This window comes from Salvelinus namaycush, chromosome 14 (genome assembly GCF_016432855.1).
Source record: "Salvelinus namaycush isolate Seneca chromosome 14, SaNama_1.0, whole genome shotgun sequence".
Taxonomy (NCBI): domain Eukaryota; kingdom Metazoa; phylum Chordata; class Actinopteri; order Salmoniformes; family Salmonidae; genus Salvelinus; species Salvelinus namaycush.
In genome coordinates, this window is record NC_052320.1 from 29,193,312 (window position 1) to 29,326,709 (window position 133,398).

A 133,398-nucleotide genomic window follows, 5' to 3' on the forward strand; every position below is an offset into this window, starting at 1 on the left:
CTGTGTTCTTTTGCCCATGGTAATATTACATTTTTATTGGCCAGTCTGAGATATGGCTTTTTCTTTGTAACTCTGCCTAGAAGGCCAGCATCCTGGAGTCGCACTGTATTTCTGATGAATTTGATGTTATTTTGCTTTTCTTTCAAAAACAAGGACATTTCTAAGTGACCCCAAACTTTTGAACGGCAGTGGTATGAGACTCAAAATTGAGCTCAGGTGCATCCTGTTTCCATTGATAATCCTTGAAATGTTTCTACAAGTTGATTGGAGTCCACCTGTGGTAAATTCAATTGATTGGACATGATTTGGAAAGGCACACACCTGTCTATATAAAGTCCCACAGTTAACAGTGCATGTCAGAGCAAAAACCAAGCTATGAGGTCAAAGGAATTGTCCATAGAGCTCTGAGACAGGATTGTGTTGAGGCACAGATCTGGGGAAGGTTACCAAAACATCTCTGCAGCATTGAAGGTCCCAAGAAGACAGTGGCCTCCATCATTCTTATCGGAAGAAGTTTGGAACCACCAAGACTCTTCCTAGAATGGCCGCCCGGCCAAACTGAGCAATCAGGGGAGAAGGGCCTTGGTTAGGGAGGTGACCAAGAACCCGATGGTCACTCTGATAGAGCTCCAGAGTTCCTCTGTGGAGATGGGAGAACCTTCAAGAAGGACAATCAGGCCTTTCGGGTAGAGTGGCCAGACGGAAGCCACTCCTGAGTAAAAGGCACATGACAGCCTGCTTGGAGTTTGCCAAAGGCACATACAGGACTCAGACCATGAGAAACAAGATTCTCTGGTGTGATGAAACCAAGATTGAACTCTTTGGCCTGAATGCCAAGCGTCATGTCTTGAGGAAACCTGGCACCATCCCTATGGTAAAGCATGTTTGTGGTGGCATCATTCTGTGGGGATGTTTTTCAGCAGCAGGGACTGGGAGATGAGTCAGGATCGAGGGAAAGATGAACGGAGCAAAGTACAGAGAGATCCTTGATGTAAACTTGCTTCAGAGCGCTCAGGACCTCAGACTTGGGAGAAGGTTCACCTTCCAACAGAACAACGACCCTAAGCACACAGCCAAGACAACACAGGAGTGGCTTCAGGAACAAGTCTCTGAATGTTCTTGAGTGTCCCAGCCAGAGCCCGGACTTGAACCTGATCGAGCATCTCTGGAGAGACCTGAAAATAGCTGTGCAGCGACGCTCCCCATCCAACCTGACAGAGCTTGAGAATATCTACAGAGAAGAATGGGAGACACTCCCTAAATACAGGTGTGCCAAGCTTGTAGCGTCATACCCAAGAAGACTCGAGGCTGTAATCGCTGCCAAAGGGGCTTCAACAAAGTACTGAATAAAGGGTCTGAATACTTATGTAAATTTGATATTTCTTTTATTACATTTTTAATAAATTAGCAAACATTTCTAAAAACCTGTTTTTGCTTTGTCATTACGGGGGTATTTTGTGTAGATTGATGAGGGAATTCGTTTTTTAAATCCATTTTAGAATAAGGCTGTAATGTAACAAAATGTGGAAAAAGTAAATCGGTTTGAATACTTTGGTTCACACTTTGGTTATAATGATCATGGAAATCAATATAATTAAGACTATTGACTCACATATGAAGTTGTGGAATAACTTTATTTCCCCCAGAGGGAACTTTATTAACCGCCACCCATAAAAGCTGCCCTCCCTGCCCAAACTAATGTGGTGTGTCATGGCAGCTCATCCACCTCAGTCCACAAGCAAGCGTAAGCTGCCTGGAGGGAACATGTGACAAAGCACAACAGCATGCACAGTCCCAACTGGTTCCCACAGTTCACAATTCATTGTGGGGCTTTTTCTTCCCTGTCGCCCAGACAGGGAAGCCACAAACCCCCGTCCCAGGGGGGTATGTTAGGTCTGAGTCGGGAGCGGTAACCGCTACACATGATTTCAGCACAATTCTAACTTGAAATGCATTCAATTTAGTGCCTGAGGTGTGAGAAATGTGCGTAACAAATCAAAATAATAGTTATTATTAGGCCTTTACTCAGACTTTGAGTTAAATAATCCATTGATTGATGCCAATGGGAGATTTGTGCGAAACTTGAGCATCTTAAGTTTGTGCCTGTGTACATTTACAATTATTGAATTATTCCCTGAATAGATGTTTTAAGTGTTTTAACAGTACATTAGGGGTTGGTGTTGATAGTGACATTATTGACTCTGATGTCCCGTGTGCATTGTATGTGTTGACTGCTGTGACCTTGGAGATCTGGTTGTGGTGAATACTCCGTGGGTGACAAAGAATGGTGACAGAGGCCCTTCATTGAGGAACAGACACTCTCATACAGCATTGAGAGTGGGAGTACCACAATTGCATTTTATGTCTGTCTGTCAATGTGTGTGTGTGTGTCTGTCTGTCTGTCTGTGTCTGTCTGTCCGTCCGTCCGTCCGTCCGTCCGTCCGTCCGTCCGTCCGTCCGTCCGTCCGTCCGCCCGCCCGCATGAATATTTGTTGTGCGTGTGTGTGAGAGCTGTTTGCACTTGAAGAACACTGTAGAGATATTGACATAGGAACATTTCCTGAAGTAATCAAGGTAAAAAATAAAACGGACATTAAGGTTGACATTAATATTCACCAGTACATGTTAAATCTACACATTTTATTGAACCTTTATTTAACTAGGCAATAACTAGAACACATTTTTATTTACAATGACGGCCTACCCCGGCCAAACCCGGACGACGCTGGGCCAGTTGTGCACCGCCCTATGGGACTCCCAATCATGGCCGGATGTGATGCAGACTAGATTACTGGTCTATTTAATTCAATATGTTTCCTACATTTTAAACAATGAATAACAGTTGAACAATGGCCCTTTGTAGAGATGCTTTGATTTGACAAAACGAGCGTAGACCCGTAAGGGTTAAACATTTCCGTATTGCGTCATGTCAGTGAGTAAGACGATTGTAATCACGTCTTCAGGTGGAAGCCTGCGAGTGCCAAGCATGAGAACCGTGGCTTGTCGAAACCCACACCAAGATATGCTATGTGAGCGTGTGCTGGAGCGCGATGAGTTGAGATAGACTGATAACAGTAGTGAATGTGTTGGTTGTAAGACACACAAGGGTTAGGAATGCATCCACATTCCTCTCTGATCACCTGTGCCCCCATCAGCACTAATTTGAAACCCCAACCTGGGAGATACAGTGTCCATTTTGAACCAGAAAGGACTTTATTTATGTTGAACATTTGAGTGTTGGTAAACATCACGCCTCGACAGAGAAAGCTTTTTTTCTGTGATTACCAACATATTCGTTTTTTTGAAGAAAATCAACTTTGGTTAGGTTTGGCAGTCAAATACCATGTGAGGTACTGTTTTGACTGCCAATTAAAAGGACAAAACGTAAGGAATGTTTTAGCTATTTTCCATGGATATACTGTAATTGTCACGCTGGTACAAAGGGTCGGGAGACAGATGCATGAATGCGTAATAGTTTTTTACATTTCTTACCCAAATTATGGCATGCCGTGTAAAGGCACGGGGACGAAGACCAAACAAACACTCTACAAAACTCAGGGTAGAAACCCAAAACAAAAGAGCGAGGAGTACCTCGAATAAATAACACAAGCGCACAATGATTAACACACGGGACGAGATCCTTAATCATCTGCGCAATCCACAATGGCACGAAAGCCAAAATACACAGCACAGGTACTCACACGCACCAACGGAAATTGTAACAATAATCGACAGGACACTGGTAAACCAAGGGCACACTTATACAATTACTAATCACTGGGAATAGGGGCCAGGTGTGCGTAATGAAAGTTCCGGAGGGATCCGTGACAGTAATAGAGAATGCTCACTTCCTATCCTGCTAGCCTGGATTTGGAATCATAATGGCCATGGTGTGACTAATGTCAATGCTCACCAACACAGTAACCCAACTCAGTGGAGAGGTCTATCTATATTCCGACTACGATTAATCCTGCTTCTGGTGGAAGCCATAAAAGGATGCAGCATTATATGGCTACTTGACATATTTTTGTCTTGTCATTGTACAGCAGCTTTCAAAGGGCAGAGTGTAAAGCCATCTGTAGGTAAAATATCCTCTATTGTGTACAGCACTTCAGACCTCAGCTTATGATACAGTATAGTAGATACAGTACCTGCTAGGTACAGGCCAGGATGTCGTATTGTGGGTATGTTTGACTTTGACAGGGATAAGCACAGCAATGTGGAGTGAAACCTGCTTGACACACACACACACACACACACACACACACACACACACACACACACACACACACACACACACACACACACACACACACACACACACACACACACACACACACACACACACACACACACACACAGCTCCTCTGTCGTGCAGCCCAGACTGCCCTGCTCTGCTGGGGGGGTTGTGTTACACCGATGATGCCACCTCCAACCAATGGGCTGGTGTGAGAAAAGTAAGCTAGCGTGGTGGGAACTCTCCTCCCCTCTTACTCACCTTCTTACTCTCTCTCTCATACCTGGGAACCAGTGCTGCCTCAGGGAGGGGCAACCTGCAACCTGCCCGGTTACTGAATGAACAAAAAACAAGAAACTCTCACCAGCAACAGGTTACACAAGTCAAGTTGTGTTTTCTACCCCCCCCCCCCCCCCTTTTTTTCCCTCCCTCATCATTTTTTCCCATTCATTGATGGCACACAGCTTTACATCTTGGCACTATTGACAAAAAAGAGAAAGGAAGGAGAGTGTGGGAATTTTTCCTCCTTTGTTTTTTGTATTTATTTCTAAATACTTTTATAATTATTAACTCTGCTTATGCAGCTATTTGTGCATCTGTGGCATTGCCTCAGTTCATTCACTTTTTAAAGAAATAATCACTCAAGAATTTTCTTTTCAATCTTCAGTTTACTTTAGACATAATACAAAACACATTTAATCTCAGAACGAATAGAAAAATAGCCTACTGTATATTTTGAGCACATAGAATATTTGCTACAAAATGTTGTGGTTTAAGGCTTTGTGTTGCCCTATTGAAGAACCTTAATAGTATAAATTAAGTAATATTCTGAATACAATTTTATTTAAAAGTAACAGTATTGGGGGGGAAATGCCACAGAACTCTAATAATGAGGGAAACATAGTTAGATAAACATTGTCTTTTTGCCCTCAGATAAACTCGTAGTGAAAGTTTCTGAGACAGAGAATAAACCTAATCCCAGACTTTCAATGACGATTCTTCATTGAGCATACTCATTAGACCACTGAATTGATAAATCACAGCCAACTTGAAAGTATAGTACTATACATGTAGTTGATGACTGGGAATCTGCACATCCAACAGTGCCTCCCACTGTGCAAAAAACTGAATTGCTTCTTAGGAAATGAGGAAAAGGGAAATAGCATTTACCATAGTCTATGTATGTCCTATTGCATGTCCTGTTATTAATGTCTTATTGCAAATGGTTAGATTTACCAGTGGGGTGCCCCTCTGTGCGTACAGTACTAGAAATATGGGGCCAATATTTACATGAATGTGTTTTTAATCTGTCTTGCTGTTTTTGATGTTGTTATTACATCATTCTAGAGAGGCAAACTTTTGACCATACTGCGCATGTGTTGTGTTGTGTTGTGTTGTGTTGTGTTGTGTGTGTGTGTGTGTGTGTGTGTGTGTGTGTGTGTGTGTGTGTGTGTGTGTGTACGCGCATAGGGGAGGCATGTCACTCATGAGGCATGTCACCCTTCTACGTACCCCTCAGCACTGCTCCTAAGCAGACAAATGCATTGTGAATGAGTGATGACAGGATAGACACCTACGTGTGAAACCCTCTATCCTCCATTTTACTGCCCCCTCCACCCTTCCCCATCCTTTTCACTACCCCATAAACACAAGGAAAAGCCTGACATTGCACAGTGCTTGTGACAGTGACAGTGCTTGCCCCTCATTCAAGGCCCCTACTTAAGCTATTGTGATGAAGAAAGACTTGGCTTTGTTAGAGGGTCATACTGTTTAAAGCACAACTCCAGACAACAATGGACTTTGTGCTGTTTCCTGGGTACACAGTGTGGTTTTACGTCTTCTTGAAGGCAGGTACATTTTCATGATGATGTAATTTCATATGGGTTAAAAGTAGCACTGGTGATGTGCCTAGTTGGTGACAGTGACTGGCTTCTATTTTCAACAAATGTTGACATTATTTTCAAGTCAATTAAAAGGTCAAGTTAAGTTGACCAAAACCAAAACCAGTCAATGATTTCCTTAAATAGGCAAAATATGTAATAATTTGTAAGCACTAATCATTGTGTAACCAAAGATAGATCACATCTTTACACTTCCGAGCATTCAACCACTAGCCATATAAACACATTATCTAATTTGGAGAACTTCTAAATGTCTGTATAGAGTCCATTTACAATGGGGACTTGATTTAGGTTCCGAGGAGTGGATGGAAGTTCCATTTCGAGGTATTCAGGAAGACCATTCACGAGGAGGTGTCAGGTGTTTCAGACAGGTTTTGTTCCATGATCCCCGTGGGGGTAACATAATGGTCCCTCCCAAATGCCACTCTATTCCCATAGGGCTCTAGCCAACAGTATTACACTATGTGGGGCTAGCGGGGTTGGGTAGGTTACTTTCTAAATGTAATCTGTAAGTTACTAACTACCTGTACAAAATTGTAATTAGTCATGTAATCTGATTACTTTCCCTTTAAGAGCCATTAGAAGAAGATAAAAATGAAAAGTACCATTAGAACGACATCTATTGCTGGATAAATCAATGTTAGAGTTTACATAGCTGGCCATAAATGGATGTTGCATTTAACTTTATGGGTTGGTTATATAGGCTTCCTCTAACCCAGGTATTCCCAAACTGGGGTACGCACAATGCCGTCGAGGGTACGCCAAATAAAAATGTGATTCACATTAAAAAAATCTATATTATAATAATAATTTTTTATTAAAAAATAATTCAAACAGTCCATTTATATTTTCCAACATGTGGGTGAGGTGGAGAAGGACAAGACCCTGGGTCCGTGCATTGACTACCGGGGACTTAATGACATTACTGTCAAGAATCGTTACCCCCTACCTCTCTTCTCCTCGGCGTTTCAACCTCTCCTCTGCGTTTCAACCTCTTCATATTTTCCAAGTTGGACCTTCGAAATGCCTACCACCTGGTTCGGATACGTGAGGGGGATGAGTGGAAGACAGCCTTCAACACAGCCAGTGGACATTATGAGTACCAGGTCATGTCATTTGGACTCACCAACGCCTGTTTTCCAGGCTTTGGTCAATGAAGTGCTTCGGGACATGCTAAACCGGTTTGTGTTCGTGTACCTTGACGACATCCTGTTTTTTTCCCGATCTGCCCAAGAACATGTTCTTCATGTCAGACAGGTTCTTCAGCGCCTCCTGGAGAACCAACTGTTCGTGAAAACTGAGAAGTGTGAGTTCCATCGCTCTACAATTACCTTTCTGGGAAATGTCATTGCTGAGGGCAATGTTCAGATGGATCATGGAAAGGTGAAAGCAGTGGTGGATTGGCCTCAACCAACGCAGTTGCAACAGTTTCTTGGTTTTGCAAACCTCTACTGCCAGTTCATTCGGGACTGCAGCACCCTGGCGGCCCCCCTCTCAACACTCACCTCTTCCAAGGTACCGTTCAAATGGTCTCAAGCTGTCGACAAAGCCTGGACCCGAAGGGGGCCCGGCTAACCGGCTGTTTGTCCCTAATCCAGTCCGGTCCCGGGTCCTGGAATGGGCTCATTCCTCCAGGCCGATCTGTCATCCAGGGTCCCATCGTACACTAGCCTTCCTTCGACAGCGTTTCTGGTGGCCCACAATGGTCCCAGACGTCTTTGCCTTCGTCACCGCATGCACTATGTTTGCTCAAAACAAGACTCCACGGCAAGCTCCTTCTGGCCTCCTGCAGTCACTACCGGTTCCTCATCGTACCTGGTCTCATATATCTCTGGACTATGTCACTAGGCTCCCTCCGTCTGATGGCAACGCTGTCATTCTGACGGTAGTCGACCGGTTCTCCAAGGCCGCCCATTTCATCCCTCTCCCCAAACTACCTTCTACCAAGGAGACGGCCCAGCTTATGATGCAGTATGTCTTCCGGATCCATGGACTCCCGGTAGACATGGTCTCCGATCGGGGTCCTCCGTTCTCGTATCAGTTCTGGAAGGCATTCTGCACCCTTATAGGGTCGTCGGCCAGCCTGTCAAACTAACGGTCAGTATGAGCGAGCCAACCAAGACCTGGAGACCACCCTAAGGTACCTGGTCTAAACCAACCCCACTACCTGGAGCCGTCAACTGGTCTGGGTGGAGTATGCCCAGAACACTCTTCCCAGTTCTGCCACAGGACTCTCCCCTTTCGAGTGATCCATGGGGTATCAGCCTCCACTCTTCCCTGAACAAGAGCAGGAGGTCAGCGCACCCTCGGCCCAGATGTTTGTCCACCGCTGTCGACGTACCTGGAGAAGAGCCAGCATGGCTATTCTCAAGACCAACTCCAGGTATCGTCGACAAGCGGACTGTCGCCGGACCCCAGCTCCCCGCTACCACATTGGGCAGAGGGTATGGCTGTCCACACAGACCTGCCCCTTCGGGTAGAGTCCCGCAAACTGTCCCCCCATTCTATTGGTCCATTTCCCATCTCCAGAGTCCTGAGTTCCACTGCTGTCCGTCTCTTGTTACCCCGTACCCTCCGTATTCACCCTACGTTCCATGTATCTAGAATTAAACCCGTGTCTCACAGTTTTCTGTCTTCTGTCCCCCCCTCCCCGTGTCATTGATGGCCATCCGGCATACACAGTGAGACGTCTCCTGGGTGTTCGACTACGGGGCAGGGGTTTCCAGTACCTGGTTGACTGGGAGGGTTACGGCTCGGAGGAGAGGTGCTGGGTTCCCGCTAGAGACATCCTGGATCCAGCCCTCATTTCCGACTTCCATCGCCGACACCCCGGTCAACCAGGTATGCGCCCAGGTAGGATGCCAGGTGGCGCCCCGGGGGGTACTTTCACACCCTGAACTGTTTCACCTGTCCTCATTAATGTCTCCACCCCATCCAGGTGTCGCTTGTTTTCCCCAGTGTATTTCTCCTTGTGTTTCCTGTCTCTCTGTGCCAGTTCGTCTTGTATGTCTAAGCCCACCAGCGTTTTTTCCCATTTTCCTGCTTTTCCTTTTCACCTTTTTCTAGTCCTATCGGTTTTGACCCTTGCCTGTCCTGGACTCTGATCTGGTTATGACCTTTTGCCTGTCCATGATCATTCTCTTGCCTATTCCCTTTGGATTTATTAAACATCTTAAACTCCAACCATCTGCCTCCTGTGTCTGCAGTTGGGTCTCGCCTAGTGTCATGATAGTTGTATATGTAAGATGGCTAAATAAAGAGCAACATTATTGATTATTATAATATTATTATTTGTGCCCTGGTCCAATAATAGCTTTTTGTCACTTCCCATGAGCCGGGTTGTGACAAAATCACACTCACTCTTATGTTTAATAAATGTATCGTATAGTGTGTGTGTGGTAGGCTTACAATGATGGCAAAATCTACATTTGAGAGTGCGCTGACCCTGGTGCTAGAGGGGGTACACAGCTAGAGGTTGAATGTTTGAAGGGTTATGGGACTATAAAAAGTTTGGGAACCACTTCTCTAACCCATTGCTTTCTATTACAGATAATAATATGATTAGGCTGTACAGTGACTTTACATTAAGAAACAAAGTCTGTCAGATTTTCAGTCATTCCAATTAATTGAATACCCCTTAATCTTTTGGGCTCCCAAGTGGCACAGCAGTCTAAGGCACTACATCTCAGTGCAAGAGGTGTCACTACAGTCCCTGGTTCAAATCTAGGCTGTATCACATCTGGCCATGATTGGGAGTCATATAGGGTGGCACACAATTGGCCCAGTGTCGTCTGGGTTTGGCCAGGGTAGGCTGTCAAATAAGAATTTGTTCTTAACTAACTTGCCTAGTTAAATAAAGGTAAAAAATCTTCAAGAATAGGACTTGGAAATATAGATTAGCCAAATTGTTTTACCTGAGAATAACCCAAAAACGAAGACTTATTAGCCTATTCTGTTTATGATTTTGTTGTCATGGAGGACTGATTGGGCTCATTGCTTCCAGTTGAAACAATAAATACTGCTCTCAGAATGGCATGCTTGATATGCATATACCACATACAATTTACATACACCTTAGCCAAATACCTTTAAACTCAGTTTTTCACAATTCCTGACATTTAATCATCGTAAAAATTCCGTTAGGATCACCACTTAATTTTAAGAATGTGAAATGTCAGAATAATAGTAGAGAGAATTATTTATTTCAGCTTTTATTTATTTCATCACATTCCCATTGGGTCAGAGGTTTACATACACTCAATTAGTATTTGGTAGCATTGCCTTTAAATTGTTTAACTTGGGTTAAACGTTTCGGGTAGCCTTCCACAACCTTCCCAAAATAAGTTGGGTGAATTTTGGCTCATTCCTCCTGACAGAACTAGTGTAACTGAGTCAGGTTTGTAGGCCTCCTTGCTCGCACACCCTTTTTCAGTTCTGCCCACAAATTTTCTATAGGATTGAGGTCAGGGCTTTGTGATGGCCACTCCAATACCTTGACTTTGTTGTCCTTAAGCCATTTTGCCACAATTTTGGAAGTATGCTTGTGGTAATTGTCCATTTGGAAGACCCATTTGCGACCAAGCTTTAACTTCCTGACTGATGTCTTGAGATGTTGCTTCAATATATCCACATCATTTTCCTCCCTCATGATACCATCTATTTTGTGAAGTGCACCAGTCCCTCCTGCAGCAAAGCACCCCCACAACATGATGCTGCCACCCCCGTGCTTCACGGTTGGGATGGTGTTCTTCGGCTTGCAAGCCTCCCCATTTTTCTTCCAAACATAATGATGGTCATTATGGCCAAACAGTTCTATTTTTGTTTCATCAGACCAGAGGACATTTCTCCAAAAAGTACAATCTTTGTCCCCATGTGCAGTTGCAAACCGTAGTCTGGCTTTTTTATGGCGGTTTTGGAGCAGTGGCTTCTTCCTTGCTGAGTGGCCTTTCAGGTTATGTCAATATAGGACTCGTTTTACTGTGGATATAGATACTTTTGTTCCTGTTTCCTCCATAATCTTCACATGGTCCTTTGCTGTTGTTCTGGGATTGATTTTGCATTTTTCGCACCAAAGTACGTCCATCTCTAGGAGACAGAACGCGTCTCCTTCCTGAGTTGTATGACTGCTGCGTGATCCCATGGGGTTTATACTTGCGTACTATTGTTTGAACAGATGAACGTGGTACCTTCAGGTGTTTGGAAATTGCTCCCAAGGATGAACCAGTCTTGTGGAGGTCTACAATTATTTTCTGAGGTCTTGGCTAATATCTTTAGATTTTAGAATACACAATTATTTGTCCATATTTTTAAAGTGTTCTTCATTAAGTAATAAGTTGTTGTTCTTAGCTATATTCTTTGAAAATAGACATGTAAAAAGATTCTGAATTAGATTGAGCAATAAAAGCCCCACTATTGGTCAATTAAACTTGTTTTTGACAGTATGGAGCACAATACCACGGAGGAGTTTAGAACGGAGGAACTCCTTCAAACTTTTATTCCATATGCTGGGATCTGCATTACTACGCAGCTGTTGCAAGAGTACATGTTTTACAATGATTGATAGGCAGATTAAACTTCTTCAATTCAACCATCCACAACAACCACAATCCGTAAAGGCGCAAGTACCTTAATGAGAAAGCAGCAGTGTGATTCACATGAACATGTTATGTAGTAATCAATAATAAGTAAAGGTGATTCTGATTCTGACTGACCAACACTTTGACCAGAGCCCTTCCCCTGCACTTTCGACCCCTGTGGTTAACATGTTGGTCAAATCAGGTTTGACAGGGAATTGGCCTAAGAAGGACTCATCTATTTTCAAAATGAACTCACGCCTCACCTGATTTCAGCAGGGTCATTGACATGGACTGGGGGGATGAAGCGTCTGACCAGTTCCACAGTCTCTATGACCAGGAAAACAGGTCCAGTCCTGTTCAGTCAGATTCCCACGTGTCTGACAATGAGAGGAGAGCCATAACCTAGTGACCTGCCTCATCAAGCCCCAAACCAAGAGAACACACACAGTCTCACACATGCATGCAGGTGTGCCAGTGCCAGACCACCCATTAGGGAATTAGGGGCGGCGTCCCACTTGTGATTGGTAAATTTATCAAATTCATGGATTATGTTTTAAATGCTCATAAAAGGGTGGTCAATGTGTACATTTTCCTGTTTCAAAATACATTGTTCAAAACAAGCTGTTCAGTTACAGTGCCTTCAGAAGGTATGCGCACCCCTTGACTTTTTCCACATGTTGTTGTTACAGCCTGAATAAATTGATTATATTGAGATTTTTTGTCACTGGCATACACAGAATACCCCATAATGTCAAAGTGGAATTATGTTTTTTGAAATCTTTGCAAATCATATAAATGTTCAAAGCTGAAATGTCTTGAGTCAATAAGTATTTAACCCCTTTGTTATGGCATGCCTAAATAAATTCAATAGAAAAACCTTACTTAACAAGTCACATAATAAATTGCATGGACTCAGTATGTGTGCAATAATAGTGTTTATCCGGATTTTGTTTTATGACTACCTCATCTCTGTACCCAACACATACAATTATCTGTAAGGTCCCTCATTTGAGCAGTGAATTTCAAACACCAATTCAACCCCAAAGACCAGGGAGGTTTTCCAATGGTTCGCAAAGAAGGGCACCTATTGGTAGATGGATAAAGATTTTAAAAAGCAGACACTGAATATCCCTTTGAGCATGGTGAAGTTATTAATTACACTTTGGATGGTGTATCAATACACCCAGTCACTACAAAGATATAGACGTCCTTCCTAACTTAGTTGCCTAAGAGGAAGGAAGCCGCTCAGGGCAATGGTGACTTTAAAACAGTTACAGAGTTTAATGGCTGTGATAGGAGAAAACTGATGATGGATCAACAACATTGTAGTTACTCCACAATACTAACCTAAATGACAGAGGGAACATAAGGAAGCATGTACACAATTTAAATATTCCAAAACATGCATCCTGTTTGCAACAAGGCACTAAAGTAATACTGCAAAAAATATTGCATAGCGATGCACGTTTTGTCCTGAATACAAAGGGTTATGTTTTGGGGGAAATACAATACAACACATTACTGAGTACAACTCTCCATATTTTCAAGAATAGTGGTGACTGCATCATCTTATGGGTATGCTTGTAATTGTTACGGAGTGAGGAGTTGTTCAGGATAAAAAAATAAATGGAATGAAGCTACGCAGAGGCAAAATCCTAGAGAAAACCTGGTTCAGTCTACTTTCCACCAGGCACTGGGAGATGAATTCACCTTTCAGCAGGACAATAAAATGAAACAAAAAGGTCAAATCTACACTGGAGTTGCTTACTAGAAGAAGACAGTGAATGTTCCTGAGTGGCTGAGTTACAGTTCTGACTTAAATCTGCTTGAAAATCTATTGCAAGACCTGAAAATGGTTGTCTAACAATGATCAACAACCAATTTGACAGAGCTTGCAGATTTTTTAAAATAATAAAGGGCACAAATGTTGCGTAATTCAGGTGTTGAAAGCTCTTAGCGACACACCCATGAAGACTCAAAGGTGGTTCTAACATGTATTGACTCAGGGGGTTGAATACTTATGTAATGAAGATTTTCATAAATGTTTTAGAAATGTTTTTTTTTCAATCCACTTTGACATTATAGAGTAGTTTGTGTAGATCGTTGACAAAAGCACGTAGGACGTGTGCACATTGCCTGGATTGTTTTGCCAGCTATTTGCTATGAGGGGGAACTGCCCTAATGAAATCGCAGGATTTCATAGCATAAATAATAAAAGCACAAAGTAAATGGACCGTCCTGGGGTGATCAAATGTGTGTTCAGTCAGAACGTACCACCCAATAGTCTCTAACGCCAGATGGCTCAATTAGCTTTTCTTGGTCACCCATGCTGTTTAAAGATTTCAATAATAAATCATTTGATTATCGATTTCCAAGTTTTTAGTATACGTTTTTTCAAGATGAGTGATGAGAAGTGTATCTTCAGCCTATCGGTATCTCACTATACCCCCATATGCCATGTCTTGAAATATGCAGACAGATGGATTAAAAGTATGTTTACATTGTAATACTACTGACAGCCAATTTTCTAGCTCTGCTCACAACTTCCGGACTTTATAGCATTCCAGAAAGCGTAGTATTTGATTCATTATTATTTTTACACTTAAGACATGCCTCCGCAGTTGTGCTGTAGAATTTGTGAATTTTGTCTCTTATATAATAAATTATATGTTATATGTTATATTATATATTATATGTTATGCTCCAACTTTCCCTCCATCTTGTGCCAACATAAGTTGTTTTAAGTCTTGATTCCAATAGATTATATTTTTTTCTAAGAGATTGTCAGTCAGATATGCTCTCTGCAAGGTTTTGTATGTCTTCCCTATCATATGAACATCCATTTCTGACTCAAATAAAATTCCCTCAAGGTTGCTCTGATGTCCAAAAGATTTCAAATCTGTCACGCCCTGACCGTAGAGAGCCATTTTATTTCTCTATTTGATTAGGTCAGGGTGTGATTAGGGTGGGCATTCTATGTTTCCTATTTCTTTGTTTTTGGCCGCGTGTGGTTCCCAATCAGAGGCAGCTGTCTATCGTTGTCTCTGATTGGGAATCATACTTAGGTAGCCTTTTTCCCACCTGTGTTTTGTGGGTAGTTATTTTCTGTTTAGCTGTAGTTGTTGCCTGACAGAACTGTTCGCTTTCGTTTTGTTACTTTGTTCGAGTGGTTTTGAAAATAAAAGAAATCATGAACCCTTTTCACGCTGCGCTTTGGTCCACTCCTTCCAACGACAGGCGTTACAAAATCAACGTTTTGTGATATGTAACTTTTAAGTTGCATGTATTTGTACATTGGTCAGTCCAAAATAACTTTTTAATTCTATCATGGAAATAAAGGTATTTCCTGTTCTATGCCTTTAGTTTTCCACGTAGACTAGTTAATCTGTGAATTCTGAAAAGCTATCCAAGGATTGTTCAATAAGGTTGTGTTTTTAGGGAATGATGTTGGTTGTCGTAGAAAACACAATTATTTTTCCATATTTTTATAGTGTTCTTAATTAACTATTAAGTTGTTAATGTTCTTAGCTTGATTCTTTGAAAAAAGACACGTAAAAGACTCTGGGGATGAGCATGCAGGTCTTCAATATGTACCCATTGTTCCTCTTTAGTCCATTTGTCGCAAATAAAAGCCTTGGGTAGTGAGTTGATACAATTCCTAAGGTTTAAACCAAGGTTTAAACCAACCTCAGACTGAAGATGTAAAACTAGAATTTTTCTTCTATGAATTTTATTTGCTGTGGAGTTTCAACTGTCATTTTTGGTTATCACAAATGAGTGCATAAACGGTGTATGGTAGAACTGAGAACTGGAGAAACACAGTATTGAGAAACTGTTCAGAAAATATCTCAAAGGAGTTAACACTAAAGCGAGTAGCTAATTTGAGATGTTTTATTTGTCTTAGTAACTAGAATAAAGCACATTAGCTAATTTGCCCAGAAGCCACTAGGGCTACCTAGCTAGCTAGGCTTGATAGGGGGCTAAAAGCTATTTAGCAAATAACGAAATTGCCTTCCCTTTAAGGAAAAACATTTTTACCCCTATCAAGCTTTAAGGTGCCAGCTAACATTTTAAAATACGTAGGCATATGTTGTGTTATTGTTTATAGGCTAGCTAGGTAGCTTGTTCCAGTTAGTTTTCTCGTCATGAATGAAGCAGGTAGAGTATTTACCATGAGGTATGGTTATGAGAAATGACAATATTTTCTTGCAATATCGACACATTGTTGATTAAGGATTTATGCATTGACAATTTGGAATGGATCACAGACCAACACTACCACCACGTTGGGTTTCAACTGCGAGGGACCACCGCTGATGACCCCATCACATCCATTGTCCATAACAAACAGGGCAGGCTGGTGTATTGAGGGTGTGCAACTTTTATTTTCTGTTAAATAAATAAAATACATTTTTGGCAAAGATTGGCATCTTTAGAGAAAACGTGTTGTGATTGGAGCTCTGGATTTGTTATGCTGCATTTTTTTTTCAGAAATAGCAGAGATGTGCTTTGGTACAATAATGTTTGCCATTCCGTGCCTTGTAGCCTACTACTGAATATGATGCAAATGTATGCTTAGACATGTCACTTTCATGTGAAGAAGCACAATGATTTTCGGTGCCTGATATATCGCCAGCTACAGTAATGTTTTGAAATGTTGCAAAAATAGTTTGGTTGATTTTTTGTGGGGGGGGTGTAAATAAACCAGTTACCTATCTTTGATGATGCAGCTAGCTAGGAATATCTAGTTAGCTCCCATGCCAATTTCAAGTCTTTATAAACTCATTTGGAAATATAGCTTTCTCCAGTTAAATGTGTTTTCACTAATTTAATATGCATGCTTGATGCATTCGACCTGGTGCGTTCTTGAGTTGGCTGCTCCTTCTAAATAATATCATCTAATCTGTTCAAAACAGTAGCAGCATGTGCAGCAGTGGTCAGTCGGTTTTTGACATGCAACAGTGAAATAGGTGTATTAGTATTTTTTCAAAGCAACTACCGGTAGTTCAAAAACTTGGCATCATACAATTTCTGTCAGGCTACTTTGTTGACAACTCCAAACACCCCGCGCCTCGGGTATTCAGCCAATCAGCAGCCGTCACTGACATGCGCACATACACATGCGCATACTCATTTTCTCTTGGTTTAATGGTTAAAGTGTTAGCTTTGAGTGCGTAAAATCTGCAGTTTGTTCCCGCCGGTTACGCATAGGCACGCCTGCACACACACACACACACACACACACACACACACACACACACACACACACACACACACACACACACACACACACACACACACACACACACACACACACACACACACACACACACCATTGGGTATATAATCTACTACGGGTACCATGCACTAAGGAAACCATTAATTGAAATGATTGTAATGGCAGGCCGTGAACATGTTATTTGCTGGCGAAGTGGTGTGGCTAAGTAAGCCTTGTTGTTGTATCAGCACAATTTAGATAGAGGTGTGAGCAAGTAACTTCTTTAAGGGATTTTTACTTTCTAAGCTAGATCTATATCACCCATTCCTGCAGAGCAATAAGAGAAGTGTGACTCCTAGCAGCAATGTGTGGTTTGGAACACATGCATTGTTTTCAGTGTGACGACATCCTAAGTAATCCATTAGCACCATTGAGGTTAAATTGGTAGGTGGTAAACATAGCATTGTGTTAAATTGCCTACTTTTTTTATTTTACACCTAATGCTGGTGAGTAGCTGGAGTCTGATGTTAATGGTGAACTGAATTTAGGTTGTCACTGTAAGACTGATAAAATAAAAACAAAACAAAAATTGTACATACTGTGTATCATATTAACATACTCACCAAATTTGGCCTAGGAACAGTTTGAAACCTTGCGATCCGCACTCAATTTGCAAAGTATTTGAGTTCACTGTACCTTACCCAATCACATCCTACATGCTCATCCCTCTCCTCAACCTCTCTACGTTTTCTTATTTTCTGCAAGAACAAGAAGTGGCTCATTGGTGTAGCACAAAAGCTAGCTGCCCAATAAAGTGAGAAGGAGACAGATAAAAGAGAAGAAGAGAAAGCCGGGAGGAGGTGAGGTGCGAAGAAGATGCTAAGGGAGAACGGCTTTACTGCTGTATGCTAATTGAAGCAATTCAAAACCGAATCCAATATTCCCTGAGGCCTGAAAGAAAAAGGAGAGCTGGGAGCTTGAGGAAGGGGGACGTATGGCTGTAAAACAGCTGTACTTCTCAATGACCCCAGCCCCTCAAGAAAGACAAGGCATTGAGATGAAAGATGTGTTTTGGTTTCCGTATAATATTCTGTAAGGCAGAAGACCAAAACTTAGGTTAAAACCTCTTATGGCTGCAAGCCCGAGGTCGGTACACCTATGACAACATCCCCCACCCCCCCCACACTGATTAGCATCGCTAGCATAGCGTCACAATTAAATAGTAGCATCTAAATATCATTAAATCACAAGTCCAAGACACCAAATGAAAGATACAGATCTTGTGAATAAAGCCACCATTTCAGATTTTTAAAATGTTTTACAGGGAAGACAAAATATGTAAATCTATTAGCTAACCACGTTAGCAAAAGACACCATTTTTCTTTGTCCACCATTTTCTCTCTCCACCTGTAGCTATCACCAATTCGGCCAAATAAAGATATTGATAGCCACTAACCAAGAAAAAACCTCATCAGATGACAGTCTGATAACATATTTATTGTATAGGATAGGTTTTGTTAGAAAAATTTGCATATTTCAGGTATAAATCATAGTTTACAATTGCACCCACCATCACAACTCGACTAGAATAAATACACAGAGCAACGTGTATTACCTAATTACTAATCATAAAACATTTCTTAAAAATACACAGCTCACAGCAATGGAAGGACACAGATCTTGTGAATTCAGACAATATTTCAGATGTTCTAAGTGTTTTACAGTGAAAACACAATAAATCGTTATATTAGCATACCACATGTGCAAACGTTACCAGAGCATCGATTCAAGCCAAAGAGAGCGATAACGTAATCATCGCCAAAATATATTAATTTTTTCACTAACCTTCTCAGAATTCTTCCGATGACACTCCTGTAACATCATATTACAACATACATATAGAGTTTGTTCGAAAATGTGCATATTTAGCCACAAAAAAACGTGGTTATACAATGACAAAACTAGCAAAACTAGCCTGAAAATGTCGGGCGCCATATTTGACAGTGATCTTGTCTCATGATTAACTATTCATAAACTTGACTAAAAAAATATAAGTTGGACAGCTATCGAAAGACAAATTAGTTCTTAATGCAATCGCTGAATTACATTTCTAAAATTATCCTTACTGTGCAATACAGGGTTCGCCAAGCGAAGCTATACCAAAGAAAATGGCGGAATATGCGTTTAAAATTTTTCGACAGAACAACGATTTATCATCTTAAATATTTCTTACTATGAGGTGATCTTCCATCAGAATCTTGGGCAATGTATCCTTTCTTGGGTCTAATCTTCTTTTGGTCGAAAGATGTCCGCTTGTCCGTCGAAATGCCCACTAACGTTCGACCGGTACTGGAAACGTGCCCAAAGCTTCAAAGTGCATCACCAAGAATTGCCTCAAAATCGCACTAAACGGATATAAATTGCTATAAAACGGTTTAAATTAACTACCTTATGATGTCTTTAACACCTATAACGAGTAAAAACATGACCGGCGAAATATTACTGGCTAAACCCAAGCTTGGAAAGAGAGCAGGTCCAACGTACATCGTGCGTCAGGCGCAGCAGGAAAAGAACGGTACATCCGGTCTTTGTCGTTTTATACAGGCACTGATTGCGCAATCGACTCCATTCAAATTGTCACCTCTTACTGACATCTAGAGGAAGGCGTAGGCAGTGTTTGTAGCATCATAGCCTTCACAGGGACTTATGAACTGACCTGGGAGCAGGGGCCAAGATGTCTGAAATCTCACACCATATCAGGAAAAGTGCTGTAGAATGAGTTCTGTTCCACTCAGAGACATAATTCAAACGGCTATAGAAACTAGAGAGTGTTTTCTATCCAATAATAACAATAATATGCATATTGTACGAGCAAGAATTGAGTACGAGGCCGTTTGAAATGGGCACCTTAAACAGAGCTACTCAATACTGCCCCTGCAGCCATAAAAAGTTAATCCTTCATCCTGAAATGTTTGTCACATTTCTAACTGCTCACATTATGTTTCAGTTAAGATTGTATCTCTAGAACATAATTGTTTTACTCACTGTCATATTGGAGACCACCTGTCAAGTTGAATAACTTGTTCCATGCCACAGAACATGCCGTCCACAGTAAATCTGATGCTTGTCATCACTAGGTTTGTGCATTTGGTAGGCTTCAATATTTGAACAAATTAGCAATCGGTTGTTGTGTTTTGCCAAAACTTCGCTCATCACTCTTAGGCAAGGATTTCTCTAAACTTAAATGTTCAAGACAGTTGCTTTCCCTCAGAAACCAGCAAACACTTTAGGAGCCAATTTGCAAAGATGGAATACATTTCCCACTTGTCAAGTGGGATGATTTCAGTTAGTTTTTTTATATCTGTCTTTTTTTCATTTTAAGGTCTCTCTTGAGTCCTGCGGCGTGGCCATTTTTAGACCAGACTTTAATCTCTGGTATCAGTGTATTGTTCTCCCGCTGGAGGCTGAGTCGTAAGACAAAGAACTGTTTACACTAATGGCCCTGCTAGGTCTTTCACCGCAGAAACAAACTGCCCTTGGGAAAAGTCAATAGAATTTAACATTTAGAAATGTTTCCACATGCTCTCAAACTCAATATTGACCCTACACCCCTGTGTGGCCGCCTTTAGTCCAGAGCCTTGGCATACAAATAGAGCCAATGCAGTTCGAGCCGCAGGCCACCAGTCAAGGGGAGAAGGCAACAATGGCCTTCCCGGGATGGGGCTCTCCCGCCAGGCAGGCAGAGTGGCCACTGTCCCTGGGCTCAAGCTGGTCCACAGAAGCCTGCTCTATGAAAGCCTTAACACCGTCCCGCCTGCTTTAACGATTCAGTCTGAGTGGGCCGATTGTGCCTGTACCATGTGTCCTGCTGGTGGGTGAGGCGAACAAGAGGAAAGGGACAGTGGGGGCACTCACATGTGCAGAACAACCCCGTAGCGGGTAGCACTTCTCAAAGGCCACATTACAATCAATTAGAGCCTAATGAGCGGGGAGTTGGACTTGTAACCTGTTGCTCAGGGTGGGTGTTTAGAGACATACCCAGCTGGTGGACACATCAATAATCTCAGAAATAACTTCCGACTGAAGGCTAGGGAGCAGCGGGACGCTCCTGAGTGTGTGGCTGGCTGGCTCTGTCTAAAGTCTTCAACCATGTCACCAACACACTTTCTTTCTGATCTTTGTCCAACTCTATAGAGGGAAGTTATGGAAAAAATAAGAATCTACAGCTTCATGCTGCGGACAACCTCACTTTTCTGTTATGGGTTGAGTAGGGTCAGGGCTTTTTCTTTAGCAATCAGCGGGATTATTGCAGCTTTATGGTGATTGGTTGTGTAGTGATGGTTACGGGATTCATGGTAACAGGGTTGATGGTAATGGATGATGGTAACATGGTTGATGACAGGGGTGAAGTGACACAGGGGTCATATAGAGAGAGAAGACAGAGAGCCTTGGGCCATCAGCCAGGAGAGCATTCATTAACATGGCAATCAACCGGTTATTCTGTAGTGTGTGGAGTGGGGGTCAGTTAGTTGATCCACAGAGAGGTTTGAACATGGAGAACGTCCTCAGGGCCCTCTATACCTGTGACACCTTTCACTCTGTGGAGGAGTTTCTGCACTCCCCAGGCCACTCCTCTGTAAGGGGGAGGAGGGCTTGAGAAGGTGAAGGAGTGTGACGGGGAAGACAGGCCTGAGGGGTGGCTAGAGAAATGAGGTATCTCCTAAACTGCTCAGAAACAGTATCTCAAACCTCTCTGTGAAATCTTACAGAGCATTTCCCAAACCAAACAGCTTTCATGTAAATTGACGCAACCCCACTCCGCAGGACGATATTATTTGTAAAATTTTATTTAACCAGGCAAGTCAGTTAAGAACAAATTCTTATTTACAATGACGGCCTACCCCGGCCAAACCCTCACGACACTGGGCCAATTCTGTACCGCCCTAATGGGACCCCTGATCACGGCCGGTTGTGATACAGCCCGGGATCGAACCCAGGTCTGTAGTGAAGCCTCTAGCACTGCGATGCAGTGCCTTAGACCACTGCGCCACTCAGGATATTAAAAGGAATCACTCCAGTAAATCTCAGACCAGATGTTGCCACATGCACCTCTTTTTAAGTGTTGGTGCATTGTGGGAACAGCTGTCCAGACTGGCGGACAGTGATAATATGTGCAGCCAACTTCTTCTTCTCTGCCTGTAGTGTACCAGCGGTCACAACAGCGATGAGGCATTTTAATCAAGTGGGACCCACAGAGAAACCCAGGACCCCACCCGACACCCCCCTCTCACCCTCTCGCCGTAACCAGCCACTTCCCTCAGCAACCCTACCCTAACAGAGAGAATTTAACAATATTGTGTGGCTGTCCAAGAGCTTCCCCTATAATGTACCCTCCAGCTCTCTAACCCCTTACAACCTCTCTACCTCCTTCTAGGGGGATATTACAACACAGTGGGAGTTCTGTGAAAGTAGAGCAGGAAAAAAAGGGTTGTTTGGGAGTTCTCAGGGAGCGCTGGCATTTTCCCAGGCTGCAATGAGGTCAGGTTTTTCTCCCAGCAAGTTTGATTAAAACTGTGAAGGACACTTGTTCAAGTATATGGTCTTTGTTGCCACCCCCCACCCCGATCTTTGTCTCACTCTTCAGCCTATGTGCCCACTGTCCACCTATAAGAGGTCACATTCCAAGCTTTGTCACAGAGCTTTGTCAAGGAGGTTGGTTAGGGATCGAACCAACCAAAATAATAACACAACAATGAGCTGTTGTGTGGGAAAGAACCCTCGCAAAAGATTTTTCGCAACACATTAGATCTGATTTTCCAGGAAATATTCGAAGAGATTAAATAAATGGTTTCATGACATACATCATCGTTGGCTGTGCGTCACAGTGGGGGAAGAAACCCAGATCGTTATGAGAGACTGTACAGACGAGAAGTGTTCTGACTGAGCTTGTGCAGCGGCTAGGCGTTGCTCCGGCTTTCACTAGTGTGTTACAGCCCAGTGCTGCCTGACAATCACAGAAGAATAGGTGAGAAGTTTCAGTGCACCGTGGGATTTGCATGACATCATCGTAACCAATTCTGCCTTGGAGCCCTGGGGCTGGGAGCTGTTGTTTGGCAGGTGTTTCTTCCTCTTTGCCTGTCTTCTTTACCCTTGTGGTGACTGGGAGTGTAAATATCACATCAAAGGCTTTGCTGGGTTATGGGAAAATGTATTCTCCATGTCTCAGCTGAGAGGTGTATAAGCTAATACAGTGTGCCCCTGTGAGCATGCATGCACAGTACCCCACAGATTTAGTCTAATGTTTAATAGCTTGCTATTTTTTGATAGTTTCTCTATGTACGGTCGGAGCCCTAATAAAGCGGTCATTTTCTAAACTCCCCTTTTTGTCACTGCTAAAACTTGCTCTGAAAAGGTTTGGGAGCTCAAGTCAGTGGCTGACCTCTGATCACTTCCCTTTGTCACGGCCAATTATTAAGCAGGCGCACACATCGGGCCGCTACTACTTATGACCCTTTCTGTTATGGCAACACCCAAGCAAAATAAGCTTCACCCTGGGTCTTGTTACCAGAGCCCTCCGCTTACCATCAATCCAGTGAAGAGTCTCTTTCCCTGGAGAGTGCTCTCTGCTAGACCTGGGGCTTGAGCTGGACCACTTGTCAGGGACCCACCTTTATTGTCTTGTGAATGGTGGCTGCCTCGATGCAAATTCCTCCCACACTTTCAATTGGGAAAAAAGAAAGAATTGACTGGCTGGCCTGTGTTAAATTAGCTGCCTTTCATGACCACTTGATCGGACCAGGGTCTTATGGAGCTCAATAGAAAAAGAGTGTAAAGCGTCTGAAGGGTTAGGAATGCGCCATTCAGCCTAGCGTCCCAACATTGACTGATGATGGGGAACACACACCTGCATCAATCAACTGGGCCTAAATCAAGCATCATCAGTGAGGTAATGTTTAATAGTGTGGAGGTCCTGTCTCTAGCTACTGATAAGCTATTTTGAGGCCAAATCAACAAGAAGTAAACAATCATGAGGCGGGGTCAAATAGGGCTGCCCTACCAATCCCCTCCCAGTAAACGGAGTGACAGTAAAACCTGATCTGTGATTTGACAGCCCTCTTCGGTTGGAGTCTGAGTTCTGGAGCGGGGATGGCAGGGGGGTTACCCCAGGGAGATCCCCGCTCAGGGCAGCAAAGCAGACACCCACTCTCACCAACACCAGACTGTGACTCAGAGACAGAGCGCAGAGAGAGAGCGACACAGACACAGGCCGGTTGACTCATGAGAGCTCCCCAGACAGACACTGGGTTGGGTGTGTAGTGCACTGTGCTGTACTGTACTGTACTGTGCAGCACACCTGGGTTCAAAAAATATATATTTTTTTATACTTTGAGGGTTTGCTTGAGTCCGCCTGGAGGGCCAGATGGGCGGGGTTTACACGTTTGACACTATTCAATTGGTTCCATCCCGCCAAGCAGAGCTTAAGTATGTGAAAGAAAACAAATTATATTTGAACCCAGGTCTGCTGTACTGTTCTGGGGCTGGTTTCCCAAAAGCATCTTAAGGATAAGTTCATCGTTAGAACCTTTTTAGGAGCATCGTTAAATCTCTGAGCTGTTTCCCAAAACCATCATTACTAAAGTACACTTGAAAACGCTTGTTATTTACCGACTGCCTCAGACCACACGTAGAAAAGCTAAGTACCTTGTTAGATGATTTTCTGCCCTTCCACGTCACATTATACATGGAAGTTCTCTGCTAAACAGAATCAATATGTTTATCTCTCTGTGACATCCCATAACATCATACCAAAGTTGACGACAAAAACAAAGTTGCAATTGTTACAAACACATGAAGGATAAGAATATGCTTCAAATTATGATGCCTTAAGAGATAAATATCCTACAGCATAGGCCTATATCATTCAATTATATAGAAATCAATTTCATGTTCATTTAACTAAGTTCTATTTTGATCATTTTAGGCTTCTGTCTGTCATTTTTGCCACAATATACACTGAACAAAAATATAAACGCAACATGTAAAGTGTTGGTCGCATGTTTCATGAGCTTGAAATAAAAGATCACAGAAATGTTCCATACTGTACGCACAAAAAGCTTATTTCTCAAAATGTTGTGCACAAATTTGTTTACATCCCTGTTTGTGAGCATTTCATCTTTGCATAGATAATCCTTCCACCCGATAGATGTGGCATATCAAGAAGCTGATTAAACAGCATGATCATTACACAGGTGCACCTTGTGCTGAAGACAATAAAAGGCCACTCTAAAATGTGCAGTTTTGTCACACAACACAATGCCACAGATGTCTCAAGATTTGAGGGGGCGTGCAATTGGCTTGCTGACTGCAGGAATGTCAGAGCTGTTTCTAGATAATGTCATGTTAATTTCTCTACCAATGTCGTGTTTGAGAATTTGGCAGTACGTCCAACCGGCCTCACAAACGCAGACCACGTGTATGTGTGTGGGCGTCGTGTGGGTGAGCGGTTTGCTGATGTCAACGTTGTGAACAGAGTGCCCCATGGTGGCGGTGGGGTTATGGTATGGGCAGGCATAAGCTACGGACAACGAACACAATTGCATTTTATCAATGGCAATTTCAATGCACAGAGATACTGTGACGAGATCTTGAGGCCCAGTGTGAGGGACCATTTTTTTAAAGGTGTCTGTAACTAACAGATGCATGTCTATATTCACAGTCATGTGAAATCAACTGATTAGGGCCTACTGAATGAATTTCAATTGGCTTATTTCCTTATATGAACTGTAACTCAGTAAAATCTTTGAAATTACTGCATGTTGCATTTATATTTTTGTTTAATATGTTTCATGATGTGTAACATGTGCACAATGATTTACTGCATTATTATAGGGTAAGAATTAGAATAAGCCCCCTTAATATTTGCAGCCATAGGTGATAATATCTTTCTAGGAGCTGATCCCTCGTCAGTATTGGAGAAAGCTGATCCCTCGTCGGTATTGGAGAAAGCTGATCCCTCGTCGGTATTGGAGAAAGCTGATCCCTCGTCGGTATTGGAGAAAGCTGATCCCTCGTCGGTATTGGAGAAAGCTGATCCCTCGTCGGTATTGGAGAAAGCTGATCCCTCGTCGGTATTGGAGAAAGCTGATCCGAGAGCAGCATTGCCTTTCTTTTAATCCTGTCAGTATTGACTCATGCCTCAACGACGCACTTAGCGAAAGTTCTCACTTTCTGGTGTTTTGGGAAACGCATGTTACATCTTCGGCCGTTGTACACTAGGAAATATGCATTGTTAAAACACTCTTAAGTCTAAGTTGCATCGCTATCGGGATACCGGGCTCTGCATTGTAGCCTACTAGATGTAGACTGACAGATTTAGGGGCTGGTCCTAACAGAGCTCCAGCCCATACGTCATTCTTTTTAGTAAATGTGGAGCAAATCCATAAAATAGACTCTCTGAAAACTCCCTGTAATGGTAATGTCTTAGAGTTTTGCCAGACAGGCAGTTTCGCCAACACTCATGCCTAAATGTTCAGTTGCTTAAGCCCTGATGTTGTCATGTCGGCTTATACATATCTAGGCTACACTCAGCTGGTTCACTGAAAGAGTATTATTTTGCCACTGTTCATACATTGGGCAGTAACATGATGAGTGGTTATTTATATTCAAACAAAAAATACTACAATAGAAGGGTGGGCAGTATATAAAAATGTTTTATACTATACAAAATGTTTAACTCAACACTTAACTGTCTTTCCTGCACTCATACTCACATTTGTCTTCTCTTTCTAGAGCAGATTTTCAGACAGTGGCTCTTTTGAAAAAGCATATACCTCATTTTACATAAATTATCATAAACTTTGCCGTTAGTTCCCCTAACCGCCAACTACAGTAAATTCTACCCATAATTCTCCTTTATTATTAAGGCACAACAAGCAACCTGTTCTCAGAGAAAGACATATCCCATTGGGCACACCACTTCCTTTCAACGTGGATAATTATGTAATATTTGGTTGAGATGTTGATCAATGAGGTTACAACCTATATTTACCCACTCAAATGGACAGCCAAAAGTTTGTTCAATTTCCAATGTTTATCATTGAACTTTCACCCATTTAAAAGCACAGCGAAGTTCAGGAATACAATGTCAGATATTTTGTTCATACAACAAATTAATTTGTTATCACTGGAACGCGCACCTTCACTTTTGAAAAATGATAAAAAATACACCGAGCTCGTAAAACTATTTCTGGAAATGTATTCTGATGAAAACTAAACTAATTATATTGAATTACCACTAAAATTACATGAAAAACGATAGAATGAAAAAACAAATAAATATGTATAGCAGCCTAGAATGAAGTAAACAGTGGTTTCTTCCCTGTCTTCTCTCTGGCGGTGGTGAGATGAAGAACTGTAGGTTACGAGTGTGAACTGTGGTGGCTCGTCGAAGGCTTGACCACTTTGGCCAATCAGAACGTTGAAAAAAAATCTAAATTCACCATGATATTCATAAAACTCCACGGACGCCTCAGTGGAACCCAGAACGATACGTGACCACTTGGTTACGGCGACAATGTTTTGCCGAGGACACCTAAACCAGAGTGGCCACAGCAAAGCCCAAGGAGCCTGACTCTCTCTGGAAGTTGCTGTAGCCCTGTTTGGAATATTTAGCCTACATTGGATATTGGTTGAGACACAGGGCCTATTCTAGTTTGGTATGTCAGGGTGGGCAATTGGAAATATTAATTGGGCCAGTTGGAGGTAATAATGCATTTAGGTTATTGTTTATTGAGATGCATGAATAAAAAAAGCTTGATTTTATAGTTGTTTTAAAACGAATTTCCTTCAATTCTATGTAGTAATGATTTATGTTCACTACTTGGTCAATTGATTAGATAGCACATTAAATCTATACAAATATATTATATGAATTGACAGTGTCACACGCTGATCTGTTTCACCTGTCTTTGTGCTTGTCTCCACCCCCCTCCAGTTGTCGCCCATCTTCCCTATTATCCCCAGTGTATTTATACCTGTGTTCTCAGTTTGTCTGTTGCTAGTTCGTTTTGTCCGTCAAGCCTACCACCGGTTTTTCCCTTGCTCCTGTCTTTTTCTATAGTCCCTGTTTTCTAGTTTTCCCAGTTTTGACCATTCTGCCTGCCCTGACCCTGAGCCTGCCTGCCGTTCTGTACCTTTTGACACTGATCTGGATTACTGACCTCTGCCTGCCCTTGACCTGTCGTTATGCCTGCCCCTGTTCTAGTAATAAACTTGTGATACTTTGACACTGTCTGCATCTGTGTCTTCCCTAAAACATGATAGTACGAACTGGCCATGACTGACCCAGCAGACTCGGACCAGCTCCGCAACTCCATCGCCTCCCAAAGACCCACCATCGGAAGGTATGAGGAGTTGATCCATGGTCTTATGGAAGGGTTCCAGACCTTGGCCCAAAGCCATTACTGAGCGTTGAACACATTGCTGGAGCAATTCTGTGGGTTGCCTGTTAGGCAGCTTACCACAAAGGTAACCTCCCAGACTCTCAGTAACCCGGCTGTTAGCAGCGCCGCCTCCCCGGTCACCCCGGTTTCCCGGGAACCCCTCTTACCTATCCTGGAATGCTTCGATTGAGAGTCGGGCACTTGTCGGGCATTTCTCACTATGTGTTCCCTCATCATCGAGCTGCAGCCCTCTTCCTTCCCCTCGGACCGCTCTAAGATAGCGTACCTCATCACGCTGATGTCTGAGAGGGATCTAGCCTGGGCTACGGCAGTATGGGAACAGCAGTTATCCGTACGCTTCAGTCTGGGGGAGTTTGTGGCGGAGGTAAAGAGTTTTTGATGCTCCATTGTCCGGGAAAAAGGCTTCCCAGAAGTTACTCCAGCTTCGACAAGACTCCCGCAGTGTGGCAGACTATGCGGTGGATTTCTGCACGTTGGCAGCTGAGAGTGCCTGGAACCCGGAAGCGCTGATCAACATGATCCTGCACGGAGTATCGGAGGAAGTAAAGGACGAGCTTGCAGCCCGGGAACTACCGACGGATCTCGACTCGCTCAACGCCTTGACCATTCGGATCGATGGGCGACTACGGGAACGAAGGAAGGAGATTGGATTTCACTCGCCCACCGACGAGAGCTTTATGGACGCTACCCTGGCGTCCGAGCTAGGCATCCCCACTCAGCCCCTCTCCATTCCCATGGATGTTAGAGCACTGGACAGGCTCTATAGGCCGGGTCACCGATAATACCACCTCCATCAACCTACGGGTGTCAGGGAACCACAGCGAGACGATCCAATTCCTGTTCATTAAGTCTCCTCAGGTTCCTGTGGTATTGGGATTGTCTTGGCTCCAGCAACACAATCCCCTTATTGACTGGTTGGCTGGTGCCATCATGGGTTGAAGCCCGTTCTGCCACGCTCAGTGCCTGAAGTCAGCGTAGCCTGCCCCGGGACGTCTTCTTGGGGGCTCGGAAGTTGCCCTGGACCTCGCCGCCATTCCCGCGGAGTACCAGGACCCCCGGGAGGTGTTGAGTAAGGCCCGGGCCACTTCGCCTCAGCCGCACTGACCCTATGACTGCGGAATTGACCTTCTCCCAGTCACCCCTCCGCCCCGGAACGACTGTACTCTCTGTCGGGTCCGGAGACCAAGGCTATGGAGACCTACATTGAGGACTCCCTAGCTGCAGGGTTCATCCATCCTTCTGCCTCCCCCGCCGGCGCAGGGTTTTTCTTTGTGGAGAAGAAGGACAAAACCCTGCCCCCGTGCACTCATCTCCTCTGCCTTCGAGCCGCTTCAGGGGGCCACCGTGTTCTCCAAGCTGGACCTACAGAATGCCTACCATCTGGTGCGGATACAGGAAGGGGACGAGTGGAAGACTGCCTTCTACACGGCCAGCGGTCACTACAAGTATCTGGTCATGCCATTTGGCCTTACCAACATCCCTGCTGTGTTCCAGGCTTTGGTTAATGATGTTCTCCGTGTCATGTTGAACCGGTTCATCTTCGTCTACCTCGACGACATCCTCGTCTTTTCCCACTCCACCCAAGAACATGTGCTCCATGTCCGACAAGTTCTCCAATGCCTCCTGGAAATCCAGCTTTTTGTGAAAGCGGAGAAGTGCGAATTCCATCGCTCCACCATCCCCTTCCTGGGTAACATCATCGCTGCAGGGAGTGTACAGATTTATCCCGGAAGGTGAGAGCGGTGACGGATTGGCCCCAGCCTACGTCCAGGGTGCAGCTGCAATGTTTCCTGGGATTCTACAACTTTTTTTGCCACTTTAACCGGGGTTACAGCACCCTGGCTTCCCCCCTGTCTGCACTCACCTCTCCCAAGGTTCCGTTCACGTGGTCCAAAGCTGCTGACGGGATGTTCCGGGATCTCAAACACCGCTTCACCACAGCTCCCATCTTGGTTCATCCTGACCTGTCCCGCCAGTTCGGGGTGGAGGCCGATGCTTCGGATGTCGGAGTGGGGGCTGTCCTGTCCCAGCAGTCTGCCCTGGACCTCAAATTACATCCCTGCGCCTTCTTCTCCCATCGCCTCAACGCCACGGAGAGGAACTACGATATGGGGAATCGTGAGCTTCTCAGGGTGAAGATGGTGTCGGAGGAGTGGAGGCACTGGCTGGAGGGGGCAGAACATCCGTTCATTGTGTGGACCGACCACAGGAACCTGGAATATCTCCCCGCACCACCAAGTGTTTCAATTCCAGGCAAGCTAGATGGGACCTGCTTTTCACCAGGTTCAACTTCTCCCTCTCATACCGACCGGGATCCAAGAATGTCAAGCCGGATACGCCGGATGCGCTGTTGTGCCACTACATCCCCACGGCTACAACACTGGAACCTGAGACCATCCTTCCCACCTTGTGCCTGGTGACGGCACTCAGCTGGGGAATAGGGAAGCAGGTTTGTAAGGCGCAGAGTTCCCAGTCGAACCCCGGGGGGACCAAGATAACTGGATGTTTGTTCCTGATGAGGTTAGCTCCTCGGTCCTGGAATGGGTCCACTCCTCTAGGCTTGCCTGCCACCTTGGCTCCCGTCGGACCCTGACCTTTGTGTGACAACGCTTTTGGTGGCCTACCATGATTTCTGACGTCTCGGCATTCGTCGCCGCATGCACGGTCTGTGCGCAGAACAAGACTCCTCGGCAAGCTCCGGCTGGTCTCCTTCAACCTCTACCTGTCCCTCACTGTCCCTGGTCTCGCATAGCCCTGGACTTTGTCACGGGTCTCCCCCCATCTAATGGCAACACCACCATCCTGACAGTAGTGGATCAATTTTCCAAAGCCTCTCACTTCATTCCTCTCCCCAGGCTACCCTCTGCCAAAGAGACGGCCCAGCTCATGGTGCAGCATGTCTTCCGAATCCATGGACTCCCAGTAGACATGGTCTCAGACCAGGGTCCTCAGTTCTTGTCCCAGTTCTGGAAGGCGTTCTGCACATGGTCAAAACAGGAACTATAGAAAAAGACAAGAGCAAGGGGGAAAACGCTGGTAGGCTTGACAGACAAACAGAGAACACAGGTATAAATACACTGGGGATAATGGGGAAGATGGGCGACACCTGGAGGGGGGTGGAGACATGCACAAAGACTGGTGAAACAGATCAGGGTGTGACAGTACCCCTCCCTAGGGGCATCACCTGGTGTCTTACCTGGGCACATACCTGGTTGACCGGGGTGCCGGTGTTGGAATTCAGTGATGTCCCTAGCGTGGACCCAGCGCCTCTCCTCCGGGCCATAACCCTCCCAGTCAACCAGGTACTGGAAGGTCAATCCTTCTGAAGACGCCTCACAGTGTACGCCGGTCGGGGGAGAGGGGTGGGCCTGGAAACAGGAGACAAAGGACTGTGAGACATGGGTTTGATTTTAGACACATGAAAAGTGGTTTGTATACGGAGCAACAGAGGACGAACAGCAGACGGGCTAATGACCTTGGAGACAGGGAAAGGGCAGATAAACCAGGGGGAAAGTTTGCGGGACTCCACCCGGAGGGGCAGATCCCGGGTGGACAGCCATACCTGCCCGAGATGATACCGGGGAGCCGGGGTCCGGTGGCGGTCCACTTGTTGTAGATACCTGGAGGTCGTCTTGAGAAGGGCCGACCGGGCTCTCTTCCAGGTACGACGGCAGCGGTGGACAAACATCTTGCTCAGGGAAGAGCAGGGGTTAATAGCCCAGGGAACACTCAAAGGGCGAGGGACCCATGGCAGAGCAAGGAAGGGTGTTGAGGGCGTATTTGACCCACACTAGTTGCTGGCTCCAGGTGGTGGGGTTGGCGGAGACCAGGCAGTGAAGAGTCGTTTCCAAGTATTGGTTGGCTCGCTTTGACTGGCCGTTGTACTGTGGGTGGAACCCGGAGAACAACCATGAGCCTGCCTGCCGTTCTGTACCTTTTGACTCTGATCTGGATTACAGACCTCTGCCAACCTGTCGTTTTGCCTGCCCCTGTTCTAGTAATAAACTTTTGTTACTTTGACACTGTCTGCATCTGGGTCTTCCCTAAAACGTGATAGATAGTTAATCTCTCTGCTTTATTTTATTCTGTAATAGGGTACATTGTATCCATGTGTTCAAGCTAATCAAATAAAATGTTATTTATGAGTAAGCTATACAATGAAATGCTTACTCACAACTAAATCTCTCCTCGCAAATGATTTTAAGCTATATGTATTTGTTTTTACATTAGGCTATAGCCTACAAATAGCTATACCATGTTGCCGTAGGACTATTAGGCTATAGGCCTACTGCTAATTGTTGTTTGGTCCTGAACTGGCCGAATGGCAGAGCTATCCTTCAGCATCACAAGTTGGTTCAACTTCTTTAACATCATTGCACGATCCTGGCATTGTCCTTTTAGCACCATAAAGGGATCTCCAATCGTTTAAAATAACACTCATCAAGATGTTGCCTAATAGTCCTACTTCTCACAATGGTGCTCGTTTAGTAAAATTAGATCAAAGCTGAATCAATGTCTCGCAATATCATATATTGATTAACTTGCATTTACATAACAGAATCGAATATGATAGCATAGCAGGCTCATAACGTTGCTGTTACACCAAAAACACCTCATTTCTAATGACACTTTAGGATGGTCAGCTGAAGCTGAATAGTCAACAAATAAATGATCATCAAAACTCAAGACTGTGTGTCAATGTTCCAGGTGAATGGAATAAAGCGGAGTCATGCGCAGGACATAGGTATGAGTAAAGCCACGATATTTACTCAATATCAACAATAATCCAACAAGGATAAACATGAACAATCCAGAACACGTACACGGAACACCTTGACAAAAACAATCACGCACAAAACAAAAGGGGAAACCAGAGGGATAAATAAGGAACATGATTATGGAATGGAAACCAGGTGTGTACAATGAAGAGAAAACAAAACGAAAATGAAACATGGATCGGTGGTGACTAGAAAGCCGGTGACGTCGACCGCCGAACGCCGCCCGAACAAGGAGAGGGACCAACTTCGGCGGAAGTCGTGACAGTGTGCCATTAGGCAGGATATATGCTTATATTGAAACAAAATACAAGAGACTAATAGTTAATACCAACTGCTCTAATTTGCTCACAAAACAGTTATTCAAGAATATATACAGTAAATGCATATTCCCATGAAACTGATTGAGCTCAATCAAATGATTGGCATGTAGATGCAGTTTGGACATTTCCCTGGTAAAACGTGAATTATCATTCACAATTGACAGTGATGGCCTAACTTGTGTTTTGAGGGTATTAAAAATATTTGTTATTTGGGTCAATTTATGTGTGGGCATAGGCAGACTTTGCAATCGGAGGATTCATTTTATGCATATTCTATAACGATAAGCTATTTAACTGGCTACATCTGTCGGGAGAAATTGATTGAGGTAATGATGACATCATTAAAAAAATGTGCACTCAACCTCACCTAAAGAAATAGCACTGCACCACCGGAACCAAATGACCTGGACTGCAGTTGAGATTACACTAAAAGTACATAGTGCTAGTGATCAATGCCATTCAAGATATTGCTTTGATTATTACAGCAATTGTGAAGACGTGCGACGACCTATGCATGCTATCTTGAACATGCATGGTTTCTATGATTACAGAAGAAGACATTTATAGTTACAGTAACCTCAAAATGTGTCCATGGATGTGTTACTCATTTTAAGGTTGAATGGATTGTTACATTAGCCTTATGAAACACATTGCCTTTCTATGATCCGTGGGGGGGAATGCTTCCCTGTGACATCACAGGGTAGATTAAAAGTTTAAAAAACGGTGATTTTCAAAACCTGCAACGAGTTTCCAGCCCAAGGGAGGGTATTTTCATCTCATAGTGTTTGAAAATCACTGTATGTCATTGGGTAGAACTTTCAAACTTTATATTTTTTTTCTACAAAAATGTGCCATTTTCACATGAGTGATAAAGTATGGTCACATTTCATTGTCTCTGTTAAACCTACCCTTTGGAATGACTTTGATAGCAACAGTGAATCTATATAGTTTTTAAGTGGAGATCTCTCAACAATCACTCTCACAATAGCACATTGGTAATAGTTAGTAACAAGCATAAAAGCTAAGCCGGGCTAGGTTCAAAACCTGGATGGGAGACCAAAATAATAGCTGTAGATCAGTTCTCCAATAGGAGGTGCTGCCAATCCTATTGTTTTTTTTTGTGTTAATCCTAAATTGATTGTCACAAATTTACATGCAGAATAATAATAATTGCCCTGGGACCAAGTTGGTCAGCCTGTGTAGGTATGCAGGAAGTGACTGACAGTCCTGCGCCCCGTGCCTGGCCGTGCCACTTGCTATTGTTCCCTGTTGCTGATAACCCCGCTGACCCAAGCTCAAGGAAGGAAGGCCATCACTCGGCTGGAGGTGGCGGGCTAGTCGACCCTTTGTCATCAGATAACTTATTAACCCAAACAGTCCACCATCGGAGAATGGGTCTTCCCATGGCTCCCAGTATGTTTAACCCAGAGTAAACAGGAGACAGCCCACAAATGATAAGTAGACGAGGTTTGGGAGGATGTTCTTGCTTGCTCTCTGAATCCAATGAGTCATTGTCGGCTGTTGCTGCAAACCTCCATAGGACATTGTTTAGTGTTCATCTAATCATTCTCCACACTCATTCTAAATTAATCCGCTGGCAAACACTGACATTGTGATCACCTATTACAGGGGGCCTGAATGATCAACTATACTGAGCAAAAATATAAACAAAACATGCAACAATTTCAATGATTTTACTTAGTTACAGTTCATATAAGGAAATCAGTCAAATGAAATAAATTCATTAGGCCCTAATCTATGGATTTCACATGACTGGGCAGGGGCACAGCCATGGGTGGACCTGGGAGGGTATAGGCCCAGCCACTGGGGAGCCATTTCAGATTTTGTATTTCCACACAAAAGGGCTTTATTACAGACAGAAATACTAATCAGTTTCATCAACTGTCCGAGTGGCTGGTCTCCGACAATCCCACAGGTGAAGAAGCCGGATGTGGTGGTCCTGGGCTGGCGTGGTTACACAATTTCTGGGATCTTATATTTCAGCTCATGAAACATGGGACCATCACGTTACATGTTGCGTTTATATTTTTGTTCAGTATATATTGTGTAGAAATGGGGTAAGACATCTTAAAACTCACCTGAAATTAGTTAATTCCTTTGTATAGTGCGTAAAAGGTCTACCGCTCAGAAATAGTTGTTTTCTCCAGGCCGAGCTTATCAAAAGCAGTACAGATGATATACAATACATTGGTACTGTTATGAATGAGTGTGACATTTGACCTTATTATCTTCATTAACAGAGGAAATCAAATTGATTACCATGTCTTAATCTCCTCCATCTCAACAATGTAAGTCACTGATTTCCATGAATCAAGCTGCTTTTTAAAACATTTGTTTATTCATAATTCTATCTCAGAGTAGCCAGATGTGTCAGAACATCCCAGCTGTAAAAGCAGGTTTAGAGAGCTGACTTTGCTGTCTTTCTCTAACAATGCTTGGTCATGAGGGAGATAGTCATGACAGCAGCGTCCCGAGGGGGAAGAGACAGATCCCAGTCAGCCAGTAACAACCAGTGTCACCCAGTGACACCCAGGGTCGCCCAACACCTCATGCATATAGCTGCTGCCTCGTCAGGCAACCTGGACTCTTGTAACATAGTAAATATAAGTGTGATATGTTACATTTCGTATGGTACTATATGTATTAATTTGTGGATGTCCATCATCCATTTCAATTGATAAACAATGGTGACCAGGTGAACAGTTTCACATACTCATGATCATTACACACAGTAAAAAGTCCCAAGTCACTTCCTGACTGGTTATTTTCGGCTGTGCTGGTACCTGCCGGCAGTAGCAGTTCTGAAACCTTATCTTGATCTGTCGTAAAGAAACGTGTCCCCTTCACTGGATTAGGGTGAGCTGTTTGAGAGCGTTGCTTTGAAAGTGTGCTGTTAGCTGCTGCTGCTGTCTGTGCTCTCCCCTGACAGGCCCGCTCCAAATGTCCAGTCTTCTGTCTGGCACGCTCTGCACTGGAACTCCTTGTAGCGGCAGATCTGCGGTGAATGGCCTGTTCCCAGGCAGCGGAACAGGGCTTTGATATCTCCCCTTTCTGGTCCGACATCCTCTGGGTCCCTCTCGGCACCTGTCGATGTCCCGCCAGTTTCCCGTTCAGATGATCTGTTCTCGGCTGCGACGGCATCTGCTGGAATTTATGCATGCAAGACTCAAAATTTGTGACAATGTCCAACACTTTAGCCCATGTCAAGTTCATACCATATGCGACTCTTAGCAGTTTGCCGCGCAGCTCCTTGCAGGAAACTCCATACACTAGCTGGTCCCTTAGCTGCTCTTCTAGTCCAGCCCCAAACTCACACATAGCTGCCAATCCCATCAGTGATGCAATATATTCAGCCAATGTCTCTCCTGATAATCTCGCTGAGCACGTTCCATTCTGAGCACGTTCCATTCAGCTCTCTCAGAGCTTTCATTAGCTTCTTAAAGCTAGCCTCACCAGGCTTCTTTGGCGCTACCAAGTCTTTCAGCAGTGTAAAAGTCTTTGAACCAGCGACCGATAGAAACACCGCTCTTCTAGTTGGCCTCCAAAAACGGTGAAAACCGTTTCTCACGTGCTGAAACTCTCGTTAGCTTTTTTCGAAGCACAAACCGATCTCACAACTGAACAATTCCATGGCTCTCGTTGGTCCGCACGTGCTCACGCAGATTCCAGCTAGCCGCGCACCTAGCTCTCTTGGTTGGTCGTCAGTTGGTCGTCAGGATTTTACCTCAGAGTTCATCCCATCCTTGTCGCCAGTTGTTGCATCTTAGATGCTGGGTTCTTTACTGATGACTCCGAGACTTTGCTAATTTGTAAAATAATTGAGTAAGTTTATTTCACATTCACACAGGTAACACAGCTAGCCATCACTTCTTTGCTGCTTCAGCCCTACTAACCCTACTGCCTTTCCAGGTGACCCCCTTGCCTCTCATTAGCCAATCACACTCTTTGGAGGGCAGTAAACCAATTACTATTTGTTCATTCAAGCCATAACCCTCTGAGGAATTAATATGATTGGTTATTCTGAATAATAACGTTTCCAACACACCACAGGCTGCTGTGTTGTTCAATGTACATGTAACCAGGTCAAAAATCCCGACCTACAGTTAGCAATGCTTCCACCTAGGGATATAGAGCCTGTGAGAAAAGCCCTGTGGCTTCAGGCTATTCGGTGTGGAAGAATGGGAAATTGCGGGGATCCGGTGTCCAAGTAGGCTACACGAAGCTATATACGTGGGAAAAAAACATCACAGGTTGGTCTTGGCTAGTTTAATGTTCTAGTTCGTAGCTAGCTAGCCTTCACGTGATTAACGTTAGCGCCGTCATAAAAATGGGCATGTGGGAAGCCCTACAATATTCATATTAAGTAGTGAGAATGCTTGGGAGCAGGCAATATTGAAAAGTAATCTTTTGACATGTTGTACTTTACTTAAATGTAGTTGTGTAATTGACTAAAACAAGCAGACAACAAGAAAATTGCATTTGAAACATATCACGTTTTTGCTGTGAGCCAATTGGGTAACCAAGGTTACCACAGGTTGTTCTCTCCACAGGAGGGCAGGGCCGCAACGTTCTATTTAATACCGACTGGGACTATGACTCAACCCATTTTCTCTGCATAATGCTCTCATGGTCAACAGAGCTGATCATGGACTGTTGGATGTCAGACAAACAGCAGCAATACACATTTGCATTTTCATTGTTTTGTAACTAACTACAGAATACAGTTCACTGATACACTTCTTCACCTTAGAAGCTAAGACATAAAAGAATATGAAAACAGAATACAATAAGTGTACTGGACAATAATTTATTGGTGGCTCTGCATTAGCATTATAAATTACAATATGTTCAGAATTGTATGTACTGATCATAAATGTATAGGCCAGCCTCCCCAAAATACTGATCAACATGAACACTCATGAGAAATAAAGGTGAAAAATAATGGTGAGACATCATTTGACATAAAAAAATGTAATCCATTAGCCTAATATAGTACTCTATAGTACTCACCTACAGTACTCTGTGTCTCACAAAGGACAGATTTCCACAGTCTAATGTCCATTGTTTGTGTTTTTTGGCCCAAACAAGTATCTTCTTATTATTGGTGTCCTTTAGTAGTGGTTTCTTTGCAGCAATTTGACTATGAAGGCCTGATTCGCGCAGTCGCCTCTGAACAGTAGTTGTTGAGATGTGTCTGTTACTTGAATTCTGTGAAGCATTTATTTGGGCAGCAATTTCTGAGGCTGGTAACTCTAATGAACTTATCCTCTGCAGCAGAGGTAACTCTGGGTCTTCCTTTCCTGTGGCGGTCCTCATGAGAGCTAGTTTCATCATAGCGCTTGATGGTTTTTGCGACTGCACTTGAAGAAACTTTCAAAGCTGTTGAAATTTTCCCTATTGACTGACCTTCATGTCTTGAAGTAATGATGGACTGTCATTTCTCTTTGCTTATTTGAGCTGTTCTTGCCATAATATGGACTCAGTCTTTTACCAAATGGGGCTATCTTCTGTATACCACCCCTACCTTGTCACAACACAACTGATTGGCTCAAACGCTTTAAGAAGGAAAGAAATTCCACAAAGACATTTTTAACAAGGCACACCTTGCATTTCATGGAGCTGGTTGAGAGAATGCCAAGAATGTGCAAAGCTTTCATCAAGCTAAAGGGTGGCTACTTTTAAGATTTGTTTAATGCTTTTTTGGTTAATACATGATTCCATGTGTTAATTCATAGTTTTGATGTCTTCACTATTATTCTACAATGTAGAAAATAGTAAAAATAAAGAAAAACCCTGGAATGAGTAGGCGTGTCCAAACCTCTGACTGGTACTGTATATAGATATATATTTATGTTTTTTGTTTAAAAAAAATTGCTTACGGCATCTGGTATTCCCAGGCTTTCTCCCATGCCAATACTAACCAGGCCCGACCCTGAACAAGCGTGTTCGGGGTGGTATGGCCACAATCGTATTGTCTTTACCCCGTTTTCTCACCGAATTAGGTCCCTTGGCTCCTAACTCAACTCCTCAATGGGCTTGGGAGAGGCGAAGGTCGAGTCATGACGCTACCATTTGTTTATAAAATGTCCAGTTTTATGTGACATTGTATAATGCCAGAAGTAAATCCTTGATATTGCCTGACTCCTGAATCCAAGTCTTTGACACAGAGGGGGGTGGGAACCAGTAACTTTATGTTCAAACTTTATCAATGTACCAGCTAAAGTAATTTGAACTGGTTTCATCCAAATATCATTCAATCTTGTGAAAAATGTGATTTTAACTTTTCGGGGCCTTTAAGGTTAGGGTTAGGAGATAGGTTAAAGGGTTAGGGGACGGGTTAGCTAACATGTCAAGTAGTGGCAAAGTTGTCCTTGATGAGATTTAAACACACAGCCTTTGCATTGCTAGACATTCACATTATATGCCCACCACCCGAACAACCAACCACCCTTTCTGTGTTTTTTTTGCCTTAAGTAACACACAGTTCAGATGCCGAATTTATGGCGAGTCGAACTGAATAGAAATGAAGAGCGGGCTGGCACGGTTAAGAGCTTTGTTTGATGTACCGATTGATTTTTTACAACCGCTCCCAACACTGCAGCAGACTTCCCTGTTCGTTTTGGGTTGAATTCAGAATACAATTAACATTCAAAGCACATGATATACCATACAGACATGTTCAGATAAACATATGTAATAATACCAGCACACATTTCAATCAAGATGCTTTAAGCATCAATAACGACATCTCATCGAAGTCCTCCACCTGCGAATCCGAGGCAATGAGTGTGCTTCCGTTGTGGGTATTGTAGAGAAACAACCTGTATTTCCATTTCGCCTGACAGTGGAAGAACTGGGGTGTATTCATAACGGAAAGCGTTTATCGTTTAAGAACCAAACCGAAGCAAACAGCAAAACGAGAGTTTCTATTGGACTAATTCAGGTAGGTCCCTCCCTGTTTCATTCAGTTTGCTTCCGTTTAAGAAACGTTTTGCAACAGAATCGGCTGAATGAATACACACCAGCTCTGGCGCTCTGCATGAAACAGGTGTGCTTCACCCGCAACATGCCAAAAGAGCGGCAGAGGCTGCCGAACTATAGTCAAAAGTCCGACGAGGGGCACTATATAGTTTCAGACGGCACTCTATCCCCGCTCTTCCAAAGAGAAAGTTACGTTTTTTTGCAATGCGGTGTTTGAGCTAGGACTAACTCTTTGTTTTATGCAACCATACCAATCGTTACATACAGTATAATACTCATTTGAGTGTCCCGGATTTACGTTCACTATGTTGCGTAAATTGCAAATGAAAAAACACAGTCAATAACACCAATTTCCCAACATTAAATGTCATATTTTCCGAATTCTGTTATGATCAATATTGGTTGAAATGTTGAACATGTGAATTCTGACGTTAAATTCACAACACTGATTTTGTTTTTCAGCCAAACTTGATCACAAATCATAACAGGACCATTGCAGTTTGTAGCCTACCTCTATTCCAAGCAACTGTGCCCACCCAGCTGCAACTGTTGGATTGCTCCTCAAACTCCGTATCTCTGTGAATCCATTAAGATTTGAAGGCTCTTCTTTGCCATCTTGTGTTCACTTAATGCATTGAAAGGGCTTCCTGCCACTGCCTGTTTTTGGCTTTTTTGTAGTCTACTGTATTGTAGCCTACTTTTCTTTAGATGGTACGCCTATCTACGCCCATTCCACATAATAGCCTAAAATTAATAGGTTGAGATTGATGTAGCCTAGCCTGTCGGTTATTCTCTAGGGCAAAATTGGATCCATGTTGTCAATTGAATATCAAATAAGGTTCCGACTTTGATATGGCCTACCTCAGCAAAACCAATTTGTGTAGTCTATTCGCAATCGCAGCCCATTTGATATCGAAGATCTGTGAAACGATAAGTCTATGTGCCAAACTAATTCAACTATTTGTATAGACAATTATTCATTTCAGGGGTCTTTTAACTGTACCTTAAATAAGTGGTATTTCGGCTATCGTTAACCAAACACAGATCTCCTTGAAACTTAAGTTGAGTAACCATTCTTTTTGCCAAAGGGGGTCAAAGGGGGGCTTACGTCTGTTATTAGGACACGATCATTCCAAAATGCAGAGTGCACTGATACCTTGACGTTTTCAGCTGCTTTTGAGTTAAGGACAATAATGTCTTGGTCGTGTTACTCTGCTCAGACGTTGCTGACACATGCCAGATCTTACAACGCCTGGATAGGTATTTTACATATTAGCTAACCACATCATATGTTATAGCAATTTGGTGCCTGGAGGTACAGACGATGGCGTGGCATTCAACCTTTGGTTGATGCATGCAATGTCTGAGCAGGAGAACACAACCATTGTTTGCAGGCTGATCCAACACGCGGGGTCGCACTACGGGCACCTCACCTTCAGACCCTACGATTGTCTGCATGCGGTAATCACTGTCCCACAGTCCCAACTGTGCCTTTGGCAAGGCGGTCTCTCGCACTGAGGTAGGAAAAACTGTGGGCTAATCTTAGGCCTACATCAAGCTACAACCAAGATGAGACGAGAAGAATTGAAAACAGTCGATGGGTTTATGTGTAGACTATTTTTCTTCGGGAGTCAAGAGGATAAGCAGGTCTACGCCATCAGACAAATCCAGAAATACTGTATGTTGGCCTAGGCTAGGTAGGCTACCGACAGTCGAAAAAGATTTTAAAAATATATTGACATGAGTTGAGTTTAAGACAGTAGGAAGAGAAAGGCACTCAACCGTACATCTAATTAACTGATCCTGTTAAGGCGCCATCTGTAATTTGAACTGCATGTAATTGACACTGAGATTGACATGATAGTAAAACATATTTTTTGAAGCTATAGCCTATGCCTACATGTCTTGTTAACAAAGTCTCAAATGACAACGAAAACAAGAAGGAGCTACACTCAAAAAGCATGTTTCCTTTATATTCTTCAAGAATTGAATGGGTATATCATTCATTGAAATTACCAACCACACATTTTTACATGAACCTTATTACTTGTGCCATGCAGCTAAAACCAATCTGCTCTGGCACTGCTTTAGTGGTTTAAATGGGACTGTGTTGTCTTGCTCACTGTGTTGTCTTGCTCAACTTGAACAAACTTAATCCCCTAACAACATAGCCCTCAAACACCCTGTGAGGCATTTGTAACGTCAAATTGTCAAAACAACCACCAAGCTTCTAAAACAGCCTCTTTTGTCAACTGTTCTGTCATAGTATGCTCCAGACAGAATACAGTGCTCCCCCCTCTTGGTCATAATAGAAAATGTTACTGACTGTGCCACCTGTGAGGTACTTGAGGTGCCACCAACCAAGGCATGCAAGCCAGTGTGGCATATCCATACAAACCCTCTCTGTATTAATCACATCATGTCGCTATGTCTGCTCTCTGAATGCCTCTGCTCACAAGGCTTTGTTTAATCTATGCTGAATTGCCGGAGGTGACACGGTGAAACAATTAGCACGAACCAACCGGGCTTTAGCTACTTTTAAGTAGTCCAAACAGATTCTGATCTTAATCCCCAAAACTGACTTCATGAGGGCCTAATCCTGTCGATGGCAACAGAATCCCACCCACGTCAAAACAGCCCACTGCTCTTGCCCCAGGTGCAGTAGTCACACACAGGCCCTGGTTTGTCTCTCTTTATGAAACCAGATGCATTGATAGGGCTTTTTTGGGCACACGGCCCAGCCTGCAGTTTGTTAATTAGGTGGGCTGTTTTCCCATAATTAGCCTTACTGATGAAAATCAGGGCTCATAATGGCCGTGGTGGCCGTGGATAGTAATAGAGTTTGTGAATGTGGAGTGTAGATGCAAATCCTGAATGTTTTTAGACGCAAGTTCGGAATGCTTAACAACAGTCTCTCCTCCAAGATGAATCCAACTGGTGTTTGTGTGAGCCAACCCTGTGGATAAAAGCATTTTCGAATGTAGGCTACTCTTCTGACAATATGGTGAACAATGTGAAAGTGCCTTGTGTAAATGGCTTTATGTATCTGAACCCTTTCTAACGTCAATATCCTTGTCGTTCCATTCCATTGCAATCAAGACACATCAGCAGTCTGTTATGCCCAGGATAAGTGTTGATAATGAGGTCATAAATTATATGCTATCTTGATATCTGTGAAAGTCAATGACATTTTTAGTGCAGGGATGGCCCCATAATCCCATTGTCCTCATCAAATCATCCTGATAGCTGTAAACAAAGACTTAAACCCACCTCAGTTTAAGCCTGGGGCATCTGAATGGCAGACCTCACAGTTTAAACAATGTACAGTGGGGCAAAAAAGTATTTAGTCAGCCACCAAATGTGCATTTCTCCCACTTAAAAAGATGAGAGAGGCCTGTAATTTTCATCATAGGTACACTTCAACTATGACAGACAAAATGAGGAAAAGAAATCCAGAAAATCACATTGTAGGATTTTTAATGAATTTATTTGCAAATTATGGTGGAAAATAAGTATTTGGTCAATAACAAAAGTTTATCTCAATACTTTGTTATATACCCTTTGTTGGCAATGACAGAGGTCAAACGTTTTCTGTAAGTCTTCACAAGGTTTTCACATACTGTTGCTGGTATTTTGGCCCATTCCTCCATGCAGATCTCCTCTAGAGCAGTGATGTTTTGGGGCTGTTGCTGGGCAACACGGACTTTCAACTCCCTCCAAAGATTTTCTATGGGGTTGAGATCTGGAGACTGGCTAGGCCACTCCAGGACCTTGAAATGCTTCTTACGAAGCCACTACTTCGTTGCCCGGGCGGTGTGTTGGGATCATTGTCATGCTGAAAGACCCAGCCACGTTTCATCTTCAATGCCCTTGCTGATGGAAGGAGGTTTTCACTCAAAATCTCACGATACATGGCCCCATTCATTCTTTCCTTTACACGGATCAGTCGTCCTGGTCCCTTTGAAGAAAAACAGCCCCAAAGCATGATGTTTCCACCCCCATGCTTCACAGTAGGTATGGTGTTCTTTGGATGCAACTCAGCATTCTTTGTCCTCCAAACACGACGAGTTGAGTTTTCACCAAAAGTTATATTTTGGTTTCATCTGACCATATGACATTCTCCCAATCTTCTTCTGGATCATCCAAATGCTCTCTAGCAAACTTCAGACGGGCCTGGACATGTACTGGCTTAAGCAGGGGGACACGTCTGGCACTGCAGGATTTGAGTCCCTGGCGGCGTAGTGTGTTACTGATGGTAGGCTTTGTTACTTTGGTCCCAGCTCTCTGCAGGTCATTCACTAGGTCCCCCCGTGTGGTTCTGGGATTTTTGCTCACCGTTCTTGTGATCATGTTGACCCCACGGGGTGAGATCTTGCGTGGAGCCCAAGATCGAGGGAGATTATCAGTGGTCTTGTATGTCTTCCATTTCCTAATAATTGCTCCCACAGTTGATTTCTTCAAACCAAGCTGCGTACCTATTGCAGATTCAGTCTTCCCAGCCTGGTGCAGGTCTACAATTTTGTTTCTGGTGTCCTTTGACAGCTCTTTGGTCTTGGCCATAGTGGAGTTTGGAGTGTGACTGTTTGAGGTTGTGGACAGGTGTCTTTTATACTGATAACAAGTTCAAACAGGTGCCATTAATACAGGTAACGAGTGGAGGACAGAGGAGGAGCCTCTTAAAGAAGAAGTTATAGGTCTGTGAGAGCCAGAAATCTTGCTTGTTTGTAGGTGACCAAATACTTATTTTCCACCATAATTTGCAAATAAATTCATTAAAAATCCTACAATCTGATTTTCTGGATTTTTTTTCTCATTTTGTCTGTCATAGTTGAAGTGTACCTATGATGAAAATTACAGGCCTCTCTCATCTTTTTAAGTGGGAGAAATGCACACTTGGTGGCTGACTAAATACTTTTTTGCCCCACTGTATAGGCAAAGGTTAAGTTAAAGTCACGTAAAATAACAGAATAAGAACTATAGATTGTTGTGAAGATATAGGATGGTCGATATCACCCTCGGGATCACTTCTTTGACTTGTCTGATTTATTGTAGAGTGCAGCTGTTGCTCGCACTCAAACCATTAAAAGGAGGCTAAAAAACACATCCTAATCTACTGCCATGCTTGAAAGAATACAAAAAGTTACATGGCAACGTTTTTATTTAGCACTTTATTGCACTTTGCACGTACTGTCACTTTTTGTATCCAGATTAAATAATTGTAGAATTATTCTGTCTCCCACATGGAGGCAGGGCCGGCTCCAGGCATAAGCTACATAAGCAGTTGCTTAGGACCCAACGGTCGCCACCTAATGGCAAAATATATAGAAATGCAGAAAACCTGCTCTAAATCTGCAACATTTTCTCTATGCTCCATGGCAAAATGTGTAGAAATGCAGGAAGTTTAAAAAGTAAATTTTTCTCTCCACTGTCAAGAGGAGGGACACCAAATCTCGCTTAGGGCCCCCAAAAAGCTAGAGCTGGCCCTGCATGGAGGGATCAGATAGCTAGATTCTGGCTGCAACATGGCCTGTGTCAGACGACTCTCACATAAACTGGCATCCATTTTTTCCCATGGCCGCTCCAGCACTCCAACCTTTTCTGGCATTCACTCTGACTATCCACAGTGTCCAGTGTGTCTAAGGGGAAGATTCAGATCCTCTGTCACCCAGTGACATCATACCAGCGATGTATCAGCTCTTCCGTGGGAGTGTGGCCATTGTCAGGAGCATTAGCTGCCTCGCAAGACTTTACTGCAGAAACACCGGGTACAGTTGTGTTATGCCCTGGCTGTTCCATACAACCGATGTTAGAATGAATCTGTCTAATTCACTACTACAAGGAAGCAAGGAACCCCAAAAATATCAACTTATACGAAAGACCACTTGCTGTCTAACTGGCATGAAGAAGGTGTGACAAAGTGGGTAAACTACATTAATATCACGTAGACATTCAAGATCTTGTGATCACTTTGTGAGTATGGCGTCTATTTACGGTGCTGAAACGTTATACCTCTGTTGGGAATGATGGCGAGCGCCAGCCTGGAGCATTGCGTGTATTACGTGATAAGAGGCACTGAAGCACCGCTCTATTTATAACGAATCATAGGGCCTGACACATTGCACTCTCACAACATATGGACGGCCGACCAGAGGACACATAGAGAAACAGCATGCCACTGCTGGGACTCCGGAGCATAACACTCTATATAGGAGTGGCACAGCAGCAGGAGGCTTAACAGGTAGGACCTTATGGCTGCACACATGGACAATACATTTTCTGATACAGATTTGTGGGGGAGTCCTTTAATAGTTAAGGTAATTTCAATGTTAAGGTCATTTCAAGTGATGTTGGAGTTAGTGAATCTGTGACATACATGAATTTCATGACAACAATTTTTTTTACTTTAGTTAATGATTAAATTTACCCACCTAGACACAAGGAATTGCACATCAAGTGGGGGCTCATAGGCTACACAAAGCATACCATCATGCATTAGCAGACATTATCTATGAAGGCTTTTTGCAAGGCAGGTCTTAGTTGCTCTCCTCAAACAAGTTTTCGCAATGCACTTGGCAAACGTAGCCAATACTTGGTTGAGACATCATGTGGCCGAAACTGATGGCAAACAAAGATTTTCAAGAGTTGACGTTATCTGTCATTTGTTGCAGTAGCATTGTTAAGAATCCCACTTTTTTGTTGAACTAGTTTGAGACACGAGTATCTTTATCTTCTCAGGTGTCGCACCATGTTTGCAGTGACATTTAAAGCACTATGTTGATTTATTTCACAGGTAGTGCTGAAACTGTTTTGTAACCCTTCCTACCAATGGATGACTATGAACACAGTGTGCACGTCTCCGAGGGTGACTGGGACTCCTCCCAGGAGTGCGAGGACTGTGACCTCCACCCCCCCGCGCTGGCTGGATTGGACTCTAGCATTAGCTTGAGTGACGTTGATGATGCGGGAGGGTCCACTTTCTTAGACAAGGGTCTGCGAGCTGACCTTAAGTCAGATGCTTGGGAGGCTGTCTGCCCCATGGACGGCCCCCGGGATTCCGAGGGTTCTCCCGTGGAGCATTACCTCAACAAGTACGGTGTCGGTAGCTTGGAGAATGTCCTGTCTTGCAGCGAGGATGAGGATGTGCACCTGGAGTCTATCAATAGGTTCTTTGAGAGGCTTAAAAGTCTCCCGGAGGCTGAACAGTTTATTGAGCACAGCCAAGCAACAGTGGGGAAAAGCAGCAAGGTGGCGCAGGGGGAGGTGTGTGGTGATGGGCCACGAGCCAATGATGACGCTTTGCCAATAAACAACCCAGAGTTCAACTCCCTGTCTGCCAGCAGTGAGGCAGCAATTGGCATGGAAACCACAGAGCCAGACAATGCCAACACAACAGATAGGCCTGACTCCAAGATGGCCCCTGAGCTCCCAGTCAATTATGCCTCTGAGGGCAAGACAGACAAATCCACCAATCCCAATGTAGAGTTGGCCATCAGAGAGGGGGATTGGTTGTTGCTGCCAGCAAATGAAGCAGGGAGGCAGAAAAGGGAGGGTCAATCCTCTGACTTACTCAAAGCAATATTGGAAATGACAGCCGACTCATTAAAGACACCTGCCTCTGGGAAAGTGCTGAACTCAGAGTTAGCTGTATGCAAAAGTGTGGGTGATGAGAGTAATGGGGATATCATGTTAGATAAACCACCTCTTAAGAAAACCTCTGATTCATGCCTTAACCCTGATAGGGATTCATCTACAAACCTTGAAGTGATGCCACACAATAAATCAACAGAAGGCAAATACCTTGCTGTCACATCACCAAAGAAAGACCCAGAACAGCAGAGCGTAAGGAGCCCAGATCAGTCTCCATCATTCACCATTAAAAAGAAGAGAAGGAGAAAAAAAACTGTCAGTATTGTGGACGCTGGCCAAGGGTACAAGAGGCAGTTCTTTGCCAACCATAGTGACTCTGAGGAGGAGAGAGGTGCACGGGGAATAGAAATGGATGCTCATGTAAGACTATCAAGAAATTACACTGCAGTTTACATGAATGAGGCCGGCTGTGAGCATATCAAATCCTCAGCTCACCAAACTCAGAGTTCTCAGTGTCCACCCACACACTCAGAAATACTCCAAGGGAGAACCAGAAACAATGTGACACCTGGGCCAACTGCAGTGGAGCATGACGAAGTGAGCCTCAATTTACCAACTCCCCTTCTAAGAGACCGTCAAAGTCAAACGCTAACTGAGAAGAATGAGTTGAGGCCAGTAAAAGCTGAGCCTCTTGGTATGGAGGCTAACTGCAAACAAGCCAAATCTAGCTTGCCTGTAAACAGTGAATGTACTGATAGATCAAGATCCCCACCAGGTCGAGCTGTTGACAGCGGTTTGTCAACACCTAATTATGATGGTAATGTGGCAGCAAATTTACAGCCAAGCAGCGCATTACAATTACAGCCATCAACAGAATTTAAAGAATGTCCTGGATTGCCGGTCTCGATGTCCACCTGTGCTTCTAGTGAGTCATCTCCAGTCACAGAGGAAGCAAAGTTTGGCCCAGATAACATCGCAAAATATCAAAGCGAGTCTGGGCCTCTGCAACTGCAAGAAGTGAATGGAAAGACTCAAAACAGGGACGCCTCATCTGAGATTCTCAATACGCCACAATCAACAGAACATAACACTGCACTCAGAAAGAACACCTTACTCGTCTCTAAAGGCAGCAGTGGTGTTATTATTTCAAACACATTGCGGCTGCCTGCTCATGAGAACATAGTCCTCAAGATGCAACAAGAATTTAAAAATGTACTCATCCCAACTCTTGATAAGAGTATACCATCAGAAGTGGTCAGCACTAACACTACTGGCAAAATCAATCGTTTCAATGAGCCCTGCTGTTCAAAATCAGATGATGTAATCAGTCAAACAACATTTGGAAACCAGACAGTTAAGTCAACTATTATTCTGGATGCAACTACTGAGAGGCCTGTATTAGCAATACCTCTTTTAACTGTATCTTGTTACTCTGTTATTCCAAAGAGTGCTATGAACTCTAATCAGGCAGATGAAATAAATAATACTTATATAAGTTATGTCACTGAAAAAGACCCTGATTCGTGTACTCCAGAGAATGTTCCATTAACTCAATCAAATATTTCACTTTCTAATTCCCCTGATTTAAAAATGGAAGGTAACCAAATTGTTGGGTTTCAGTCTAAGAAAACATATATGATAGCACTGCCAGATAAACGTAACGCTGACATAGACTTGCCAGTAACGTTATTTGAAAGCTCTGATACACCTGATATTCAAACCAGATTCAATGGTCAAGAAGCAAAACTTTCTGTAAGCAAAGCAACAAGTGAGAGGGAGAGGGAAATGTCTGAAAATGACAGTCAGGATACGTCTCAAGATACACCAGAACTCAAAGTTGATATAGAGGTCAAAACAGAAGACACTGTTAGCACAGCCAAAACAGCAGAGTGTGAGGGGATTGAAAAAGCACCTGACGAAACACGTCCTGTGTACGCCATCTCCGCTTTTTGGAATGAGATGGAGAAGCTGACCATTAATGACATTTTGCGACTACGTATGGTCAGCAATGCCCACCAGTCCAGTGTTCTCCCCCAGCCACCAGAGGCTGAGGCAGCCGACAGCTCTGATGCCGCAGACTCAGGCTACTTCACTCACTTGGACGACTCCAAACCTCATCGCTCCAGTGGCAACATTTCCACCATTTCTGATTTTGACAAAGAATTCTCACAAAATCCAAATGCTGATAATCCAAGCACTGATCCAATCACAAGAGATGAATCATCCAACTCTATTGGTATCTTGTGGGAAAGCGAGCCAGACTCAGTTAGCGTTGGGGCTGGTATATACCCAGAAAATGTTGCAATGCTAAGTTCCGCAAGTTACATCCCCCGACCAATCTTTTCAGGCAGTGCCCCACAGTACTTAAGAAAAATTTGCAAAAACGTCAGCGTCCAGAACCTACTAGCTCTGGAAGTTGAACCACTTTGCCAGGTGTTGAAAGGTCGGCCCTTACCAGCTGTCATATCAGGGGAAGGAGAACCAGAAATGGAGTCCTGCAGTGATGGACATTTAGTGAGGCAGCACAGTGGCATGAATTCTTTACCTTCAGCATCTTTTTCGGAGGATGTGTCAACAGAAAGCAATCAGATCTCTTTCTCTGAGATCATCCAGTACGTCTTTGGAGGAAATAAATCGGAGGCCAGTCCATCGGAAACAGACAACATGGCCACCTACTATGTCAACAGTGATTCAGTCCCTGATTATGAGCATTTCTACTCCGAGTTTGATGCAGGAAGCTTCTTGTACCCTGTCAGGGAGGCATCAAGCCACAACAAGGATGAGCTGTTGCCCATCTCTTCCTGCGGACATTCGGCCAACAGGAATCTTCAGTTCCCGGAGGCCTACGATCATTTCTTTTCCAGTGACTCGTCTGCAGACTCGGAGGAGGAAGATAACCAAGACAGAAGTCCGATCCGGGTGATCACGCGGTTTAACCATAAGCCAAAAGAGACCCAAGGTGTAATAGTGGCTCCGGACATATATGAGGACTTTTTCACAGACGAGGGTCTAAGTGAGAACTTCTTCTGGAAAAACCATTTTTCCCTACGGAAGGTCCGCCTCACTGGCTCCACCAGCCAAAGTCAGAGATCTGACTCCTGGTCTCTGTTTCCTGTGGATGAGATCAAGAGTTCATTCCGCAGAAGCATTAGACCCTTCCACACGCTGGGCATCCAAGACAAGCCTTTTCCTGATCAACTGCTGTACAACCTAGAGGGCAGGATCTTCAGACAGCTGGCCGAACAGAAGAGGAGATATCCGGATCTGCAGATGGCTGTTGCTAATCCCAGTAAGGCCATTTTCTCTATTATTATCGCATGCACGTTATTATGCACATTCAGCACTTGAATGCACATCTTCAAGTATTTTACTTTTTTTATGTATCTAACCTAGCTGCGAAAACTGATACATTTCTTGACATCATGGCCAAGTTGTATACTGGTTGTAAAATGATGGTTTTTTTCTTAACGTGCTCCCTCACTCCAGCTGTCAATGAACATTGACTAGACGCACGTAGTAGTGCTAAGCCAAGTGGCAGAGGAATGGTTGCACGTGATAACTCTTCTTCAATCACTGTCCGTGTCCTCTCAAGTTGCCTAGTGCCAAGCGTTATTCACATGTTTGCCGTCAAATGGTAAGTATAAATAGGCCCACAATGGTGGCCAAAGGAGCACCATTCCATCCAGTAAGCAGCTCTAAGACGGAACAGTGACCTTGGCCATACATATACACAATAGCACAATATACACACATAGCACAATGTGTTTAACATGGTGATCAACAATGATTCACCCATAGATTTTCCTTAAAGGGAAGTTAGCAAAACACATATCCAAAAACTGTCTGGGAGTCAACAACAGCCAAAGTGGACCTTTTTCTTTAGTAGAACATCCCTTTAAGGTGCACAGAAATACCTGGGTGCCACAAAGCTGTCCCAGTGTCACATTTTAGATTGTTTGGAATTAGTCCAGGTACCGCTATGGCTGGAACCTGATCAGGGCACAGTGTGAAAGAACAGGACATTTCCTGCCTAATGTAATGAGGCCTAGTCTGTCTGCAGCAGGTATGGGATTTGAGACCAATGATAATTGCACTGATCTCCTCCTGGACATATTCCCTGCGTGAACATGCATTATCACAGTAAGCCCATGTCCTCTGTGCTCCATGGGGACAATTGTACTCACAAGACAGCTGATCAATGCCACATCCCCACTGATCTTATATTTTAGTTTTGTAGCCAAAGAGCACACAAAGTACTCCAAAGTACTCCCAGACCAACAGTTTCACCTGTGTGTCATCTTTACCATTGCATAGGTATTTGCCATGTATTCTATTATACTTATATAAGTCAAATATTTCTTTCAATCTACTGAGCCAAGCCAACTTCTACTGTGCTGGCCTCATTACGCATCCACTATAGTTGCTGGAAACGTGCTGGAGAGGACGGTGTGAAAAGAAAATATCCAAGCCAGCACAGTACGGTTTGCGTTGGCACAATAATGTGAAAAGAGTAGAACAGTAGAGAATGTTCAATCTTGAATGTGATACATTTTGTTTGACTATTTAAACAGCCACATACTGTGTCCTTTCTAGGATTAGATGCCTCCCTTGTACCTCTCAGACAGTCAGACATGTGTTTAGTCTGCATCGCATTTGCCTCCTGGGTGTTGAAGTCCGCTAACCCACAAGCTGGAGATGCCTGGAAGGCTGGTATGTACATTCTATAGACCTTGGCCTGGTTTCCCAATAGCATCTTAAGGCTAAGTCCATCGTTAGAACCTTTGTCTGAGCATGGTTAAATCTCCGAGATGTTTCCCAAAACCATTGTTACTAAAGTTACACTTGAAAATGCTCGTTATTTAATGATTTACTCAGACCACTCATAGAACAGCTATGTGCTTCGTTAGATGCTTTTTTTGCCCTGCTGTGTTGCTTTATACATAGAAGATCTCAGCTAAACACAAAATCAAGATGTTTATCGGTCTTTCTGTGACCGCCGATGACTTCAGATGTCTTTGCAATTGGTAGAAACTGTTGGAAACAAGCAAAGTTTTCAGACCCCTTGACTTTTTCCACATTTTGTTATGTTACAGCCTTATTCTTAATTTTATTAAATCGTTTTTTTCAATCTACACACAATGCCCCATCATGAAGAAGCAAAAACAGTTTATTTTTTATTTTTGCAAATGTAATAAAAATGTAAAACTGAAATATCACATTTACATAAGTATTCAGACCCTTTACCCAGTACTTTGTTGAAGTCTCCCAGTCCCTGCCGCTGAAAAACATCCCCACAGCATGATGCTGCCATCAGCATGCTTCACCGTAGGGATGGTGCCAGGTTTCCTCCAGACGTGACGCTTAGCATTCAGGCCAAAGAGTTCAATATTGGTTTCATCAGACCAGAGAATCTTGTTTCTCATGGTCTGAGAGTTTTAGGTGCCTTTTGGCAAACTCCATGTGGGCTGTCAATTGCCTTTTACTAAGTAGTGGCTTCCATCTGGCCTCTCTACCATAAAGGCCTGATTGGTGGAGTGCTGCAGAGATGGTTGTCCTTCTGGAAGGTTCTCCCATCTCCACAAAGGAACTCTGGAGCTCTTTCAGAGTGACCATTGGGTTATTGGTCATCTCACTGACCAAGGCCCTTCTCCCCTGATTGCTCAGTTTGGCCGGGCGGGAAGCTCTAGGAAGAGTCTTGGTGGTTCCAAACTTCTTCCATTCAAGAATGATGGAGGCTGCTGTGTTCTTGGGGACCTTCAATGCTGCAGAAAGTTTTTGGTACCCTTCCCCAGATCTGTGCCTCGACACAATCTCGTCTCGGAGCTCTACGGACAATTCCTTCGACCTCATGGCTTGATTTTTGCTCTGGCACTGCACGGCAAGCGGTACCGGAGCGCCAGGTCTAGGACCAAAAGGCTCCTTAACAGCTTCTACCCCTAAGCCATACGATTGTGGAACAATTAATCAAATGGCCACCCAGACAATTTACATTGACCACCCTTCCATCTTTGTTTTTACACTGCTGCTACTCGCTGTTTATTATCTATGCATAGACACATAGTCACTACAAATTACCTCAACTAACCTGTACCACCTCACATTGACTCGGTACTGGTACCCCCTGTATATAGCCTCGTTATTGTTATGTAATTTTCTTGTGTTATTTTTTTTCACATAACTTTTCATGTTCAAAATTGTGCACTCTCCTCAAACAATAGCATGGTATTCTTTCACTGTAATAGCTACTGTAAATTGGATAGTGCAGTTAGATTAACAAGAATTTAAGCTTTCTGACAATATAAGATCGGTCTATGTCCTGGAAAATGTTCTTGTTACTTACAACCTCATGCTAATCGCATTAGCCTACGTTTGCTCAACCGTCCCGTGAAAGGGACACCGATCCCGAAGAAGTTTAACAGAATGTGACTAGCAGAACGGGTGTTGTATGTGGAGGATAAGGGCTGCAGTAGATATCTCAGATAGGGGGAGTGAGGTCTAAGAGGGTTTAATAAATAAGCAACAAACCAGTGGGTCTTGTGACGGGTATACAGAGATGACTAGTTTACAGAGGAGTATAGAGTGCAGTGATGTGTCCTATAAGGAGCATTGGTGGCAAATCTGATGGCAGAGAGCAACTTTACCTGTCAATCTAGCATGGGTAGGATGGTCATCTGAATCAGGGTTAGTTTGGCAGCTGTGGTGAAAGAGGAGCTATTACGATAGAGGAAACCAAGTCTACATTTAACTTTAGCCTGCAGTTTTGATATGTGCTGAGAGAAGGACAGTGTAACGTCTAGCCATACTCCCAAGTACTTGTATGAGGTAACTACCTCAAGCTCTAATCCCTCAGAGGTAGTAATCACACAGGTGGGGAGAGGGGCATTCTTCTTACCAAACCACATGACCTTTGTTTTGGAGGTGTTCAAAACAAGGTTAAGGACAGAGAAAGCTTGTTGGACTCTAAGAAAGCTTTGTTGTAGAGCATGTAACACAAAATCCGGGGAGAGGCCAGCTGAGTATAAGACTGTATCATCTGCATATAAATGGATGAGCTTGAGCTATGTCGAGCTATGTTGTTGATGTAAATTGAGAAGAGCGTTGGGACTAGGATCGAGCCTTGGGGTACTCCCTTGGTGACAGGCAGTGGCTGAGTCAGCAGATTTTATGACTTTATACACTGCACTCTTTGAGAGAGGTAGTTAGCAAACCAGGCCGAAGACCCCTCAGAGACATCAACACTCCTTAGCCGGCCCACAAGAATGGAATGGTCTACCGTATCAAAAGCTTTGGCCAAGTCAATAAAAATAGCAGCACAACATTACTTAGAATCAAGTGCAATGGTGACATCATTGAGGACTTTTAAGGCTGCAGTGACACATCCATAACTGGAGCGGAAACCAGATTGCATACCAGAGTCAATACTATAGACATCAAGAAAGCCAGTCAGTTGATTATTGACAAGTATTTTCTACACTTTTGATAAACAGGGCAACATAGGAATAGGCCTATAACAGTTAGGATCAGCTTGATCTCCCCCTTTATATAAAGGACGAACCGTGGCTGCCTTCCAAGCAATGGGAACCTCCCCAGAAAGGAGAGACAGGTTAAAAAGGTTGGAGGCTTGGCAATGATAGGGGCAGCAAACTTAAAGAAGAAAGGGTCTAAACCATCTGACCCAGATGTTATGTTATATTTTGAAGAATATTGTTATATTCTAGTCTAGTATTAAAATATTTAAGTGAGGGCCTCCCGGGTGGCGCAGTGGTCTAGGGCACTGCATCGCAGTGCTAACTGCGCCACCAGAGTATCTGGGTTCGCGCCCAGGCTCTGTCGCAGCCGGCCGCGACCGGGAGGTCCGTGGGGCGACGCACAATTGGCATAGCGTCGTCCGGGTTAGGGAGGGTTTGGCCGGTAGGGATATCCTTGTCTCATCGCGCTCCAGCGACTCCTGTGGCGGGCCGGGCGCAGTGCGCGCTAACCAAGGGGGCCAGGTACACGGTGTTTCCTCCGACACATTGGTGCGGCTGGCTTCCGGGTTGGAGACGCGCTGTGTTAAGAAGCAGTGCGGCTTGGTTGGGTTGTGCTTCCGAGCCCGTACGGGAGTTGTAGCGATGAGACAAGATAGTAATTACTAGCGATTGGATACCACGAAAAATTGGGGAGAAAATGGGATAAAAATTTAAAAAAATATATATAAAAAATATATATATATATTTAAGTGAGCAATCTATTTGTTCTTATGAGTTCTTATATGTTTACATTATTATGCAATATGTCTCAAACATTCAATTCAATAATAAGAAAATGTAATTAGTTGTTTAGTCAAGAATGATGCATTCATGGTACTGGCTCATGTGATATTTTTTTCCCACGGAACATTGCACAGTTCTCCTGGCCAACATAAGTGCGCTGTCTGCCATCCGATACCTACGGAGAAGAGGCAGGGAAGAGGCATCTGAAGAGAAGCCGTTACGTCAAACACCCTCCATCTGATACAGGGACAGTCACCATGCACAGCTACGTCCTTCCTAACTTTACCCCTTTCTCCCATGGAAACTGAATTCATCTTGGGTGCTTTGACGTTCAGTCCTATCAGGGTTCTTTGGGACGTCCCTACCCTAACCCCTTAACCATTTTACATTTCAACTTCAATGGGGTAGGGACGACCCAAGGATACCGGATAGCATGGACCATCCTTTGACTGCATGTGAAATCTGTGGTGTCCTCTTGTAAAAATATAGATATTTTTAAAAAATTTAGGGAAAAAGCTATGTTTTACTGTGCCTGAAATGTTTGCACTATAAGTTATGAACATCAAGTTAGCAATAAAAAAACATGTCCAATCCACTGAAATGGTCAAGATAGTGTGTATGATAATATTCCTGTATGCCATTTTTTAAGAATGTGTTTGAGGTCCGTTAATGTAATTTGGATAAATATAACCTATAACAAGGGTTTAAATGACAACATCCTTGGGTAAGAGATGTATGATATTTATGAGTGTACGAAAAGAGACAGATATATTTATATTTTATAATGAAGGTACCAAAATGTAGAGAAGAGACATAAGATGCCAGTGGAAAGTGCTCTAAGAGATATACACTATCAATGTGTTAGGATGAGGACATGAATATAGTGTGTATGTTTTGGAATTGAATGACAAATATTAGAAAGTAAAGGTACAGAATGGATATAGAAATATAGCTGTGTTTGATTATTCAATCAACTTCAAAGTATTTTACTATGTGAAATCATCTCATACCCCAGTACAAAACAAAGGTGTATTAACTATATGGGGTGACAGGTAGCCTAGCAGTTAGAGCGCTGAGCCAGTATCCAGATTTATTTAGGGGACTACAAATATGTGCCATTGTTTTTTTGTTTATACATAATTAAGGCTGATTTATTTGATGGCCTCTATCAGATGACTTTATGTCATTGTATCGTTTGTTCTGTGAACTGTGGATGTATTACGTTTCAAATATATGGCATTTCAGAGTTGACAGCGGTTTCCTGTGTTCTGTCAGATTTTATACACTAGAGGGCGCTATAGTACCTTGTATAAACTACCTCCACAATACTATCAATACTGCCAGATTATAAACCACTATAAAGTCGTTTTTTGCTCTTAAAAATTGCAATCCCAAACAACACTCATAACACATTTAACTCCTACTGGGCCATTTGCATCAAACAGGCACTCCATTGACGTGGGGTTCCAATACAATTGTAGAGATGACTGTCTTACACCAGCAGAGAGCGAGGTTGGGCCATGAGAGAGAACGAGAGGAGCATCACAGACTCTGATCCTGGGTGAAATAACACCAGTCTACTGGCATGTGCTCATTTGAACAAAATTCTATATTTTTTTCAAAAATAAAAAACAGTTGACTGACTCGTAAAATGTGTTTGTTTTGACTGAATAATACACATTTCTTCAAATGACTGTACTGCATTCCTCTCAGTACGTTTGATATTAGATTGGAAGTTAATCTTACCTATATCTGATTTATCAGCTTCTATTAATTCAAAGGAGCTTGTCTGTTGTACAGTAGGACTCTACTGTCCGGTAATCTCGGTTAACTGAGAGCTAAAGTCTAGCATAATCGGTCAGTACTATTTATGTTTACATGGTTTGTCCAGGAGAGATGAACTGTCAGGTAACACTTCATAATGACCTCCACCCATTATAAATGCATATTCATGTTTATAAACGTTACAAATGTTTTATAAATTATAATAAATGTTAAATGCTAATTACTTGTAATGCTTATACATCTATATATAGATGTACACTATTTATAAATAGTTTATTCATGCTTATGCAGGAAATGTGTAATAAAGTTTTACCTACATATATAATGTCTTAGTATGTTTTAGGTCATAATTACTACTAAACATCCATCAAAATAATCACAGTATAATAATGCAAATAATATCAATACTAGTTTATATTAAAAACTTAAATAAACACCTAAAAGTATGAGAAACAAGCCACAAAGACAAGCAACATTTTGCAGCAGTAACACAATGGAGGAAGTCCATCCAAGCCATCAATGTTTGCCTTGTTATTTCAGAACATTAAATAAATTATACTGATGTGTTGCTATTTTTAAGTTTGCTGGAATGCTTTTTACAGCTTACAACCAAAGACATGTTGTCTATGATGCAAAAATATAATAATGATATAACATATGAATCAAAAAGTTTACACAATATAAAAGCATTTAAACAGGACGGCGTTAAAGAAAATGCCCATAAATAATACAAAAAAACTCTCAAAATTCAAATGACGCCAAATGCAGTGCGATGATAGTGGTAAAAAAACAAACATGTTCAAGCGCTCAGGGATAGAAACTATGTACATTTTGCACTTTCATTAATGCTACGTTAACAGAGGTAGGCTCAGTTTCCTACCTCTGTTGTGTGGGAAAGTGTTTTTGCTGAATCATGTTTATCTGCATTTACATACAGTACACAGTAGTGCAGCATTAATACTAAGAAGTTCCTCTTATTTTATGGCCACTTAAAGCATTCTTTTGACTATCTAACAAATACATTATTCACACCCTATTCCCTATATAGTGAACTACCTTGAAACAGAGCACACTATATCAGGAATAGGGTGCCATTTGGGACACAACCATGATATGCAGTAGTGAGCTTGGGTCACTGAATGGCTCTCTGATAGGGATCTGTTGTTTGCGCACGTCCAGACGAGTGCCGGCCCATTGTTTTTATAACCATCTCTGCTGGTTGTTTGCCATGGCACCAAGGCCTCTCGCCCCAATGTCTAATCCCGTCCGGTGTGGCAAAATTCCAGACATGGGTTGAATTCTCTCGGTATTGCAGTCGTACTCCCAAATGTTGTCATAGTCCATTTCCTGGTCATCTGGCTCGGATGGTTCAAGGTATGAGTTGTGATCTGTGGAGGCGAGAGAGACGCGTTTCCCAGGCTTTTAGTTTTCAAAGAGCAGAAGAAGAAGAATACAAGACCTGGCCCAGATTGTTTTGGATCAGGTCCAATGCATACCGTCACTCTCTCATGTTGTGTGTGAACAGCTACACACAGTGTTGCTGTACTGTAAAACCCGTCCTGTTGCATACCTAACAGCACCCACGGTTTGTCCTCTGTTTTGTCCTCGGAATTGTGCAAAGACATACAACTTGAAGTGATCACCTGATAATGCCCTGAGTTATAGCCAATTTTACAGTGGGTTTATATTTGGAGATACCGAGATAACCTCTTCAAATCCCATCCTGTTTTATATGAGATCAAAGGAGACATAGATATGAGCGAGAGCGAGCGGTCCTAGCCTAGTTGTGAGCTGTCAGTCATGGCTAGCAGTAACCCTGTCTGGAACAGTATTCTCTTACACTGGGCTTTCCCCCCATGAGACACCTGAACACATGGTATTTAAAGCTGGCCTAAGCTCCATTTCATTGGCACATCTGCGCATTTCCTGCACTTTTTTTTCAAACTCCATGTTGACAGTGACACACCCAGTCCAATACTCCAATGTTTTATATGGTATATTATACTATACTGCATGTGCAAATGTGCCCTTTTTCTCCCCTATGAACAGAACTCTGTGTCATTGAGGTTTTTGAAGTAGATTACCAACTAAGGCAGGCTTTGCTTTTAGTGGGATTGTAGTGTGTGAATGACGACGTGACAATGTATTAGACAGGTTTGAAATGGTGTGCATGACAGAAATGCTAAGTATGTAGTAGGTTAAAGTTAACCAATGTTGTTGCATTGTGATGTGCAGCATGTTGGTTTACATGAGCATGCTTGACATTCTTACCTGGTGAGTAACCATACAGCATCTGTGGGGTGTTCATAGCAGCCATCGATGGGAAGAGCCTCTGTCAAAAGATGAGAGGATAGAAAATTGTTTCACATGTACAAGAACAACAAATAGTACTTTAGAGATGATTATTATAGAGTACAAATGGAGATTATTCAAAAGTATTCGAAAGAAATATGATTGAGCCATAATGCATTAACTATGGCCAGGATTCAAGTCTTACAGCACTGTCGACAATGCGCCTTTTAAAGGCAATGCTCCTGCGTTTGCGGAGACTGCATTCAAGGTAAAGGCTGCAGATGTCGGCTCAAGCGCTTAATTTGAGCCAGTTTACTACAGCAGGAAAACATGTGAATTATTATGTTGGTTTAATTACTGGACATGTTTTGTAGGATTTTATATATTTTTCATTAGGGCAAATCAAGTCTGACATTTTAAAGTGGAAATGACAAATTTCAGAAGCCTTTTTAAACCTTGAATACACTACAAGTTTGCATTTCCTGCTATGCAGGAATATTCTCAGCAACAAAAGAGTGATCTGTAAGACGTATTGACCCATAACAATAAAGCACTGAGTTCTGATAAAGGATCACCATTCATGCTATGTGAATATGAGCCATTGAGTGTCCGTTTCCCACCTCCTCTTGCACTGCTTTGGGTGCAGGCAGCAGCCTTAGTCTGGGGACAGCTTCAGTTCTCTGGTCTGCTGGCCCCTGAGGGCCCTCCATCTCCAGCCCCTGGCCTTGGCAGAGCACCAGGCTCCTCCTGCAACGCTTGCCCAGGGGAGGGGTGCGCAGCTGGAAGGAGGAGGGTAGGAGATGAGGGTCCTGCTGCTTCTGTGGTGGTCCTCGCCAACATTGTTGCTGAGAATCAGAGGGTGCAAGCGTTAAAAAGCCAGCAGGTCAAATTTGTAGTCGTAGTAATTGGAATTGAAGTGCCTGTCCAATGACAGTATTGTATATAAAGCCACTGACGAGAACCTTAAGCACCCCCATGTGTCAATATGGTGTCTAAAATCTAGACAAACCTAGCCAGAAAACTTCAATTCAATCGATTAAATCATATTTCTCTAAAATACAGGTCATGCATACGGACAGGACGTTGCTAGTGACAAGGAATTTCATCTCTCAGCAGTCCACATCATTATGCATCAGAAAAAATCTATTAGTCATCAGCAGCACGCAGCTCTTAGACTCTGTCCATTGCCTGCGTCAGTCACCCCCTGGTCAAACGTTTCCTGTATGCGTGCATGCATGTGCCTGCGTCTATATGCACATGTACCTGATTGTGTGTATGTGTGTACTTTTGTTGTACAGTTCATGTGTGCATATGTGATATGTGCGTGTACAGTATGTGTGTGAGAGTTGGTGGGGAGTGCGGTTGTGGTGTAAACTGAGACACATGGATTCAGTATCGGGGTCGGCTTACCGTTGGCTGCTGCCTGGGCCAGCTCTCCTCCTCCTGGGTGTAGGTGTCAGAGGTGCAGGGCTCATCGTACAGGGGCGACAGGGGCTGCCGGGGGGCGCACATGTCTGAGTGTCGCTGGGGGGTGGAGAGCGATGCGTACTTCGGGGACGTCTGAGGGGTGCTCCAGCTGTTGGACTAATCACACAAGGATTTCCAGGGGTTATCATTATTCTTCCAAGCCTCAGTCAGTCAGCTGTTCCTTGCAGCACAGTGGGTGAATGGCCATTATCTTTTCTCGCTCTCTCACACTCCTAGGCTAGCAGAAGCTAATAATTTAATCCGCACTTAGCGCTGGGATTTGGGGTAGGGTTACCAAGCGGAGAGATGGGTCTAATCTCACACATGCTCTACAGAGGGGCGAAAGGAAAAGGGGTGAGGTAGTAGGGGTGTAGTCTACTAGCGTCACATCTGTATGTGTGTGGGGAGTGTATGCCACTAGCCTGCTACACTAATCTGTCTTCAGTCTCTTAAATTTGAACCCCCTGACAGCGGAAGGTTACGGTAAGTTGTTTCATGTCCAGCACTTATGGTGTAATATCTCCCTGAAGCCACATTGTCTGAATTAAGCTGAAGAGGTACTACCATATACTTCTTTAACTCACAGACCTGTTGCTTTGTGGTACTAGTCTTTTTTAGTTCTAGTACCCATGATGTACCGACTAGGTGAAAAATCTGTCCATGTGTCCTTGAGCAAGGCACTTAATCCTAATTGCTTTTGTAAATTGCTCTGGATAAGAGGGTCTGCTAAATGACTAAAATGCCAAATGCAAAGATAATCAAGTTAGCCGCCAGGCTGAAGTTAGTACCTTGACGAGGGTGGCTTTCTCCAGGCATTGCGGGGTGCTGGCGGGGTCACGGTGCAGGCCTGAGTAGGGGGTGTTGTACACAGGGGACAGCACCACCGGCCCCTCATGGGGGAGGTAGGAGCAGCGCTGTGACAAAGGTCGGGGGTCACGCTCGGACCTGGCAGCGTGGGACGAAACGCTGTTACTGTGGCTGCCCAGCCGAGCCGTCTCAGTGGAGGAGGGCCGACTGGAGATGTACTGTAAGGACACACAGAGACAGAGGGCAAAGGTCAAGTATGCTCGGTGACATTGCAACAAGCTAGGGTGATGCGAATGAACACTGATACTACTACTCAATCCTCAATACTTTTTCCATTGAGCAAACTTTTGAGTCAAGGAGTAGGCTTAATAGAGATCTGGGAAACCGTACCAAAGTGTGCTATTCAAAGAAACTTGGAATCTGGCTAACCTGATATGATGCTTTTGTTCCTACCCGCCCTGAAAACTTAGGTTGGATTCCTGCTTTATATGAATAAGTCTAGCTTATGTTATCTGTTGCCAAAATCTAAGCAAGGAAAGTTGAAGGTTTCAATCATCTTAATTGGTACTGTGGAGGTGCAGTTCAGTAGCTTGGAGTAGGCCACACACACACACACACACACACACACACACACACACACACACACACACACACACACACACACACACACACACACACACACACACACACACACACACACACACACACACACACACACACACACACACACACACACACACACACACAGTCCATACATATGACTCAGCTCACTGATACAGATGGAGTGTATTCTAGAAATGACCGTAATGCTTTTGAATCAGCACTTTTAGAGAGCAATGAACTAAAGTGGTACCAACTGATAAATAAACCTGAAAGTAACAAACTGCGTTTTTAAACGCACTTTTGGGACTGAACCCTATATACGGAAAGTTTTAACCAAGCAAAATCGAAGCTCTTTTGCAAAATGTAGATGTGGAGTGGCCCCTCTCTCTATTGAGACTGGTAGATACAAAAACACTCCCCTAGATAACAGCCTGGTCTAATAGACTTGACGTAACATAATAAATGTAACTCCTGGAAACCCAAATTGGTATGATATGTTAAGTTTGGCATGGTTACATAGGACAGATTGTTACTTAAGGCAAAACTAAAGTAGGGTCGTTGGTCCGGGTGGATGGGTGGGAGTATAACGTGAATGTCTAGCAACCCAAAGGTTTCAAATCTCATCACGAACAACTTTAGCATTTTAGCTAATTAGCAACTTTTCAAGTACTTACTACTTTTTAGCTACTTTGCAACTACTTAGCATGTTAGCGAATGTCTAGCAACCTAAAGGTTGCGAGTTCGAATTCGAATTCGAGTTCGAGTTCGAATTCCATCATGGAAAACGTTAGCATTTGAACTAATTAGCAACATTTCAAGTACTTACTACATTTGAGCTACTTTGCAACTACTTAGCATGTTAGCTAACCCTTCCTCTAACCACAACCATTTTAGCTAACTCTTTCCCTAAACCTTTTAACATAACTCCTAAACTTAACCCTAACCTTAACCTTAACCCTAATCCCTAGCCTAGCTAATGTTAGCCAGCTAGCTAACGTTAGCCATCTAGCTAACGTTAGCCATCTAGCTACCTAGCTAGAATTTGTAACATATCATACATTTAGCAAATTCATAACGTATTGTATGTTTTCTCAAATTAGTAAAATATTATATGATTTGTAATTCGTAACATATCATACGAAATGGGTGATGGACATCCACAAATGAATACATAACATACGAAACATATCATACTAAATGGAGTGTATCAGATTCACATACAGAATAATAAGAAATTCTCTGAGAACAGGTCGTAGATAAACATGTATGTAGTTTTTGTAATGATGGTTACATTGAACTAAAGCTCATGCCTTGCTTTACTGTGTGTTATACAACAACATTAGGAATTATATTTTTCTTCAGCTCTCCAGCCAAAATGAAAATGTTAACAGTCTAAATGAAAATAATTAATTATGTGAAATCTTATCAGGTAACAATAATGTAAATGCCTGCGTCAAAGCCTGCCACCTTGTCCTCCAATGGAGACATTTCTTTATAAGTACCTAATTGTCCTTTTATCGACTGTACTTTGTTTTTTGTTTATGCATATATGTGCATAGATGATGCAATGTATTATAGATGACTCCTGTACCATGTTTGACTGTAATTGTTTTTAGTGTCTCAACTCAATTTGAGGGGTCTGTTCACAATGTGGTAAAAAAAATCAAAATGATGTATCATTGTGGAGTGACACTTAAATAAATGTTTCTAAACTAAACTCTACACACACACACCAAGAACAACATGTCTTGTGAGCACAGCGCCTTTCCCAGTATAAGCTAATTGGATGAGCGACCAGTCTGTAGGGTCATTCTCTCTTCAGGAAGTCAACTCAAGGTCTTGATAGCGTACGCTACTTCTGCTGAATCTGAAACACTCTCCGTTATCAGGTAACCTATTGATTGCTGAGGCAGCGTGTAAGGGCCCCTCATTTCTCATGGTCAAAGTTATCTTAATGGTGTTATTTCAGAGGAGGAAAACACAACAAATCATCTCGTCTTCGAGAGGTTTAAGGACTTCAGCATTGGCTTGGGTTGTACCAGGAGAGGCACAGTCTAAACCTCTGTTAATAATTCACATTTGGAAAATGCTGAGCTCAACTCCAGCGCTTTAATGGTATGGATATCAGATACTATATATACCGGCAACATAAAAATTACCACCACAGGGCAGAGTACAACGCCCAACATCGTAGTGTAAAGGTAAATAAATTCGCTTTGAGTGGCCTAGTTCACATGGAAGTAGCACACATTCCATGTCCCCCTAATTTCTTTGTAGAAAGCAGAACTGGCTCAAAAACATTTCAAATACTTTGACATGTGCTTAATTTAGCTTATTTTGTCATTTGAATGTGTTTGACATATGTATTTGATCCAAGCCTGGTAGAAAGTATTCAAGTGCAAACTTACACATAGGGGTTCTGTGTACCCTGGGGACAGAGGGTTGTCCGCATGTCTAGGGGGGAACTGGAGGTGGTGGGACCCGGAACCAGACCCCCGTCCACTGTGGGACTTCCCCAGCCTCAGAGACTCACTCCCAGCGGACTGCCCCAACCTCAGAGACTCACTCCCAGCGGACTGCCCCAGCCTCAGAGACTCACTCCCAGCGGACTGCCCCAGCCTCAGAGACTCACTCCCAGCGGACTGCCCCAGCCTCAGAGACTCACTCCCAGCAGACTGCCCCAGCCTCAGAGACTCACTCCCAGCGGACTGCCCCAGCCTCAGAGACTCACTCCGGCTCTGGCTCCGGCTGTTCCAACTCCACCTATCAACCTCTGGAGCCTAGTGTGAAAAATACAACACAACATGTTAAGAACTGACAACAATGGAATGGACACAGTTAAAACTCGGAAGGGCCTTGTTGTTCTAATCTAATGTCTCACCTGTTTCGCTGTGGGGGTGTAGATTATGTCATAAACGGGGGATGGGGGGCTGACCACAGGGACATCGAAGGCTTTGAAGTGCTGGATCCAGTCATAGAACTCCCTCTTATCCAAACAGGACACCACAATAGGGTTTATCATCTTGCCTGTGACAGCAGGGCAAAACAATGGGTAAGGTCACTCATTGAATGTACATGAGGCAATGTTCAGTGTCTTTTGAGATATAGCAAGTGTGCCCAATCTGGTATTGACATGTGGCTCTAGCTAACAGCGCGACATTGGCTAGAGCGCACATATAGCCTACATGATGAGATTATTATGGACAAAAGAGCGAGATTATTTGTATTTGTCAAACAGAAGACGATGATCATGTCACCAGAATAAGTCCCTCGATATTAATTAGAAAGGAGCATCAAGCTCATCACCTTGCACTTTCACCACCCTGATAAATTCATCTTTATTTATTTAATATGTAGCCTAATAAACTGCATGCCTTTTGTAGTAGGAGGACCACACAGCATGTCATCGTGTGACTCCAAGTTTACTTCGATATGATAGTCATTATATCAATATTTGCGCATAAAAGCGTTTCTTGTTTTGTTGACATTTGGAAATGTCAACAAAACACCCGTCTTCATTCAAATCTATACGTCATAACAGACCTGTGTCATATACATATGTTGTATTTGAGGGGAGGCTTGCACAATAAGTGTGAGATAGTGGTCAATTTACCTTCAATCATGAAGGTGTTGGGCTTGACGTCCTGGCAGGGTGTGGTCACAGTGACCATGTTAAGTGGAAGTTTCCCCTGCAATCATACACACACACACACACACACACACACACACACACACACACACACACACACACACACACACACACACACACACACACACACACACACACACACACACACACACACACACACACACACACACACACACGGGTTAAGTACTGTAGATATGTGGTAGTGGTAGAGTAGGGGCCTGAGGGCACACAATGTGTTGTGAAATCTGTGAATGCAGATTTACCGTTATACGTTATACACCGTTATACATACCATTTCACACACTTCTGATTCAAAGACAGATCAGAGGGAAGGCACTGCAAACATGACAAATAAGGTCCTCGAGCATAATCAAGGATATGAGTCACTTACTGTATATAAGCTCTTGGGGTGAGTACATTATGTATAGTACATAATGTACATAAGAGTTAGCCTGAATGCCAGTCTGTTTGTGCTATCATGCCAATTCCTTGCCACTTTTTGGCATGACAAGGATTTGACTTGATAGCACAAACAGATCTGAGACCAGGCTAGCTAAGAGTCTACATCTACAGATGTATTATCTTAATTGTATCACTCTTTTGTTGCTGAGAATATTTCTGCACAGCAGGAAGTGAAAACTTGTAGTGTATTTGAGGTTTTAAAAGGCTTCTAGTTTGTCATTTCCATTTAAAACGTCAGACTTGATTTGCCCTAACGAAAAATATATCAAACCCTACAAAAAACATCCATTAATTATAATCCACATAATAATTCACATTTCCAGTTGTGGCAGGATTATTTTCCTGCTGTAGAAAAATGGCTCAAATTAAGATCCTACATCTGTATGGTTCAATGGGACGAATTAAAGGTACCTTGTAGTAAAGTCCGTGGCTCTCTTCTGATAGGATGATCAGAGTGGCTGGGTACATCACCAGTAGTCTGTCACTCTGCTCCTGTATTGGACACAATAGAAACAATCATCTCTCACTGCATTAGCTAATTCATTAAAATGTCTATATCCTGTCAATGTATCTTGCGCTCAGTGTAAGATTAACTAATTGAAGTGCTGTGTGTTTTCACATCAGATGCAATCAGTTAATAGTTCTACTGGGCTTTCTGTGTCAAATATAGAAGGTACTGACATTGAAATCTACTGAACAAAAATAGAAACACAACATGCAACAATTTCAAATATTTGACTGACTTACAGTTCATATAAGGAAATCAGTCAATTGAAATAAATTCATTAGGCCCTAATCTATGGATTTTACATGACTGGGCAGGGGTGCAGCCATGGGTGGGCCTTGAAGGGCATATGCCCACTCACTTGGAAGCCAGGCCCAGCCACTGGGGAGCCAGGCCCAGCCAATCAGAATGAGTTTTTCCCCACAAAAGGGCTTTATTACAGACAGAAATACTTCTCTGTGTAATGTGTAATAATCATGCTGTTTAATCAGCTTGATAATCATCAGCTTCTTGATATGCCACACCTGTCAGGTGTTCTACAGCTGCACTATCGAGAGCATCCTGACTGGTTCTATCACCGCCTGATAGGGCAACTGCTCGGCCTCCGACCGCAAGGCTCTACGGAGGGTAGTGCATATGACCCAGTACATCACTGGGGCCAAGCTTGATGACATCCAGGACCTCTGTACCAGGCAGCGTCAGGTCTTAAAAATTGCCAAAGACTCCAGCCACCCTAGTCATAGACTGTTCTCTCTGCTACCACATGGCAAGCGGTACCAGAGCGTCAAGTCTATGTCCAAAAGGCTTCTTAACAGTTTCTACCCCCAAGCCATAAGACTGCTGATCAGCTAATCAAATGGCCACCCAGACTATTTGCATTGACCCCACACACTTTTTTTTACGCTACTGCTACTCACTGTTTATTATCTATTATCTTTGCATAGTCACTTTAGCTCAACCAACCTGTACCCCCGCACATTGACTCGGTACCGGTACCCCCTGTATATAGCCTCGTTATTGTTATTATATTGTTGCTCTTTTATTTTTTACTTTAGTTTATTTAGTAAATATTTTCTTAACTCTTATTTTTCTTAAAACTGCATTGTTGGTTAAGGGCCTGTAAGTAAGCATTTCATAGTAAGGTCTAAACATAGTAAGGTATTCGACGCATGTGACAAATCAAATTTGCTCACTAACAGGGATATAAACAAATGTGTGCAGAACATTTGAGGGAAATAAGCTTTTTGTGCGTACAGTATGGAAAATTTCTGGGATCTTTTATTTCAGATAATGAAACATGGCACCAACACTTTACATGTTGCATTTATATTGTTTTTCAGTGTAGTAGCTAAGTGCAAGTGGGCTGTTATCTCCCTGACCGTGTGTGGGGTGTGTGTGTGTGTGTGTGTGTGTGTGTGTGTGTGTGTGTGTGTGTGTGTGTGTGTGTGTGTGTGTGTGTGTGTGTGTGTGTGTGTGTGTGTGTGTGTGTGTGTGTGTGTGTGTGTGTGTGTGTGTGTGTTTGTGAGTGTGTGTGTGTGTGTGTGTGTTTTTTTCCACATGCAAATAACAGTTTTCGGTAGTTCTCAAAACAAGCCATTCCAAGACAGCAGCATTTATTTTTCAACCATGTTTTGAAGCAATGAGCCCAATCAGTCCTCCATGACAACAAAATCATAATGAATAAACAACAGAGTAGACTAATAAATCCTTCATTTTTGGATTATGATCCGGGAAAACAATTTGGCTAATCTATATTTCCATATTCTTAAAGATCAAGGGGTATTAAATGAAATGGAATGACTGGAAATCTGACAGACTTTGGTTTTTAATGTAAAGAAATTGCCTAATTGTATTATTATCTGTAGTAAGCCTACATAACCAACCCAGAAAGTAATATGCTACATTCTTTTTTCTCTTCTTCTAATGACTCTTAAGGGGAAAGTAATCTAAAAGTAACAGAAAATAATCCGATTAAGTTACTGAGTTTGGGAAATCAAAAAGTTACATTACTGATTACAATTGTGGACAGGTAACTAGTAACTAATGGATTACATATAGAAAGTAACCTACCCAACCCTGTGTGTGTGTGTGTGTGTGCGTGTGTGTATGTGTGGTGCGCACGCACTTGCATGCCCGTGAGCGTGTTTCTCCGCCCTGCCGAGGGCGTGTCTGGCAGACAGCTGACATTCCAGCTGTGAGGTGAGTCAAGTTGCTGCGTGAGCTAAGCAACTGCCTCTCACACACCCAGTTTACAAGCCCTTCAATCTCCCTTCGAAAGATTTCCATCAGGCCAGTTCCCATCAAATGTTAATTGGCAGATTCACCCGCCGGCTACATGAGCGTTACTGTTTTATAGGATTAAGCCTAGTCAGCATCATGTATTTCCTTGGTTACTTTCTCGCTCGGTTAGCAGAGTAACGTCACGTCTTGTCGGAGTGTATGAGACCTAGGGAGTAAGTGTTGTGGTAACTGCAGTAGACTAGTGTTCTGCCCATACACTCCCTCAAGGTATAGAGTCCCAGCAGACAACAATGCTCACTCCTTACGTTGTGGTGAGGTCATGGTGAATATGCGAAAGAGTACGTGTGTGTGTGTGTGTGTGTGTGTGTGTGTGTGTGTGTGTGTGTGTGTGTGTGTGTGTGTGTGTGTGTGTGTGTGTGTGTGTGTGTGTGTGTGTGTGTGTGTGTGTGTGTGTGTGTGTGTGTGTGTGTGTGTGTGTGTGTGTGTGTGTGTGAGAGAGAGAGAGAGAAAGCGAGAGAGAGAGAGAGAGTCAGTGGGCTCTAAGGTAGATGTTATTGATTGATAATGTTACGTTTACTCCTCATTCTCAGATCCCCGCTATCTGACTGATTACAGGTTGGAGTCATAACTGTCTAAAATGTGTAATCTATTTATGCGCAATGCGGACTGTATATACAGGCTTCTTCGTTTGAGTGATATTTTAATATAAAAAAGTGACATATCTTTCACTGACAAGTTCTAATGTTTCACTGTCAGGTTATAATGTTTCACTGTCAGGTTATAATGTTTCACTGTCAGGTTATAATATTTCACTGTCAGGTTATAATGTTTCACTGTCAGGTTAAAATGTTTCACTGTCAGGTTAAAATGTTTCACTGTCAGGTTATAATGTTTCACTGTCAGGTTATAATGTTTTAGTTTCAGGTTAAAATGTTTTAGTGTCAGGTTACAATGTTTTAGTGTCAGGTTATAATGTTTCACTGTCAGGTTATAATGTTTTAGTGTCAGGTTAAAATGTTTTAGTGTCAGGTTATAATGTTTTAGTGTCAGGTTATAATGTTTCACTGTCAGGTTATAATATTTCACTGCCAGGTTATAATGTTTCACTGTCAGGTTAAAATGTTTCACTGTCAGGTTATAATGTTTCACTGTCAGGTTATAATGTTTCACTGTCAGGTTATAATATTTCACTGTCAGGTTCTAATGTTTCACTGTCAGGTTAAAATGTTTCACTGTCAGGTTAAAATGTTTCACTGTCAGGTTAAACTGTTTCACTGTCAGGTTATAATGTTTTAGTGTCAGGTTAAAATGTTTCACTGTCAGGTTATAATGTTTCACTGTCAGGTTAAAATGTTTCACTGTCAGGTTATAATGTTTCAATGTCAGGTTATAATGTTTTAGTGTCAGGTTATAATATTTCACTGCCAGGTTATAATGTTTCACTGTCAGGTTAAAATGTTTCACTGTCAGGTTATAATGTTTCACTGTCAGGTTATAATATTTCACTGCCAGGTTATAATGTTTTAGTGTCAGGTTAAAATGTTTCACTGTCAGGTTATAATGTTTCACTGTCAGGTTATAATGTTTCACTGACAGGTTATAATGTTTCAATGTCAGGTTATAATGTTTCACTGTCAGGTTATAATGTTTCACTGCCAGGTTATAATGTTTTAGTGTCAGGTTATAATGTTTCACTGACAGGTTATAATGTTTCAATGTCAGGTTATAATGTTTCACTGTCAGGTTATAATGTTTCACTGCCAGGTTATAATGTTTTAGTGTCAGGTTATAATGTTTCACTGTCAGGTTATAATGTTTTAGTGTCAGGTTATAATGTTTCACTGCCAGGTTATAATGTTTTAGTGTCAGGTTATAATGTTTCACTGTCAGGTTATAATGTTTCACTGTCAGGTTATAATGGTTCAGTGACAGGTTACAGTGTGCCATAGGCACATCATAAGCCACAGAAAGGTGAGCGGAGGTGGGTGTTGTACCTGGCAGGGGAGGTGCTGCAGACTGACTTTGGACACGAAAGTGATGGGCCCCAGACTCTCACGCTGAGAACCCTCCCACTCATAGATGGGGTCTTTACTGATTGAGTTCCTCAGCTCCTCTCTCCCCTCCGTATTCTCCTTTACATTCTGCAGGAAACAGGTAGACATGTTTACATTAGCGAGGCATGAAAATAATCTACCTCACCCCACCAGTTATGAGAAATAAACATTAAACACATACAGAACTTCTCCACAGTATGAGCTATTATTGCTATAATGACGGGGCTTTTCATTCTCTGATAGTGACGCAATCATACTTACATACTATCATACTTCCTGGGCGAGAATACTGTATAACGGAACAACAATTGTTCCTACACTAGCTGTCACTATTGGAAGTGACACAGGAAGAATGTTGCATGAATGCTTTTCTTCTTTGCTTTCAGAACATATGCATTGGGATATACCGTTGGTCAAACCTGCTTGTGTAGATGCCCTATATTTCGTCCACTATTGAATGTGTGTGATCAGCCTTTTCCACACCTGTTGGTGTAACCATACTTTGACCCAGTGCAGATGTGAGTCTAGCGATGTGGTTGTGGTGCGGCCACAGTCATGACCGCTCCCTGGGAATGGATCATGCCCTCAGGAAGAGACAGCCGTGACATACATGACTCAACACATCCTGTTGATTGATTGCTGTTTTACCCTCAGGATCAACCCAGGGTGTAGCTCCTACTTGGGCCTCCTTAACTGGCCTCTTTAACTGGCCTCCATTTCCATCATCTGCACTGCCATATCAATGAAACATAGTATTATTTCCTTACCTTAACCCTGGTGTAGGTCTCGATAGGTGCGATGGGGGTGCCCCCGTTGATCTCGATGTGTTCTTTGAGCAGGCCGAACCACATGTCCATCTCCTCCTGGTTGGAGCAATAGACGATGATGGGGTTCAGGCTGACACCTGCAGGGGTCAAAGGTCATGAGGTCAGAGAGGAGATGGCCACTAGCGCGTCCTGCTAAAGCCCTACCCTATTCATTTACAAATAGAAGGCTGTACATTATGCAACTGGAAGCTTGTCATCGCTAGCAAATCAGACTTTAGGTTTTACCACTATTTCACAAAGAAACTATTGTGAAAATACTGTAGATAGGTAGAGCTCTCCGTCATGTTAATTACATGTTCTGTCAAACTTCCACAGAAGATACCCTGTAGCCTGATATCCCTTTCAAACTAAGACAAAAACACACCAACTTTAGCATGCCGCCAACTTTTTACAGACACAGCTTCACATAAATTATTTTAATGCATTTATTCTCTCCATTTAAATGTATGTAGTTCTGTCCTTGAGCTGTTCTTGTCTATTGTCACAGAAATGCCTTGGCATTTGGCCTGGGGAAACGCACACTGCCATTTCATATTTTTTCTTGACTTTGACAGGTAAATATTTAAAGGCCACTGATATTTAGCTAATAAATTATGGGTTAACATGCATACGTTTCTAACTACTAGCCATTTGTAGTTTATCTGTCTTCAACCAAAATAACTGTTTGAAAGAAGAGAGCGCCCGATGGTGTGATCACATTGGCTGGTGGTGATTCATTTACTGCAGTATTAGGCCTAATATTTAGCCACTGAACGATGGGTTAATGTGAATGAGCTTCTTGAGCTACACATAGCCTCTCTTTTCCAGATGAGCCCATGCGCAATTATGTAAGAATGTCTTGTCTGGGATGTTCTCTTGATAGGTGCATGAATTGGACCATTTTCCTGTCCTGTTAAGCATTCAAAATGTAACAAGTACTTTTTGGGTGTCAATGAAACTGTAAAACTTACAATATTTTCTTTAGGAATGTAGTGGAGTAAAAGTAAAAGTTGTCAAAAATATAAATAGTAGAGTACAGATACCACCAAAAAACGTTAAAATATTTGACTTTACTGTACTTTACACCACTGCATAGCCATGTAGCCTATAGGCTGCACACACCAGTAACGCAAAATATGCTTTTCTTTTGAAAATAAATTGTATTAGTCTTAATGTCTCATATGGACCTGTCTAAACAAATTAATATTGGATTTCTTTGTAATGGTGTATATTTAATGGGTTTATTAAAATAGGCCCATCCACATCGGCACACCCCTACTCCCACTCGTCTACAGTGTCGGCATGCGCACAGAATATATAAAAGGCTTACGCCGGCAAGAATGTGGTAAAAAGAGGATTGTTTGAAAGGGGGTCATACAAACAATACCCCAAAAATGTTTTTACAAGAAACATACAGTAAATCATGTGTGAATTAGGTATAACTTAACTACTACAGGAGAGAGCTTGCAACCTGGGCCGGTATTCATAGAATGTCTCGGAGAAGCACTGCTGATCTAGGATCAGGTCCCCATGTCCATGTCATCTTATCCGTTGTGATCTAAAAGGCCAAACTGATCCTAAATCAGCCCTTCTCCTCTGAAACGCTTGCTCTCTTTGGCCTCATAACAGCTCACCTAGTGGGGAAGCAAACCCACCTCCCTCTGGACTGCCTTCCTTCCCAACAGGAATGTAGCCTACAGGACTTGAGGTGAGCTGGAATCTCCCTTTATCAGCCCTACTACACATACTACAGATAACAGCCTCTTTCATTCCAGCCCCACGCCTTTTTCATTGTCCGGAATGCTTGCCTTGCCAGCTGACTGCTTCTCTAATCGGTGGCCATGCTGCTCTCGTTAGTTGATTTTCTTTCTCCTTGTTCCAGCCTTCATTTTAGACCTTGATCATCACACTCCCTTGAAGGAGGCATTTTCACATGGTTCACGTGAGGACAGCCAAAGTTAAAACCCAACTAAGGCTTGTCGGGTTGTTAAATATTTCAGGAGCCGAGGCCTATTGTTCTGACCTGTCTACCTTAACTGACGAATGGGAGTGTGAGTCTGGACTTCTGAGGCCATTCCTCCTAGAGGCGGGGGTGTGCGGCTCCCACTTTCTTCCCCCTCCGCTACTCTTTTCCTGGCTGTGATACCCTCTCATCTGTCTCATCCTCCTCTCATTTCATATATATCTCTATCAGAATATAATTACAAAAATGTTATGAAAAAATGTTGCGCAACATGACACTAACTTAACCTTTGCATGAACTTTCTGGGATTTTCCAGGGCAGTTTTCGGGACCTTGCGTGTTCCTAGTATGTCATTCTAAGTCAACTCCTGGTCAGTTTACAGTGAAGCTGATTCAGCAGAGTAGCAATGAGAAAGATTTTTACTCAGAGTTATCGCTGCGCACAATATTTTGTCATGTTATTCTACGTGTGTTTCCAGTGAAGTCTATTACAGCCTCCCTGCAGGTAAATAAAGGCTCTCCCAGAACAGAGAAAACATCTGAAATACAATAGTTTATTAAATCAGTTTTCTCCGGCAAATATCTAAGAATGTGACGTATGTTTTGGCCATGGGTAGCAAAGAAAACGTTTGACAGTGGAGATCTCTTCCATTTCAAAATAATTATGTGAATGATAAAGAATTCTCTGTGACTTGAGCTGACTTTACGTGTCAATGACTTTTAATCACCCTGTGTGTCATCTTGAATGCAGAAAAATGCCCAAGATCCCCTCATCAAACACATTTAAATCCTAAATACATTCCAATTCTAGCCCGGTTGCCAGGTATGTCTGTGCTTTAACAGACCCCTCTGACAATAATTGTCATGCCATAGAATAGACGACAGAGAAGCTGGCTAAGGCACAAATCCGTCAACCATGCTCAAATTCATTTTGCAACTACTTCCTATCATCATTATCAAAGATGCAGTCAAGTTGATATTGAAGTACAGGAACATTTAGAGATCAGCGACCATATCCACAAAGCCTCTCAGAGTAGGAGTGCTGATCTAGGATCTGTCCATATCATCTTATTCATTTATATCTATAAGCACTCCTACTCTGAGACACTTTGTGGATATGAGCCCAGATTCTAAGGGGCAAAACTAGCAGGCATTAAGTAGGATGCTCCTGGAATGTGCAATAGATTAAATGTCTTGATAGGGCTTAGAGCGGGTTCAGCCTCGACAGCTGAGCGAGTTCAGGAGCACCTGTCGCACAACAAGAGGGGCCTTCAAGAGCGGCTTGGCCCCCTGACTGAGGGCTGAGAGAGGCGACTCTAGTTAGTCTTGGGGTTGTGTGGAGGTGAAAGAGGTCACAGCACTTTTGAGTCACCGGAATGTCGGAATATAGGAAACACCACCATTTGATAATAGTGTGTGGTTGCAGTTTAGGATTGTGAACGTGAATATGGGCTCTGTCTGTCTTTGCTGAGAAAGAAACGAAACTTGAGAACAGTGCGCTTCGTTTTGAGTTTTTGACAGCAATACAAGATGTAAGTGACAGTCAAGTTATTTTGCACACATCTCAAGTAGCTTTGAGATTGGTTGAAAGAAGAGGGGCATTTAGTCACTACTTAATGGAAAGTAGCTTCTACAAATTCCTGAACTAGATTTTCTTTGTTTCAGTCGGTGAGAATAGAACCTCGCCTACCACACAGCTGAGTTACAGAGAGGCTTGAAGTTAGCCTGTGAATCATAAACAACTATAAACACACGGCGGTCCAATGCCAACTCAACACAGATTGGCTATAGTCAATAGAAAACATGAAACAAGTGATTTCAACATCTCAGCGCTCCATGCTCTGCTATTTATGAATGCCACCACTACCACAAGGAGTCAATTTTGTTTTTCCCTTTCAAGTAAAAGGCCAACTAACCGTTGATCTGGAAGGCAAATTCCTGGAGTTGGCTGTGGTTACAGTTCTGCTGCAGGTTGCAGATGGTGAGCTCTTTCAGAGGAAGAGTCCCCTGCACGCACAAAACACAAGTCAAATCTTAGTCATTCAATCATTCCATTTAACCATACAGTTTCATTGTCGTGACCATAGAAATATACTTTAAAACAAGGATGGGTTTCACTGTTTTTCAAGCATGGATAATACCTCATAACTAAATTGTTGACAAATGTTATAGTTTTACATTCATTGAAAGCAGTCACTCCCCTTTATGGACTCTGAACATTTCATGACTCTAGGACCAAGAAAATGTATTAAAAATAGCTTCTGAATTTTATGACCATCAAATGTACTCGTTTTTCAGTTTCAGTTTTGGAACTTCTACGTAGGCAAATATGATTATTAATTGGTGTGGAACTAAGGCCAGCCAGGTTGCATGTATGATTGTCTGAGGCCTTACATTTGTCGTCATAATGTCTAATATCCAGTAATGCTCCAGCAGCCCCCCACTCTGTCACTGAGTCTAGTAAAAACACGATATAGACAAACACGATATAGACACTGCTTGATGACTGTTCATACTTTACTAGACAGGTTAAGGAGACAATCATACACACCATGTTTACCAATACAAAAACCGTTCGCAAGGGACACGTAATCGGTGTATCGGTTATATTCACTTAGACAGGGACACGAGATTGAAAACGACATTACATTTGAGTCATTTAGCAGAGGCTCTTATAATACCGAGCTATTTTACAATCAGTGCACTGAGACTACTGTGTCATAGTAAACATTTCCTCTCCATTTGTCATTTGTGATCAATTTGTGAATCATTACTCATTAATTTACAACATTTGAGTACAATCTCCATAAATAACATAATGGCAGACTTTGAAGAACAGTTGGAAAGCCTCACCTGGTAGGTGAGTCCAGTGGTGTTGTTGGAGACAAAATGAAGGTGTGTCTGGAAGAGGTCCAGGTAGCAATCATGCACATCCTGAGGAGAGAGTGCAAGAGACAGAGAGTGTGTGTGTGTGTCTGTCTGTGTGTCTGTGTATGTGTATGTGTGTGTGTGTGTGTGTGTGTGTGTGCGTGCGTGCGTGCGTGCGTGCGTGCGTGCGTGCGTGCGTGCGTGCGTGCGTGCGTGCGTGTGTGCCTGGAGGTGATATGCCTCTATCTGTCTATTATGGTGGTCATTAGGGGAAACATAGAATATCAGAGAAAGACTAAAGGATTGGCAATATGACGCAGTGTTACCAAATAATGATTTGGAAATTGATTCATCATGACATTATGAACGTCCCAAATGGCACCCAATTCCCTTTTTGATTAATTTTACATCTGTAGGAAGTGTTGTACTGGATTTTGATCATAAGGACTTGTTGTATTAGGAGGACTTGTGGTATTCTGAGGATTTATGGGATTTCTCAAAGAGCCACTTGTGATTTACAATCACTTCCTGCCATTTGACAAGACTAGCCCTGTACTTTTTTCAGGTTCAAAAACAGTGAAGCAATACTTCCTCCTTGATTTACTCTCTGCGCTGTATTGATTTACCAAACAATGTGTTCTTTCCCCTATGACACTCCATTCTTTCACTCCTTTTTTGTCTCTCTCTGTCTCTTTCGCTCTCTCACTCTCTTTGACAGTGTGATTGCATCTGTGACAGATAGCGATTCCCACGGTTGGGTGCCGGTATTTTCCTGTATACCTGTTCTTAGATCAGCTCTGAGGTTGTCTCAGGGAGTTGTTTACCAATTCCTTCAGCGCCCAGCGTGTTTAAACGCGGCCTGCGGTCCCCTATGCTGAACCCTCGTTTTATTCATCCCCCTTGGCCACCACGTCAGCGTTAGCTAAGCATTAGCTAACCGTTTCACAAACCCGCAGAGCTAGGACTACATCCTGTCCCCTCCACCTGTTTGTTTGGTTTGCCTCCCGTCGGGGGTGACTAACACACTGTTTCACTGTGGGGTGGAGGCTTGTTTAAAGACCTCATTAACCACAATGACTGTGTGGAGGTATATGTTCATTGTGCTTTATTGTTGTTTCATCATTTAGTTAGTCAGTTATCTGAAGTGACTTGAGGTGTTACAGTTCCGTCAGAGGACGTGTGTGTGTGTGTGTGTGTGTGTGTGTGTGTGTGTGTGTGTGTGTGTGTGTGTGTGTGTGTGTGTGTGTGTGTGTGTGTGTGTGTGTGTGTGTGTGTGTGTGTGTGTGTGTGTGTGTGTGTGTGTGTGTGTGTGTGTGTGTGTGTGTGTGTGTGTGTTAGTTGTTTCTCACCTTGCAGTGGAGAAAGCGGAAGCGGACTTTAGAGCTGTGGACCATCCTGCCATAATTTTTGACATTGATGCTGCTTTTCTTCCATCCATTGGCTGGGTCGTAAGGGAACGGAGGTTCCCACTTAATGTTCTCGATCTTCTGCAGATCCTTATGGGTCATCTCCTGCAAGCAACCAATCACATTAGTGAATATTAACCCATTGTGCACAACAAACCTGGGGCGGCAGGAAGCCTAGTGGTTAGAGCGTTGGACTAGTAACCGGAAGGTTGCAAGATCAAATCCCCGAGCTGACAAGGTAAAAATCTGTCGTTCTGCCCCTGAACAAGACAGTTAACCCAGTATTCCTAGGCCGTCATCGAAAATAAGAATTTGTTTTTAACTGACTTGCCTAGTTAAATAAACTAACTTAAATTGGGGCTGAAGAAGTTTGATTGTTAATTCTTAGAAAAAAGGTTATTCAGTTGTCCCTGTAAGATAAAAAAAATGTTGCGTCCAAGATTATGCATACATGTATCAACATAGTAAGTGTGTTTGTATGACATGGTTGAAATGAGAGAATTTGTCATAAAATATTTGTGTGTGTTCATGAAATATGTCTATGTCTTTTATCATGGTTTAGAGAGAGAGAATGGAAGAGGGAGAGTGAGAGAGACGGACGGAGAAAGGGGGGAAGAGGGAGAGTGAGAGAGACGGACGGAGAAAGGGGGGAAGAGGGAGAGTGAGAGAGACGGACGGAGAAAGGGGGGAAGAGGGAGGGAGAGAGTTTTCCAGCGTTCCATACCTTCCTTGGAGTGACAGTGCAGAGAATATTGATGATGCTGTTGGACTTCTCCTGTCCTTCCTGGGGATACTTCTTACGGAACAAGCGGCTGCTGCTCCGGGAGGGAAGGGGGAAAAGAAACGTATTTTACAACTCCCTCTCCCATGTTTACCACGCAGGTAGCCTAGCTAGCCTGTCTGTTTGCTGTGCTACCGGCTGGCTTCTCAATGGCGGATGAAAACAATGAGTTCAAGATGAATGTGTTCCTTTCTGAAGAGTTCCCTTTTCAGTTTGAAAGGGTGTGGAGTGTAAAGTGAGTGCCTGGTTTCACGTTGTAAATCTAGACACATTTGACCAGGAAACCCCTTTGTCAGTTCCCTTCAATATCACCCATTTAAAGGAGCAAAACATTCAGGGCTTATGTCTCAGATAGGCAGTGCATGAATAAAGAAATAAAGGCTTCAATCTCCTCCTTTGTCAAGCCTGAACCCCATCTGTTATCTTTAGTGTCACAGCTTCATAAAGAAACATTTCCGGTGCATTGATATCAGAGTGAGTCAACTTTTACAATCTCCCTCGAGTTTCTCTCTCTATCTCCCTGTGGCCCATCTAAATGACATTAGCATAAAACAAAGACTTCATCTGAGCTGGTGGTAATCAAGTTCGGATCAGAATGTGATGACTGACAAATAAGACTGACAAGCATTAATCAATCATCAATAAAGTGATTACTATATTCCAGGTTCTTTTTCTTTGAATTCTGAGCAGAACAATATAATGTGAACACTGACTGTCTAACGCAACCCAGAAATGTAAACTCTGTAAACTTATTGACTAAAACTGGTATCTGCGAACCTAGTATTGTCTGTGTCACTAAATTGGCATTCACATTATCTTGCTCTACAGGGAATAACTGAGCTGAACCTGGCCCTTTCACTACACAGAGAGAGAATGTGAGACATTGTCATCCTACAAGAAACCTGGTATAGAGGAGACGGACCCACTGGTTGCCCTCTAGGTTACAGAGAGCTGGTAGTCCCACCCACCAAACTACCAGGTGTAAAACAGGGAAGGGACTAAGGGGGTATGCTAATTTGGTATAGAACAGACCTAACTCACTCCATTAAATTAATCAAAACAGGAACATTTTACATTTGGCTAGAAATTCAAAAGGAAATTGTCTTAACAGAGAAAAATGTCCTCCTGTGTGCTACCTATATCCCCCACTAGAATCCCCATACTTTAATGACATGTACTAGTCTGTGGCGACCTAAATGCCAGAACCGGACAAGAACCTGACACCCTCAGCACACAGGGGGACAAAGACCTGCCTGGAGGTGACAGCATTCCCTCCCCCATATGCCCGCCTAGGCACAACTATGACAACATAACCAACAAAAACTCCTGCAGCTCTGTCGTACGCTGGGTATGTAAATAGTCAATGGTAGGCTTCGAGGGGACTCCTATGGTAGGTACACCTATAGCTCGTCTCTTGGCAGTAGTACAGTAGACTACTTTATCACTGACCTCAACCCAGAGTCTCTCAGAGCGTTCACAGTCAGCCCACTGACACCCCTATTAGACCACAGAGCAATACTCAATCATGAGGCATCAAAGCCAAAGGAACTGAGATATTAAGAAATGCTATAGATGGAAGGAATGCAGTTTGGAAACCTACCTAAAAACAATTAGGCAACAACAAATTCAATCCCTTTTAGACAACTTCCTGTACAAAATGTTCCACTGTAATAGTGAAGGTGTAAACTTGGCAGAAGAAAATATTAACAGTATATTTGACCTCTCAGCTTCCCTATCAAATCTAAAAATTAACAACAATGACAAATGGTTTGATGAAGAATACAAAAATCAAAGAAAGAAATTGAGAAACCTGTCCAACCAAAAACATAGAGACCTGGAAAACCTGAGTCTACGCCTTCACTATGGTGAATCACTAAAACAATACAGAACTACACTACGGAAAAAGAAGGAACAGCACGTCAGAAATCAGCTCAATGTAATTGAAGAATCCATAGACTCTAACCACTTCTGGGAAAATTGGAAAACACTAAACAAATAACAACACGAAGAATTAACTATCCAAAATGGAGATGTATGGGTAAACCACTTCTCCAATCTTTTAGGCTCTTTATTAACAAAGAACCAACAGCAAAAACCTATACATGATCAAATACAAATCTTAGAACTAACTATTAAAGACTACCAGAACCCACCAGATTCTCCAATTACCTTGAATGAACTACAGGACAAAATAAAAACCCTCCAACCCAAAAAGACCTGTGGTGTTGATGGAATCCTCAATGAAATGATCAAATATACAGACAACAAATTCCAATTGGCAATACTAAAACTCTTTAAAATCATCCTTAGCTCTGGCATCTTCCCCAATATTTGGAACCAAGGACTGATCACCCCAATCCACAATTCAACCCCAATTACTACCGTGGGATATGCGTCAACAGCAACCTTGGGGAAATCCTCTGCATTATCATTAAAAGCAGACTCATACATTTCCTCAGTGAAAACAATGTACTGAGCAAATGTCAAATTGGCTTTTTACCAAATTATCGGACAGACCACGTATTCACCCTGCACACCATAATTGTCTTCTCATGCTTTGTTTATTTCAAAAAAGCCTTTGACTCAATTTGGCATGAGGGTCTGCTATACAAATTGATGGAAAGTGGTGTTGGGGGAAAAACATACGACATTATAAAATCCATGTACACAAACAAGTGTGAGGTTAAAATAGGCAAAAAACACACACATTTCTTCCCACAGGGCCGTGGGGTGAGACAGGGATGCAGCTTAAGCCCCACCCTCTTCAACAGATACAGTTGAAGTTTGAAGTTTACATACACCTTAGCCAAATACATTTAAACTCAGTTTTTCACAATTCCTGACATTTAATCCTAGGAAAAATTCCCTGTCTTAAGTCAGTTAGGATCACCACTTTATTTTAAGAATGTGAAATGTCAGAATAATAGTAGAGAGAATGATTTATTTCAGCTTTTATTTCTTTCATCACATTCCCAATGGGTCAGAAGTTTACATACACTCAATTAGTATTTGGTAGCATGGCCTTTAAATTGTTTAACTTCGGTCAAATGCTTCGGGTAGCCTTCCACAAGCTTCCCACAATAAGTTGGGTGTATTTTGGCCCATTCCTCCTGACAAGAGCTGGTGGAACTGAATCAGGTTTGCAGGCCTCCTTGCTCGCACACCCCTTTTCTGTTCTGCCCACAAATTTTCTATAGGATTGAGGTCAGGGCTTTGTGATGGCCACTCCAATGCCTTGACTTTGTTGTCCTTAAGCCATTTTGCCACAACTTTGGAAGTATGCTTGGGGTCATTGTCCATTTGGAAGGCCCATTTGCGACCAAGCTTTAACTTCCTGACTGATGTCTTGAGATGTTGCTTCAATATATCCACATAATTTTCCTTTCCTCATGATGCCATCTATTTTGTGAAGTGCACCAGTCCCTCCTGCAGCAAAGCACCCCCACAACATGATGCTGCAACCCCCGTGCTTCACGGTTGGGATGGTGTTCTTCGGCTTGCAAGCATCCCCCTTTTTCCTCCAAACATAACGACGGTCATTATGGCCAAACAGTTCCATTTTTGTTTCATCAGACCAGAGGGCATTTCTACAAAAAGTACAATCTTTGTCCCCATGTGCAGTTGCAAACCGTAGTCTGGCTTTTTAATGGCGGTTTTGGAGCAGTGGCTTCTTCCTTGCTGAGTGGCCTTTCAGGTTATGTCGATATAGGACTCGTTTTACTGTGGATATAGATACTTTTGTACCTGTTTCCACCAGCATCTTCACAAAGTCCTTTGCTGTTGTTCTGTGATTGATTTGCACTTTTCGCACCAAAGTACGTTCATCTCTAGGAGACAGAATGCGTCTCCTTTCTGAGCAGTATGACGACTGTGTGGTGTCATGGTGTTTATACTTGCGTACTATTGTTTGTACAGATGAACGTGGTACCTTCAGGCGTTTGGAAATTGCTCCCAAGGATGAACCAAACTTGTGGAGGTCTACAATTTTTTTTCTGAGGTCTTGGCTGATGTTTTTGATTTTCCCATGAGGTCAAGCAGTGAGGCACTGAGATTGAAGGTAGGCCTTGAAATACATCCACAGGTACACTGCCAATTGACTCAAATGAAGTAAATTAGCCTATCAGAAGCTGCTAAAGCCATGACATCATGTTCTGGAATTTTCCAAGCTGTTTAATTAAAGGCACAGTCAACTTAGTGTTAAACTTCTGACCCACTGGAATTGTGATACAGTGAGTTATAAGTTAAATAATCTTTCTTTAAACAATTGTTGGAAAAATTACTTGTGTCATGCACAAAGTAGATGTCCTAACCGACTTGCCAAAACTATAGTTTGTTAACAAGAAATTTGTGGAGTGATTGAAAAACGAGTTTTATTAACTCCAACCTAAGTGTATGTAAACTTCAGACTTCGACTGTATGTTTCCCATGCCAATAAAGCCCCATGAATTGAACTGAATTGAGAGAGAGAGCAGGACACAGACTATGTGAGAAAACAGAATTTATTGTTTCAAGTGAACAATCAATTCACCTGTGTTTGTGTGTGTGTGTGTGTGTGTGTGTGTGTGTGTGTGTGTGTGTGTGTGTGTGTGTGTGTGTGTGTGTGTGTGTGTGTGTGTGTGTGTGTGTGTGTGTGTGTGTATGTGTGTGTGTGAGTGTGTGTGTGTGTGTGTGTGTGTGTGTGTGTGTGTGTGTGTGTGTGTGTGTGTGTGTGTGTGTGTGTGTGTGTGTGTGTGTGTATGTGTGTGTGTGTGTATATGTGTATGTGTGTGTGTGTGTGTGTGTGTGTGTGTGTGTGTGTATGTGTGTGTGTGTGTGTGTGTGTGTGTGTGTGTGTGTGTGTGTGTGTGTGTGTGTGTGTGTGTGTGTGTGTGTGTGTGTGTGTGTGTGTGCTTTCAAGTGTGTGCATGCTTTTAAAGAGGCAACGGTTAGGTGCACTTTGGACAACACTAAACCTCTGTTTTTATTTGAACATAAATCTACTTGGCAGAACCCCAAGGATACCACATATAGAGGCTGCCCCCAGAATGGTGAACCATGTGGTAAAGTAGCAATTCATAACAGTTGTACCATCATGGCCCTTGCTTTGCTAAGTGGCTATAAGTAAAAGCATTTCACTGAGGGTCATAAAGTTGATTCATTTCATGACTCTGATAGTACATTAAAGTAGCGTAAGCTTACAGCAATACTAATCAACTTCGAACAATCCCAAATAATTATTTCATGACTAGGATATTGTCGGTTTATGTCCCGGCAGTGATTCTATTCTATCCTAAGCATTCTATTCTATCCTAACCATTCTATTTCATCCTAACCATTCTTTTCTATTCTTTATATTATATCCTAACCATTCTATTCTATTATATCCTAACCATTCTATTCTATTCTATCCTAACCATTCTATTTCATCCTAACCATTCTTTTCTATTCTTTATATTATATCCTAACCATTCTATTCTATTATATCCTAACCATTCTATTCTATTATATCCTAACCATTCTATTATATTCTATCCTAACCATTCTATTCTATTATATCCTAACTATTATTTTCTATTCTATCCTAACCATTATATTATATTATATCCTAACCATTCTATTATATTATATCCTAACCATTCTATTCTATCCTAACCATTCTATTCTATCCTAACCATTCTATTCTATCCTAACCATTCTATTATATCCTAACCATTCTATTCTATCCTAACCATTCTATTCTATCCTAACCATTCTATTCTATCCTAACCATTATATCATATTCTATCCTAACCATTATATCATATTCTATCCTAACCATTCTATCATATTCTATCCTAACCATTCTATTCTATCCTAACCATTATATTATATTCTATCCTAACCATTGTATTTTATTCCATTCTAATTTGGGTCAGATACTGATAAGGGAAGGGAACCAGATTATCTGACAAGAAACAAAACTACAGTTAAACAGGGAGATGCAAATAAGAGGAAAACAGTAACTGTATCACACAGTTGGAAATATACCACTGCTCATGTGCTCTCGTGTACCCCCTGTGATCCTGTCTCTGATCCCATAAACCTCCCAACCTCCATTTAAACCGTACAGCTCAAACACTGTGAAAAATACCAGGAATTCCCTCCATCTCCAATACCACACCACAACAGACGAGCCAGACATGTATGACATTAAGACTCTGCCTGTGTTGTGAGGATTTGCCCTTCCTTACCTGTTCCTGCGTATGAAACTCTTGCTGGAGAACCTGAAGTTGTGTTGGGGAACACATGACATGCTGCTCCCCATGCTGCTCTACTGTTGTCGGGGCTGTCCGCTCCTCTATAGATGTCCTGTATTATGTTCCTCAGTGATGGTGACTGTACAACCCAAAGCAGACGGTGTGGAGGCAGTGTGCTTACTGAAGTCAGGCAGATACTGAGGGAGAAGAGGGCAGGGCGAGGGTTGTATAGGCAGATCAGTGTGGGTATGTGTCAGTGAGAGTGTGTGCGCGCAGGGGGCGGGGCTTTGAGTTGTGTCAGGGCGTGTGTGTGTGTGTGTGTGTGTGTGTGTGTGTGTGTGTGTGTGTGTGTGTGTGTGTGTGTGTGTGTGTGTGTGTGTGCGCGCGCTGTTAAAGCCATTCCACAACAAGGAAATGGGGGCAGAGCGAAGTGTGTCATTTCTCTCCTTCCACCAGCCAAATGGACCTCATTTCAATGTTTAAATACTATCATGAAAAGACAGGTCACTCTGAATTGATGGTGGTTGACGGTGGTGTCAATCAGAGGGGAGAGGAGTGACCTTCCAGACTGGGACATGTCTGAGCCTGTTGCCCAAAGAAGTATTTATTATTGCCCCATATACATTGAGCACAACGTTGTCACTCTGAAACGTAAGTAATGACAAAGGATGTGATATTAAAACAGAGGTCAGTCTCTTGTGGCTTTTCTATATAAATCAACAGCTTACAAAAAAAGGAAATCATTTTTTTTCCCACCGTGTATAAAAACATATTTTTTCAGTAATACCAGAACATCCCTTTCAACCCAAAATGAACTGAAATGTGTATATTATATTACATTTTATGAAAAGAAGATATCGTTCATGTATAGCAGACCAGAATGTTATGTCATTGCTGTATTCTACCCTATGTGTCCCTAAATGTGTGTACGCTGTTTAACACCAGAAAAGTCCGGCCTTGAGCCATCCCGTTTTCAGTCATCCATCCTTTTGACTTCAGCATTCTAACAGTCTAATAAGTACATTTCATATATGCCTTCGCAAAAATAATTATTTGGTTGTGTTTATGAAGGTATTGGGTAACATTAGAATACAAAGAAGAACACAATAGTATATTAATTTATGTTACTGTAGGCTCTCTAAAAACACCCCAATTCAAGTGTTAAATCCATCACAAAGAAATACATTTTCCTTATGGCAGGTTTTAAGAAACATTATGGAACTAAGCACATGTATTCAAAATAACAAATAGCTGTAACGCTCTTCGTTTGGAGAAAGAGAGGAGGACCAAACTGCAGCGTGGTAAGTATTCATTATGCCTTTTAATGAAAACGAAACTCGAACAAAACAACAAAACTAACGCTAAACGAGAATGAAACGAAACAGTCCTGTCTGGTGACATACACAAAGACAGAAAATAAACACCCACGAAACACAGGTGGAAAAAGGCTACCTAAGTATGATTCTCAATCAGAGACAACTAACGACACCTGCCTCTGATTGAGAATCATACCAGACCAAAACGCAAAAACCAACATAGAAAACGGAACATAGACAACCCACCCAACTCACGCCCTGACCATACTAAAACAAAGAAATAACAAAAGAACTAGGGTCAGAACGTGACAATAGCATATTTTTGGTTTTATTATATTACTAGTCTTTGCTTTGTAACCTGGGCTATATGTTACCCATGTGGCATGGAACAGCTGTTATTCTGGTAAGAAGTCATATTTGGAAATAGAGCTAATCTCTTAAAATGTTAAAGTTATTTGGCAAAGGTAAGTGTTTTGGAAACCTCAGAATTAGCTTTTTTTCATACTATATAGACGACGTCATACCTGCATGTGACTGTCAGAGGATTTGAAAAAGTCACTTTTTGGCCCTCCATTTCCTTGCCTTTGTGTCAATTCCAAGCTACCCATGCATCTCTTCTTTTAGGTTACAATTTGACAATTGATAATATTGTCACCCATCAGACCCATCTTGTCTTTAGGCTAACTCTATTATTATATGTGTGAAATTAGTTTTGATAGAGTTTAGGTGTAGTTGGGCCATCATCAGCTGCACAGGCTGATGGTGAATGACTAGCGGTGAATGAGGGGCAGGAATTTTGTGATATTAAAATTCTAACAACATTAGTGTGTTAAATATACTTATTTAGGAAAGGTCAAGGACGGAGGTGGGGCATGACTTTAATAATGGCAGAGATAGGCCTATTTCAATTTTAAATTAATATGCCGTCAAAATGACTACTTCAGTGCTTCTAGTGTTAATCATCGACTGATACTTGTTTGCATATGAAAGAGTTCCATATTTAAATTAAATCTACAGTTTCAGCAGGAGGGCAGTCAATATACACAAGTTCCTGTTTGATGACGGATATTAAGTGTTATAACCAAGAATTATATTGTATAGTGTTATGGTAACACTGCTAATATTACATTTTTTTTTTAAACTGTCAGATGAATTCCTCTCTTGGTGTTTCATTGTCATCAGGAGCAACAGAGGAAACATTTAACAAAATCAATACACCATGCGGATAGGCCAATATGTCATATTTTAAGACTTATTATAAACTGGGTGGTTCGAGCCCTGAATGCTGATTGACTGAAAGCCGTGGCTTATCAAACCGTATACCACGGGTATGACAAAACATTTATTTTTACTGATCCAATTACGTTGTTAACCAGTTTATAATATCAATAAGGCACTCGGCATTGCGTCGTACGCAACAACAGCCCTTAGCCGTGGTATATTGGCCATATACCACACCTCCTCTTGCCTTATTGATTAATTATGATCTAGGCCTAGTTACTTTAGGACTAGGAGCACTGCAAGTGTTTCACAGTTTCTTAAAAACATCATTAGAGGTTATTATGAGTAGAGAGGGCACACCTAAAAAACTAAAATGTCCATTCAAAATGAAACCAAAACCAGAGATTTGTCTTAACAGACAGTGCTCGTTTCTGGTCAAAGAATGAGTCACAAACTCAGCTTTAATTCCAGTTTCTGTCTATGACTGGACTTTAAACGTCCTGGCCACATTATATGAAATAGACACATTTCCAATAAACTGACAGTTCATCCCAAGCTGCTGAACCATAATGTGCAAACCAATCCACCCAAGGCACTAAACAGTCATCATACTAGTTAAACTCAATGGGAGAAGCTCCAGTCTTTAAGAGAGCAATCTAAAGCCTGTATGAAAAGCCGCATTTACCATAACAAAGTTGTGTGTTGCTCAAGCGGAGTAATTTAATCAAGAGGGAAGGTGGAGTGTATAGCTGTTATTTGATAGAGACAAGCATTATTATAACAGGTGTCAACCTTACCATGAAATGCTTACTTACAAGCCCTTAACCAACAATGCAGTTCAGAAAATATTTACTAAATAAACAAATGTTTTAAATAAAAAGTAACACAGTAAAATAACATTAACGATGCTATATACAGGGGGTACCGGTACCGAGTCAATGTGCAGGGGTACAGGTTAGTCGAGGTCATTTGTACATGTAGGTAGGGGTAAAGTGACCATGCATAGATACTAAGCAGCAAACAAAGGTTTGCGGACACCTGCTCGTGGAACATCTTCTTCCAAAATCATGGGCATTAATATGGAGTTGGTCCTCCCTTAGCTGCTATAACAGCCTCCACTCTTCTGGGAAGGCTTTCCACCAGATGTTGGAACATTGCTGCGGGGACTTGCTTCCATTCAGCCACTTGAGCATTAGTGAGGTCGGGCACTAATGTTGGGCGATTAAACCTGGCTCGCAGTCTGTGTTCTAATTCATCCCAAAGGTGTTTGATGGGGTTGACTGCGGCCAGTCAAGTTCTTCCACACAGATCTCGACAAGAGATCTTGTATGGACCTTACTTTGTGCACGGGGGCATTGTCATGCTGAAACAGGAAAGGGCCATCCCCAAACTGTTGCTACAAAGTCAGAAGCACAGAATTGTCTAGAATGTCATTGTATGCTGTAGCATTAAGATTTCCTCTCACTGGAACTAAGGGGTCTAGCCCGAAACATGAAAACAGACCCAGACCATTATTTCTCCTCCACCAAACGTTACAGTTGGCACTATGCATTGGGGCAGGTGGCGTTCTTCTGGCATCCGCTACACCCAGATTCATCCGTCGGACTGCCAGATGGTGAAGCATGATTCTTCACTCCAGAGAAAGCGTTTCCACTGCTCCAGTGTCCAATGGCGGTGAGCTTTACACCACTCCAGCCGACGCTTGGTATTGCACATGGTGATCTTAAGCTTGCGGCTGTTTGGCCATGGAAACCCATTTCATGAAGCGCCCAACGAACAGTTATTGTGCTGACGTTGCTTCCAGAGGCAGTTTGGAACTCGGTAGTGAGTGTTGGAATGCGCTTCAGCACTCGGCGGTCCCGTTCTGTGAGCTTGTGTGGCCTACCACTTCGCAGCTGAGCCCTTGTTGCTCCTAGACGTTTCCACTTCACAATAACAGTTAACTGAGGCAGCTGGGTTCGAAGCAGGGTCGAAATTTGAGGAACTGACTTGTTGGAAAGGTGGCATCCTATGACGGTGCCATTTTGAAAGTCACTGAGCTCTTCAGTAAGGCCATTCCACTGCCAATCTTTGTCTATGGAGATAACATGGCTGTGTGCTCAATTTTATACACCTGTCAGCAACGGGTGTGGCTGAAATAGCCAAATCCACTAAATTGAAGGGGTGTCCACATACTTTTGTATATATAGTGTATGTCACAGAGAAGTTGTAACACTGATAGTGTGGGTTGTAAAAGTGTTGCCAGACATTACAACCCCTGGAGCAGACAAGATAAAGGGGAGTTGGTGTCACAGGAGGCTGCTGAGGGGAGGACGGCTCATAATAATGGCTGGAACAGAGCAAATGGAATGGCATCAAACATATGGAAACCATGTGTTTGATGTATTTGATACTATTCTACTAATTCCGCTCCAACCATTACCATGGGCCCATCTAGTGGTTAGAGCGTTGGGCAGTAACCGGAAGGTTGCTGGATCGAATCCCCGAGCTGACAAGGTAAAGATCTGTCATTCTGCCCGAGCAAGGCAGTTAACCCACTGTTCCCCAGGCGCCAAAGTTGCAGAAGTCGATTAAGGCAGCCCCACGCACCTCTCTGATTCAGAATACATTGTTGGATAACTGACTAGGTATCCCCTTTTCCCCTTTCCTCCCCAAGTAAGATGCCACCAACCTGGCGGGTATATAGCATAATCAGAAGTGATGTCTTGACTGTGCAGTGTGTATGTGTGAAAGATAAGTCTATCATATGGTGTCATGGAAAAATGTATTTGTGTGCTCGTCTGCAACTGCACACAAAATGGTGACTTACCTACACTCAAGGCTCCAGTCACACATGCCTATCCTTGAAGAAAGTAGCGGAAGCGGCTACTTGGGAAAATAAACAGTTTGTGGTGATGGATGGGAAGTTTTACTGACTCTTTTTACTGACTCAGATCATTTCGACTCGTTCAGTCAAAAGAAAGAATCATTCGACTCATTTTGTTCATTTAAGTCAGTAATGCCCAGAGTATGCAGGACCCTACACCGGCGAATGACTAACTTAAACTTGAAAGAGTCATGATTCTACAAATCTCTTGTTCACATCTCATTCACAATAGGGGTCTTATTGGAGCTGTCATTTGTGACTGAGACATGTAAACGTTTGCTTTAAACAATGTACATTTGTTGATTGCTAGGCATAGAAATACAATTGTTTCTTGATACATTTGAAACAAGGTCTAGTTGTGGCCGCAACCGGACTAGATTGTGAACGACTCTTGGCAGAATGCATAGCTTAAATGACTGCCGTGAGGGTGATAGGCACAATTCGCAAACTGTTAAAAAAGAACGAATCTTTCACAAACTGCACATTACTAACAGTTTGGGAAAGTTCTCTCAGCCGTCATTTCGGTCTCTGTCAAGTTTCCATGGGATTTGTTAGTTTGTTAGTGATGAGGACACCAAGGAACTTGAAGCTCTCAACCTGCTCCCCGTCGATGAGAATGGGGAGCAGGTAGTCCACAATGATCTCCTTGGTCTTGATCACGTTGAGGGAGAGGTTGTTGTCTTGGCACCACACGGCCAGTGAAGACAATTGCCAGCTGGTCAGCGCATGCTCTGAGTACGCGTCCTGGTAATCTGTCTGGCCCTGCGGCCTTGTGAATGTTAACCTGTTTTAAGGTCTTACATCAGCTACGGATAGCGAGATCACACAGTCATGTTCCCACATCGTTTTTCAGAGATTGATGACTCTATACTTATTCAACATACACTATATACAAAAGTATGTGGACACCCCTTCAAATGAGTGGATTCGGCTATTTCAGCCACACGTTGCTGACAGGTGTATAAAATTGAGCACACAGCCATCTGCATAGACAAACATTGGCAGTAGAATGGCCTTACTGAAGAGCTCAGTGACTTTCAACGTGGCACCGTCATAGGATGCCACCTTTCCAACAGGTCAGTTCGTCAAATGTCTGTCCCGCTACGGCTGCACCGGTCAACTGTAAGTGCTGTTATTGTGAAGTGAAAATGTCTTAGCGCAACAATGGCTCAGCCACGAAGTGGTAGGCCACACAAGCTCACAAAATTGGACCGCCGAGTGCTGAAGTGCGTAGCGTGTAAAAATCGTCTGTCCTCGGTTGCAACACTCACTACAGTTCCAAACTGCCTCTGGAAGCAACGTCAGCACAAGAACTGTTCGTTGGGAGCTTCATGAAATGGGTTTCCATGGCCTGAACAGCCGGACGGACACAAGCCTAAGATCACCATGCGCAATGCCAAGCTTCAGCTGGAGTGGTATAAAGCTTGTGATGAATCACAACATCCGGCATCCGACGGACGAGTCTGGGTTTGGCACTATTTTTCATGGTTCGGGCTAGGCCCCTTAGTTCCAGGGAAGGGAAATCTTAACGCTTCTGCATACAATGACATTCTAGATGATTCTGTGCTTCCGACTTTGTGGCAACAGTTTGGGAAGGCCCTTTCCTGTTTCAGCATGACAATGCCCCCATGAACAAAGTGAGGTCCATACAGAAATGGTTTGTCGATCAGTGTGGAAGAACTTGACTGACCTGCACAGAGCCCTGACCTCAACCCCATCGAACACCTTTGAGATGAATTAGAACGCCGACTGCAAGCCAGGCCTTATCACCCAGCATCAGTGCCCAGCCTCACTAATACTTGTGGCTGAATGGAAGCAAATCCCCGCAGCAATGCTCCAACATATACTGGAAATCCTGCAGCAAAGGGGGGACCAACTCCATATCAATGCCCATGATTTTGGAATGAGATGTTCGTCGAGCACATACTTTTGGTTATGTAGTGTAGTGTATCATGTAGTGTATCAAATAACCAACAAGCAATTTCACAATGACTTTACATTATTTTGTTTCAAGCGGTTTAATCCTCATAAACCTAGTCAGGCTGCCACATCTTTTTCAGAGAACATCAAATAACCAATATTTACTTCAGTCATCATAGCACTGAGACTGCACTCATGAAGGTGGTAAATGCTGTTTTAATGGCGTCAGACCAAGGCTCTGCATCGGTGCTCGTGCTCCTAGACCTTAGTTCTGCTTTTGACCCAAAGCAATCACCACATTCTTTTGGAGAGATTAGAAACTCTAATTGGTCTACACAGACAAGTTCTTGCCTGTTTTAGATCTGTTAGAAAGATATCATTTAGTCTCTGTGGATGGTTTGTCCTCTAAATCAATTGTACGTTTCGGTGTTCCTCAAGGTTGTTTTAGGAACACTTTTGTTTTCACTATATATTCTACCTCTTGGCGATGTCATTTCGAAACACAATGTCAACTTTCACTGCTATGCGGACGACACACAGCTGTACATTTCGATGAACCCCCAAAATTGGCTACCCTGGAAGCCTGTGTTTCAGACATACGGAAGTGGATGACGGCAAATGTTTTACTTTTAAAGTCGGCCAAAACAGAGATGCTAGTTCTAGGTCCCAAGAAACAAAGAGATCTGCTGCTGGATCTGACAATTAATCTTGATAGTTGACAGTCGTCTCAAATAAAACGGTGAAGGACCTCGGCGTTACTCTGGACCCTGATCTCTCTTTTGACGAACAAGAATATTTCAAGGACAGCTTTTTTCCATCTTCATAACATTGCAAAAAATCTTTAACTTTTTATCTAAAAATGATGCAGAAAAACTAATCCATGCTTTTGTCACTTCTAGATTAGACTACTGTCATGCTCTAGTCTCTAGCTATCTGGATAAAGTACTAAATAAACTTCAGTTAGTGCTAAACACGGCTGCTAGAATCCAGACTAGAATCCCAACATTTTATCATATTTCTCCAGTGCTAGCCTCTCTACATTGGCTTCATATTAAGGCTAGGGCTGATTTCAAGGTTTTACTGCTAACCTACAAAGCATTATATGGGCTTTCTCCTACCGATCTTTCCGATTTGGTTCTGCCGTACATACCTACACGTACGCTATGGTCTCAAGATGCAGGCCTCCTTACTGTCCCTAGAATTTCTAAGCAAACAGCTGAAGGCAGGGCCTTCTCCAACAGAGCTACATTTTAATGGAATGGTCTGCCTATCCATGTGAGAGACGCAAACTCGGTCTCATCCTTTAAGTCATTACTGAAGACTCATCTCTTCAGTAGGTCCTATGACCGGCAAGGCACTGGAGCGATGAACCGCCCTTGCCGTCTCTGCCTGGCCAGCTCCACTGGGATTCTCTGCCTCTGACCCTATTACGGGGGCTGAGTAACTGGCTTACTAGTGCTCTTCCATGCCGTCCCTAGGAGGGGTGCGTCACTTGAGTGGTTTGAGTCACAGACGTGATCTTCCTGTCCGGTTTTGCGCCCCCTCTGGCTTGTTTCTGTGGAGGAGATCTTTGTGGGCTATACTTAGCCTTGTCTCAGGGTAGTAAGTTGGTAGTCTGTTGATATCCCTCTAGTGGTGTGGGGGCTGTGCTTTGGCAAAGTGGTTGGGGTTATATCTTGCCTGGTTGGCCCTGTCCTGGGGTATCGTCGGACGGGGCCACAGTGTACCCTGACCCACCCGTCTCAGTCTCTATGCTGCAATAGACTGTGTGCCGGTTGTGCTGCTGCTCCAGTTTCAACTGTTCTGCCTGTGGCTAGGGAACCCTGACCTGTTCACGGAACGTGCTACCTTGTCCCGGACCTGCGGTTTTTCGACTCTCTTTACCACACCTGCTGTCTCGACCCCTAAATGCTCGTCAATGAAATGCCAACTGACATTTACTCCTGTGGTACTGACCTGTTGCACACTCTACAACCACTGATTATTATTTGACCCTGCTGGTCATCTATGAACGTTTTAATATCTTGAAGAACGATCTGGCCTTTCCTCTCTAGGTTTCTTTGTAGGTTCCTGCCTTTCTAGGGAGTTTTTCCTAGCCACCGTACATCTACATCTGTATTGTTTGGGGTTTTAGGCTGGGTTTCTCTATAGTGCTTTGTGACATCTGCTGATGTAAAAAGGGCTTTATAAATACATTTGATTGATTGAAATTTGAATGTGGGTGACAGTGACAGGGGGCTGGGTAAAAGGTGGGTAGGGTACGGTCTCGGTCTCTACTCCACTGTGTGACTGGCTACATAGCGGTGCCTGCGAGTGTGCGCCAGGCTGTAAACTCATTAACACCCACAGGACCACAGGGGACAGAGGGCAATTGACTTGTGCAGACTGCAGACACATCATTTAACCCTTTAAAACTGTCCACTTTATATGCCCCCAAGAGACATGAATAGGCTTCCATTTGACTCTTTACAGCAGAAACCTCATTAACAACAGAATTCTGACACATTGCAGTGTACCAGTTCTTTCTAATGGCTAACAGTAAGTTTTATCATTAATACTCACTGCAATGTCTGTGTTAGTGTATTGAGTAGATGTTGAGAGAGTGTGTGTGTGTGTTTAGAGGTTTGTGTGAGTGTACTCTGTGTGCACACGCAAAAGCAGCCACAGGTGTGCATACTATGTGACTGAGGTCATGAGGAGTAAAGTGAGAGTGCTCAGCTGTCCACTCAGATCAGTGTGAAAGGAGAGCATGCTGGGACGATACTAAACGATACCGTAGTGGGCATAGCAACACACACAAACACACACACAAACGCTGTTAGCAATGCAACCTTCAACTGAACTTATCCTATGAACACAAAATGTTGAAAAGACATTGAAAAGTAGTCTTTTTGGGGGGAAAGACGTTGAAAATACATATTTCAAACAATTTCTCACAAGATGCTATGTTCAAAATACACTCCATAAACAACCTGGGTCCTCACACCTGAAAGCATCTTTATTTTCTATACAGTGTATTGCTCCATTTCACAATAGTGCAACGTTTCTCCATACATTTTCTCGATAAATATAACATATTATAAACAAACTATGCACGTCACATTGAACAATAATGTGTTAACTAAAAAAGCTACAGTCACATTGACAATGCATTCAATCCGAGATTTTGGGTAATTCCTTATTTACATTTGATTCAACGAAATGGAGGCCAAGTTCTTGTGTGGAGATTTCACTCATGGTATATTATGAACTCACACGAACCCACCGTGTAAAATTTGTCATGGAACGTTTTAATGACGTCATTTTCTGGTTGTAAATAGGTTTTCTGGTTGTAGAGACGCCTGGTAAGATACCAGATTACAACCAGCTAAATAAGTATTTTTCTGGTCGCTAAAAAGACCTCTTAAAACAATCTGTATACAACCTGACCATGACGTCACAGAAGACATCACTGCAACCACTTTTGCGATTTGGGGACAAAACACTTCACCATTACTGGAGATAATAACCTGCAAGAACTAACCGTTAATGGGGGGGGTTTTCGGTAAAAACAAAACCAGATCAACAAAATCCTTTGAAAAAAGGAAAATAAATAACTTCTCAGAAGTTTTACATTTGATCACACTGCGCTACATAGCCTATTTATTGAACCTAGTTAACCGTGACGAGTCAAAAACTAAAATTAGGACCTGTTGTGGTCTATTGTACCTTTGGCTGACACAGCTCTTTAACCTCAGGTAAAGTTTCAGTATTGAGTATGTAGAAACAGCTTCATTTCCTTAACCAATCAGCCTTCGCTTTGATGTGTGCCATTTTGTGGAACTTCCAAAGAATGGTATTATCTGATAGACGTGTTCCAGAGTATCGTTAGAGCTTAGAGTTATACTACATGTCGTCACACGTTTACTACGTAAACATTGCTGTGGTAAGTTTGGATCCTTTCCAACAATACAGGAAGAGGTATTATGAGGGAATGTACAAAACGATAAGTAAGTAACACAAAATGACAGCACCATAAATGTTTCCACATTGACATTACCGCAGCTAGTGTGAAGTATTAAGATTAGTGTTGTGTTAATTTGCCTACACATTACTTGAACCTTCTGCTCTTTAGCCATTTCAAAGCTGTCATAATCGTGATACCACTATGTGTTTATGAATGATAATGATCTATACAATGGATTGGGGTCTTCTAATTAGCTTAGCGGACAAGCAAGCTTGCATACCATAGCCTTCCATACAACAGTATTGGACATCAGTTGCCATAACTACTAATGACATCGGTTACATGTGGCAGTGACAAGGCTACTTTTGAAAAATATTTAACATTTTCAGTCAAGGTACGAACCAACAAAAGAATAAACACTGCATGAACAAAATAAACCTCTTTCTTTTAACTGTTGTCCTTTACAAATAATACAGATATTTCAGTTGACCTCTGCCCGTCTTCCAAAAGTGTCTCAGAGTAGGAATGCTGATCTAGGATCAGTTTTGCCTTTTAAATCATTATGAATAAGGGGGAACCTAGATCGGCATTCCTACCCTGAGACACTTTATGAATACGGGCCCTGATATCTTCATCAGTTTAAGAAATCCTTATCAATCCTTCACTCTGATATACTCAACGCTCAAACTGAACAACTTCCCACTTTTAACATCCTCTCTGACACACTTCCATCAATGATACGCACAACGTTAACACAACAAAATAAAAATAATACGGCACTCGAGTCGTAGCAGTGGTCCATTTGCTTTTCACAAAGCATCTTTGAAATTGTCGGAATATATTAGCTATATATATATATATATATATATATATATATTTTTTTTTTTACATTTAATAAATAATTCAACATCATATTATCTGTTCTTATATATTTTTTAAAGGAAATAAACTAATTTACAGTTTCGAGTAATGATAGATCTCGAATCAATAGCTACATTCTTTTTTTCTTCTTCTCCAGCTGGTTGGTTGAAGTTTTCCTTAGGTACAGATCTAGGATCAGCTTCCCCTCCTCAATACTAACCTTAACCATTTAAGGGGGAAATGCTGGAAAATGTCTAGGGGCAACATCACTCTATTACACAAGGCTCGTCCGTAGGGTAGGACGGTAAACAACATTGCCCGTTAATGCCACCTAGTGTGACACATACAGCTGCACTACTCATTTTTATCCCTGCCTGCCAGGACACAATGTCAGTAAACATGCATGGCAGAACCAGTCGATAGCTACATTCCTAAGTTAAAATCATACATACATACATATACATATACATATATATATATATATATACACATATATATGTGTATGTGTCTCGGTTCAGAGACGGTATTTCAAGCGCTGGATTGCAAATGGTGTTTTTTTCCAACCTCTTTATCTGAGGAAAACTCTCCTGTATTCTTCAATAGACTAGAAGCTGGTATCTTTACGGTAATAAAGTGAGACTTCAGGGAAAGAGACCAAATCCAGCAGCACCCTCTATGCGTTTCTCTCTCCATCTTTCACTCTTCCTCTCACTCGCTCTTCCCATCACCTCTAACTGTACCCCTTCCAGTCTCTCAAGCCCTTCTCTCCACTCTCCCTCAAACTGTACCCCTCCCACTCAAGCCATTTTCTCCACTCTCCCTCTCGCTACCTGATTCAAGTATATGCATCCTCTCACTCCCTCCTCTTCACACAGAGCAGTTGCGTCTCTTGCTGGGGCCTGGCTGTGCAGTGGCAACCGAGGCCGAGGTTGAGGCTGAGGTCAGCCAGAGCTTAGCCCCGTGTCAAAGGCTGGTGGAAGACACAGAGAGCGTGGGCGACGAAGGCGGCGGGAAGTTGAGCAGCTCTAGGACGGCCACCCCCACACTGCTGCGCCGCGTGAACATGCAGGAGGCCGCCACCCACTTGTTGCTGCGCGGGTTGTACTTCTCAATGGAGTTGAGGCTGGAGCTGCCGTCGTTGCCGCCCACCGCGTACAGCCAGCCGTCCATAGCCACCAGGTCGTGGGTACTCCTGCGGGAGGACAGGACAACGTGCAGACTCAGTAATAGCTCAGGCGCACCACAAAGACTAAGGGCTAAAAGCAGCAGGTGTGATAGCGATCACTTGCTGGGTGTCGACAAACAGTGATCCAACATGTAGAATTGTTCTGTGGTCAGAGGTGATAGGATGGCCACCCGCTTTTTCCCCTATTGGTTCCATTGCAACAGGCAAGCTCAATCAAGCACAGTGTTTCAAATTAACTCAAATAGTATTTTAACCCAGTTGGTGGCCATTCATTAACATTAACTGATCAATTAACTACTAGGCAGAAAATAAAACCAGAATGACTTCCCTGACTAGCCTGTTGCTAAAGACTGAGCTCACTGCAGTTTAAATGGAGGACTGGGGCATATTCATTAGTGCACAACACGACAAAATGTTTTGTAACGGAAAGCAAAAAAAGGTGTTTCTTCTGTACAAACTAAGGTAGGTCCCTCCTTTGCTTCCATTTGGTTCCTATTGAATATGACTCTGCTGAGACCAGATCAGGCTCTAGATAAATATGAGCCATACTACTGATTACAGCAATGGTTTATTTATAGGGCCGGGAGTGTCCACTGTTGTCAGGTTCCCTGCTCAAATCTCCCATTGTGGATGTGTGTATGTTTGTGTGTGAGTGAGAAACTAATTTAATTTGAATCTTCAAATCCTGGTCTCTGAGGCCCATTGTGTATGCCGGTTCCTCCAGAAACTCAGATAATTTGCTGAGTAAGGGCTGGACTGAAGGAATGAAAACCTGACACCAGCCATTTATGAGGAGCGAGAAGGCTCTATGCATGCATTGACTATGCAGTTATAGCTACAGGTGGTTGGTAGTAATTGTGGCGCGGCTGGCGGTGCCCACCTGCGGATGTTCATGGGCGCCACGCCCTCCCAGGCGTTGGTCTTGGGATTGAATCGCTCCACCGAGTTTAGGCAGCTGGTGCCATCGTTGCCCCCGGCGACATAGAGCATGCCCTCCAGCACGGCCACCCCGGCACTGCTGCGTCGACTCAGCATGTTGGCGATGGCTGTCCACGCGTTACTCTGTTCCGACCAATCAGAGGGTTGATGGTCAGTTTTGAGCAACTTATCGGTGCTGGTTGAGGTTGAACTCAAAACTTAGCTTCTCCTTTTTGATCTGGGCAGAAGTTCAGCTTCATGGTCTGATTTTAACCAGATTAAGCCTACTCATGGACTTTAAATATAGCCTGGTGGAACAAGCCTGATCACTATGTTCACCATTCTATTTAACAGAATGGTGAACGCAGCAATCAAATTCGTTCCACCAGGCTACTGAGATTCTTCTATAGGCTTAATCTGGGTCCAGGAAACTGGCCCTATGTCTTAATGTGCATATTGATAGAGATCTGTCTGTTTGTTTGTTTATTACCTGTGGTTCATATTTTTCCACTGTTGCTAGGTGTGAGGAGCTGTCATATCCTCCTACTGCATACAGACTGCCATCTAGAGAGAGAGAGAGAGATGGGGGAGAGAATGAAAAAGGGAGGGAGCGAAAAAGAGCGCAAAAGAGTGAGAGAATGCTGTGACAATAAGCTCAAAACTCTACATATCAGGTCGCAAAAATAAAATATGTTTGATGTGGCCCATATTTACTAGGAAGCGAGTAGTAGACCAGGGATGGGCATATTTGATGGGGGTGGGGGCCACAAAAAATTGGAACTCATCATGAGGGGCCGCAGTGGCTCGTGGGTCTGTGTACCCACATCCATACCCACACATGCAGTCAGACCCGGCCCTAGCCTTTTGGGGCCCCTAAGCGAAATTTAGTTGGGGGGACCTCCCCACCTCGTGCGCAAAACATTTTAGCGGTCGCATCTAGACAGCAAAGAGAAGTTTAAGACATAATTTCCTTCAATTCGACTCATTTTGCCATGGGGCGGAGACAAATGTTTGCAGTTTTTAACATGACATAATTTGATCAATGGGGGGGCACTCGGTCAGTAATTCGACCATGATTACTACAAGTTTAGCAGAAAGTTTAGATAGCTAGCTAAAAATGTTAGCCGAAATGGGCTAATTGAATGACTGTCAGTTATTGACATAACACAAGAGCTGCTGATGCACAAGCACATTTTAAAATTGCACCATGTATATTCCATTGATGTCTAATATTAAAGAAGTCTCAAGGTATTGCTCGCCTGAGGTAGAGAACATGATGATAAGTTGTCGACCACACTATCTACCAAGAGAGTTCTCATCTGTATTATTCGTAGCCGTCTGTTTACCACCACAAAGCGAAGCTATCACTAAGACCGCTCTCAAACAACTCTATAAGGCTATAAGCAAAAAAGAAAATGCTCACCCAGAATTTTTACCAGCATGTCACATGTGCAACAAGAAAAAAATAAATCCTAGACCACCTTTACTCCACACACAGAGATGCATACAAAGCTCTCCCCCGCCCTCCATTTGGCAAATCTGGCCACAATTCTATCCTCCTGATTCCTGCTTACAAGCAAAAACTAAAGCAGGAAATACCAGTGACTCGCTCAATATGGAAGTGGTCAGATGACGCAGCTGCTACTCTACAGGACTGTTTTGCTAGCACAGACTGGAATATGTTCCAGGATTCAGCCAATGGCATTGAGGAATACACCAACTCAGTCATTGGCTTCATCAATAAGTGCATCGATGACGTCGTCCCCACAGTGACTGTACGTACATATCCCAACCAGAAGCCATGGATTACAGGCAACATCCGCATCGAGCTAAAGGCTAGAGCTGCCGCTTTCAAAGAGCGGGAGACTAATCCGGACGCTTATAAGAAATCCCGCTATGCCCTCAGACAAACAAGCAAAGCATCAATACACGATTAAGATTGAATCCTACTACACCGGCTCTGACGCTCGTCGGATGTGGCAGGGCTTGAAAACTATTACGGACTACAAAGAGAAACCCAGACGCGAGCTGCCCAGTGAAGCGAGCCTAGCAGACAAGCTAAATGCCTTTTATGAAAGAATGAGACCTTTCTGCCAGTGGACTGAGGAAGAATGCAGAGCTGGTTTGTGCGCGTGACCGAGTGCGCGCCCTTCGTTGTTTTTCCTTTCTATTGAATACGCTAGTGTCCAGTTTAAATATTATTGATTATTTAGACAATTGACAACCTGATGATTAATTATAAACATAATTTGACATGTTTCGACAAACTTTACCGGTACTATTAGGATGTATTCGTCTGCATGTTTTGACCGCCTTTGAGCCAGTGGATTACTGAACAAAACGTGCCAACAAAACAGAGTTTTGGGATATAAAGAGGGACTTTATCGAACAAAACAAACATTTATTGTGTAGCTGGGACTCTTGTGACTGCAACCATATGAAGATCTTCAAAGGTAAGTGATTAATTTACATTTTTAATTTCTGACTTTTGTAATTCCTTTACTTGGTTGTAAAATGTTTGTATGCTTTTGTAAGCAGGGCGCTGTCCTCAGATAATCGCATGGTATGCTTTCGCCGTAAAGCCTTTTTGAAATCTGACAAAGCGGCTGGATTAACAAGAAGTTAATCTTTAAGCATAACACTTGTATTTTTTATGATTGCTTATTATGACTATTTCTGTATTTTGGCGCTCTGCAATTTCACCGGATGTTGTCGAGGTGGGTTGCTAGCGGAACGTCTGAGCCAGAAAGGTTAAACAGGTCAACATTCACAAAGCCGCTGGGCCAGACGGATTACCAGGACGTGTACTAAAAGCATGCGCGGACCAACTGTCAAGTGTCTTCACTGACAATTTCAACCTCTCCCTTACCGAGTCTGTAATACCTACGTTTCAAGTAGACCACCATAGTCCCTGTGCCAAGGTAACCTACCTAAATGATTACCGCCCCGTGGCACTCACTTCGGTAGCCATGAAGTGCTTTGAAAGGCTGGTCATGGCTCACATCAACAGCATCCTCCCGGACACCCTAGACCCACTCCAATTCGCATACCACCCCAACAGATGATGCAATCTCAATCGCACGCCACACTGCCCTTTCCCACCTGGACAAATGGAACACTGATGTGAGAATGCTGTTCATCGACTACAGCTCAGCGTTCACCATAGTGCCCTCAAAGCTCATCACTAAGCTAAGGACTCTGGGACTAAACACCTCCCTCTGCAACTGGATCTGGATTTCCTGACGGGCCGCCCCCAGGTGGTAAGAGTAGGCAACAATACGTCTGCCACGCTGATCCTTAACACTGGGGCCCCTCAGGGGTGTGTACTTAGTCCCCTCCTGTATTCCCTGTTTACCCACGACTGCGTGGCCAAACACCACTCCAACACAATCATTAGGTTTGCTGACGACAACAGTGGTAGACCTGATCACCGACAACGATGAGACTGCTTATAGGGAGGAGGTCAGAGAACTGGCAGTGTGGTGCCAGGACAACAACCTCTCCCTCAATGTGAGCAAGACAAAGGAGCTGATCGTGGACTACAGGAGAAGGCGCGCCGAACAGGCCCCCATTAACATTGACGGGGCTGTAGTGGAGCGGGTCGAGAGGTTCAAGTTCATGGTTCAAACATACCAAGACAGTTGTGAAGAGGGCAAGACAATACCTTTTCCCCCTCACGAGACTGAAAAGATTTGGCATGGGCCCCCAGATCCTCAAAAGGTTCTACAGCTGCACCAACGAGAGCATCCTGACCGGTTGCATCACTGCCTGGTATGGCAACTTACCGTAAGGCGCTACAGAGGGTAGTGCGAACGGCCCAGTACATCACTGGGGCTAAGCTTCCTGCCATCCAGGACCTATATAATAGGCGGTGTCAGAGGAAAGCACATAACATTGTCAGAGACTCCAGTCACCCAAGTTATAGACTTTTCTCTGCTACTGCACGGCAAGCAGTAACGGAGCGCCAAGTCTAGGACCAAAAGGCTCCTCAACAGCTTCTACCACCAAGCCATTAGACTGCTGAACAATTAATAAAAATCGCCACCGGACAATTTACATTGACCCCCCCCTCTTGTACACTGCTGCTACTCGCTGTTTGTTTGTTACCTATGCATAGTCACTTCGCCCGCACCTACATGTACAGATTACTTCAACTAGCCTGTACCCCTGCACACTTATTTTAGCCTACTTGGTAAATATTTTCTTCTTTTTGAACTGCACTGTGGGTTAAGGGCTTGCAAGTAAGCATTTCACGGTAAAGTCTACACTTGTTGTATTCGGCGCATATGGCAAATAAAGTTTGATTTGATTTTGATTTGATTATTCTAACTGTCAACAGTAAATTGAGACCCCGACTGAGTTCCCCCCCAAACAATTATCAGCGGCCCTACAAAAGCAGGACGGCACACCAGTTGCCCATCCTTGCTCTAGGCTAACATACAGTAAGTATATCCTTTCTCAATAGATTACATAATCACACAAGAGGTGGACAACACTTGCTCACCTAGAGTGGCCACACGGACGTATCTCCTTCGGGTGCTCATGGCAGAGATGGAGGTCCAGGTACTGGTGAGAGGGTCGTACCGCTCTGCACTGTTGGGGTGGAGGGGGGCATTCATTATATACAAATGTCATCTCAGTATTTGCATCCGTGACAGTCAAAATCTGTTGTGACAAAGCTCAAAAGTAGTCCAGCATTTTGAACACATGGCTTATAATTATCTATATATTTCTTTATGTACCTGTTGAGACAGGAAGCTCCGTCGTAACCACCGGCGGCGTACAGGAGGCCGTGCAACACTGCCACGCCCAAACAGCTCCGCCGCGTCCCCATTGAAACCTCAGGCTGCCAGGAGTTGGTGACAGGGTCGTAGGACTCCACGGTGGCCAAATCTGAGGTGCCGTCATACCTGAGGGAGACCAGAGTATATCAGAAAGAGAAGGGTATCGAAGCCAGGTGTGGGCCACTGGTGGCCCGCGGATCAGTCAGACTCTCAACTTACTGTTGAGAGTTAGAATGATAGAATACTGTCTGTGAAAATTGGCTGTGCATCAGCAGTCACTCAATTAGCCCATGTCAGCTAAACATGTTTTAGAGTTAGTCTAGCTATCTAAACTTCTAGTAAGCATGGTCGAATAACCGACCAGGATGGGGCCCATTGATCATCAGTCATCATATTAAAAACCGCTAACATTTGCTCCACCATATGGCAAAATGTGTAGAATTGCAGGAAATTAGCTGTAAAACTGCACATTTTTCTCTCCACCCCCTTGCAAATTGAGTAGAATTGCATGAAATTAGTTATGAAATTGCTAAATAGCTTTCTCTTCACTGTCACACGATGGGCCACTAAAATGTTTTGCTCGCAAGGTGGGGGGAGGGTATATGGATGTGATACACAGACCCACGAGCCACTGTGGCCCCTCATGATGAGTTCTGTTTTTTGGTGGCCCCACCCCCATCAAAGTTGCCCATCCTCTTATGATTGGCCTAACCATAAGAGGATGGGCTCTGTCGCTAGGGTCTGGGCACATATTCACAAAGGGTATCAGAATAGAAGTGCTGATCAAGGATCAGTTTGGCTTTTTCATCATATAGAATAAGATGGGGGGGGGCTGATCCTAGTTCAGCACTCCTGGTCTGAGACCCTTTGTGAATAAGGGACCTAGTTACGCTTTAGGTTTCTTCCTTTAATCTCATCTCAAAAGCAGGCTTTCTTTGTTAAGCAAGTCTTCACAACTGTACTGTGTTAACAGTTCAATTCAGGAAACCTTCTTAAAACATTTTTTTTTTTAAATTAATTTATTATGTTTATCTATTTTGACAGGGTAGATGTGCAGGAGTTTCTCATCTAGCTCATTTCCATCAGTAGCACCTGGATAAAACATTGACATTGCAGACAATGAGAGTAGTGCATCAGATACTATTTTGTTCTATCTTTCTCTTGATTTACAAAGGCATCTGTTTTGTTTCCCTCTCGGGTAGAGAAGACGTGCCTTTGCTTCAAAAGTCGGAATTTTCATAATTACACTTGAGGGGACCGCTAATATTAGTCTTCCAACAGTTTCCTCCTACCAGTTAACTGTTTATCTTATTATACCCAATGCCAATAATTCAATGTGTTTGGTTGAATGAGAAATTGGATTACAATATACTGTATCTCCCCTAATCCTAGTTTCTCTTTCAGACAGATTGTAAACTTGATAACGCTTTACTTAACACCCACCGTCATAAAATGTTACGACACGGTCATAACCATGTCATAACAGCTGACATACATATACTCCAAAACATGCATCGTGTTTGCAATAAGGCACTAAAGTAAAACTGCAAAAAATGTGGCAAAATTTTTTACTTTATGTCCTGAATACAAAGCGTTATGTTATATTTGGGGCAAATCTAACACATCACTGAGTACCATTATCTATACTTTAAGGCATAGTGGTGGCTGCATCATGTTATGGGAATGCTTATCATCAGTACTGAGATTTTTGGGATAAAAAGAAAAAGAATAAAGCTAAGAAAAGGCAAAATCCTTGAGGAAAGCCTGGTTCAATCTGCTTTCCACCAGACACTGGAAGATTAATTCACCTTCCAGCAGGACAATAACCTAAAACACCTAAATATACACTGGAGTTGCTTACCAAGATGACATTGAATGCTTCGGAGTGGCCTAGTTACAGTTTTGACTTAAAATGGCTGCCTAGCAATGTTCAACAACCAACTTGAACTGTTATAATATGGTCACAACACTGTCATGACACATATGTAGACCTGTTGTGACATATATTGTGTTATTTTATGGCTGGTTATGACACCTACAGAAGTGTCAAAGCCCACAAACCCTAACACACAAGGCAAAACATTCCATTACACCATAAAAATACTGTTGACACAACGTATGCTATATATTTAAAAAAGTTAATTGACCATGTTAAATTATCATTGTGATTGCACACACATTGATGTCAGACAATCACCTACCCCAATGCTCTGTTGCTGATAACTGGGATGAATGCACAAGCAGATTTCAGTATTTTTGACTGATGACTGACAAGGGCATGTACGTGATAGGCCTATCTGGCTTATATGATTATGATGGTCATAATGCTTCCTGACAGTGTCATAAAGTGTATTTTCTACAAGTTATTTAAAATACGATGAAAAAAACATGACCGTAAAGAATTCAATACAACAAAAACAAAGGATTTAAGAGACAAACTTATAAATGAAAACAAACTTCTTGGCAGGAAAAAACGAATTTGAAAAAAATGTGGGTTTTGACACTTATGTAGGTGTCATAATCAGCCATAAAATAACACAATATATGTCACAAGTGTTATGACCATATGACAGGTTATGACAAGTTATGTCAGATGTTATGACATGATTATGACCGTGGCATAACGTGTTATGACACGGGGTGTCATGTAAAGTGTTAACGTAAACTTAACCGAGCTATCTAGCATAATTAACACTAGTGTACTCTTCCAGTGTTGAGGATGGTTCCATATCGAATGGCTCCATATCGAAGCCATATCGGATGGTTCCATATCGAAGCCATAACTAATGTCGTGCTAGCTAGCATGAAATTAGTTATGGCTTCGATGATACCCGAATCCAAACGATCTATAGGTAAAAGAATGGTCTGATGAGGTCATTTATTACCCTCCCACAGCGTACAACTTGTTGCCAATGGCCGCCACGCCCACCCGTGCCCGCCGAGTGGACATGGATGCCACCATGTGCCAGCGGTCAGTCCGCGTGTCGTAGGCCTCGCAGTCACCGTGGATAGCAAACAGACTGCCGCCACCTGGGCAAAACACAGACAAAAACAACGTCACCTAAATATCTGAAGCGGTCATTTAAATACACTATATATAAAAAAGTATGTGGACACCCCTTCAAATTAATGGATTCGGCTATTTCAGCCACACCCGTTGCGGACAGGTGTATAAAATCGAGCAAACAGCCATGCAATCTCCATAGACAAACATTGGCAGTAGAATGGCCTTACTGAAGAGCTCAGTGACTTTTAACGTGGCACCGTCATAGGATGCCACCTTTCCAACAAGTCAGTTTGTCAAATTTCTGCCGTGCTAGAGCTGACCGGTAAACTGTAAGTGCTGTTATTGTTAAGGGGAAATGTCTAGAAGCAACAACGGCTCAGCCGCGAAGTGGTAGGCCACACAAGCTCACAGAACAGGACCGCCGAGTGCTGAAGAGCGTAGCCGCGTCTGTCCTCTGTTGCATGCGATGTTTGACGAGCAGGTGTCCACATACACTACATGACCAAAAGTATCTATAGATATATGGGTATTAAAACACAGTGGCCAACATTTTACTTTTTACAGGTGCAATGCCCTAAAAAAAATACACAAATATTTCTAGACATGGTAAGCGCCAAACTTCTTTCGAATAATTGCTGCATCCAATCTATTTCAAATGTAATGTTTGAAAATGTTATGTATCTGTGAAAAAGTTAGCTTTTAACCAAGGGCCAAATTCAGGATCCCTGTTTCCTAATGGAAAGTAAAGAATGTGTATTTGTTGGGTTTGTATAATATACACATTACAGTATGTATGTATGGTGCCTTCAGAAGGTATTCACACCCCTTGACTTTTTCTACATTTTGTTGTGTTACAGCCTGAATGTATTACATTGAGATTTTGTGTCACTGATCTACACACAATAGTCCATAATGTCACTGATCTACACACAACACCCCATAATGTCACTGATCTACACACAATAGTCCATAATGTCACTGATCTACACACAATAGTCTATAATGTCACTGATCTACACACAATAGTCTATAATGTCACTGATCTACACACAATACCCCATAATGTCACTGATCTACACACAATACCCCATAATGTCACTGATCTACACACAATACCCCATAATGTCACTGATCTACACACAATACCCCATAATGTCACTGATCTACACACAATACCCCATAATGTCACTGATCTACACACAATACCCCATAATGTCACTGATCTACACACAATACCCCATAATGTCACTGATCTACACACAATACCCCATAATGTCACTGATCTACACACAATACCCCATAATGTTACTGATCTACACACAATACCCCATAATGTTACTGATCTACACACAATACCCCATAATGTTACTGATCTACACACAATACCCCATAATGTCACTGATCTACACACAATACCCCATAATGTCACTGATCTACACACAATACCCCATAATGTCACTGATCTACACACAATACCCCATAATGTTACTGATCTACACACAATACCCCATAATGTCACTGATTAACATACAATACCCCATAATGTTACTGATTAACACACAATACCCCATAATGTTACTGATTAACACACAATACCCCATAATGTTACTGATCAACACACAATACCCCATAATGTTACTGATCTACACACAATACCCCATAATGTTACTGATCTACACACAATACCCCATAATGTCACTGATCTACACACAATACCCCATAATGTCAAGGTGGAATTATGTTTTTAGACATGTTTTGAAATGTATAAAAAATGAAGAGCTTAAATGTCGAGTCAATAAGTATTCAAACCCTTTGTTATGGCAAGCCTAAATAAGTTCAGGAGTAGAAATGTGCTTAGCAAGTCACATAATGAGTTGCATGGACTCACTCTGTGTGCAATAATAGTGTTTGACATCTATACCCCTCACATACAATTATCTGTATGGTCCCTCAGTCGAGCAGTGAATTTCAAACAGATTCAACCACAAAGACCAGGGAGGTTTTCCAATGGTTCACAAATAAGGGCACGTATTGGTAGATTTAAAAAAAAGCAGACATTGAATATCCCTTTGAGCATGGAGCAGTTATTAATTACACTTTGGATGGTGTATCAATAGACCCAGTCACTACAAAGATACAGGCGCCCTTCATAACTAAGTTGCCAGAGAGGAAGAAAACTGCTCAGGGATGTCACCATGAGGCAAATGATGACTAGAACAGTTACAGTTTAATGGCGGTGATAGGAAAACATTGTAATTACTCCACAACACATGACAGAGAGAAAAGAAGGAAGCCTGTACAGAATACAAATATTCCAAAACATGCATCCTGTTTGCAATAAAGCACTAAAGTAAAACTGCAAAAAATGTGGCAAAGAAATTAACTTTATGTTCTGAATACAAAACGTTATGTTTGGGGCAAATCCAACACAACACATCACTGAGTACCACTATTTATACTTTAAGGCATAGTGGTGGCTGCAACATGTTATGGGAATGCTTATCATCAGTAGTGAGATTTTTGGGATAAAATAAAAAATAATAAAGCTAAACAAAATCAAAACCCTTGAGGAAAGCCTGGTTCAATCTGCTTTCCACCAGACACTGGGAGATTAATTCACCTTCCAGCAGGACAATAACCTAAAACACACAAATATACACTGGAGTTGCTTACCAAGATGACATTGAATACTCCTGAGTGGCCTAGTTAGTTTTGACTTAAATGGCTGCCTAGCAGTGATCAACAACCAACTTGACAGAGCTTGAAGAATAAAAAAATAATAAAACGGGCAAATATTGTACAATCCAGGTGTGCAAAGCTCTTAGAGACTTACCCAGAAAGACTCACATCTGTCATCGCTGCCAAAGGTGATTCTAACATGTATTGACTCAGGGGTGTGAATACTTATGTAAATTAGATATTTCTGTATTCATTTTCAATAGATTTGCCAAAATTTCTAAAAACAGGTTTTCAATGTGAGAAAAAATATATTTAATCCATTATGAATTCCGTAACAAAAAATATGGAACACGTCAACGGGTATGAATACTTTCTGAAGGCACTGTGTGTGTGTGTGTGTGTGTGTGAGTGAGTGTATGTACCCTGGTGGGTAACCTCGGGGGCACACTGACCGACGGCGAAGAGCACGGGGCTGGCGCCCTCGCAGCGGCGCGGCCGGGTGCGGCTGTTACTCAGCACACCCCTCTGCTCGGGCATAAGATGGTACTTGAGGGCCTCGATGAGCAGGTCCTTGCACTCAGAGTGGTGGCGCACCAGCAGCTCCGTGTCCACGTTGCTCATGAGGAAATCCCTCCGCAGCAGGGGCAGACGCACGCACTTCATCAGCTAGAGTGGGAAGGGGAAGGGGTAGGGGGGCAGACGCTTTTATCCAAAGCGACTTGTAGTAGTGCGCGTATACATCTTGGTACGGTGGCCTCAGCAGGAACGGACACCCACAATCCTGACGTTGTAAGCGCCAGGATTCACCAACTTAACCACACAGCTGCACGTCTAAATCTTACCCAGGGTACGTGCTGCCTGCGCCCATCTATGTCGTGTTTGACCCAGCTCAGCACGGCCCGGTATACCTCCTCTTCTGACGGTACGTTCAGGTTGTCACTGGAGATCAGGTCTAATACCTTAACAGAAAGAAGGGGAGAGGGGGAGAGAGAGAGGGACACACTCATCACGTGGGCCACAACAGTTGGCATGACACAAAAATAAAACATTCATTCATTCACATTTACCTTGGCATGTTCATTTTGGAATTACTTGAAAAAAGGTAAATTTCACTCCCAACTATTTTTATAATGAGCCGAGATAAATATGTGCATGTATATGTGCAAATTGTGATGAAAATGGCTATGAATCATATTCCCAGCACCACAGCGAGAGACAATGTGGTAGTGTATCCAGCCTACAGTATGAGCATAACGTCTCTGTACCCATATAACTGGAGCTATGGGTAAGGGTGTGTCCTGCTATATTAGATCGTGACTATCAAGTGCGCGGGTGTACACTTCAGTGCGTGTGTGTATGTGTATGTGTGTATTGCAGAGAGGCTGTTCCCAGACTGGGGCTGGGCCGTAGTGACCAGCTGCTGCTGAGATCAGTCGAATAGCAGCAGCATCAGAGGAAGAGCATCAGCTAATCCACAGGAACTACAATCCACACAGCGCAACACAGCGCAGTCCAGTCAAGCACAGTACAGCATAGCACAAAATGAACCCCCTCTGTTCCTCTAGTAGTATTATTGCCCTGTATCCCCCTCAACATAACACATAGGCTACTGTAGCATATACAGACACAATGTGTGTGTGTGTGTGTGTATGCATGTCTGTCTGACATGTAAAGTGTACCTGTCACAAGTGTGTGAGAGAAATAGCAAAAGACAGTAGCTATACAACAAATGTCTGTGTACATCAGTCATGATGACAATGTGTAGTAGAATATGACCAGGAGGTCCTGTCAGAACAGTTGTCAGTCCCCTCGTCTAAAAGGAGGAAATCACGAGTTTCACAGCTCTGTGAGCGCAAAGATGCTCAGAGCAGTTGGTTAATAAATCCTACCCTGCTGCAGAGCTCTGTGACGGGCACACAACAGCTGCAGAGAGGAATAAAAAAGAGAAAGAAAAGAGAGAAAGGCAATGAAACTAAAGAGCTCGAGAGCGTGAGAGAGAGGGGAAGGAGAGAGAAAGCACCACAGCTGGCTACCCTGCAGCTCTGATTCAGACGTCACCGAGCCATTTTACTCTTGGCAAATGGACCTGTGCCCAATAAAATGTCATAATGGCGCGGTTCTGAGACTTGACAATCTGGGAGAGACATGCTGTGTTTACACTCATGGAGGGGATCCACCCTATTCATTTAGGGATTGGTTTGTTTGAGGTGAGGACGTAAAAGTGATGTCATCGCTCTCGTAGTTAGTAGCTACCCTATCAAAACTGTTAGATTTTATTAAGTTCAGGTCATCATTCATTTCCCAAGCATAAATTGTGAGGGGTTGTCGTCTCTTGGTGCACTCTCAAGAGAGACAGGTGAGTAACATTAAGATGGTAGGGAATGAAAGAGTATAGTGTAGAGTTCTGATCAGCTCACTCAAGACAAGTGAATGAAAGAGGGTAGTGTAGTGTTCTGGTCAGGGAGAAAAACATTTTATAGCCCCTGCCTAACAGCTGGTGCTGTCACAGCTGTCACATATCCTAACCCTGAGTTCCCCAACTGGTGGCCCAGGTGACTATTTGTCCCCCCAAGTTTTCGGAGCAAAAAAAAATATTATAATAATTAAAAAGAAAAAACATTGTTGGACATAAAATACTCTAAAAACACCAGCAAATCAACTCCAAGTGATTTTCATTTTGGGAATCTGTTCCAAAGTATAGTCACGCATAATAGAGAGAGATACAGTGAGCTCCAGAAGTATTGTGACAGTGAAACATGTTGTTGTCGTTTTGGCTCTGTACTCCAGGACTTGAAAAGATACAATGACTTTCATCCAAATCAGGTGAACCGTTTAGAAAATGACAGCACTTTTTGTAAATAGTCCCCCCCTATTTTAGGGGACCAAAAGTACTGGGACAAATTCACTTATGTGTATTAAAGTAGTCAAAAGTTTAGTATCTGGTCCCATATTCCTAGCACGCAATGATTACATCGAGCTTGTGACTCTAAAATCTTGTTGGCTGCATTTGCTGTTCCTTTTTGTTGCGTTTCAGATTATTTTGTGCCTTATAGAAATGAATGGTAAATAACATAATGTAATTTTGGAGTCACTTAAAACAAGAACATAATATGTTTCTAAACACTTCTACTAATGTGGATGCTACCATGATTTCGGACAGTCCTGAATGAATCGTGAATAAATATGAGTGAGAAAGTTAGACGCACAAATATCATAACCCCAAGACATGCTAACCTCTCACTATTACATTAACAGGGGAGGTTAGCATTTTATATCAAACCCCCAAGACATGCTAAACTCTTACCATTACAATAACAGGTGAGGTTAGCATTTGTGGGATGAAAATGCCCTCAAATTAAAGCTGACAGTCTGCACTTTAACCTCATAGTCATTGTATCATTTAAAATCCAAAGTGCTGGAGTACAGAGCCAAAACAACAACAAATGTGTCACTGTCCCAATACTTCTGGAGCTCACTGTATGTGATCGTATACAAATGTAAACAAGGTTTGAAAAGATAACATTTTAGTTAAATGTTATACAGTATCTGGGCTTCTTGCAATCAATTTGCAGTCTACATATTATTTGTAATTGTGTTCCGGCCCTCTGATCATCCACTCAATATATATATATATATATATATATTTTTTTTTTTAAACGACCCACAGCTGAATCTTTTTTGATGATCCCTGGCCTAACCTGTCATGTCTGACACCATCTCTGTAAATTTATTTTCACTAATAAACCCACCTAGGTATGCCTCTTAGACCAACTCAGACCCTAACACAGACTATTGACTTCAACACCTCAAATATTCCCAAAGGATCCATGGAGCGTTCTTTTCTTTCCACATAATGCTAGGTTGCTAACTGTCCCATTCACTTCTAATGGTCTCCTGGCATCTTGTAACAACACATACACCATGGCTGTGTTCCAGGCTGACTACATTGCAGACGCATGCCAGATCTCACAATGCCTAACTAGCTAACCACATCGCAATGAGTAGCGAGCAACGTCGTCGGCCTGGAACGCGCCCATCTTTGGAAGTTCTTTGCCTGATTACCATTGAGGGTATGACCCTCAACAAGGCTGTCATTGGACAAGTCCAGACGCTGAGTTGACGTGACATAAAACTAGTCCGGGTCAGGGAGGCGGAGATCCCGATGAGTTAAACTACAAGAGACATTGATTGACAAGGAGCTGAGGATTTCTGTCTAGTGAGTGTTGAAAGGGCACTACGCACTTGTCCGTGCTGCTTGCTCTTTGAAGGCCCTTGAGGGGGTTGAGGAAAGGTTAGAACACGACCAGATGTCCTCCTCTTTTTGCCAGAAAAGGGGTGAGAGAGAGTGTCAGAGAGGGAGAGTCAGAGAAGGAGGAGACTAATGCTAAGCTAATCCTATCTCAGTGTGTCTTTCAATTTACCATTTGAAATACTAACTACCAGAGAAGTGGACAGCCCTCACCAGAGCTATATACCTAGTGTGTCTACAGCTTGCAGACTCCCAACATCAGTGCGCAAGTCAAAGTGCCCTGATAGCGTTCAACAATTCCAATGCAACTCATTAGCTAAAGGAGATCCCAACGCTGCCACCAAATGCAACGTCAAGTCGTTCTGTAAGGAAAAGCATATAACATGCTACTTCAGGACTCTGTCTGGCCCCTACCTGCTTCAGCGGCAGCAGCATGAACTCCTCGGTCTTGGACACCTCCACAAAGTGCTGCAGGACGTACTTGTGCGCAGACTTGAGCAGGTCGCTGCAGGAGTGCGTGTCGGCAAAGCTGCGGATGCCCAGGCAGTTGGAAGGGTCCAGCTGGCTGAGGAGGAACTTACAGCAGGCATCCCTCACCCCGTTGAGCTGCAGCAGGCTGGCCGCTGGAAGCAATGTCTGGAAGCGGAAGAGGATGGAGTGATATAAAACATTATGTAGGATGTGGCAGAATTATATGGGATGGGATGTGAGGAATAGTATAGGATTGTACAGTAAAGGGTAGGTTTATGTTGTGATGGGAAAGGATGTGACAAATGGGATGGGATTTGACGGTACTACAGTTGAAGTCGGAAGTTTACATACACCTTTGCCAAATACATTTAAACTCAGTTTTTCACAATTCTTGACATTTAATCCTAGTAAAAATGTCCCAGTTTAGGTCAGTTAGGATCACCACTTTATTTTAAGAATGTGAAATGTCAGAATAATATGATTTATTTCAGCTTTTCTTTCTTTCTTTCATCACATTCCCAGTGGGTCAGAAGTTTACATACACTCAATTAGTATTTGGTAGCATTGCCTTCAAATTGTTTAACTTGGGTCAAACATTTCAGGTAGCCTTCCACAAGCTTCCCACAATAAGTTGGGTGAATTTTGGCCCATTCCTCCTGATAGAGCTGGTGTAACTGAGTCAGGTCTGTAGGCCTCCTTGCTCACGCACCCTTTTTCAGTTCTGCCCACAAATTTTCTATAGGATTGAGGTCAGGGCTTTGTGATGGCCACTCCAATACCTTGACTTTGTTGTCCTTAAGCCATTTTGCCACAACTTTGGAAGTATGCTTGGGGTCATTGTCCATTTGGAAGACCCATTTGCGACCAAGCTTTAACTTCCTGACTGATGTCTTGAAATGTTGCTTCAATATATCCACATAATTTTCCTTTCCTCATGATGCCATCTATTTTGCTGCGTGGTCCCATGGTGTTAATACTTGTGTACTATTGTTTGTACAGATGAACGTGGTACCTTCAGACGTTTGGAAATTGCTCCAAAGTATGAATCAGACTTGTGGAGGACTATTTTTTTTTTTTTTTGGGTCAAAGCAAAGAAGCACTGAGTTTGAAGGTAGGCCTTGAAATACATCCACAGGTACACCTCTAATTGACACAAATTATGTCAATTAGCCTATCAGAAGCTTCTAAAGCCATGACATCATGTTCTTGAATTTTCCAAGCTGTTTAAATGCACAGTCAACTTAGTGTATGTAAACTTCTGACCCACTGGAATTGTGATATAGTGAATTATAAGTGAAATAATCTGTCTGTAAACAATTGTTGGAAAAATTACTTGTGTCATGCACCAGGTAGATGTCCGAACCAACTTGCTAAAACTATAGCTTGTTCACAAGAAATTTGTGGAGTGGTTGAAAAACAAGTTTTAATGACTCCAACCTAAGTGTATGTAAACTTCCGACTTCAACTGTATATATAAAAAGGTTAGGAACATAAATACTTTTACGAAGTCATGTACAGTTCATTCGGAAAGTATTCAGACACTTTTGTTACGTTACAGGATTGAATTTAAAAAAAATCCTCATCAATGTAAACACAATACCCCATAATGCCAAAGCGAAAACAAGTTTTTAGAAATGTTTGCAAATGTATTAAAAATAGAAAACAAAAACTTCAGACCCTTTGCTATGAGACTTGATATTGAGCTCCTGTGCATCCTGTTTCCATTGATCATCCTTGAGATGTTTCTACAACTTGATTGGAGTCCACATGTGGTAAATTCAATTGATTGGACATGATTTGGAAAGGCACACATCTATCTATATAAGGTCCCACAGTTGAAAGTGCATGTCAGAGCAAAAACCAAGCCACGACGTCGAAGGAATTGTCCGTAAAGCTCCGAGACAGGATTGTGTTGATGCATAGATCTAGGGAATGGTACACAACATTTCTGCAGCATTGAAGGTCCCCAAGAACACAGTGGCCTCCATGGAAGTAGTTTGGAACCACCAAGACTCTTCCTAGAGCTGGCCGCCCGGCCAAACGGAGCAATCGGGGGAGAAGGGCTCCAGAGTTCCTCTGTGGAGATGGGAGAACCTTCCAGAAGGACAACCATCTCTACAGAACTCCACCAATCAGGCCTTTATGGTAGAGTGGCCAGACGGAAGCCGCTCCTCAGTAAAAGGCACACGACAGCCCACTTGGAGTTTGCCAAAAGGCACCTAAAGGACTCTCAGACCATGAAAAACAAGATTCTCTGGTCTGATTAAACCAAGATTGAACTCTTTGGCCTAAATGCCAAGCGTCAGGTCTGGAGGAAACCAGGCACCATCCCTATAGTGAAGCATGGTGGTGGCAGCATCATGCTATGGGGATGTTCTTCAGCGGCAGGGACTGGATCGAAGGAAAGATGAATGGAGCAAAGTACAGAGAGATCCTTGATGAAAACCTGCTCCAGAGTGCTCAGGACTTCAGACTGGGGTGAAGGTTAATCTTCCAACAGGACAACAACCCTAAACACACAGCCAAGACAACGCAGGAGTGGCTTCGGGACAAGTCTAAATGTCCTTGAGTGGCCCAGCCAGAGCCAAGCCTTGAACCTAATCGAACATCTCAGGAGAGACCTGAAAATATCTGTGTATCGAAGCTCCCCATCCAACCTGACAGAGCGTTAGGGGATCTGCAGAGAAGAATAGGAGAACCTCCCCAAATACAGGTGTGCCAAGCTTGTAGAGTCATAGCCAAGAAGACTCGAGGCTGCAATCGTTGCCAAAGGTGCTTCAATGAAGTACTGAGCAAAGGGTCTGAATACTTATATAAATGTGATATTTCTAAAACCCTGTATTTGATTTGCCATTTATTATGTGTAGATTAATGAGCTGGGGGAAAAAAGGTAATCAAATTTAGAATAATGCTGTAACAAAATGTGGAAAAAGTCAAGGGGTATGAATCCAAATGCACTGTAAGTATCAGTATCTTATTGTGGAATACTTTAACGTTTTTGAAGGGCAATTATTTAGCTCCAAATGACTTCAGAGCTAAGAAGACAAAGATAGTACGACAAGAGTCAAATACATTTTAAACCCTGACAGATTTTGTGCCTTCCACAAACGTCTGAGTAACTCTCATGCTAACCCTTCACTAGGTACCAGTGGTCAGAGAAAAAGATCCGCTTCAAGAAAGTGTTCAAGACTACCATTTAGAATAATGACGGTACATTAGGGCTGCGTCACAAATGGCGGTGTTCCCTACATACTACTTTTCACCACAGTACTATGCAATGCACATAAGTAGTGCACTCTATAGGGAATAGGGTGTTATTTAGACACTTTTCTCCCTACCTGCACGTTGCCCTCCCCCACCACGATTTCTGCCGTGTAGGCATACTGAACCAGCTGTTCCAACGCCTGGGGGTCAATGTCATGCAGGGTCACGTGGGTCTGACGACTCTCCGACATCTCATCTGCATGACCAGAGGCAGACAGAGTTTTCCACTTAATAAAGTCTGCAATACATGTGCCTGTGTCTGTGCGGACATTCCAATACAACACTCATCTCTACGTACATTTAACTGAAAAGAAAAGAGTGTGTGTCTGTTTAACATGGTATACTCTAATTGTCACATACAGTATATCTCACATAGAGCACTTCTATCTCCCATAAGACACACATTCTTATAGGGCAGTCATGCATAGCACTCATTTGTAGCAGTCTGTGTGATCAATTGTTTTGACTGTCAGACAATATTTGTGTAATTCTGATCCCTGGATCTATGCAGCGCTTGCACTAAGCCAAACGCTGGTGAAGAAGCATGATTACAGCAGCATGGAAGGGAGTTCAATTGTGCCAACAGATCAAAAGAGCCATCACACACGCACAGGCACACCAGCGTTTTGGTTATATTGATTAGATTTGTCGGCTATATCAGCAGATTTGTATAGGCCTAGGTTTAAAGCATGGTCAGTTGAAAAGAAGCCTAGTGGGAAGTCTTAACGCCTCTCTCTCCAGGGACATACCCTCACAAAGCTCTAGTCTGAGCTGCAGGATGGAGGAGGAAAACTGGGACACACACCTCACCTGGTGACCTATGACCCCAACAGGAAAGAGAACGCACACAGACAACAGGGAGGAGGAAGGAAGTGGTCACTGGTGAGGAAGTAAGAGCAAACAAATGAGGTGTTGCTCACAAGGTGAGATGCCACTCACACATTGAGCGAAATGTAGCACAGTTCAAAGCACAATTCATTTAAGCATCAACCAAGAATCGCCAAAAACATGTCACACACCACTTTGTTCATGGTTCTAATAATTTAAACACATCCAATTTGTTTATATTCCGTAGCAATGGAGAATCGTGCATGCTTCAATAGTGTAATGAGGCGTGGAAGAGAGACAGGTAGGGTAAATAGAGTAAGACGGTGGCTAAAAGGGGGTGACTAACACTAGTGGTGAACACTTGTGAAGGCGTGGAGGAACGGAAGAGCAGTCTCAGTAGCAGGGAGAGCGAACTCCGCTGAGGGATACTTACTTGTAAACATGGCATGGAAGTAGGGACTGCAGGAGGCCAGCACCACCTTGTGCGCCTTGATCTCCTTGTTGGAGACGTGCAGCACGATGTCGCAGAGCAGGCCACGCTGGCGCATCCTGTTCATGGACACGAACGAGTCGTGGTAGTGGCGCTTGGAGTTGTGCGAGATGCTGTGGCCGTCACGATTCAGCAGCTGCATGCCCCCCTCCATCATGGTGCCGTGGTCAGCAGCAGACGGCACCTGCCTGGGCCTCACTCTGGGCGACTGCAACACACAAGAGCCATTTTGGTTTATTCCATACAAATTGACCCCAATTTGATACAATTACCCACTGGCTGAATTATTATTATTTTATCTAATAGGCTACTGATTGTGTCATAGATCAGCAGATTGTGTTAGTGTTGTCAAGATACCAGAATTTTGACTTCGATACCGGTACCAGGTTTAGTATCACAATACTCTATACCAAAACGATACCACGGCGGCATAAACAAAAAAGGCATATTAGCCAAAGTCACAGAATGGCACTTGGTACAGACAGATAAACTCAGCTACTGCTATGTTCAATCGTTTGGCATCTTCAGTATCATTATATTACATTTCCTTCAAGTCAAAATTCTTCAGAGACAGCCATATATGCATTAATGAATCAATTATACAATCAATTTGACTTTGGTAAAAACAATCTAACAACATAATGGTAATAATTTATTTGTATGGTAAATCTCTCTAGATGAGAATGGCGCTGCAATGGAAAGCTGCCGTTTTACAGGCTCCTGATCAATTCTGCTATTTTGTGAGTATTTTTGCGCTGACCTGAACTTTTTTTGTACATGATGTTTCCGCCATCTTTTCTTCTGACCGAAAAGAGCTTCTGGACATCAGAACAGCGATCACTAACCTCGATTTGGATGAAGATTTCTACTTCAACAAGTCGGCAGTGCAGGATAAACTGCTCACCCCAGACAAGGCCCTAATCCCTGAGACTCAGAAAAGGAAGATACTGTGTTAGAGACCAACTTGCAGGCACCCTGACAAAACTACGTTGGCGAGTAAATAAACCTCCTTTTCCCTCCATTCTATTGGCAAAAAAACGAATCACTGGAAAACTGTATTATCCTATGTTTCTCGGAGTCGTGGCTGAACAAGGACATGGATAATATACATCTAGTTGGTTTTCTATGCATCAGCAGGACAGAACGGCTGCCTGGGGTAAACTCTGTCTTTGTTAACAACAGCTGGTGCGCAATCTCTCATATTAAGTCTTGAAGTACTACTCACCCAAGTTAGAATACCTCATGATAAGCCGTAGACCAGGGATCATCAACTAGACTAAGATTTTTTTTTTTGAGTGGATGGTCGGGGGGCCGGAACATAATTACAAATAATTTGCAGACTGCAAATTGACTGCAAGAAGCCCAAACAGAGATAATATTTGACTAAAACATAATCATTTCAAACCATGCTTATATTGGTATATGATCACGTGTCTCTCTCTATTATGCGGGGAAATAATTGGGAACAGATGTCCCAAATTAAAATCACTTGGAGCCGATTTCCAGGTGTTTAAAAAAATTAAGTAAATGTATGTCCAACAATGAAAATGCAAAAAAATGTTATACATACATACATACATATATATATATATATATACTCAGAAAACATGGGGTGGCAAATAAAACCATCCGCAGGCCAAATTCCGTCCACGGGCCACCAGTTGGAAAACCCTGCTGTAGACCATACTATTTACCAAGAGAGTTTATCTATATTTTTCGTAGCTGTCCATTTACCACCACAATCCGATGCTGGCACTAAGACCACACTCAACGAGCTGTATAGGGCCATAAGCAAACAATAAAATGCTCACCCTATGAGACTCCCCAATCACGGCCGGTTGTGATACAGTCTGGAATCGAACCAGGGTCTGTAGTGATGCCTCTAGCACTGAGATGCAGTGCCTTAGACAGCTGCGCCACTCAGGAGCGACTAACTATTATTTTTTTGGGACCATACTGGAAGTAAATCAAATCAAGCTTTATTTATAGGGCTCCCGAGTGGCGCAGCGGTCTAAGGCACTGCATTTCAGTGCTAGAGGCATCACTACAGACACCCTGGTTCGAATCCAGGCTGTATCACAACCGCCCGTGATTGGGGAGTCTCATAGGGAGGCGCACAATTGGCCCAGCATCGTCCGGGTTTGGCCGTTGTAGGCCGTCATTGTAAATAACAATTTGTTCTTAACTGACAAAGGTTACAATTAAATATATATAAATACACTGGAAGTATAATCATAGACATTAATATGGAGCTGATCCCCCTTTGCTGCCATAACAGCCTCTGCTCTTCTGGGAAGGTTTTTCACTAGACCACAAGAGCATTAATGAGGTCGGGCACTGATGTTGGACGATTAGGCCTGGCTTGCAATCGGCATTCCAATTCATCCCAAAGGTGGTGTTCAGTGGGGTTGAAGTCAGGGCTCTGTGCAGGCCAGTCAAGTTCTTCCACACCGATCTCGACAAACCATTCCTGTATGGACCTCGCTTTGTGCACAGGGGCATTGTCATGTTGAATCAGGAAAGGGCCTTCCCCAAACTGTTGCCGTGAAGTCAGAAGCACAGAATTGTGTAGAATTGTATGCTGTAGCGTTAAGATTTCCTGGCAATGAAACTAAGGGGCCTAGCTTGAGCCATGAAAAACAGCCCCAGACCATTATTCCTCCAGCACCAAACTTTACAGTTGGTACTATGCAAATCGGGGAGGTAGTGTACTCCTGGCATCTGCTAAACCCAGATTTGTCCGTTGTACTGTTAGATAGTGAAGCGTGATTCATCACTCCAGAGAACGAGTTTCCACAGCTCCAGAGTCCAATGGCGGCAAGCTTTACACCCTCCAGCCAACGCATGGCATTGTGCATTGTGATCTTCGGCTTGTGTGTGGGTGGTCGGCCATGGAAACCCATTTCATGAAGCTCCCGATGAACAGTTATTGGTCGTTGCTTCCAGAGGCAGTTTGGAATTCGGTAATGAGTGTTGCAACCAACGATTTCTACGTGCTACACGCTTCAGCGCACGGCGGTCCCGTTCTGTGAGCTCGTGTGGCCTACCACTTCAGGGCAGAGCTGTTGTTGTTCCTAAACGTTTCCACTTTAAAATAACAGCACTTACAGTTGACCGGGGCAGCTCTAGCAGGGCAGGAATTTGATGAACTGACTGGTTGGAAAGGTGGCATCCTATGACGGTGGCACATTGAAAGTCACTGAGCTCTTCAGTACAGGCCATTCTACTGCCAATGTACACTACCGTTCAAAAGTTTGGGGTCACTTAGAAATGTCCTTGTTTTCCATGAAAACATACATGAAATGAGTTGCAAAATGAATAGGAAATATAGTCAAGACGTTGACAAGGTTATAAATAATCAAACTTTGCTTTCGTCAAAGAATCCTCCATTTGCAGAAATTACAGCCTTGCAGACTTTTGGCATTCTAGTTGTCAATTTGTTGAGATAATCTGAAGAGATTTCACCCCATGCTTCCTGAAGCACCTCCCACAAGTTGGATTGGCTTGATGAGCACTTCTTACGTACCATACGGTCAAACTGCTCCCACAACAGCTCAATAGGGTTGATATCCAGTGACTGTGCTGGCCACTCCATTAGACAGAATACCAGCTGACTGCTTCTTCCCTAAATAGTTATGGCATAGTTTGGAGCTGTGCTTTGGGTCATTGTCCTGTTGTAGGAGGAAATTGGCTCCAATTAAGCGCCGTCCACAGCATGGCATTAAAAAAAATGGAGTGATAGCCTTCCTTCTTCAAGATCCCTTTTACCCTGTACAAATCTTCCACTTTACCAGCACCAAAGCACCCCCAGACCATCACATTGCCTCCACCATGCAGGACAGATGGTGTCAAGCACTCCTCCAGCATCTTTTAATTGTTCTGCGTCTCACGAATGTTCTTTGTGATCCGAACCACTCAAAATTCATCTGTCCATAACACTTCTTTCCAATCTTCCTCTGTCCAGTGTCTGGGTTATTTTGCACATCTTAATCTTTTCTTTTTATTGGCCAGTCTGAGATATGTTTTTTTCTTTGCAACTCTGCCTAGAAGGCCAGCATCCCGGAGTTGCCTCTTCACTGTTGACGTTGAGACTGATGTTTTACTGGTACTATTTAATGATGCTGCCAGTTGAGGACTTGTGAGGCGTCTGTTTCTCAAACTAGACACTAATGTACGTGTCCTCTTGTTCAGTTGTGCACCTGGGCCTCCCACTCCTCTTTCTATTCAGGTTAAAGCCAGTTTGCACTGTTCTGTGAAGGGAGTAGTACACAGCGTTGTATGAGATCTTCAGTTTCTTGGCAATATCTCGCATGGAATAGCCTTCATTTCTCAGAACAAGAATAGACTGATGAGTTTCAGAAGAAACTATTTGTTTCTGGCCATTTTGAGCCTGTAATCGAACCCACAAATGCTGATGCTCCAGATACTCAACTAGTCTAAAGAAGGCACGTTTTCAGCTGTGCTAACATAACTGCAAAAGGGTTTTCTAATGATCAATTGGCCTTTTAAAATGATAAACTTGGATTAGCTAACAACGTTCCATTGGAACACAGGAGTGATGGTTGCTGATAATGGGCCTCTGTACGCCTATGTAGATATTCAATTAAAAATCTGCCGTTTCCATCTACAATAGTCCTTTACAACATTAACAATGTCTACACTGTACCTCTGATCAATTTTATGTTATTTTAATGGACATAAAATGTGCTTTTGTTTAAAAAACAAGGACATTTCTATGTGATCACAAACTTTTGAACGGTAGTGTATGTCTATGAAGATTGCATGGTTGTGTGCTTGATTATATACACCTGTCAGCAACTGGTGTGACTGAAATAGCAGAATCCACAAATTTGAAGGGGGGGGTCCACATACTTTTGACCAAGTAGTGTATTTACTACAGAACAAACATAAGAGGATAAAAACAAACGAATAACAATAAAAAATGAAAGACTCAAAAAACCACCCTAAGGAAAAGCAAAGCTAAAAAGCTGTGTTTTAAGATCTCTTTGAAATATGTCCACAGTTTAGGCCCCCCTCAGGTTCTCTGGCAGGCTATTCCAGAGGCTGGGGGCACAGTACCTAAAGGCTGACTCTCCATGCCTCTTGGTCCTAGGCTTTGGGATAGTTAAAAGGCCAATGCCAGAGAACATGAGGGACTTACTGGGCACACAACTCAACAGCATGTCTGATATGTATTGGGGTGCACAATCGGGGATTGATTTAAAAACAAACTAAATAACAGTAACACTATCTTGCTTTGGATCTTCACGCCTGATAACCTAGGGCCTACACTTTAAGAATCCACAGTCTATGTGTGCTATAGATTCCATAGACTCTATGGAGACTTTGTACTAAATATATCAGTGTAGGATGCATTAGTTTTAACTGTGCAGTGCACAAAAATATCCTTTAACAAATTCATTGTTTAACCATACACGGAGAAGTATGTCAAATGTCACCACTGCTGCATAGGGCTTCTGTCACACACAGTGAGAGAGAGACAGTGAGAGAGAGAGAGATAGCTAGAAGGATAGAGAGAGACAGTGAGAGAGAGAGAGAGAGAGACAGTGAGAGAGAGAGACAGTGAGAGAGAGAGAGAGAGAGAGAGAGAGAGAGAGAGAGAGAGAGAGCTGGCATCAGGCTATTTTGCACATTGATACTTTGCAAATGTTAAAATTACATTTAAGCAGCGGAGGCTCCTTGGAGGAGGACTATCCCCCTCTGAAGAATTTCAGATATATTTTTTAAGTTCCTTTTTAGATAACACTAGACTAAATATATTCATGTCACCAAATAATTGATTAAAACACATTGTTTTGCAATGAAAGTCTACAGTAGCCAACATCAGTCTGTAGGGTAGCACCATGGTGTAGCCGAAGGACAGCTAGTTTCCACCCTGTTCTGGGTGCATTGAATTCAGCACAAATCCTAGAAGGCTTGTAGTTCTCACCCCCTTCCATAGACTTACACAGTAATTATGACAACGTCCTCCCCATCTTGAGCTCTTGCAGCATGAACTGACATGTCTCCCCCCAATCAAAGGATTCTAAAATTAATATAGTACTGAAAGCATAAGCTATAGCTAGCTAGCACTGCAGTGCATAAAATGTGGTAGCAAGAGAGAGAGAGAACTAGTTATATTTCATGTTTTTTTCACTTTCACTTACTTAGCTAGTGAATGCAGCTAGCTAGTTTAGCATACTCAAACACCTGGCTCAAACAGAGAGGGATGCAATGTTAGCTAGCTGCCTATAGCTACTCAACACTTGAAGTCTTCCAAGTCAAGGCAAGATTTTTGTTTTATTAATTTATTGCCACTGAAGCCTGCCAGTGCAACTGCTAAACTATTTGCTGACTGTACACAGTACTGCATGATTGTAGCAGGTTTACTAACACGTTAGATCTAGTAGCTATGTTGACTATGGCGTTATAATATGGTGACAACGATGTAAGCTGTGTGTAGCGGTTAGCAGTTATGATATGAAGGTTTGGCTTGGAAAGGTTTTTTCACATGGTCACAGATTGCTGATGTGTTGTGCACTGAACTCCACAAGCGAAGGGAAAAGGTGAGGGAGAAGAGCGCGTAGAGACGAGAAGAAATTATACAACAATCAAAGAGATCATCCTGTAGCGCATTCGGAGACTATTGTAGCGGTTTCAGGGGTTGTGTTGTGGATGGACGGTATGTGCCTGCAAGGTTTCTGTGTTTTCTGGCTGCCAGGACCATAGACAGCAATGGGAAGCATTCCCCAGAGGCAGGACCATGGACAGCTCAGGAGAAACTTCCGGACTGCAGCAGAACAGCCACACCTGTCTCCAGTTGTATTTAGAGACAGACTAAACTGCAGACAGGTGAAACCAATCAGGGCCTCTACTTAAACACGCCCTGGGTTTGCTTTCTTGCCTTTTTTTTTTTTTTTTTTTTTTTTAACCCAGCAGGTGAAGGAACAGGAGGCTATTGGAGAGACTGAGCATAAGGTGGAGAAGGTGGTTTACCGGAATAAAGGAACTGATGATTTCAACACGGAGTGAACCCCCAAAGACCAAGATTGGAGGACCTTCCACTGGTGACGATGTATTTACTTTGCCTGTTTGAGTTTTGTATATCACAAACTCTGCCGGTACCTGATAAAAAATAAACCGTGTTAACCCTGCACGTGGACTGGTGGTATGTGTTTGTATGTGTAAACCCTGCCTTGCAAAGATCATGGCGCTGAAACCGCCACAGTATTCAGACCCCTTCCCAATTTCCACATTTTGTTACATTACAGCCTTAATCTAAAATGTATTAGATAAAAATGTCCTCAATCTACACACAATACCCCATAAGGACAACGTGAAAACAGGTTCAGAGATTCTTGCTAATGTATATGTAAATAAGGTATCATTTTATATAAGTATTCAGACCCTTTGCTATGAGACTCGAAATTGAGCTCAGGTGCATCCTGTTTCCATTGATCCTCGATGTTTCTACAAATTGATTGGAGTCCACCAGTGGTAAATTCAATTGATTGGACATGATTTGGAAAGGCACACACCTGTCTATATAAAGGTCTCACAGTTGATAGTGCATGTCAGAACAAAAACCAAGCCATGAAGTCAAAGGGATTGTCCATAGAGCTCAGACAGGATCATGTTGACACAGGTCTGGGGAAGTGTACCAAAATCTTTCTGCAGCACTGAAGGTCCAAGAACACAGTGGCCTCCATCATACTTAAATGGCGGTTCCAAACTAATTCCAGACTCACCCTTAGAGCTGGCCGCCCAGCCAAACAGAGCAATCGGGGAAGAAGGGCCTTGGTCAGGGAGGTGACCAAGAACCCGATGGTCACTCTGACATAGCTCCTCTGTGGAGATGGGAGAAACTTCCAGAAGGACAACCATCTCTGCAGCACTCCACCAATCAGGCCTTTATGGTAGAGCAGCCAGTGGGAAGCCACTACTCAGTAAAAGGCACATGACAGCCTGCTTGGAGTTTGCCAAAAGGCACCTCTGGTCTGATCAAACCAAGATTGAAGTCTTTGGCCTGAATGCCAAGCATCACGTATGGAGGAAGCCTGGCACCATCCCTATGGTGAAGCATGGTAGTGGCAGCATCATGCGGTGGGGATGTTTTTCAGCTGCAGGGACTGCGAGACTAGTCAGGATCGAGTGAAAGATGAAAGGAGCAAAGTACGGAGAGATCATTGATGAAATCCTGCTCCAGAATGCTCAGGACCTCAGTCTGGGGCGAAGGTTCACCTTCCAACAGGACAATGATCCTAAACACACAGCCAAGACAACGCAGGAGTGGCTTCGGGAGTGGCTTCGGGGACAAGTCAATGTCCTTGAGTGGCCCAGCCAAAGCCCGGACTTGAACCCAATCTAACAGCTCTGGAGAGACCTGAAAGTAGCTGTGCAGTGACGCTCCCCATCCAACCTGACAGCGCTCGAGAGGATCTGCAGAGAATGAGAGACTCCCCAAATACAGGTGTGCCAAGCTTGCAGCGTAGCACCCAATCTGACACGAGATTGTAATTGTTGCCAAAAGTGCTTCAAAAGTAGAGTAAAGGGTCTGAATACTTATGTAAATGTAATATTTCCATTTTTTTCAAATGCATTTTTTTTAAATCTAAAAACCTGTTTTTGCTTTGTCATTATGGGGTATTGTGTGTAGATTGAGTAAAAAAACTATTCAATCAATTTTAGAATAAGGCTGTAACTTAACAAAGTCGAGGGGTCTGAATACTTTCCGAAAGCACTGTTTGTGGCCGCTATGAAGTCAACTGTTTGCGTGTGATCAGGGATGTATTCATTCCGCCGATTCTGTTAAGACGTTTATTAAACGGAACGGGCTGAACATACCCGACTGTTGGACTAATGATTACACCCTATATCAGTTAGATGCAGTCAATAGTGTGCAAGGCGTTATCGAATGTGTCAATGTCTGCCACCTTGATTACTCAAATTTCTCTCGACCTATGAACCTTGCGTACGTTGTAAACTTTCATTCATAGGCTAGGTTGTAGCAACTTCATGATGGGCATAGGGAAAATCCACCTAAACCTATCGATGTTTCATTGAGTTGGGTGAATATGGTGTAATATAATTAAAGCTGTTTATAAAAAAAAATATTGAAAAACTCGTCCGCCACTGCATTCAAGACCATTGTATTTTTAACACATACAAGTTTGCCACCACCCATGAGAATGCATTTTGTCACTGCAGTAAAAGACACACCGACTGCATTATCCGCGGCCATGCCACACAAAGCTATTCCACATTCACATTTCCTTTTTCTGACTCATTCAGCATTCTGGATGGCTGCTAGACATACGGCTTCAATTTATACAGGCCATTTCCCCGTTGTGACCGTCACCATCTTTGTTATTTTAACAACATGCATGCTGTCATCATGCCTTCCTACTTGAGCTTGTTTCTATTAATGTATATTCCTAAAAGATGTGGTACTGCACCCCAACTCCCACACCATCTACTTCGAATAACAGTATCAGCAAGAAAATGCAAAATAAATGCCAATTACCGGTGATAAACGTTGCGGTTTCGTCGCCCCTCTTCACTGAAATGATGGGGAACGTGAAAACAACACGCGATGCATCCAAATTGATAAACTCTACTGCCTGTCTCCGTCCATATGAGTAAAGCAAACGACATGAAGAAAGCCTCTATTCAATCATGTTGTTGACGTACGTAAATGCAAACTGCATGAGCAATGAGTGACATCAAACGTTAAGGTGGACCAGAAGCAGTGATGCTTTGATACTATCTTGCCGCATGGATAAAACGAAACCTAGGCAGGAAATGTTTGTTGTCTGTGTAATTGTAAAAGGCGTTTGTGAAGTTCATAAATTATAACTACCGGTATGTCCAAGATGCTATCTAGACCACCTTAAATCGGCAGTGCGGCTGCAGCCCAGTGAGCACCGTCCGACGCCAACGTCCATGGACTTTGCGATTTGGTCCGTCCACCCTTGCCTTGATTTCAACGTCTACAGACGTCGGGTTTTTTTCCAGCCTCGATTTGGCCCAAACATAGATGTCTATGATTGGTTACGATTTGGTCCGGTCTGAACTCGGATTTGGCCCAAACATAAACATCTATGTTTTGGAAGTTTGGACAGCACAGTACAGTGGAGTAGTTTTTTTTGCCCTAGCACTACACAGTTATTCAAATAATCAAAGCTTGATGATGAGTTGGATAATTGAATCAGCTGTGTAGTGCTAGGACAAAAACTAAATGTTTAGGAAACCCTGCAGTAGAGCACAGCAGAGTACAGTACAGTAGAGCAAAGTATAGTTCAATACAGAAGAGTACAGTATGAGTAAAGTACAATATACTATATTGTACAATACCCTACTGTACTGTTCTGTACTCTACCAAAATAAACTTCTGAACTAAACTCTACTGTGCAGTCCAAACTTGTGAAATAGACTTCTATGATTGGTTCAGATTTGGTTCGGTCCAACCAAATGTGGTCTTGTTTGGGGATGGAGCTCATTAGAATAATATCCAGCATGCTTTGCAATAGTTAATTTACATTTACGGTAGATGCTCTCATCCAGAGAGAATTACAGTCAGTGTATTCAACTAAGGTAGATAAACAACCACAGATCACAGTCATAGCAAGAAAAACGTTTCTGTAACAGTTACTGAGAATGTTATAAAACTATTTTTTCCCCCTGTTGGTGTAACAGTATAACTTTACGTCGTCCCCTCGCCCCGACACGGGCGCGAACCAGGGACCCACTGCACACATCAACAACGGTCGCCCACGAAGCATCGTTACCCATCGCTCCACAAAGGCCACGGTCCTTGCAGAGCAAGGTGCAACCCTACTTCTAGGTTTCCGAGCAAGTGACGTAACTGATTGAAATGCTACTAGCGCGTACCCGCTAACTAGCTAGCCATTTCACATCCGTTACACTCACCCCCCTTTCAACCTCCTCCTTTTCCGCAGCAACCAGTGATCCGGGTCAACAGCATCAATGTAACAGTATAACAGTATAACGACCCGGGCGCGAACCAGGGACCCTCTGCACACATCAACAACTGACACCCACGAAGCGTCGTTACCCATCGCTCCACAAAAGCCGCGGCCCTTGCAGAGCAAGGTGCAACCCTACTTCTAGGTTTCCGAGCAAGTGACGTAACTGATTGAAATGCTACTAGCGCGTACCCGCTAACTAGCTAGCCATTTCACATCCGTTACATTGGTCTGAACTTTGAACATGGTCACTGCCAGTTCTAAAAAAAAAATATATTTTTTTAAACACAAGTGCATAGGAGCAATAATAAATATTCCATACTGCAATCTTCAGTTTGCGGCATTTTCCTATTTATTGGAATTGTTTTAATGTGAGATAATGCTTTCCTCATTGACATGTAGAGATAAGTGAATGTATGTACGGTTGAAATTTGGCCATAGAAACAATGACCAACAAAATATGAATTTTCAACATCTGTAAAATACGAATTTTCAACGTCCGTAAAATACATATTTTCAATGTCTGGAAAACACATTTTCAACATCTGGAAAATACGTATCCCCAAAACACATGTAAATATTTTATATTTTATCTGCGTGCTCAGTCCCCTCCTGTACTCCCTGTTCACCCACGACTGCATGGCCAGGCACGACTCCAACACCATTATTAAGTTTGCAGATGACACAACAGTGGTAGATCACCGCCTGATCACCGACAACGACGAGACAGCCTATAGGGAGGAGGTCAGAGACCTGGCCGGGTGGTGCCAGAATAACAACCTATCCCTCAACATAACCAAGACAAAGGAGATGATTGTGGACTACAGGAAAAGGAGGACCAAGCACGCCCCCATTCTCATCGATGGGGCTGTAGTTGAGCAGGTTGAGAGCTTCAAGTTCCTTGGTGTCCACATCAACAACAAACTAGAATGGTCCAAACACACCAAGACAGTCGCGAAGAGGGCACGACAAAGCCTATTCCCCCTCAGGAAACTAAAAAGATTTGGCATGGGTCCTGAGATCCTCAAAAGGTTATACAGCTGCAACATCGAGAGCATCCTGACCAGTTGCATCACTGCCTGGTACGGCAATTGCTCGGCCTCCGACCGCAAGGCACTACAGAGGGTAGTGCATACGGCCCAGTACATCACTGGGGCTTAGCTGCCTGCCATCCAGGACCTCTACACCAGGCGGTGTCAGAGGAAGGCCCTACAAATTGTCAAAGACCCCAGCCACCCCAGTCATAGACTGTTCTCTCTACTACAGCATGGCAAGCGGTACCGGAGTGCCAAGTCTAGGACAAAAAGGCTTCTCAACAGTCATAAGACTCCTGAACAGGTAATCAAATGGCTGCCCGGACTATTTGCAACGTGTGGCCCCCCAACCCCTCTTTTACGCTGCTGCTACTCTCTGTTTATCATATATGTATAGTCACTTTAACTATACATTCATGTACATACTACCTCAATTGGCCCGACCAACCAGTGCTCCCACACATTGGCTAACCGGGCTATTTGCAGTGTCCCGCCACCCACCAACCCCTCTTTTACGCTACTGCTACTCTCTGTTCATCATATATGCATAGTTACTTGAACCATATCTACATGCACATACTACCTCAATCAGCCTGACTAACCGGTGTCTGTATATAGCCTCGCTACTGTTATTTTCAACTGTCTTTTTACTGTTTTATTTCTTTACTTACCTATTGTTCACCTAATACCTTTTTTGCACTATTCGTTAGAGTAAGTAAGCATTTCACTGTTGTATTACCTGTAATACCTGTTGTATTCAGCGCGCGTGACAAATACCATTTGATTTGATATGACTTGATTCAATTCATTACACTTTTCTCTTAACAAAATGAAAACAAATTACTCAATAAAATTGTATTTTTCGAATTCATCTTTCTCAAAAACGTTTGTATATTGTCCCATAAAATAAGCTGTACTGTTTTGCTGACCCCACTGCACTTCCCCCGCGACGCGACCCCAACTTTGAACACCACCGGTCTAGCCAGACAAGAACTTCGATAGACCAGTGACGCAATCAGGAAGTCCGATCCTATTTAGCCGATTTGTCAAGATCACGTTACAACAGAAACGAGTCTGGTTTCCCACGAGATTAACATTAAAGAAACTAGACTAGTCTTCCAGATGGCTAGCTAAAGG

The 133,398-nt window shown here is 42.9% G+C and overlaps 2 protein-coding genes across 2 annotated transcripts; both read right to left on the reverse strand.

Annotated features, from left to right (window-relative positions):
- Positions 1 to 60,988: 60,988 nt before the first annotated feature.
- LOC120058687 (pleckstrin homology domain-containing family N member 1-like) lies at positions 60,989 to 86,304 on the reverse strand. Its single transcript, XM_039007431.1, has 14 exons — positions 86,231 to 86,304; positions 79,965 to 80,055; positions 79,184 to 79,345; positions 77,820 to 77,900; positions 76,883 to 76,973; positions 72,966 to 73,102; positions 72,139 to 72,285; positions 67,810 to 67,890; positions 66,901 to 66,931; positions 66,169 to 66,314; positions 65,696 to 66,067; positions 62,666 to 62,902; positions 61,821 to 61,994; positions 60,989 to 61,255 (listed from the first exon to the last, which is right to left on the reverse strand). The coding sequence occupies exons 1-14, from the start codon at positions 86,302 to 86,304 to the stop codon at positions 60,989 to 60,991; spliced, it is 2,091 nt and encodes a 696-aa protein (XP_038863359.1).
- A 10,239-nt stretch (positions 86,305 to 96,543) lies between these two features.
- On the reverse strand, positions 96,544 to 120,396 carry LOC120058934 (kelch-like protein 17). Its single transcript, XM_039007683.1, has 11 exons — positions 120,186 to 120,396; positions 118,999 to 119,120; positions 115,604 to 115,825; positions 111,783 to 111,899; positions 111,393 to 111,606; positions 108,140 to 108,284; positions 105,213 to 105,380; positions 104,975 to 105,063; positions 100,961 to 101,034; positions 100,433 to 100,614; positions 96,544 to 99,558 (listed from the first exon to the last, which is right to left on the reverse strand). Exons 1-11 carry the CDS (start codon positions 120,394 to 120,396, stop codon positions 99,330 to 99,332), a joined length of 1,773 nt encoding a protein of 590 aa, XP_038863611.1. The 3' UTR covers positions 96,544 to 99,329.
- Positions 120,397 to 133,398: the final 13,002 nt, after the last annotated feature.

Excerpts from the sequence above, each read along its gene's own strand:
- LOC120058934 (XM_039007683.1), bottom strand. The coding sequence starts at position 120,396 with ATGGAGGGGGGCATGCAGCTGCTGAATCGTGACGGCCACAGCATCTCG. Across the intron at positions 115,826-118,998 it reads TGGGGGAGGGCAACGTGCAG|ACATTGCTTCCAGCGGCCAG; the intron begins GTAGGGAGAAAA and ends TTCCGCTTCCAG. Across the intron at positions 111,607-111,782 it reads GCAGGCAGCACGTACCCTGG|CTGATGAAGTGCGTGCGTCT; the intron begins GTAAGATTTAGA and ends TTCCCACTCTAG.
- LOC120058687 (XM_039007431.1), bottom strand. The coding sequence starts at position 86,304 with ATGGGGAGCAGCATGTCATGTGTTCCCCAACACAACTTCAGGTTCTCC. Across the intron at positions 67,891-72,138 it reads TGCAGCACCTCCCCTGCCAG|GAGCAGAGTGACAGACTACT; the intron begins GTACAACACCCA and ends TGTCCAATACAG. Across the intron at positions 61,995-62,665 it reads AGAAAGCCACCCTCGTCAAG|TCCAACAGCTGGAGCACCCC; the intron begins GTACTAACTTCA and ends TTGTGTGATTAG.